Source organism: Neolamprologus brichardi, chromosome 2, assembly GCF_056152115.1.
Source record: "Neolamprologus brichardi isolate AB-2024 chromosome 2, ASM5615211v1, whole genome shotgun sequence".
Classification (NCBI taxonomy): Eukaryota; Metazoa; Chordata; class Actinopteri; order Cichliformes; family Cichlidae; genus Neolamprologus; species Neolamprologus brichardi.
This window is the reverse complement of record NC_142105.1, coordinates 20,322,423-20,454,997: the sequence shown is the minus strand read 5'-3', so window position 1 is coordinate 20,454,997 and position 132,575 is coordinate 20,322,423. Positions and strand designations below refer to the sequence as shown.

General features: G+C 44.1%; 1 protein-coding gene across 2 annotated transcripts; it reads left to right on the top strand.

Moving 5' to 3' along the window:
• Window positions 1-22,689: 22,689 nt before the first annotated feature.
• Window positions 22,690-131,181, top strand: tenm2a (teneurin transmembrane protein 2a). Of its 2 annotated transcripts, XM_006781735.3 has the most exons (35): window positions 22,690-23,451; window positions 64,902-65,108; window positions 72,597-72,828; window positions 84,940-85,178; window positions 95,078-95,200; window positions 96,555-96,781; window positions 97,376-97,571; window positions 99,072-99,173; window positions 99,681-99,875; window positions 101,300-101,500; window positions 105,567-105,752; window positions 106,720-106,746; window positions 111,157-111,303; window positions 111,553-111,763; window positions 112,677-112,796; window positions 114,176-114,437; window positions 114,716-114,983; window positions 116,207-116,350; window positions 117,359-117,608; window positions 117,990-118,010; window positions 118,586-118,815; window positions 119,950-120,104; window positions 120,397-120,498; window positions 120,746-120,919; window positions 121,023-121,660; window positions 121,918-122,093; window positions 125,153-125,388; window positions 125,481-125,777; window positions 126,023-126,580; window positions 126,674-126,943; window positions 127,042-127,452; window positions 127,568-127,678; window positions 127,771-128,038; window positions 128,431-128,561; window positions 128,737-131,181. In XM_006781735.3, the coding sequence occupies exons 1-35, from the start codon at window positions 23,373-23,375 to the stop codon at window positions 129,472-129,474; spliced, it is 7,932 nt and encodes a 2,643-aa protein (XP_006781798.1). In that variant the 5' UTR covers window positions 22,690-23,372; the 3' UTR covers window positions 129,475-131,181. The 2 variants fall into 2 exon arrangements, with proteins under 2 accessions (XP_006781798.1, XP_006781802.1); XM_006781739.3 differs by lacking the exon at window positions 64,902-65,108.
• Window positions 131,182-132,575: the final 1,394 nt, after the last annotated feature.

The following is a 132,575-nucleotide window of genomic DNA, read 5'->3' as shown; positions in this document are numbered from 1 at the left end:
ATTATTAGACTACAGAGGGCAAAATTCAAAGGCACTGCAAAAATCATAGTAAAATCCCCCCCGATGTAGTCCATTTTACCAAAGTTTCGTTACAGCAACTCAAAATAGTACTTAATAGTTTGACCACGTGCTTGTATGCATGAGACGTTGGATGGTGTCCTGGAGGATCCCCTCCCAGATCTGAAGCAGGGCATCACTGAGCTGCTGGACGGTCTGAGGATGCAACGCGCCGGATGGACTAAAACATAATGTCTCTGAGGTACTGGATTATTGGAACGTATTGGATTCTGGTCTGGCAAGCGTGGGAGCCAGGCAGTGGTATCAATTCCTTCATCCTCCAGGAACTGCCTATACACTCTCGCCACATGAGGCTGGGCATTGTTGTGGACCAAGAGATACCCAGGACCCACTGTATTAGTATAGGGGCTGACAATGGGTCCAAGGATTTCATCCTGATACCTATTTGCAGTCATGTTGAACAATGTTACAGGCAACATAACGTTCTCCACGGCATCTCCAGACCCTTTCATGTCTGTCACATGTGCTCAGGATAACATTTTCTTATCTGTGAAAAGCACAGGGCACGAGTAGTGCACCTGCCAATTCTAGTATTCTATTGCAAATGCTAATTGGCTCAATGGTGCCAGGCAGTTAGCACAAGGCCCACTAGAGGAAGGGTGTTGGTTCCTCAGACTACCCTTATTAAGTCTATTTCTGTTTGTTTTTTAATCAGACATTCACAGCAGTGTCCTGCTGCAGGTTTGTAGCTTTCAAAGTGCTCACCCTGTTCCTCATTCAAAAAACCAGCAGATACCGGTCCTGCTGATATGTTAAGGACCTTCTACAGCCAAGTCCAGCTCTCCTAGACTAACTGCACGTCTCCTGGAATCTCCTCCGTGCTCTAGACATGGTGCTGGGCGACACAGCAAACATATTGATGTGCCATCCTGCAGGAGTTGACACCAAAGCATCTGAAACTGATTAACAACCCCCTCTGCTATTTAAATGACCAGATCAATATCCCAGAAGTTTAATTTATTTGATGCTATTCTCTGATTAAAAAGTGTTCCTATAATTTTTTTGAGGAGTGTATATTAGTTGCTGTGTATAGGCACCGCAACCTATGTAATCCTATTTTCTAACTTGGCTACCGCTGGAAATTATTATTGCATTATTTTCCTATCCACGCTTTAAATCAAGACTTGACATTTTCATCAGTCCATCATTACACAGTGTCAGGATGTTGGGTAGAAAGGGAACAGTAAAATAATTGGTTTCCGTACATTACTCTTGTGTTTCATCTGATACAAGATGAAGCCACTGTTCTTCTTCACATGCCTCATCTACATTTACGAGCGCCTCTCATTATGATCTTCTGTTCATTAGCACACGTCCAACTGGTTAATCTCTTTGCACTTGATCAGAGAAAATTTCCCAGAGGGTCCATTTTTTTCTCCTCCTCCACTATTGGAAAGTCAGCCATATTTACTCCTGTTTCAGAGATTGTTTGTCTTTATAAGCGTGGGTTAGTGTTAATGCTCGCGTTATTGGGCCGCAGAGTTTTCATCTGTTTTCATTAGTAAGAAGTGGTAGAAAGGAGTAAGAGCAGAGTGCGTATTAGAAAAGGAAAATAAACATTTTTTTATGTTAGAGGTTGAAGGTTATTTTTTATTTAATACCATTATGGTTCGTTTAACAAGATTTTTCTCAAGTTCGCAACCTTGAAGGCAATACAAAGGTATTCATTCACGTGGCAGCAAAGACGTGAGGAGATGTTGGAGCGCAGATTATCTAAATTGGATCATGTAAAGGTTTATCTTCTTGACATATTCTGACCCACACTTTTACAGTAAACAAATAACGGAGGGCTGTGACACTGACACTTTCAGGTTAAAATTGTTGTTTCATAAATTCACAGAGTTTGCTTTTCTGGCTCAGTTTAAATCCTTATGGAAGCAAAGTTTTTACCTTTGATATTTGCTGATGATAATTTCCCTCAATGCCTTATTTTATTACTTTCTGTCCGTGGAAGCAAGTCAGAAATATACTATTTGCTTTGCGCAGTGTTCTGTGGTGAGTAAATAGCATGACTTCTCTGGAAATTAAAATCTTAAAAAACTGTATATTGCATTTGCCTTATAGCGCACAAGAAATACAATAGGTGGGAACGGCTTTATTGTATTCGCATGCATTCACTTTGAGAGTGGGTAGCAATAAAAAAAGAAACTATATCAAGTCAGCATTTAGGTAAATGGAAAAAAAAAAGATGAGAAAGTTCCCATCTAAATCGCCGGCTCCTCCCTGATACTAATATAGAACATACAGTACGGTCATCAGCCAAATCCTGACAACTGCACAAATCAAAAAACTCTCATTCTCCGACCACCAGTTCTGCAATTATTAAAGCCGTATTTCATTTCGGTGTATTTCAACTCTGTTTCAGCGCTTCAGTAGCACCATGGGTTTTAAATATCATTTAAGGTCCATGTAATTTATATTTAAAATGAAAGAATTCAAATTATAAAATAAAATTAGCTATCATGTATTTCCTTGTTTAAATTAATTTAACTTCAGCGACATGCTATATGAGTATAAATACTTAATTGTGTAAAGCAGCCAACTATCTTTATGCACATCTTTGAAGATGGCAGCCTTATCAACGTCTACAATCTGAAACCAATAACTGACAAACTGTCTACTGGCTAAATCATTCATACAGATGTCAGATGTCCAAAGAATGATATACAACCCCACCAGTCACTGTAGAGGACAACAAGCTACTCTATCATCAATCTTCTCAACAGTTATATTGATATGAGCTCCAATGTTCAGCATGCATAGGTACATAACTAGACCTGAAAAGACCTATACAATTATTGTGCCTTTTTGTTGGGTGTGTTTCTTGCTTGTTTTGTTTTGTTTTTGCTTATTCATCTGTTAACACTCACTTCTATATGTCTAACATTTATTATATATGCTTGGAATTTTTTCCACTGTTCTCACACTTTCTGAAATAGTAGTAACCTTATACTGCCAGATCATTTTGGACATTTTTCACAAATCTCGTGGTACCCAGACGATAAACCTTAATCACTTTGGTGATCTGACTTTCCCTGTATTAGCATAAATGAAAATAAGTCAAAATTATTAGATGAATTTGATCCAGACGGTGATGTTTCGCTTGGGATCCTTCCCACATTCACATTGATTTTGACTTTACTTTCCATACAAAACACAATCACCCTATGGACAAAACCAGGGCTTACCGACAGGGCATGGACCTCTTATCTAGTTAGGGGGTGATCAGTGACTGTAACTGTTTAATGACCATAAATAACTCCATGGTTCAGTGATGTGAAGAAAACAGTTTCTTTTGAGCATCCCACTGCTGCTCCAAACCAGACTGATGGTGTCCCAGTAGAACATTGTATTCTAATTTGATAATAATTGCTGTGCACTTGTTAATGTTCTTGTCTAATGTGTGTATAGTTTCAGAGTGGCTGCGTGGCTTTGTTTGGGTGATGACAGTGAGTGAGAGAGTCTTGGCTGTCTCCTTCCAATAACGCTATTAAATCAATATAGGCTTTTTTCTTTAAATGGCACATATAAAATGTCACACTGACCAATCACAAACCAATTTGTTGGCTAGTACATGTGGGTTGTAACAGCAGCCACGCTGTGGGAGTGTAATCCTATGTTTTTGACACTGCCTCGGTTTTGCTGCAGGCTCACTTTAGTCGCCAAAGCTCCAAACATTTCTCACAGCGCGATCTAGGATCGCTGTTCTGGATTGATGACCTCAGAGCTGACCGCGTTCCTTTGACGACAGCCATCTTTCTTCTCAGACAGCGTCACACAGTGTAAAAAGCCCTTCCAGTGTTGGTTAAATAGTGTGACATCAGTAACTTCTAATGATATATAATTTGTGAAAACAGATACTTTAGATGGTAAACTAGCAGAAAGCTTGCAGCTTGTCACACAAACAGAAACGAACAGCATCAGAACATTTTGAACTGCCATACAGTGTTAAAAAAGTAACCATTAACAAAAGACATCTCTAGTGTGCTTTTGATGCTTTATTCTGCTCTCAGACGTCGCTGAATCATGTAACTATTTTGTTTGTTGAATATTTGCATAATACATGAAGCTGTGAGATGAGAAGCGACGAAAAAGGCAGAAAAAAATGTCACAGCACTGGTTAATGTCACCACCGGTTGAAGTGTGGCTGACAGGGTCTTGTGATTAGGGCACTCTAGAACAATATGGAAGAGTGAGTTAATTACAAACTATAATATGTGTAAATAATTTAAAGATACATTTTACAGATTGACAGTACAGTCATTGTAAGAAGAAAGTATGCACTCTTGCATTACTTAGGTTTTATGTAGCTGGATAGGAAAAAAAAGTAATGTGGTTCTCACCAGGTCAATGAGGTAAATACAACCTAATTACAACAACCCATATTATGCTGTATCTATGTCAAAATGCAGGAGCAGTGCTGAAAAGCTAAGTACACCCCATCACTCAGTAACTTGCAGAACCAATTTTAGTAGCAATAACTTGAAGTAACAATTTTCTGTATGACTTTATCAGTCTCTCACGTTGCTGTGGAGGAATACTGGCCCACTCGTCTCAACTTTAACAACAGCATTATTCTGTGGATTTGCTGCTGTGCCTGGAATCGTTGTCCTGTTGTGGGACTCAGTTTCAGCCAAGCTTTCGCTGTCAGATTTCATACAGAGGAGATCATGGTCGACTCGGTGGCCGCAAGGTACCCAGATGCTGTGGCTGCAAAACAAGTCCAAATCATTACCCCTCCACCACCGTGCCTGACAGTGGATATCAGGCGTTGATGCTGTGTTTGGTTTGCTCCAAACACGGTGTGCATTATTGCGAACATCTTCATGTATGTTCAGCTGTAACTTTGCAAACTTGCGCTGCCATGTTCTCGTTAGAGAGATGAGTCTTTCTTCTGGCACTCCTTCCAAACAAGCCACCATACTTGTTCAGCCTTTTTCTGATTTTGTACTGTTATCAAATTTAACATGCTAACTGAGGCCTCTAGAGTATGAGATGTAGCTCGTGGATTTGTTGTTTGTTTTTTTCAATTTCTATGACCCATCAAACCTTAGAAGGGAAAGAGCGAGCCTTTTCTTTTCACCGTGATTGTATTTCTTAATGTTTAATTAAGATCTAAGTGCATCATAGAAAACATTTCAACCTTACTTTTATTGACTCTTCAACATCACCAGTGGTGGAAAGTTGCTGACGTATATGAAGACAAGAAGTTTGCATGTGTTTTGCATGACAACAGCAGTATGAGGAAGTTAACGGGCTGGAGACTGCTGACAGATCGTAAACTGCATTTATTGTTTGGAAGTTAGCAGACACAGTGTCCTGATGAAAAATCCCGTGGGACAAGTAGTTAAAAAAAAAGTACAAGCTGTAGAGGGCAATTTTTATGAGTCAAATCGCAGTGAATAAGAAGGGAAGCTGCGGGAGACCAGATACCATTCAGAGGTTGTTCCTCTGTAATTTTTTAAATGAACAGTCCCGGCAGCTGTCGCTTTATTGTTCCAGGATACAAATAAAAAAGGAATGAGAATCAGTATTATCATTAGCAGAATGGAATCAACAGTGTAGTTAATAAACCTTCGAATTCCCTTTTCTGCATATTTAAAAATAGAACGCATCCAGTAAAATGTTCAAGCAACAACAACAAAAACAACCCATACTACTATGAGCTGCAGCGTTAGCATTTCTGCTTTCTCTAATTCAACACGTAGCAGCTGCGCTTGGCGTTCAGAGCTTCCTCCTCCAACAGAGTGATTATGACAGGCTGATTGGTGTTTTGTGTTCTTGGGGATGAGAAGATCAATGCGGGGCTGATAGCGAGGGCTGGGCTGGGAGCGGAGAGAAAGGATAAGAGAAAAATGGGGATGATGCCTTGTCGCTCTCGAGTAGAAAACAGGGATCAAGAGATTTTAGGGGAGGAGAGGATGGAGTTAAAAACAGGCGGTAGGAAGGGGTTAGAGCAGGGAATTTGAGGAAGATTCTAGTGGATTGTGGGGGAGAGGATATGGTGAGTGATGGATAAAGAAAGAAGGGAGATTTGTAGGAGGAGCAATTGAGAGTAAGATCCAGATTTAACAGCACAGTAGAAGAGATGGCTGAGGATTAACATTCTGTGACTGTCTGCAAGTGTCGGGATAATCTCTGGTGTCCTGTAGTGCACTGTGGGAGGCCCACCATGGCTATGGGGGTTGAGGCCTACCACCAGGGCTGTCACTCCGTGTGCATGTGTGTGAGTCCTCGTGTGCGACGCTCAGTCTAGGTGTGGCAGGTGGAATGAGGTGCTGATTCCAGCCCCCCCACCATGCTGCCCTCTAAGCAGCATGATGGATATGAACCACGGGTGGCGTGAGCTGGACGCAGCACAGGTGCTTTTCTTCATCGTCAGGGTAACCCTTACTTTACAGCTAGCTTATCTCAAACTCTTCACTTTTCCTCTCTGATTTAAAAGGGGGTAAATTCAGCAATCTGGCATACTAAGTGCACGCGTTTCCCTTCTGTATGTAGTGCAAGGAGGTGAGTAGATAGCTCCTTACAGAGTTTTAATCCATATTGATTTGTGCTTCATGCTGCCTCACCGAATGGAGCGCAGCACCGCGGGGCATCACACAGCATGGCGAGGCATGCAATGGCGTTACCTTGCAGGTCTCTGCCGGCCAGTGTTTGTTTATGTGTGAAAGAGAAGGAGTGGGAGATTACCTGATAAAAAGGCAGGTACAGTCTGGCAGCAGAGAGCAACATTTTTAATAAGAGACACCTATAGCACACATGCACCCACCTATGGAACGTCATTGCTAGATTAAGATTAAAGAGGTGCTCTCGCTATTGATGATTACTGTCGATGACTGTTCACACATACAGACTTGAAGTAGCAGGTTCCTCTTATGAGCCTGATGCTTGCGGGGGTGTTAGGCATTACAGTAGCAAATTTAGGTAATTATCTCTGATTGGACAGTTATTTTCTCTCATTGCCACTAGTGCTGTAGTGGTAAATTAAAGTGTGAATAAACCTTACAATATCTCAGTTACACTATCCAACAAGCACCACTGTGATGAAAAGATGTACCCATCAGTCGTGTCACATATAACACATATATAGTAATTCACTGGTTTTAAACACGAGGCACAGACCATCCTTCCTCATGAATTTGTTGCATTCATAAACCTAAACACTGTGCTCAGTTATTGTATGGGTACCAAACGAAGACTCCGATTAAAAGTGCCCTGCTCAGCAGAAACAAGCAGGCAGTGGTAATGTCAATATTTCTGTTAAAACCATTTCTTCTCCACTCAATACTTGCTTTAATAGGTTGGCTTTGTTTCGCGGCGAGTCAAATGGGAGGAAAGAGACGAGATGAAAAGATCTATATTCGAGTCGCTAACCTCTGATTGTGCAAGTCTTCTTTGTTTTGCCACTTAATACTCAGCGCTGGCTAATCATCAGACAAGTATCTGACTTTATCCTCCATCTCCATAAACGGGGATGGAGACAGCCTGGTATCTCAGCTGGTCCCAAATCTTCCTTTTTGAGCCCTTTCCATGGCAAAGCCAAATATCAGTTGTACAGGCAGGCAGTCAGGCGAAAGCCCAGAGAACAGAGAAATATGACTATTTGGATTCTCATCAGCTGCCATTTTCATAATGTCTTGACTTTACAAAAGAAAAAAAACCCTAGGAGAAGTGTTCAGTCTGTCTTCATCTCCTCTCTTTTCTCCATTTTGTCAAATTGGAAGCTTTGTCCGGTTTATGCAGGAGTATGTCTGTCCTGCCCAGTTGCAATCGATAGTGCACCACGGTCACCTTTGTACGTAATCAATGGGTCACTCTAGACTACCCCATCCATTGTCCCCAGTGGTCCCTTTGCAAAGTCATAACTATCTATTTTAGGAGACAACAGCAAGTTGCTGATATCCGTTACAGTATCCTACATAAGCTTATACTTGAGATCAGTTGCAGAGGGATGTTTTAAAAAATTGGTATGAATTAAAATACTGTAAAACTATATCTTGATGCCGAAGGTTGTAAGCGTGTGCACAAAACACAGCCGCCTCAGTAGTAGCAACCACTTCAGTGAAAGTTAGCCTCAGAAGTAGCAACCATCAGCGGGCAAAGCCAACAGATCTGCTTTAAATTAAAACAAACAGCAGCTTTGTATCTATTTCAGCAACATTTTGCAGGATTACGACATCACTAAAATGCTGTTGTTGGTTGAGAGCATATGCTAGGGATTAAAAGAGAGAGGCAGTCCAAATCCTGTTCAAACCTTCCTGCCATTATACTTCCACACTGGCACTGCTCATTGCACAGAAACAGTAGTAAAAGTGCCATAGAAAACCATTAGTTGTTTTTCTCAAACACAGAGTCGTTCAACTGCAACAACTATCATCTGACAAGTGTCTTAAGATCTTAAATCTAAAGTTTATGATACTAATTGTTCTTCTTGTACCAATTCAGAACTGTAAATCTGTTGTAGCTGTGGGTCATTTAACAGCAGTGGGTTTTAATTAAAATGTTAAGTGATGTTAAACATCTATAAAAGATCTGATAAAATTGTTTAATCGCCAATTAACAGTAGATCTTTGGAAATGAGAGAACCACATTATGTCAGGATGGAAAGAAAAAACCTGTTTTAATTTCCAGATTCTGGCAAAACTGCTCATGTTTGAGAGGTACACACAAGGTGTCCTTTGGCATTAGTCATTTGCCAGTACTCAGTGGGTAATTGCAATGGTAAGATGGATCTTACTCCCAACTTATTGCACATATATCCTAAATCTGGACGCTTTACCATCATATACTTGAGAACAATGGCATCCCTTGTTTAGTACATTTGCCTGGCATGTGAAAGATTCCCGAAACTGAGAGAGGAACCAAATCCCCGGAAGGGTTGCATCAGGATGATTATCCAGTGTCATGACCCCTTGCAACTAAGGCAGTCAAAAGAAGTTTGAGTACCCTGAAGTCTGGTGGCTGCGAGTCAAGTGGTGGAGCAAGTCGTCCACCAATTGGAAGGTTGGCGTATCAAACCCCAGCTCATCACCTCTGCATGTCGAAGCATCCTCCCGTGCATCTGTATGTGTGTGTGAATGTTAGACAAAAAGTGCTGACTGACTGGATGAGTGAGACTTGTAGTAGAAGATGTTTTGAGGTGCAATATACATACAAGTCCATTATGCCACCTCCTTCTCCCCCCCCCCCCCCCCCCCCCCCCAAGCATGTTTTCCTGAACCTAACCACATAGTATTATAAACAAAAGTAGGTTACAAGAGCTGTCATATGATAATGCTCACAAAAAACAGACAGCTGTAGAGACAAACTGCAAAATTAGTCAAATTTCTAAGGCAGTCTTAGGTTAACATGTGACCCAGCACTGGCCAGAATTGATGATATTGACATATTACGTATGCAGCTGCAGTCATCAGGTAACTTTCACCCCACACCTTGGCAACTAAAAGACTAAATCGGAATCATCCAAACCGATCAATATTATTATGCTCCTGTCACCCCTGGGCGTGATTAATGCAACACAGCCCTCAGAACCTATTAAAAATGAATTGACTAATTGCAGATCGGTGGAGCGCTCTTGCCTCTATGTTTCTATCCAAAGACAATAGAGACACGACATTGCAAGCGCAAGTATCACACAAAGGGCACAAAGCATTGAGAAAATTCTACGTCTTTATCTATTCAGTGTAAACCAGTTTTCAGTATCAAGTCCTTTTGTATCTTGTCTCGAGCCTCTGTATTGATTTTTCTTACTTTTGATTCTAGGCCCCATCTCATTCTGCTTTTTCTTCTTCAATTTCTCAAGCCTTTCAGCATTCTGAATTTCCTCATCAATGTAGCCGACACGAGGTGCCGGGATCACTCCAGTAGCGCCACTTATTTGTCTGTTGCCACAAGACGTTTCCATCGCTTCTCCAGTGTTCGCTTTCTTTTTTTTCTTGTTACCATATTCTATTCCGTTTTTTTTTTCCTCCAAAATAACTCACTCCCCCTCGGTCTTGAACTATTCATTCTCACAGTGTGCGTGTTTGTGAGCTGTGAGGAGGCAGGAGAGCTATATATGGCCCTATCAGAGTGAAAATGTCAAGAAGGGTGCAAAAGAAAGACCCATGTGTCTTTTGCTCTGTAGATTCACCTGATCTTTGAGCCCTTTGCTCTGCCAATGTTTCAGTATGTTTTGGGGTTTTTTGTACGCGCGCGTCTGTTAGTACCTCAATCACTGTTTTTATTTTGTTTGTTTGTGCTTAAGTTTGCGTAGGCACGCACGTCTCCTAGTGTGAGTCAAGACAAGTGTTTGACTTTTTTTTTTTTTAAACAGATCTCATTTTTCTCCTTTCTTCTCCATCTCCCTTTTAATGTTTTTTGTTCCCCCGGCTTTCAGTTCTTCAGACGTTTTCGGATCTTTTCTGTTTTTGCTTCTTACCAAAGTAAAACTCGTCATAAAGGGATCCCTTGGCCTTCTGAGGCCAAATATAGCAAGCGGTATGTCTCATTTGCTGTTTTTTTTAATTTCTTTTTCTTTGTTTCGCAAGCGTATTTTGTACTCTTTTAACCTTAGTTGGACAAAGTTGGAGTTAAAGTTAAAAACAGGATTTGCTTGTCTGTAATTGCAGACATATTGGAATAGCTTTTGCAGTATTTCTCAAAGTGTTGCGACACAGTCTACACACACATGGACAAACACGATCCAAAAAAATGTTCATAAACATACAGCATATGCATGCACAGAGCCACACATACACAACATTAACAATTAGGCTTAAGTGCACCTGACTCTGTATGTTAAGGAGCCATCCAGAGATCACTGGTGAAAGATGAGAGGTATAAAATGTGACAGATTACTCACCCTTTCCAGTACGCCCACAAACACACACAAACACACACACGCACCTCTTCCTCCATCTCTGTCGTGTGATTCAAAACGAAATCCTATTTTGCGTTCTCAGGCCCACACATTAACACTGTGACACAGTGAGGTGCACGTTATGAGTCTAACTAGCTCTGTAGCAGTGTCACATCGCCAAGTCCCCGCCTAATCAGGCCACTTGCGCACACACACGCATTCGCATGCACACACTTTGCGGAGGCCATGTGTTGGGACGGTGATAGAGGGTTGGCAGTTGGCAGACAGACAGCAGACGCTGTTCTTCGACATCAAACGTCTCAGAGCAGAATCTCACTTTCATGCCTACTCGCTCTCTCTCTCTCTCTCTCTCTCTCTCTCTCTCTCTCTCTGTGACACACACACAAAATCACGAACGCACACTCGCAAACACAACAACACACATTTCCTCTGATCTTGCTGCCAAAACTCAAAGACTTGGAAGGACTAATACGCACACACGAGCAGGCACATACACACAGACATATACCCGAGTGCTAAAAAGTCTTGAATTAAATTTCGTCAGCCAGTGTTGAAACCTGTGAGACATGAGTACAAGTTACATGTGTGGCTGGAAAAATTATTACTCTCTCTTTTTTTTTCATTTTAACACTGAATCTAATCAACCATCGTGGTTTTATTTATAGCAAACAAATTAGCACCGGCATGTAGTAAGCATACATACATTGCATTGTAGTGAGGCTCTTATTCAATATATACAGATGGGTAAGAAATAAAATAATAATAATAATTTCAGATGCACCCATAACAAGGCAACATGCAGCTGGTACAGTCAGTTTAAACTAACACTATCCTTTCTAGTAGTTTGATCAAACAAGCTGCAGTAAATGTTTTGAGTTGGTTTTACATGGTCACTCTTCCTAACATGACACATTTGACTTTTGGAAAAAGTTGTTTGGTTTAGGTAAAATTGGGTATAGTGGGTTTTAGATTACTTCAACAATCAGATAACCCACTCTAAGCAAGAACATGGCGACAGTAGAAATGAAAAACTCACTTTTAACAGGAAGAAACCTCCAGCAGGACCAGCTGGTTGTGTCTTGAAAATGACTGGACCCCTTGTGGATCAAAGGGTTATATGGACAAATCTGTCCATATAACTCTGTTTATTAACTTTTGTTTTGTTGTAATCAGTCAGTGTGACCAGGGTATAGATCAAGGAAAAAGGTAACCATGTTTTCCTTGATCCTGGTCAAGCAAACAGAATCCCGGGGCCTGCGACCTTTGAGGTCCTTCAGAGGATGCTACCAGTGAGAAAACATCATGAAAGAATTAAGAATGGAGTTAATGCCTTGATTAAACCTTTGCTTAGCACCACTGAATAATTCAAAGGTCTCCTTTATTCATGATGGATGAATGGTAACAGACAGTGATAGAGAGTGGACTCAACAGACAAGATGGAGAGGTACCGCATAGATATGATTGATAAGATGAAAAATGATTCATCGGCTCATCTTGACCCAGCGAGAGCTGCAAATGGAGCCATGGGTGGCAAGCCGGTGAAGGAGACATTGACTTCTTGCGTCTTTAGAAAGTTTGAAGGAGGACTTGTGAAATAAATCAAAGAGGAAGTGAGCAAACCTGTGCTCAATGCCTCTATGTTTATCGAGATTTACAATATCTGTGTCATCACATGGGAGCAAGCTTTGGCCATTTGAGTACACACTCTCACTGACACACTTAAGCACATGTGTGTGTTTGTGTGTGTGTGTGTAACCACCCACAGATCCATTTTACACACACAAGCTCCCTTTACCTTGACAGCAGGCCGACTTAAGACACAGTATTGATTCAAGGAGTAGCAGCACTCTGCTTCTGTGAGTGTGGTATTGGGGGTGGGGGATTCGATGAATGGACCATATTTATTCTATGCTGTTTGCGTGCATGTTTGTAACCAGCTTCTCCTCTAGAGAAAGTTGGTCGGCCCCTCTGCCCTTCAAAGTCATTTGGAATTCATCTGCGAGCCTGACCCTGACAGCTGTTTGTTTTTCCTCTCCAGAGAGCGAGGAAGAGGAATGGAGGGATGGCAGTGGGGGTGTGGTTAATGAGTGAGAAAGTGATAGAGATTGGGGAGGACAGAAGAAGAATGGAAGTGAGACTTGGATGAAAACTTGGGGGGGAAGCAGCAGAGGACTGTTTCTATTCTTTCCTTAGCGGTCTCAGCGCTGTTTGGTTTGTTGAGCATTTGAGACACACAGGACAATAAGTGGTGCTCTGAACGACTTCCATTAGTATCCCTCATAGACCACTAGTTTGAATGTGTTGAATCTGTATAGCAGCATGAATACAAAGCAGGGAAAGGCAACTGAGATAAAAGGACAGAAGGGTCTCTAAGCAATCCCTGGGTGTAAATATAGGTTTTTCATAAGAAAAAAAAAGAAGAAGGGGAAAAAAATTCTGGGTACTGAATTAGTGTGTCATCTGGGATCAGTAAAAAAAAAAAACCCTTTCTGGCTGAGTGTAATGAAGAAGAAACCCAGTGGGATGGATTGGTTTTGTGTTTTGTCTGTGCTGGATGTGGGGGTAAGCAGTCACGTCAATGAGCACGGAGAAGGAAGGAGGGGAGGAGGATGCTGGGAGAAACCAGTGAAGAAGAATGGTTTTGAGAGGGGAAGCGCAAGGCCACGGCAGTCGGAGGTGAAAAGAAAGGGAATCGCAAAACGAGGAGACTTGTGATTCGATAAATGGGCAGAGTGGAGCGCCGGCAAGAGAGAGGTGCTCGCCTATTTTTATATCCCTCCTTGTGGGAGCCCCTGTTCACTTGATCTATCCATCATAATGACAGAAACCCCCAAACTCACCTGCTTCTTCTCTCCTCTTACCCCCTTTTCTTGCTTTCGCTCCATTCTGCAACTCTCTGTTTTTCTGCATATTTTACTGTTGAGTCAAGGCCGACTGCTGTAATTGAATTAATAGGCTGTATATTGAAGCCTCTCACACAGAAATTGCTTATTGACTAACAATAACTATTTAAGCATGCACAGCTGACTCTGGCAACAAGCACACACACACACACACACACACACACACACACACACACACAGTGTTACGTCGCCCCTCCCCTCCCCCAAGGTTTATTCTTCCTTGCACAAGTTTTGTGGTCTTCCTTACATTGCCACAAGCAATTCATATGTCCATAGCTTGTGAGTATTGATCCATGAGGCTTGGGTATTGTAATCTCTTCAGTCTACACAGTAAAGAGCCAATACAGGGCACGTACACACACTTTCCAGCAGGAAAATGCACACATGCATTCTGGACTGTAGTGTTTGTTTATGGCTGGATAACATGACTTTGAATCGAGGCCAGAATTTGAGAATTTATGTGTATTTTTGTATTTCACGTCACATATAAGGTTACGCGTAAGCTTTGTATTTGTTTGTACTGCGCTGTTTACTTAACCATGAAAGGTTAGCTGTAGCACTACCTGTGTACACTGTTGGAGTTTGATTAAATTCCTCGTGGAGGGATTCATCATCTTTAGCAGGCAGAATAGAAGAAATTACAAGGCCATCAATCCTTGTGTTTGGTCTAGCTCTCACCATCTACCTTTGTGTATTTTGCCTTCTGTATTCATTGGATACAGACTTTGATTTTTTTTTTTTTTAACCCGGTACTGCTCATACCCACCCTGTTCGTGATGCTAGGAGGTCATTTGTCTCTATGTTAGAGCTGTCTTGTCTCCCTCCCTTGTTTTGTTTGGATCCTACAAATTCTTGTAACTCTTCATCAGATATACTTGATATATGTGGGGGTTTTGTTTTCATTTTTTATTTGGTTTTTGTTCTTTTGCATTAATGTATGGCCTTGTATAAATATTTTAGATCCTTGAAGCATTGCAGAGGCATCTGTTCGGTGTAGAATTTATTCTGCACTTCATGACGGTGACCGCAAATGCACAGCCAGACTCAATAACAGAAGAAGAAGAACATAGTATGCCACTTTGTTTAAAATAAATTGACAAACAGAAACTACTTAAAAGCATCCTCATAATGGCCCTGTCTGACTCCATTCATCCATCCGCTGTTATTTTGAACATGGTGCTGTATGTTTAGATCAGGAGAAAATTGTCACGCTGAGCCCATGAAGGAGATTTTGTTGTTTTTCTTTTAAGGGCGAGTTCTTGAACAGTCAAGCGCATGTTATAGAGGAAGCAGATAGGTAGTTTGCAAGAAAAAAGAAATGTAAAAAAAGACTAGCAAAAATGAATTTTTAAAAAGCCCAACGGGAAAAGTACTGGAAAGCCAAAAAGATGATAGGAAAAACAAACTCATGAGACATGAGGGAAGATGCAGGAGGAGAGGCTGATAACTTGACAAAGTGACTGTTGAAATATTCAGAGTGGTAATAAGGCATTGGTAAGCCAAATTAAACAATAATGAGGGCAGAAAAAGAACAAACACGGGAAGTAGAAACAGCAAGCCGTGCCAGGACATAACCTTCAAAATACAATGGGAAGCCACAGAAAAGAGGACATGAAACACACAGGCAAGCAGAGAAAATGCAGTGAGGGAGACACGGGGACGGGTAGAAGGCAAAAACACAAGAAGAAAAACAAATGAAAATCTAAAGACATTGCAGACCTTGACAGATATTCCAATCCATCTCAAGGAAACCAGTCATTTATCACAGTCTGTGCAACCAACAAGCTAAAGCCGGTGTGTTATAATAGCGGCTAGGAAATGAAGAAAAGTTGGTGGTCATTAGATTATTTTAAGGAGCTACTCACAGATTAAGACATCTCTACCTGTTTGTGAGTCAGAGAGAAGGAGGCTGGATTGATACTTCCTGAAAGAAATGTTGCCTTACAAGCTTAAGTCAGAGAAAGAATAATGCCAAGAATAACTGAATTGTTATGAATGATGAAAAATAAAGCTAGATTACCTTTAAACAAGGAGACAAACAAGCTCACTTGTGTTTTGGTGAGTTTTTTATTACATATCTTATCAACTTTTTTCTTTTTTCTTTTTTTACATCTGACAAACAACACAGATCAGTCAGGTAGACCCAAAAAACCATCTTCATTAAATCCTTTCATGCTCAGATGAGTTCAGTTGAATTCATTCTAACTAGATCTTATTTTGTCCTTAAATTGTCCTATTAGCCTACTTTGCAGCCATTCAGCCAATATCCTTGCATTTTATCCTGATGCTTTTTTTCAAGCTTTGTGACCAGTCTTACCCATGTATTGTAAGCACTTTAATTCCTTAGAATAAAATCAAATCATGTTAGCCGTCTATTGTATTTTATTGGTTTTCTTATAAACTGGGGATCACACTTTTAGCAGGGAAATTGAACCATTCATTCGCTTTTTGACCATCACATTACATTTGCTTATTTTCTGCTGCCTATCAATTACTTTTAGTGACCTGTTAAGTTTTTGCTCAAACTTTTAGTCCAACAATAAATCATATACTTTACATACTAGCTAGTCTTTCTATTTAGTCCCAAGTAGCACCGGATAATAGCAGGAGGAACAGATGGGCAACAGATGTGCTAATAATGGCGGTGCGGTTGCAGACAGAACACCTGCCAACCAAATATTTTTATTATACCAATCATACTGTCTATATAGATATAGATAATGTACTGACTTTGTGAAAGATCTGCAAAATGATTAAAAAAATATTAAATGAAAAGTCTTTTAATACCACTTTAAAAGCAATTCCAATAGACATATTTGGAGTTCGGGGGGATTGTTTGTTTTTTTTTAAAGTCTGTTAATACAAGTAACAAAAACTCAGCATGTTTAAATACATTTTATTTGACCATATTTTAAGTAAATAATATTTGGCTTTCACTGGGACCATGTGTGGTATGTTAGGGCCAGGAAGGTCAGTTAGTCTTCAAAGACACAATCTACTTTTAAGATTCGACTCAAAACTTTCCTTTTTGACAAACCTTACAGTTAAAGCTTGATCGGGTGACCCTGAACCTTCCCTTAGTTACTTTGCAATAGGCCTAGGCTGCTGTGGAATTTGAATGATGTACTGACTGTTTCTTCTTCACTCACCTCTTTTCACTCTCTGTGTTTATACATCACTTTACATTTAATCATTAGTGATGAATACATTTTCCTCCGCAATGTCTTCTTTTGTCCTGTCTTTCCCACTTCACCCCAACCATTCACAACAGAGAGCCTCGCGTCTCTGAATCTGTTTCGGCAGGAGAATTCCTGTTAAAAGGGAGATTTTTCCTCCCCACTCTCACCAAATGCTTGCTCATAGGTAGTCATCTGATTGATGGGGTATTATCTCTGTTATTATGCAGCCTTTAGCTCACAACATAAAGCACCTCGAGGTGACTCTTGTTGTAATTTGGGGCCATATAAATAAAACTGAACTGAATATGGATTTGCCAAGAGGTGGTCATTTTAAAAATAGACATATTTTGCATTTATCATCCTCAACAAGTTCCTGTTGTTTTTGTCTCAATTAAGACAAAACAGCTACCTTTCATTTTGTAATATTAGATCAAATATATTTCAACATTTTGTTCTTGGATTTATTTTTAGGTCCGGTAACTAAATTATGATCTGTGAGGACAATAACCCTGCCAACCCAATCATTCATTTGCCTTTTTTTATATATTGGTATGCTTCATTGACATGCTCTTGACAATTTTTTGAGTAATTTCTAACACGTAAAGGTCAAAGCACAAGGCTTCCCGCTGAGAAGAGCGCTGTGGAACCAGAACGGCTCTCCGCACTTCCAGCTGTGAGGTGATAACCTTCTCTCACTTCACCAAATCCCTTCTTTTGGCATCTCATGAAACACAACCCATCTGTGTGTGTCGGCAAGTGAAGCAGTCAAATGCACATGGAGATGAAGGCCATTTCATGTAGTCTTGCTCGAATGTGTGTCACTGTGTCTGTGGCACGGGGTTTAAGTTCGCGTGCGCCACGAAAAAAAAAAAATAGAGAAAGCACTCAACCTCCCCTCGCCCCCCTAAAAACATCCACTGACAATCCCCTCTTTTGCTTTTTAAATCAGGTTTTACAACCATCCTCCACTGCACCGTCCAGCCATCCATCCAATAAAAATCCAGATTTAAGTGATTTCAGTGGATTACAGAAAAGGTATTATGCTGCTATCACTTGCTTGGAACATGCAGCTATACCAGCTTGGCGCTTACTGTTAACATACACGTACCAGTGTTGTTTTAGCCATACTGAGCAAAGGATTTCTCTCTGTTGTTGTCACATCAGCTCAAGTGTAATGCGCGTGCATCTTGGTTTGTCTTCCATTGTAGTTAAATTCAACAGTGTGGAAAGCCTCCAAAGTCACTATTGGGAAGGAAAACATCTGCTAAATGGTCACATCTCACTCTCAGAGCCATAGCTAAACCAGGATTTACCTGGTGTGTGCTCCAAGCGCGCACGTGTGTGTGCCTTTGTGTGTGTCTCCACCCCGTGTAGATGTGCGTTTGGCAGCGCAGAAACCCTGGCTAACCCCCTCTGCGCTTCCCAATGTCCCGTCTCTGAAGAGCTATGACCATTAAGCAGCTGTTCACTTCTAAAGCAACGGAAAAAAATGAGAGAGCTGCGAGAATGCAAATGAGTCTCGGTATGCGCCAAAACTTCTCCAGGGGGACGCACTGTTAGGTCACAGACACACATACAGTACAGTACATGTGCTGCCACGCGCACATACACGCTTACATGCTATGCACTCATATGTAGCTGAGTTAGACTCGCTATTATGTAGTGCAAGGATCCTCTTGAGTATCAAATGATCTTGCTGTAACTACATTTCTCTTAGAATTGGAGTGCAGAGACATTACAGTCCAATACATCCGATTAAACAGACTCCAGGTAGTGACTTCTTCAGGCGTAACTGCCTGTCTCAAGCAATACCTTCCTATTTGCGTTACGGTTTGATATAGTGTGTCTGTTTGGCACGGTAATTGTTCGGTGCGTTCGGTACACATATTAGGATGTGAGTGTTATTACAAAGAAGGAGTCTCTCGCTTTGCACCAAAACAAGGACGCTGTTTCAGGGACTCTTGAAATGCGTTCATAAAGCGCCTCCTTTGTGTAGCTGTCCGTGGTGCTGAAACCAGGCTTAAGGTGATAGGGGGCATGTGTGCCTGTGTTGGTATGTGTCAGCAGCAGCAAACCAACAATTGGGCACCTATGAGTGGTCGACTGAATCGTTGTAAAAATGTTGACAAGTGACTGAAAATGTTGACAAAGACACAAGAAGACTTGTAGGTTTTTTTATGGGGTTTTTTTCTTTCTTTTTTTTTAGGCAGTTGTAACTCAATTGTAGTGAAGTGCTTTACTGGAATGCTTCCCTCTTTTTCCCCGAGATGTGATAGTGTATAGCAGAGTCAGCCTCTGGGTAATGAGAATATATGGTGAAAGGTAGCGTTCGATGTCTTTTCTTTTCTTCTGTGCCCTAGTTTTATTTATACTTTGAAGCAACCTGACACTAGTCATTCTTTGCCCTGTGTATGAAAGAAATTTGTCACTTTTGTATTTTTGTGCATGCATGTTGGCCTTTGTGTGCACCGGTGCATGTGTGTGTATGTGTGTGTGTACTCCTTTTTTTGTTGCTCCCTCAGTAATAAGAGCTTAACCTTATTAATCACATTAGTGTGCCGAGGGTGGCTCTGGCAACACTCACACATGCCTCCACAGACACACTCAGACATGCGCACACAGGCAGCGACATGTCAATCTGTCATTAGTTAATAGCTCATTAGCACAAGGTGATTAATTACTCTGGCAGGGTGTGGGGATGAGAAGGATTGGGGGGGGGGGGGGATGAAGGAGGAAGGAAAAGGACCACGGAGACACTGAGTCTTTATGCCGAGGGAAAAGCGAGTCGGGGAGGGTGGTGTGGTGGTGTAAAAACAGTAACCTCTCTTGCTTCCCGTAGATATCGATTTCTGGAGACTATGCCGCAAGCGCCATTCATGCATGCGTGTGTGCATGTGGGTGTGTGTATACACATGCATGTACGCTCCGCCTTCTCCTGGAGGTGTTTTGCCTGGCTGTGTTCTTTCCCGTCTCGCGGGAATCAGCTGTAAAGGTTAACTAGTCTTTTCTTAAGCTTTCAGCCTCATGACAAATGACCATGTTCAACCCATGGGGCACCTTACAGCAGACCTGCCCTCTCCCCTCCTCTTCACCCACTATCCCCTGGTGTTTCAGTTCATGAGGCGGGTAGTAGTGGGAGAAACGAGAAGGTAGGTGGATGGTAGCAAAGTAAGGAAGAAAGAACAAAAAGTGTCACTGAGGGAAGAAAGAAACTAAGTGTTGAATAGAGAGCACAAAAAGGGGAAAAAAATACTCAATGACCTGCTAGGAATATATAAATTGACAGGTTTCCATTTAGACTGCCTTGTTTGAGCTCTAGAAACCCCATATTAACCTGTGAGTATAATAGTGAGATGAAGAAAAAGAAAGAAGGAATATAAATCTGCATAAAGGCTGCACAGGTTTCGCTTCAGCTCATGCAGTTACATGAGCCTTGCTCACCTTTGCCTGTGTGACCTTTGCATATTCTTTTCTTTAACACATACGTCTGCTTCTCTTTACATCCTCTCCGCACAGCCTTGTGTCCTCTATACTTCAACTACAGGTTGAACGGCCTCTCCAGTGAGCACTTCACACTGAGTGGGGAAATTGTGTGTGTAGCTCTCATACATGTATACACCTGATATATATGGTTATACAGATATGCCAGGTATAATGATGCTGAATGGCATTGATAAATAGCCAGCTTGAGGAAAATGCATTGCTTTGTGTTTGCGCGTGTGTACGAACATGTGTATATGTGCAGGGGTGGGTGTGTGTGTGTGTGTGTGTGTGCATGATGGAGTATTACAAGGTGTTGTCAAAAAAGCAATTTGTTTCTCTCTCAGATGTTTTTTTTTCTTTATCATGACAAATCGACGTGAACCTCATCTAAAAATCCAGCATCTCCTCCTGCACCCCCTCCGATTCTACCCAGGCTGCGCTCTCAACTTTAATATGATGAAGTCATAACCCCCCCCCCCCCCCCCCCATACCCCTCCCTTCTACCCTCTTCCGCCGGCACGCCAATCGCCACCCCTTCCTTTTCCCGCTGTAAATCGACTCTCAGCACCTGCTAGCGTGGGTGCCGAGGGAGAGTACCTGCACGCGTGCGCGCGGCTCTTGGTCTCCGCATACATATGTGCGAGCATGTGTGTACATGCCCCCACATATCAACCGGAGTGTGCGCACACCAGGATGCCGCAGCGGCACATTGTGCACAAGTCACGACGTGACTCGTTGAGGATGATGAATGGCGTGTGAGAATGTTGCATGAAGAAATAGAAAATGGGGCTGACAGTGGTCCCCTGGAGTAGAGCCTTATGGGTCATACCTGCTCATCTCGTCCTCTCTCTTCATTACTACACACACCGGATTCTTTGCCTGCGTAGCAGCTTCATACCTGCTCCTCACCGCATGCAAGACTGTATCTGTTTAATAAGCATCCACTTCTTTTTGAGCGGCATCCTTGTTGTCCGACTTATAGCAAAGTTTACCTTCCACATTGGTTCTCCAGCGTGCAAAAACAGAGGAACGCACAGACTGGCTTACCAATGACTAGCTTATATATCTTTCGTAGTAGCGTTGAAATATCTGATGAGCAGCTTTGAAGATGCATCGCTGCATAATGTCTGATAAGTGTCTTAAATGATGTGCCTGGATGCATACTGAATGTTGATTAATGTGTTTAATCATGTGGGGTTATGCTAATATTGTAAAAACATGATGAGTTGGTTGGCCTCAGCCTTTTTTTTTTTTCTTTTTGTGGTTGACATTTGACTAGATGTGTGCCCTCTGCTGGGCAGTGCGAGGACCTTCACTCACCTGGTAACCTCCCACCTGAGACTTTGGCCGGAGTCCATTTATAGAGATAGAAAGTACAGTTTTGTATTTTCGAAGATTTGTCTGACAAGCTTGATGTGCGAGGTTCTGTTTATCATTGTCTGTCACTGAACAAATAATTTATGATTTTTTATTTTAAAGAAAAATGAAAAGTACCACTTTTTTATTTTATCTTGTGAGGTTTAAAAAGTGTTGTTTCACCGGCTGCCATCGTCCTGCGTTGTTTGACATTGTATCGTTCCTTTTTAGGCACACGGTGTGGATGTGAGCGTGCCCATGTGAGATCTGACATATTACCGGCTTCAGCGCCGCAGTGTCCTCTGCCCTTCCTTCCCCCCGTCCTGCTCCACGTCTCCGCTTTGCTGCCTCGTCTTTTCTCCTTTTAACCTCACCCCTGTTCTCCTACCTTTCCTTTCCTCCTCTCTTTTTCCCTCTCTCCTCTCTCACACCCACTCCCTTGTATTTTCCTCGTAACCGTTCTATCCTTTCCCCTCTCCTCTAATGTGCATGCTTTGTCACATTCCCATGATTCTGTCACTCTTTTTCTCTCTAGCGCTCGTGGGCTCCATTGCGTGTTGCCGCCCTCGTTGCCACCTCCTACTCCTCCTCCTCCTTTCTATCACTACACCATCCCTCTTTCACTGTCTCACCCCAACCCCTTTTCTCTTTCTCCTTCGGCTCATTCGTTAGTTCCCGCCGTCATCCTTCCTCCCCCTCCATCTCGCTGGTGCATCGCTGCTGGGAGAGCGAGGGAGAGAGAGCGAGCGAGAGAGAGAGAGGGCGAGGGAGCTGGTGTGTGTGCGTGTGTGTGTTGAGTCTGCTCTCAGTCTCAGCTGTGGGCAGATGGAGGATGGAGCCACAGCCACATCTCTCCTTGTCTTCTGCGCTGCCTGCCACAGGCTGAAAGGCGCTCTCACTCTCAGTGTTTTCTCATCCATCCATTCCCCTGTGCCCGAGTTGGCCTTGATCTGTGACGGATTGAGCAAAAAAAAGGACTGAGGACTAGAAGCAGGAGGGGAGACAAAAAAGACCTGCAGTCTCCTGGAAAAGCAGGGAGAGCAGTGCAGGGCATTGCGCTCATCATTTTTTTCCCCCCCGGTGTTTTGGTGTTGTGCCGTTCATCTCTGCAGAGCAACAGCTACACGTGCGCAAGTGTGTTGATCCACATAGCGCAAGTGTGTGTGCGAGCACGCGCATGTGTGTGTGTGTGTGTGTGCGTGCGTGTGCTCGTAGCTCTTCGTTCTGCTCTGTGTCTCTTTCTCTCTCTCTCTCTCTGCTCCTGCGCGGTGCTCCAGCACTCAGCTAGCGGATTGTGCTTCACAGAGCTCACTGAAATAGGCAGAGAGAGGAGAAGGGAGGGAAATCAAGAGTGAAGAAGAAGAACAGCGAGGCAGAGGCGACAGACAGCGAGGACTTTGATAAGAGGGAGAAAACAGAGTGCAAAAGATTGAGAATCAAGAAAAGAGGACTCTTAAGGGAACAGAGAGGAGTGGAGCGTGGAGGAGAGGAGATAAGGGTAGAGGGTTAATGAGAAAGAGCGACAAGTACGGAGCGATGCATCACGCAGGCAACACAGGAAGGACCAAGACCCTCTCTCACGAGACAGGTAGGACTCTCGGATACTTCTTTGTCACTACAGCGGTCAGATGGCATGGTGCTGTGTTCTTTGCAGACAGCGGGAACAATAGAGCCACGCTCGAACTTCACTCTACGCAAACCCCTGTAATTCGTCTGCTGTGGATGAACACACACGGATCTTGAATTATTTATGTTTTTTTTCCCAGCCTGCACATGTTTAATTTTAATGACTTGTCGTTATATCACAGGTTTTATATATATACATATGGCGAAGTGCGAGAATGTGCGTGCACGGTGGAGGCAGTGGTGGTGATCAAAGGGCATACATCTGAATAGAACCTGGCTTTGATGTGCCCTTGAAGTTATGATTGGCATCCGTGAATGCCAGCATGCGCCGTTCGGATGCGATTCCGAGTGGGTTTTTTTTATTGATTTGAAGTTGATTGTAAGAGCATCTTTGTGTGTCAGCCACCCCAGCCTTCTGGTGAGCACGTTCCAATTGACAGCGATTGCAGTGATTGACAAGCAGCTGATGGGGAGAAATGGATGGGACAGGTTGTCCCCCCTCTCCACCCCCTCCACGTCGATCTATAATGTATTCGTCTGTGTGTTCTTCAATATTTACAAGGTTATTTCGAGCTATTTGCCTTTCTAATCCGCTGTTGATCAATTGATTGACTATTTAGATGTGGGTTTCATTTATTTAAAAAAAAAATCCAACTGGCTTGATGAGTCTCAACTCCCACGTGTGAACGGACCCGCAGGGGTCATCTTTAGCGTGGCGGTGTTGTTTGACCAAACAGTTTGACCTCCGAGGGAAAGGTTAAGCACGTCTGCGGCACATCTCTACGTCTGTATCCATGTACGTGTTTGTGTTTGTGTGCGAGCCATATAATAGTTGTTTGATTGCTTTGTGGGTGTGTGGGGATTGCTAGCACTCGTCAGGCTAATCAAACAGTTCCCACAGAAAATCACAACGTGGCACACACCCCTCTCAGCAGCTCTGACACATCTGCCTCCTATCTGAACAAACATTATGAATTTACAAGCTAGACAGCCGTAATGTGTGCGCATGTGTGTGCGTGTGGTTTTTTTTTTAAGATAAAGGCAACATTGTCTAAGGAAATACAAGCCTTTGACAAGCTCATACAAACTCCCTGAACCGCCCACACGCATCCACATGCACACAAAGCCACCCACCAAACACACACACACACACACTCATCTGTTACAGGGATCCGGCCCAGTGGTGGATAAATGTGCCTTTCTGATTGCTGCCACAGACAGGACGTGATTGGCATGGCAGACCGGGGAATTAGCCATGGTTTCTATGGTGACTAATTAGGAGGGTCCTGACTGGTGGGTTTATGAAGACAGATGACAGATCGGTGGTTCACTTCCTGCTTTACAGATTGTGTGGTCCCATTGGCTAGCGGGAACCCCCGCTATCTCAGACAGACAAACCCCCCGCAGGCCGCCTCGCACGTGTTCAGCTGTCACTAGATATACAAAAAATTAAAAGTTGTCCTAAACCGCGATGATGACAACGTCCGACTGTGAGCATATTTGCCGTAAGTTGTACTTTGGCTCCGAGCAGACCGACGCGCAGACTGATAGGTGGGGTAGATGTCTAGCGTGGCCTCGTTGCTCAGCCTCTGCTTCACCCACAAAAAACAACACTCGCTCGCCGCTGTAGGCTAGACGTATGCATATTTAGAGGCTAATTCAGAATACACTCTTTTTTTCGTTCTTTTTTTTTAATGTGACAATAAACAAGTCAGAGTCACACGCACACACCGATTATGTAGCTATAGGGCATGTGAGAGAGAAATAGGTGTGATTGGGTCCATCTGTGACACAGAGAGAGAGACAGAGAGAGCTCCATCTGTGGACACCTGCCCTTCCTCCAGGCTACCGTCCCTTTTTCTCTCAACTGCCAACAAGATCTGTGGTCGCACAGGTGCATGTGCGTCTGTGTGTTGTGCTGTGCGTGTTTGTGTGTGAGTTGTTTTGTTTTTTTTCACAAATCAGAGGGAAGATCTGCGTGTTTCATCCGAGGTGTCAGTATCTTATTGTGAGGAATTTCACACAGAGTCTCGCTGATTTCCAGCACATTTGCGAAAACTAAAACTCAAAATGCTGTCACAGGTAAACGTGTGAAAGTAATTGATATTGGTATTGTCCTTAAACACAGTCTGTTTTATAATATGGTCTTGAGTGAAGGCGTTTCTTTTTGTTTAGTTTTTGAAGGTAGGGCTAGCTGGATGCTTGTTAATGGCACACCTGTGCTTTTATTTAAGGTTACAAAGAAAAAGAAAAATAATATTACTTATTCTTCTGCTTTTGCTTTTTTTAAGTCTGTAATCAACACTTCTACTACTCATTGTACCATGAATAATTGATTCCCTTGGACACAAGCAATCCAGCCTACAACACACTTGGACACCTTTAAAAGCAGACACACAAACACTGCCAGGAAAATCTGTGATACCAGGTAGAAGAGAGTGAGCCTTCCCTTCCGTTGCGCTCAGCTATCCATCTTGCCTCTGTCCCTTTCTTTCAGCCAAGCACCAGCTCCACCTAATGGCCTCTACAGGTACTGAGGCACTCACACACACACACACACACACACACACACACACACACACACACGCACAAACACATTCAGACAGGCTGACATGCACACACACATGCTTTGATTAAAATGGCTGGAGCGCGATTCCATGTCACCAAGACGAGCGAGGTAGTTAGGAAGCCGCGGAGATAATGGCCCTGATTTTTTTTTTTCCTTTTTGGGTCGGACGCTATTTATTGGAACACAACCCCTCCACGCAGTCAGCGAGGGGTGGAGGAGGAAGAGGGGGGTACACACACAAAAGGAGAGGTGATTGGAAGAGGCACAGAGTGGGAGAGGAAAAAATAGCAAAGCGATTGAAGAAGACGTGGATGTCAGGGCTAAACAAATAAGCATGTGTGGGAACAGATGGTAATAAAGTTCTCTGTTACAAGACTAGTGGCTCGTACGCACGCTCACACACACGCAGACCCACACAGGCACAGCTTGATTAAGCGGAGTATCGGGTCATGAGTCATTAAGACTTTGCCTCAGTGAAGCTGACTCAAAAGTGAGCAACAACAGTCATCTACAAAGGCCGGTCACTAGCAGTCATCTCCCTTTCTCCCGTCCCTGTCTCTACTCCGTCCATCTGTCTCTGTCTGCTCCCACCACCCATGTTTCCACCTATTTCGGCCTCTTTGCCTTCTCCTGTACTACTCCGCCTTCCCCAAACAAATTCCTCTTCCGCTTCTCTCTGTGTTCCCATTCTGCTTCAGGAAAATGAGTTTCACTCTTGCTTTTCCTCTCCAGTTCTTCCTTAAGCCAGAATGCGCGGATACGTGTGTGTGCGCGCGTGTGTGTGTGTTGGTGTGTGAGGGCGATGCGTCCTCAATCACAGTGAAAGCATTTGTTTCCCTCCACCAGGGGAGATAGATTAAGTATTTCACTCCCTTTTCGTCGCATTGGCTTTTTTTCTCTCTCTCTCTTCCCCCCCCCCCCTTCCTTCCATCACTGCATTTTGTCCTCCCCACTCAAGGTCAGTTGGAAGATTGCTTTTAGCCCCTTGTGTCCTCCCCAACACCCCATGTTTTTATTGTGCACACGGCCATCAGTGCTGGTGTATAACACGTTTGTGCATGTTTGAAATCACAAGATTGAGGCAAGGGGGTGGGGCTTAGGTTGTATTGCTCTGTCTGACCTCTCTCTCATCAAGTGAGCACTTATGTGGCTGTTTTGTTTTTGGTTTTTTTGGTTTGGTTTTTTGGGGGATGTGTGTGTGTGTGTGTGTGTGTGTGTCTTGAAAAGCTGGTAGTCAATCTTACTTTTCGAGTCCATTTTGAAGGAAAAAAAAAAGAAAGCGAAAAGAATCGTTAAGCTTAAACACGCCGATATTAAACCTTTAGGATCCTGGAGTGTTTTTGTTTAATTGAACACACTTTTAAAGTTTTTAAGTAAAATGCTTCAGAAAGGGTTCCTCACAAATTTTATAGATACATTTTCCTATGTTAATATTTAATGCTTTTATTGATTACTGAATGGTATACTGTATGTGTGTCTGCTATAAAGTTTGTGTGTGTGTGTGAGTGGTTTTTTGTATGGACGGTTGGCGGTATTAATTTTCACAGTGGTGATTTGGGTGAGTAAAGGGCTGGCAAGCTAACTGGTGTTCTCAGCATGCTTTTGAGTGCGTTTGTGCGTGTGTGTGTGTGTGTGTGTGTGTGTGTGTGTGTGTGTGTGTGTGTGTGTGTGTGTGTCTGATCAGTGAGCTGGCTGGTTTTACGCTTCACTACCCTGGCTGCTCATCCATGTGTACCATCTGCATGTGGCGCTGCCATGTGTGTCACCTGTACCCCCAACACATCCCACTCCTCTCATATCTCTAAGCATCCCTCCATCCACGCCTGACACTGTCTCAGTGTTTTCTTATCTCTTCTGGCTCTTCTGCTTTCATTTCAAAAGCTAAATTAGAAAAGGAGGAAGAAAACAAAAGCGTGGCATCGCTGTCAATTTAAACCCTTTTTCTTACTTTCTCCTCCATATTAATGCAGAAGAATTCGATTTTTTTAGAGGTATTCATCATTTGTTTTATTCACCTTTTTAACTTTCCCTTAAGCATCCCATCCCTGAATCTGTGCAGCTGTGTAGGATGCAACGTTACGCCATTTGTTAGCCATGCAACACTAACGCTCTGAGTGATCGATCCGTGCCAAAGCTAACTACGAGACAGATGAAAGTGTCACAATTACAGTCAGGCTCAAGTGATAAATTGATCCCCATATTTCTGCTAGAAAGGAGTTTTTGTCCTAGAGATGCCATCGTTCATCTATACAGCCTCATTATACCTTCTGCTGCAGCAGCGACAGCCGTGACTCATTGACTCATCACGCCGTTGTTTGTAAACTCGAAACCCGACTAACCATTCTCCTTTTCATTCCTCATCTTATCTAATGTTTCGCATTTCTCTGCTATCTACACCCCTCTGCTGCTTCTCCTGCTGCTGCTGCTCCTACCTCCCGTCCACGTATCCCTTCTCAGCACCTCCCTTCATCTTTAATATCCTTCTCCCCAAAGCACTGACTCCAGCTTCCTGAACTCTTCACCTCTTCTTTTGTTCTCCCTCCTGCATCTCTTCCTCTTTTCTCGTGAACACTCTCCTCAGGTTCTGTGTTATTACCATAAAAAGAAGAAGAAGAAGAAAAAAAGGAGGAGTGACTACCTTTCCTCCAGCCCCAGACTGTGAGTCACGCCGCGCCGCCAGCTACTGGCTGCTTCCCTGGCTGTCAAGTCGGGACAGATGTGAAGCTGATTTTAAGGGATTGGGTGAGGACAACAGCTCATGCATTAGTGCGTTACACCCGGCAGTTTCAAAGAGCCCTGCTTCTGCCGGGGAAAGTCAGGTATTTTGGCTGCGCAAAAAGAATAGGTCAAATATAGGATTGTATTACAAGCGCAGAAAGGGAGGTGTTTCTGTGCTCGCGTCTAGCGGAGGAGCTGTCCTCATTGCTGTAGTTTTGTGTAGGGCATAGCTTGAGGTGCTTCTTTTCCCAGTTGCCAGAAGGTACCGTGTTTGGATACTTGAGTAGCTTAATGCATAAATGGCACTGATGGAGAGTGCAAAATGAGGTTTCCCTTTAGTGCTATATTCTTCCCCTCACTGTAGTGCTGTCACATTCATTTTTAAGAAAGAGATTATCGATTATGTGTGTGCCTTAAATCACTTTAAAAAAGGGAGGGGGAGACTTTAAGCTCGTCTCCACGCAAAGAGTAATGAATTACAGACCAAGTTTTATTACTTCGGAATTACTTTGACGAACAGAACGAAATGGCTCATCCGAAAGACGTACATTAGCCGTCCATCAATTTTGTGAGGTTGGGGGCGGGGGGGTGATACACATTCGGCTAAAATGTTTTTTCACTTCTCCCTCAATTAACTCGACATAATGTTCTCACTTCCGCCAGGAGATGATTAAACAGAAAAACATCATCACAGCTTCCATTTTCTCTCTGTTGCGGTTTTCTTTATTTATTTATTAATTTTTATTTCTCTCTCTGCGCTCAGTCACAGTGCAGGCATATTTACAGCTCAGGAGGGATTTACTCACTAGATTCAGCTCACTTTGAACTGCAGACTCCGACTTTGAAAAGACTTGTAAATGTCACTGTTGCGCTGCACAAATAAGACATTATGTGGCTTCGTAGCTCAATGCATAATCTATAGTTGCATAACAGTTTTTTTTCCATTCTTTTCATTACCAGCGTTAACGCCGCTCTCATCCTAATTCAGCAGAAAGTAGCTCCAACTGCAAAACAGAAGACGCGTGCTGAGGAGACGGTGCGCTGTGACCTTGCCTTAGGGATGATGACAAAGTGAAAAGGAGTCTGTGCATGTGTGTTAGCGCGTGTTTGTGTGTGCGTGTTACTAATGACCAGCGCTTAAGGGGGAGATGAGGGGGAGATGGGCCGTGCAGGAGGGCAAAGGGGGCACCGAAATGATTCCATCGATCATTCTCGATCACCTAAACAATGTGACCCAGCACATTCATCTCGCCGCATGTGTGTCTCTCTCTGTCTACTTCACTCTCGCCGTCTCTCATATTGACACACATTGTGGCTCTCACCTTTTGTCTGTCTAACCTTTTTCTCTGTGTGTATACACACGTGTGCTTTTCAGACTGATGCTTCAGTGATGGCACTGGCCAAATGCCAGCTATTCCACACAGTTCCATTAGCATTGCGAAGGCTGGCCGTAGATTGCTATTGATTGCCTATGGCCTCTATTCACTGGCTATTCAGCGAGAAGCACACACACACACACAGACACACACGTGTGCGCGCTGAGAGGCTCGTGCACAAGAAAAAGTCTGAAGAATGTGAAAGCAGATGCAGACTTGAGTGTTTGAGGAGTTTGGATTTGTTGGGTTTTTTTGGTTTGGGCTTGTGATTTATTCATTTAACTCTGAAAGCGAAATGGATGAAACAAGTTAAATATTTTATTAATGTCATTTCAAAAATATTCTCGTGTTATTCTAAGTATCGGCTGTTATTTTAGAGAAATAGAAGAGAAAAATATCTTGGTGGTTTGACTTGCTGTTAAACAGGCCTGTGTGCAATGCGTGTGGTTGTTGGCTTTGACAGGGACTTGAGGACACCGAGCCTGTCGATGGCTGAGCTTTGGATTTTAAAACAAATCAATGCCAAGTGGCTGGACCCCGCAGCCACTTCTTAATGAGAACCCCTCGTCAGAGATGTTCGCACTCCCCGCGTCCCCACTTCTTTCTGTTCTCTTTTTCGCCCGCTGCTCTGCCTCCATCGCTCCACGCCGCTCCCACTTTCCGTTGCTCTCAATTATCACACCTTTTTTGCGTCTCACCCGCTAGAGAAGATCATCATATGCGCACACACGTACTCCCAAAGCTCAGTGTTTGCACACCTCTGTTTTCTTTTCCTTATATTTACACTCGTATATCTTCTTAGATAAGCTCAGTGTCAGCAGACCCTTCACTAACAGCGGCTCAGTCTTATAGTCATAAAGGACTGCGCCTCTACATCCAATCACAGTGAATGTTTTCTATAAGTTTCAGGATATTGTAGAAAACCTGTCACTTGATAATGCACATACTACTGCTATTACTTACTACTTCCAGAAGAGGAAAAAAAATCTGCAGTACCTGCAGGTGTGTAAATCCTCCAAAAGCCGAATCTATTGTTTACCGTGTGTGTGTGTGTGTGTGTGTGTGTATGTGTGTGTGTGTGTGTGTGAGAACACGTTGAGGGGATTAGGGATGTAATGCAGGATTATCCAGCAGGTAGACTTCCCACTTCTTCTGCTGAGGAGGAGATGGAGAGTCGGCGAGGATAGGGAGGAAGAGACGGATGGACAGAGAGGAGTGAGCAAAAAGAGCAAAGGAGTCGAGGGAGGAAGGGAAGTGTAGCGAAGCGCAGTTTGCAAACTTTATACAGAGAAGTAGTTTGGAGGAGTTTCACATGCATGAAATTAAAAATAAAGATTTACATAACAGATATTGGGAAGGGTGTTTAGAAATCGTGTTTCAGGGTGATTTGCTTAATAAGAATGACAAAAATATACACACATTCACAGCAATGTGCACTCCAGACCTTTAGCAATTTGTTCTGCAAGCACGCAGCAGCTCCGTGATGATCCACTTATCTCTGTTCTTACTCTAAGAAGCGGCAGATGATCTAAGAGCCCTGTTCGTTTTACATTGTGCAAACAAGTCAGCTATGCTTCTCAGGGCTAAGTCTTTTAATGATTTATAGACAAGACGTAAGTTTGTTTCTTTTAATACTGTGACACACCGGGAGCCCGCGCAGCGCCTGAAGAGCTGCTGCAGCAGCGTGCGAGAGGAGAAACGAGGAGGCGGGGGAACAGGGGAGCGCTTTCCAGGTGAGTTTTCGGAAACCAGCAACGGGAGCGAAGCATTGCTCCATCATGTGTATTTGTATATTAGTGTCAGCAAATTTCCCTTTGCTCTTTTTGTCAGGGCTCTTAACATTGTTAACTGCGCATCACTGTTGGAACATAACCACACACATATAATGAGACTTGAGTCATTGCCATTGCTCTGTTCAGAGTGTTTTGTTTTGTTTTTTCAATTTTATTTAGAGCAGCATAGTGCTTCAAGGTCCCCGCTACCTTTGCTCATCAACAATTGCCAAGTATTAAATAAAACGTGAGCTGCGTGAGCAATGTGAGCAATTCCTCCGCCTCCCACCCCCAGAGTATAAAGTCCACATGGGGCGATAGAGGCAATTTCACACACACACACATATGCGTGCGCACAAACATACTTAGAGCATCCGTGGCTCTGGATCTGTAGCTTTTTGTAATTGTTTTGGACTAATCCGAGTTTTAATATGTCTCACACAGCGGGGAGGCCTTCACGCCTAATAGACGCCACGGATTTGTTAAATCACGTCTGTCTGCGAATGTGTGTTTTGGAGCAAGAGAGAGAGCGAGAAAGTGAGGGTGTGTTTGATTATATACGAGCTCCACTTTGATGACAGTTTGTTTTGGAACGTGCCCGTGTGTATTTTAATGAATTTAAAATAACTATAGGAGTATATGAAAGCGAAATGACACACGGAGGCACAGAGAGCATCTGTGTGTATAGACACAATACTCACACAAAGATGGGGGATACACACACACACATACACACATCCAGCAAGTGAACCCTTGGCAGTACTTCTCCAGTCTGTTTGAAGTAGCGTCTCACGGGAGGCAATAGGACTGTGGCAGTGTTTCACCCACTCAAACACACACTGGCTCCCAGGGAAAGAGGGATTGCAGAGAGAAAAGGCAGACAGAGGAGACAGTAGGAGGAGTGTTTCTGCTCAAACACACTCCAGCTCGTCTCATCCCTTTCTCCAGGTCTGTCGGAGCTCTGAGAACAGGTTGAGGTTGTTTACAGCCACACTTCCCTTTCCCCTCGGTGCCCATACGCTCATATCTCGCTCGATCATCCTCACGCCGACTGGGTGAGATTGAAACAGCGCACTGGGGGATGCGGCAAGGATATTACCCAGGCTGCATCAGCATCAGACGGGGAGACTTGCCGTTTCATTTCGTGGCAGCCTCAATTAGAATAGCCGGACGGAAGGAGATGACTTCGTCCACCGGAGCTGAACTCAGACACCAAAAAGCTTCCTGATAAAAGCCTCCCCTCAAGAATATTTTAAAACTCGGTTAGGGCTCTCTGACTGAGAAGCACTGCTCTCTGTGTCTGCTGTAAGCTGCGTGACCTGATCAAGGCCACACAAATTTAAAGCACCACTTGCCAATTTTCAGAGCCCATAACCTCATCTTTGAGAACAAACAAGCAATACAAGCAAATATGGCACGGAAGAAATAAAGTAGGGGAGTCAAAACATGCCGCGTGAGTGATGGCTGAGTGAAACATATCAAAGGTTTTTCTCTTTTCCTTTTTTCCCCTTTCTTTCCAAGAATGACTTAAAAAGCAGCTCATTTGAATGTTTTTGTTTCCCAGCATCAGCCAGCAGGCAGCCCACGAATACTGCTTGTTTTCTTAAGACAATGGGTACATATGCATAAAAAAACAAACCCAAAAATTACAATCGCACAAAGCAATCCCGTTTAAAGACAGCGCTGCACTGCTGCCAATCTGCAGAGCTGTTATTTTGTGCCTTGTTCTGCTGTTGTTGGCTCGTGCGTCTTTCATACAGTCCACTCTGAACCTTGTCATTTTCCAGTGCATCCCATATATGAGAGCAGGTAGAGCATGAGGATAAGGTGCTGCATCCAGCTGTGGCTCTTATTCATTTCTCCAGATCTCTTCCTCCCTCCCACCTACCCAGCCCACCCCACGGTGTCCCCTGGCACAGCAACAAAAGCAGCTAATGGAGAAGGAATGTACCTACACACAGTCACAGATGGAGAGATACAGAGAGAGAGAGGGAGAGAGGGCGAGGGACAAAGAGGCACACAGGCAAAAAGAGAGAGGGAGAGAGAAACAGAAGGATAGAAGCAGGAGGAGGAGGCACAGTGTTGTATGGTCCGCAGCGGAAAAAGAGAAGTAAAAAGCTCTTAGTCATGTTGCCAAAGTAACACCCTTGTTCCATGTGTTTCCACAGCTTCTACGCCAAGTTGTGAAGTAGTAGAGAGTGCACGCTACTTTTTTTCTTTTTAGTTGTTTCTTAGAATGCATGCACACGTGCACGTGCGTATTTGTGGGTTTGTAACACTAACTAACTAACGTAGGACTCGCTTAGTTAAAAAGTGAGGCGAGATAGCGAGAGTATGCGCATCTTTTTGAAAGTTCAGCGATGATTCATTGGATAACATCTCACACTTGCAATTAAGGCTCGACTGGCAAAAAGGAAATAATGTAATACTAATAATAATTTGAAGGGCATCCGTCCTTGCAGTTTCCAGATATTCCGTTTTATTTATTTATTTATTTATTTTTCTTCTTCTTTTTTTTTTTAGCTTAATCTTGCCGACAAACAGACAAATATTTATCCCTCTGCCTCGCTTCTTTGCTTGGCGGGGGATAAATTGTGTGCGCGCTTCTATACAAATATCTACATTCTTAGATACATACAAACACAAATGCTGTCAGCGAGAAACAAGGAACGGCTGACTGAGAGTGTCATAAGAAAAACACCACGCTTAACCAGCTAATGCCTAAACTTTTCCTACGCCTGTCGCTCACTTAAGCTTTTCTGCAGCCTCCTGTAATTTTTTTAATTCTCAAAAGTTTTCTCTGGCATTTCCATCATATAGCCATTCATACGTTACAAGTCCCAGAATAAATATATATAATAATATATTGCACTAAAACTGCACCATACAAGCACACTTTTGTCTCCTTTTCCTGACATTTCCTTTCCTTCCTCTCTTCCATCCTCGATTCTTTTCCCCTCCCTCTCCTGCCCTTCACCTTCTCTCCTCCTCTCCTTCATCCTCTCACTCATCCTCCAGTTCTCGAGGCTATTTTTTTTTCTTATCTCCACTTAGCTTTTAGTGCTCTTCTGTGCCCCACTCCAGGGGAATCCACCTCTTTCCAGACTTGCCCTTATTTTAGCAACACAGGCTGGTCCTCAGAGAGCACTGTCAGACCTCATACGCTATGCCGTCTGCCCCTCTGTGCATGCACGTGTGTGTGTGTGTGTGTGTGTGTGTGTGCGCGCACACTCTCACGTGTGAACATGTGTGTCTATCTGTGCTTGCATAAACGTGCAGACTTTCTGACGTTTCAAGACTGACGGGACAAGCTGTGTCCTCAAGAAAACACGGCCATGTGATGTTTCTGTATTTCTTTCTTTCTTCCGCCTCTTTCTTTCTTTGGTTCAGTGTGCTGCAGTCAGAGCTACAGGTGAATTATTAATGAGAGAGGGAATTGTCGTTCTGCTTCAGATCGCCCACTGCTTCTTACAAGAAAAGTCTCGGAAGGAAGGCAAGCATGAAATACCAAACATTCGTGGCCTTCTGTGAAATTCAAGAGCCATAAAGGAATTGGAGATTTTCTTTTTTTTTTTCTTTCTTTTTTGGGGAGTTTGCATACTTCTCTCAATAAATGAGCACACGTTGGTGTCAACATCAGATTCTAACCAGAAAGAAAGAGAAAACGGATCTAATCAGTTATTGTCCTTTCATTCGTTATTTACTTTATTTGGGATCTTTAGATCACCAAGTAGAGTTGCATTCCTCTAGTTTTTGCAGTGGTGCAATGAACACAGGTAGAAGAGATGAAACGTTTTAGAAGCATCACCGGGGGCCAAACGCTTTATTATGTCAGATTTACAAATTCCCCACACCCAAGTTGGAGGGAAAAGTGACCTACATAACTACAGACCACGGAAAAAAAAAAACACTAGTGGCCCAATTCTCCTCTCCACCACTCCACTCCCTCATTCTCTATCTCTGTTGCTGCTTCTGTAGCTGCTCTTTTTCTCTCTCATTTCGTCACCCCTCGTTTATCTCTATCCTTTCCCCGACAGCGGCTTGGCGAGTTATCACCCCTCATTCCGATGAGAGGAATGGCGTGTATGTCTGGGTTTTTTCTTTGTTTTGTTTGTGTGTGCGTGTGTGCGTGCGTGTTTCCAAGTGTCTGCGTCCTGTGTGCGTGTCTGTTGTATACTCGGTGTTGCTAAAATGGTATGGTCGGCAGAGGGGGGTGGTTAGGTGATCCAACCAACCTGCTACTAGGTAAACACCATCTGTTCACACAAAATCTCCCCCCCCCCCCCTCCGACACCATGACTAGAATAGAGTGATCCAATTGTACCTATCCTCCAGCACTTCTACCATGCCAGGTTCACACCAAGGTGTGTAGGTGTTTGTGTGACAGTGATCATAATAGATAATTACAGAATTGTTGGATTTTTTGGTTTTGGATCTTGCTGCACGAAGCACACAAGAAGCTTATTTTCTCTTCATATATATATCTATATGTGTATGTATGTATATTTGTGTGTGTGTGTGTGTGTGTGTGTGTGTGTGTGTGTGTGTGTGTGTGTGTGTGTGTGTGTTGTCAGTCTCTGTCAGATGTCTTTTCTCCATCTCAGCCTGCAGTACAATTGAGTCAAATCAATCAATTCAGGTTTCTTGGGCAGACCAGTGGTGTGGCAAGAAATTGACCTTTCATTTCAATATGTGTGTGCGTGTGTGTGTAGGTGTGTGCGCGCACCAGTGTGTGTGTGTGTTTGTACACAAAGCAGAGGGAAGCACTTAAAGCTAAGTCGCTATCTGCCTCATAGCGGATGGAGGCATCCATTGTGGCGGTGCCCCTAGCTAGCCACTGAGGAAAACACACACACACAAATGCACAGACAGACAAATACAGCTTTTCATCCTCAGCTATAGCAGATATGACAAGTACAGGGACTGTGGACACAGCATTAGCTCGGCTCTCTGCTTTTTTTTTTTTTTTAGCTTTTATGTTAAGCAGCATGCCATTGCAGGCTTTCCATTTTCACCCGACTGGGTATTGAGTGTATTGAGTGAGTGAGTTAGTCTGGGTTAAGTGGCTGTGCTTAAGGGCACAACAGCACTGCTGAGATCACTGGCTGCTCCCGTACAGCTTTGGAACGAGCCCTGCGAAACAAGATAAAGGGCTCATGAAAACACACATCGTAGCCAACGAGAGACACACAAGCGCACACACACTAAAGAGAAAGCGTACGGACAGTGTGCGGTTTGATTTTCTGTCATCCCTTTGTTTTTGCTAGATTGTCAATTCATATTTATCTCATTTCCTCTCCTTTTCACCCACACTTTCATTTATAGATTTCAAACCTCTCTCTCACACACACACAGTCACACACACACACACACAAACTCACAGTGCCAGATGTGGGCTGACGCTCCCCATCCATCCAGAAGGTGGGGGTTTAATAGAGATTTATAATGATTATCTGGAGTCTGAGGGAGAATATATTGTTGCTGCTTAAAACTCTGCTGGTAGAGGGCATGCATGGAGGGAGCGAGAAAAGAGAAGGAGTTCAGAGGAGGATATGGTGGTGAGGTACTGACAGCGAACTGCAAACGCAAGCCTCCTCAGCGTGCGTTTGCGCTGCAGGCTAGGTCACATAAACAAAGCCAAAAATCTGAGGGGCCAAAGCTGCTGGGGCTATAACCTGAGGGCACTGTATTGAAAAGAAATCCATGTGTGTGCGCGCGCTTCTTTTTTGTGTGTTGTTCAGCGCGTGCTTCACCAAGACTACCCACTCCTTGCTTGGCCCGTGTGGCCTCTGTAATATCATGATAATGCACTGTGATTCCTCCACTCCTGGACCCTGCGTGCTCTCCAGAGATTTTTCCGTGGAGAATTTCTTGGCCGACTGCAGTCTTCCAACTCCTCCGCCGTTGTCTGTCTGTCCTCATCCCGCTGTTTTGCACTAAAACAGCTCATAATTATTGTCTTAGCATCCTTCATGTATAATTTATCAGCCGTTTAAAAGCGGAGGTGCATGCAATTAAATCTAGAGGGAGCTTCTGTCTTTCCAAATCTCCCCGTCTTCTCTCGCTTTCAAAATTCCCACCCCGCTCTTCCTCGCACGAGCTTTCAGTCGTGTCCTTTCCGTCTCTGTTCTTTTCTCCTACTCTGCGCTCTTGTTTATTCCGCTTCTTCCCGTCTCTTAAACTCAGTTTTTAAGTCCGTCCTCCCTAACCTCCTCTTCTCCCTCACCTTAATATCTAAATATGTGATGGAAAATTGGATAAATCACGCAGAGGTGTTCTCGTCCTTTCCCTCTTCATATCTGTTGTCTCTTCATCCTTCACTCTTTTGCTCCCTTATTCCCTCGCTCCCAAAGAAAAAGAAGAGGAGAGAAGAGGCGCAGAGTAATTGGATTCCCCCTAATAGCGAGGGTAATGTTGACAGTACATAAATCCTGCCACTGAAATAGCGCCTCGTTTATCTTCTGATTTTGTCTCATTGTTTTTCAGCGGCTGTTTCCCCCACACCCCCCTCCTCCAACTCCTGTGCATTTTCCTCTTCCATCCTTCCTTCTTCGCCCCTCCCTTCCCAACATTTCCCCCCAGGGTCTCATCAGGTAGCCTTGATTGTCTTAGATGGGCCCCGTATGGGACAATGCGTCTCCACATAAATTGGTCGACACGGTTTGGTTGCTGGCAAGCAGATATTGGAGGGAACAAGGCGGGGAGGAACATAAGCTCGAGACGCAGATAAAAGGGAACATGCACGTTGCGTCGGATATGTGGCGCAACATAAGGCTTCACAGGAAACAATAAGGGATGCACTCGACTCGGTTCTATGCAAATAAAATCTGTTCCTTCTCTCACTCAGCATATTTTGCCTCAGTGCCTTCATCTGGTTTCAAGGATGGCGATACTTCAGGAGGACCTTAAATCACATTCAGTGTCAGATCTGTAGGATCCTGTGCCTGTGAAACAACCACTCGTTTGATAACACGTGCAAATCAGCCCTGCTGCAATTTTCATGCAAATTATAAATTGGCACCGTAGAGACTCCACATTGCACTCATGACAAGAGATAAAATTAACAGGAATATTCAGGAATATGTGCAGCAGAGGTTGAGATACCCTGATTTTTAGTTGCCAAAGAGGGTCAGAGCTTAAAAAAGCAGGATTCTCTTCCACAATGAATGCAATCGGCTTGGTATCTTTTTTATTAGCTCTTGTTCAAACTTGTGCACATCCACATTTATGCACGTGAAACCCAGGTTCTCTGCTATGAATGACTCCAAGTTGAGATAGCACACTGATGGTTAGAGTCAGACTCCTAGAAGCTCCTACAGAAGCAGTGACGCAGCTATTTTCACAGTCTGAGCAGCTTCTACCATCTCTGAAGTACATTTACTCAAGTACTTCTGGGAATGTTTCCATTATGATAACAGCGTAAATCTCACTACATGGCAAAGGGACTTCCCTGTTCTGTTTATGATTTACATTTAAAATTAAATTAAAATTATTTTTTAAAAAGTATTTTACGTAAATAATTCCCATTTAGCTTCTAAAATCAAATATGAAATAGGTCTGCACTAGCCAGTTCATACTATGATTTTATGGGATCGCAGTTTTTGGTTCAGTTTACAGTGTTTAAAATATCAGTTATGTTTAAGGACATGTCATGTGCATGCAGAACTGAAAGAATGAGGCCGGTGGCATTACGCATTGTGACAGTCTTAGGTTACAGCTAGGTGAGACTTTTGTACAATAAAAGTAGAAATATGGCAAAATTCAAAATGCTTTTCCTTCTTTTTTTGGCACAAAATGATTAAAATGGGGTTTCCTTAAATTCCTGCTAATTACTTAAGTAGTTCTTCACTGTCACGTCTTAACTAAAAGTATACGTTTTCTTGATGCTAAAATATAGTGATCTCTCCATCTTTGAGGACGCTTTGTGTGTGTTCAGAACATAAAGAGTAAAATGACTGAAATTCACACACTGTATTTATCTGTTAACTCTGCTGTGCTTCTTACAAAAGAATATTGCCTGATTAAATAAAAGAGGAAGCTGGCTCTCAAAGCTGTGAAGCCTAAATTTGTGCAAACAAAAGACTTTAACTTGGGTATTTTTGTGATCACATTACAGGCAAAGATAATCAAAATAAAGAGAAGAAGACTTTCCCTTCTTTAAAATAAACACAGAAAATAGTAGTTCAGTTTCTTGATAGTTATTTATGGAAAAAAAGAATTTTTCCACTTCTGCAGCATTGGAAACACAATTACAGATTTAAGGTTATTTAGTATCAAAAGTGAAAATGTCACTGTGTCGCCTCTACTGCAGCATTAAGGCTGGATTGGAGCCAATTTTGGGTGTGTTGCTGTTAGCATACGCGACACCTGTTACAGTTTTATCCACCACTTTCTTACTGCGGTCATCTAAGGTAGCACTAAATCCAGAATGGTCTCACACAGCAGACCGAAACAATGCTGCTGCTGGCGCATCCTCGATCGCTTTGGCTTTACCGTTCGCTATTTTCACGACTTGGCTGCTGCACAAGACATTTAAACCCTCTGCTCCTTCATTTGAGTCAATGGTGCAAGGCTTTTACGAGCATGCCCTGAACCGAACAACACACACGTCTAAAACCAAACCGAACCGTCCCTAATCTGCGGATTGTTTCAGAAGAAAGAAATCCCTCTTGATAGTTTAAAGAATGATGAACTTATAAACTGAATGTAAAAAAAAAACAAACAAAAAAAAAAACACCTCTCTGTCAGGAATTAAGGGTAAAAAATAATGTCTCTGTTTCAGATTCCTCCTCTTCTCTCAATCGCTATGGGTTCTTTATAGTAGCATCAGGCGCCCATCATACACACACCTCAAGCATCCTTTCTTTCATCCTTTATATTGACACAGGAGCGCGGGTCAGGCCAACTAATCAATCACCTTTGTGGCATTTGAATTGTTTGCTCTGTCTATAGGCTTCCTCTGTGCTCACTCCTCTGATCTCTTCTGCTGCGAGCACAGAAACACTGACAAGGTGAGCCATGAGAGAGGGCGCTTGCTACAGAAAAGCACTGGGTGGGGGGATTCTGAATGGTCAAATAGTGCATAATGCACATATTCAAAACGTTGCAGGAGTATGAAGGACAAGTCACGCTCTTTCAATCTGCTTTCCCTGCTTGAGGATCCACTCGCTCCTTTCTTATACGAGAGCCTTGGACGAACAGAGATGAGAGGATGATATAAGAGCTGTATTATGTATATTATAATGCATGCAGAATCTTTTTCACAACTGGTTGTGCAGGCAGACATCAAAGCACCTCGATTTCAAGTGCCTATGTAGGCCAGAAATCATGTATTATTTGTTGCTTCCCTGGGTGGTCTGAAGCTGCTCTTAACACACCACGCACTCGTTTAATTGGATTGTCAATCTGGGGGAGCACACTTCCTCCTCTGTTTAACACTCTCACATAATAACCCGCCGCAGCCCTCAGGCGCCGTTACCTTAACCACACATCATAATCATATAATAATCTGATTTTATCCGTGGCAAAGCCAAATCTTGCTAAAGATGTGATGGCAAGTGGCTGGATACGCTCACAGGAAAAGAGGAAGACATTTTGTCCCCGTGCCACCCCTGACATCAACCCCCTCGACACTCACTCACACACACACACACACAGAGCTTTGACATCTTTCTACAACCAATCAATAGGTCACATTTCTTATTACACTCTGCCACCCATCTAAACCAGTTCCCGCTTGTGCACACAAGCAACAAAAACACAGACGCCTACACTAGCAATTAAACTACAGTTTCCTTTTTTTACTCCCCTTTAGCAGGGGAGCCACCACACTCCCCCCCACTTTAATTCCTGCAATCTGGTCTCCTCTTCACCCCTGCTTGATCTCCACATTTCAGGCACATCCACAGCCAGTATTTTTTTTTTTGTTTTTTTTGTCACTCGGCCTATTTTTTGTGCCATTTTTATTCAACCTTCTCAAATCCTCTTGTCCAATTCGCCCTCCCCTCTCCTCTTTCTTCGCACCTCCTCCTCCTCTTTTCTTGCCTCTCATTTTCCAGTTTGCTGCTCTCCTCCTCATCAGTCAGTCAGCCCGTGGTCTGACAAAGACGCGTGCTCTGACGAAGGCTGCCAGGCTGTCAGCGCATATCTATTCACCAACATAAACATGCACACAATTAACGTACAGCAAAGGGCAGGGAAAACAGAGGGGCGAAGGGAAAAAACAAAGCATTGACTCACTGACTGCATCTGTATTACAGAGTTCTGTTTGAAGTTCGGTGTCTTTATTTCTTGTGAACGTGTCTTACAGGCCTGTTGTCAAACAGAAGGGAAAAAAGTGCTGATTCACACTCTTTAGTCTCTTGACAATATAATTGGAGACTGTACGACAAGATAAACAAACTTTAAAACCATTGTTTGTGCGCCAGCCTTCAGTGAATGGTATAGTATGCATTAGCTATCAGGCTGTAATTTTTCAAAGCCACCATATGTAACAATTATTGCCATTCACCTGTATAAGCAAATGGAACTTGTCTGTAACTCTTTACTGTAACATTTATTGCTTTTTTGCTATATTTGACTGGTGCATTATACAGGCTAGTATTCAGTTGGTATTTATTAAGCTAGCATTTAGCTCCTGAATAGTATTGGAACAAGATTTAGCTACTCATTGAGGCGGCTTTGATAGAAATTTGCCTTCACACACAGTGATATCAAAGGAGATATAATTTCTCTTTACTGAAATGAGTTTGATTCAGTCCCCTCTCTTGTAGCGAAGAGTAAACAGACACAGCAGGCCTTTGGTTTGGCATACTGATGTCCTGTGGGAGTTGGTCTATGAGCAAAGATGAAAATATGCACAATTTGATTCCAAGGAAAGACATCCTCAACCCTGATACTTTTTCCTCCAGCAGCCTGCGTCTTCCAGCACTCTGTTTTCATCCCCCATTCCCTTGTTAGCCCGTGCTCACCGTCTCCAGGGCTTTCAGAGGAACGAGTGGGTGATCAGTACGGGAACCTATCGGCACTCGCGGCAGGATGCGCGTGGCTGTGTGTGTTGAAATATGCGAATGCCCGAAGTGAGATAATGTGACGGAAAGCCAAAGGAATTGATGTGCGGCAGTTGCATCTGGTAGATTCACCAGCAGGGACAAGGGTGGAAAGCCAAATTCAGCCTTCCAAGTGCTGCACAAACTGCCATAAGATTCCATTCTTGGAGTGCATAATTTGGAGATTTATAGAAATGGGATGAAGAAAAAGAAGAACAGAAAGTGCTGGCCTTACAGGAGTCAATCTGTTCTTCCGCTCTATTGTTGGTTTAAAAAAAAAAAACCCTCGCAAAAAGAGGGGCTCAGCTTTAGAGCCGGCCCTCCTCTCTCCTGCTACCGCTTTCTGTTGTGGGTGTAATCGTTAATCCACTACCACAAGTGCCATCAAGCCCCTTCTGGTGCTTTCACTATTTCCATACGTGCATGCACTCTTCACGCTTCTGGCACCGTTTCCTTTTTCTCTGGTCTACAAGCAGCTATCCAACAGTTAACCCCTTTGCCACTCCATTTGCTTTTTCTTTTTTTACTCGCAGTCATATGCTTGAGTTTCTAAGTCAGACTGGCAGGAAAGTGAACTTGTCATCGTCAAAAAGGCAACATGACAAGTTACCCTGGTTTCCTCTGTGGCGCACTCAACAAACACTTTGAAAAAAAAACGCAAAACACCACATTTCCAGCCAAAAGAAACTTTTAGAAAAGCATTTGTTAAATGGATCATCAGTAAATGAGGCGCTGCCTGTTAAATGAAGAATCGAATAATGTGCAGTTAACGATAAACAGAACCTCATCATCAGCCTGGTCTAATGATAGTCTAATTGAATTTTTTCATGGCAAAGAATTAGAACGATCATTTTGACAGTGTGAGCCACGGGCTACGATGCAGCTCTGAGTTGTCGATAAAAATAGTGAGCCATTTGGATCTGTCATTTCCTGTCTGTTACTCTTTGGCTTTATAATTTACTCATTGTTGTTTCAGGATCCACTGTAACCCGTGGTGTTGCTTCAGATCTACAGTAGCGTTCTTTATTTTCTGCTCCACTAAAGAACTGATTAAATTGTTATACTCGCTAACAATTTTTTTTACCCCAGACACAGATTAAATTTTCACTGCAGAGGATGTATATAAAGCTTTTTAATGAATTGCATTTTCCCCGTCTTCTTTGAGCTTGCTGTATGCTGGCGAGCCTGCTAGCAAGGCTGCCCCCAGATGCGACCTAACCAAGGCTGCCTCTGTTTTGAGGGCAAACAGTGCCAGATGGGGGTTTGTACAGCAGCTCGATAGATGGAAGTCAGGGGCCCTCGAGGCAAAGTGGAGCCCTGTGACATTGAGGGGCGCAAGTGGGCGCAGAGCTGACGAGATGAGAAGTGATATGCCCTCACCAGTCCTGTCACGCCACCTCATTAGAGACTGAAACGGAGAGGGAGAGAGTTTTTAGGGAAAGACGGCAGCGGTGGTGTTTTTGTTAGCGATGGATCTATTTTGGGTTAAATCACAATCATAGGAATGCTCTACTGTCATCAAGGAACCTTGCCAAGTACAGTAAGTGTACTGTACTTGTCACATGAGCGTAGCTGTGAAATGTTGCTGCAGAGGCAAGAAGCGCATGTGGTGCACATGTTGGAAGTGAGAGGTAGAGGGTAGGGTGGCGGCATGACAGGGGAGGAGAGGGGGGATAACATGAAGGCATGAAATATTAACCCCTAGCTAAACACCCGAGACTAGCCGTCTGTGAAATCCCGCTGCGGACAATACTAATACGTGCATTCACAGGGGAGATGATAGGGCCTTGTTGCACTGCCAGATGGGAAGTGTGCATTAAGGAGCTCTCTCATGTATTCATGCACCCATAATAGGATCTATAAGACGAAAATCCCAACAGTCATTTCAGTAACGCAGACGGAACAATACTGCAGAATTCAGAAACGCGTGCACGCGCTCAGACATGCATGCATGCATGCATGCTGTCTCTCTCACACACACACAGACACACACACAGACACAACATCCTTTGCCTCCGAAGCTAAATAGTTGATTGATGGTCTAAGCTGTGAAGAAATGCTCTCCTTTATGTCTCTAAAGGTTTGTAATTGCTGCAGTGAAAGGATGCTCACTCGCCTGGAATATTGATCCTAATGGGATTACTATCCTGCACCAGAGAGAGGGTGATGGAGGGAAGGAGATGGAGAATTTGAGAGAGATGAGGAGGGGTCCAGGCTAGATAGGTGAGCAGGGAACACAGGGAGAGGTGGAGTATGACCTTGGGGTTTTTTTTCCTTCATTGATCTTTTTTTTTTCTTCACCACAATCCTTCGGTAACGACTTCCGTACAGGAACGATTACGCCTCGCCTTGGAAACCAGAGATGGGGATAAAAATGTGGGGGTTCTCAAGGGAGAGATCATGGAGGGGCAACGCAGCCCTCCTCTCTCCCAGTCCTTCGGGACAGTAGTTGTTGTTGTTGTGCATGTTTTCTGCAGCAGAGACGATGCACCTTACGTCTCCAATAACTGCAAACAAAAGTGGGTTCAAGAAGAATGTGGAAGAGATACGTTGGAAAATTGTTTTCAAAGAAGGCAGTTCGACTTATATAACTGCTGAGCCGGAGGTGTAACAGAAACTGAAATAGAGAAGAACCATATGCTCTCGGTGACCATATTGTAATTCTGGGAAAAGCACAGCTCACTGCCTCGACTGATTATTTCCATCACTGTTCTGCTTTCACCCCGCCCTCCTCATCTCTCCGAATTAATCAGCATGGAGGGCCATCAGCCTGTCTGTCATTCTGTCCATCCATCCGCCTGCCTGTGTGACTGCAGTAACCCCAGATGGGAGGCATGGCCATCAGTGTGGGGCCAGACTGTCCTCTGCAGCTAATTGAAACATTACGATGAGAAAGACTCACGGAATCTGCATATGTGTGTGCCTAGGCCCTTCTGCGTGTGTGTGTGTCAGTCAGTTTCAGACTGACCATAATGTTGGTCATCTGCCTGTGTTGTGACTAACTCCGGGCTCATTCCATGCTGCTGAGCTTGAGCACATAGTGGCACTCACACAAAAGTCACCTTTGTGAATAATTATCAGAAAACCATTATGTCCGCTCAGTGCCTCTTGATGTTCCTCTGTGGGAGTGTGCCTTTTCATAGAGGAATGTGTGTATGTGTGAGTCATTGTTTGGCCGGCTTTGAAAGTTTGTTTTTTCCCAGTGGGGGGTTTCAGGGAGAAATGACTTTCCTTAGAGTTCGAATGGAAGAAAGAGGTAAGGATTATCCAGACGAAGATGTGCCGGGTGGTGGATGGAGGGCTGAGAAACGGCGACGGGCTCGGCAACAAACTGTAGCCGAGACAATAATAATCAACTGCAAACCGACTAAAAGAACAGAGAATATTGCCTAACCCACCTGGTGAAAACCGTCCAACTACACACACACACGGGCTCTCTCTACCTGCCTGTGGGGTGATTGTGAAAATGAGTTTTCAATACCTTCAAAGGCTTGTAATGCAGCCAGCAATTTCATTTTGACAGACGCACTTCTAAAGGTTCAGTATTTTTTTTATTTTATTTTCTGCAACACAAAGGAAAGTCACAGTGTGTGTGTGTGTCCGTGTGCGTGTGTGCATGCGGACGCAGTAGTGACCAGACTCCCACAGTGCCGTCTCAGCCTTTAAGAACTGCAGGAGACTTGTAGAGGACAAAAAACAGCATGAAAGGAGATAGGGGGGGAGGGTGGGAGGAAATAGAGGAAGGGCAGTGTCAGGTTCACGTTCCGACTGTGTATTTGCATTAGTTTGTGAAACTACACTTTTTTTGACAAGGAGGTCTTTGCGGGATGATTATCGGAGCGTCGGTGTGAAGCCCCACTGCTTTAAAACTGCTATTCAGTGCGATAAGCAAACAGGTGTGGAATTTGAATTACGGCGTGTTAGGGGTGGTAGGGTGGGGGGAGGTCAAGTTTTAATAGATGGACGGCATTGTTTATACAAATCGCTATCAGTCAGACTCGCCCATTAGATGGATAGCTTATCGACTGTGTGTCAGCTCGCGCTGGTGTGTGGAGGAGATTTAAATCACTGCTGACGTGATTTAAATTTCCACACAAAGCTAAGCAGATGTTGATAGCACATGTTTATGCTCCAGTTGTGCTGAATCCAGTTTGGATTATTCTGATAGTTCAAACTGTTCCGATGAGTTCCGGTAATAAGAAGACAGCTTGCTTGGCTGTGTCTGCGACAACACGTCAGGTCTCATAGGGTTAAGACAGCACCAATTGTACTAGCTACACTTGCGCTGAGTTTTTCTTTTCTTGGCATGAGGCTTGTTCCAAGCATCTTGGACAACTTGCCACTGTTCTTGTGTGGAATTATTGTGTCCCAGACTGACTCCATGATACTGATATGAGGGCTCACTTGGAGGGGGAGGGGGGAGGCGTACCATCTGTTGTAGAACTCTTTCTTCTTGTTGCAGAAGATAGTTCATTATGGCTCTAGCTGTATGTTTGGGGTCACTGTCTAGCTGGAAAATGAATCTCAGATGCTTCCCTAAGGGTTCTGGATGGTATGTTGTATAAATCAAAGCTTTTATGCACAGATCTCTATATTTAAAGGCGTAGACATGCGCCCATGCCATTAGAGGCTTCACCACAGTGCACACTGCAGTGCTCCTGCAAGTGGTTGATCCTCAGCCAGTACATGCGACTGATGGTCTGGCACTGATCGCTTATGACACAGGCAGCCACGGGGGGTCCTCGGGGCCTATGAGGGCCACACAGTCTCATTTTGGCTTGACATCACTGGCTCTGACCTCAGAGGCGGTGCAAAGCTGAAGGCGCAAAGTGCCTCATTTGATTGAGCAGAGCGAGAGCTTAGAAAGACAGAGATAATGATTTCCCTCTGTGAGCCATTCATAGTATTTGTGCTGTTGTGGAAATCAACAGACTGTGTAGAACAAACACACAGGGCAAGCATCTGTACTCGAGAGAAAGACACCTCTATCTTCTGGAAAAAAAAAAGTGATTCATCTCAGTGCAAAATAGCAATCATATCTCATTCTTCTCTTAACCGCTGGCTACACGATGACATAGAAAATGCAAAGTATAGATATTCACAATGCCCAGGTTTATCTGTGCCAAACACACACACGTCAGCATTTTATATACGCAAGTAATCAGTTAATGGTCCGTATATGTTTTTGGTCATTACCTTTAAAAAAGCAGGTGGCAAAAAACAAAAATATTAGGTGGTTATTTTGCGATTGTCGCCGTGGATCTTGATGCACAGCTAAATTCTTGATCCAGACCATCAAATAGTTTACTCGTTATTAAGACTAACAAGGCGGGAGTTTGAAGTTTTCCTACTGTTCGAAGTTTTCCCCTCCCCAACAGATTAGAGTTGAGAAGGGAAATCCAAAGATATAGATTATTTGTGATTAATGATTTCTGGAAGACAGAATAGGTTATTCCAGATTTATTGTGTGTGAAGATGAGCCTCATTTCTTACGCGCTGATTGCGGCCGGAGGGCTCCGCAGGTTGTTCACGCCTGTGTTTATGCATGTGCGAGCGTGCACATTTCCCAGGACACAGCACCCTGAGACTGATGTGCCTCGTGTGTAATAAAGAAGCAGCATAATGAGATGCCTAACTTTCCCTCTTTGAATGATATTTTACATTAAAAATGTAAATTAAAAAGTCCCCCCTTCACCACACCCCGACCCCCCTCTCCTCATCACCATGTCCAAAACAATTTTCTGCATGGCTCCCTTGCGGTACTGGAGCAGAGTGTGTGTTTGTGTGTGCTCGTGCGTGTGTGCACGTGCGCATGCGCGCGCGTGTGTGTCCGTTCTTGTCTGGACCCTAAATGATTGTGATTGCATTTCCATCGGATTTTCTCCCCGGCGAGAAGGAAAGCAGGGCCGGAGACGGAGAAATGGGATCAGAGGGGGAAACTCATCTCCCCTTCCCAGACACAGTCCCTTTCTCACACACACACACACACACACAGACACACACTCTCACACACTCACACAAATACATTGAATGGTGTCTTCTATTACTTGGGGTATTAGCATTACTAATGAGGTGTGAGAGAGGGACAGAGATGAAGCAAGTGAAAAAAGGAAAAAGAGGTGGATCAGGGAAACAGAGCGAGCGAGAGGGAGAGGAGTAACTATCAATCTCATCGCAAAGGAATCAATGAAGAAGGTATAGAGTTGGAGAGGAAGGCAAGGAGCAGAAATTTACTGGGAAAGAGTGAGAGTTGGTAAAGGAGGGAGAAGCAAGACGGGCGGAATGAAAGTAAAGGCGTAGCAAGAACTGAGAAGTGACATTTCCCATCCAAAACCATCTGTTCTGTGGTGTAGACTGCATGCGTGTGTCTGTGTGTCTGCTCTCTATGTACATATGTGTATTATCACACACATATGTGAGAAGCTGGTTATCGTATCTGGTAATCCAGGAGGATTTCACAACTCATCAAGTGGGATGAGAGGATATCCTGATTTACTAACAATGGCTTTAAGAGATGTTTTCAAACTTCATACTCATATATTCTGCAAGTGTGTGTGTGTGTGTGTGTGTGTGTGTGTGTGTGTGTGTGTGTGTTCAGACAAGTTGTACCCATTGGACACCTGTTCTGATAACTCAACACTGACAAGCTTATTGTTCAAGTGCTACCAACACTATAATTCCCTATACTGTCTCTAATGCACAAGTAATGAAACATCCTACAGTGTGTACGTGTGTGAGGTCGTGTGATGTGTGTGTTTCACCCCAGATAGCATCTTTGCACTAGATAAACCTATTGTTCTCCCCTCTAACCACCATTATCCCAGTGCAGAGGAAAACTGCTTCACTTGTTCAGTGCAAAATCCAGAGTATCGCTCCTCACCCATCTCCTAGCGCTGTCTCATCTCATCTCTCCATCCATTCGCTTTTTTAATTTCATCTGTTTTTGCGTCTCCATCTGGGGCTCCTCGGTTTTTTTTGGAGGGGGGGGGGGGGGGGGGGTTGTTCTTCCTGCACATCATTTGTGCAATCACTCCCTTCTTTTTACCCCCCCCCCCTTCCCCCCTCCTCTTCTTGCACTCCTTCTTTTGTCTGTCATAGCTGGGTACAGCGCAGTCATTTGCTGCTATAGTCTATAGCTAGAAGCCCTCTCGCAGAGATAGATGCCTGCCTATGAAAGACATTTGTTTCCTTTACTGTCACTGTGCAATAATCAGCCACTCTAACGTAATCAACATATTGCCCTTGCAGTAAATACAGCTGAGCAAGTGGATCCGCGCACACTTGTGTGGGCATGTGAGCTTCTGTGTGTGTGTGTGTGTGTGTGTGTGTGTGTGTGTGGAAATGTGAAGGGAGTGCAGGTTTTTTTTCTTTTTGCTGTATTTGTGTGCGTGTGTACCTGCAATCGTGTAGATGGGGATGGGTGTCTGTTCGGCCTCTCTTCTTTTCTTTGGCAGCGCATGCAAATGCAGATTCTCATGCATGCGTATGCCATGTGACAGAGAGAGATGATTCTTGGTGAAAAACCAGTTTGTTAACGAATTAGAGTTAATTAGCCAACTTTCAGTTCCCAATGCTGTAATTGGGCCCATTTCTCTCTGTTTCCTCCAGCTGGCGTCTCTCATCCACTGCGGAGAAAGGAGGGGAGAGAGAGAGAGAGGAGTGAGGGGAGGAGAGAGCGGAGGGATGAGTTGGAGGAGTTGTTGGGGAGCAGGAGGGGGGGCATTACATGTCTGTAGGGGTCTGTGGAGTGCGAGCGAACTTACCCCCTGGGGGTAAGAACCACTTGCACCGGGATTCGAGACAGTAAGAAGTATTAACTGAGAGATAATGACGAAAGGAAGGCTGATGGGAATGAAAATGCAAAAGAACGTGTGAGATGAGGGCGGAGAGGAAGTGCGAGGGAGGGAGGGAGGGGGTGGTGGTTTGAGGGGAGGGGGCGCGAGTGGGGTGACAGAAATATTGAAGGATGAGAGGGGAGACGGTGAAATCATAAGCCATTGCAAATTGAGGGAGAAAGATGCACAGTGGTACAGCAGTTTAGGGGCGAGCACGGAGCAACCGCGTTCAAGTCCAGCTCGTCTAGAACTTTCTCACAGGCTCCTTCTCGCGTCTCCTTTCTTTTTTCTGTCTGCGCCAGCTTAATAAACCCAGAAATGCCATGAAGATAATATTTAAAAAAACGACACTGCAGGGTCTGGTTGAGAAATAATGCTACATATAAAAATCATGAGGCAAGGGAGTCGTGAAGAGAAGGAGTGATGAAAGAGAGGAACAGGCCCTCTCTTGGTACCGCAGTGTGATGATCAGTAGAGTCTAATGAAGGTGGAGATGTCCCCCAGGAGTCCTGCGCTCTCTTGACGACCACTGGGAATGGCAATTAATGCATGGTGTACTGAAGGAAGATGCACACACACTGGCTGGTGCACACATTCAGATGCACAGTTACATAAAACGAACCACAGCCCAACTTGCCATGGTCTAAACTCAAACTGTGCAAATGCTGCATTCAACCATATTACATTTGCCATCGGTTTACATAATGAAAATGGCGGAAAAAAACGGAGAACAGTCTTATTTCCCATTATTCCATACCGGCTCCAGAAAGAATAATTCACAGCTCAAGTGATTGGCTCCATTGTGCACGTACGTAACCACCCAGAACACTCAACGACACAGGCCTTGTTTTTCCTTTGGGTTTCCTGCACAAAGGAGTCCTGTTCCCTCTGCTGCATTGCCCTATATTTCATAGATAAATCTGTGTGTACGTGTGTGTGTGCACCAGCGCAGCTAACTCCCCTCACACTGGCCCCTCTGCTCATTATCTTATTGGTATTTTCTTCCAGTTGGTGCACTGGCTTGAGTGGAGAATTGAGGGAGATTTAGAGTTGGGGAAACGAGCCTCGGGTGGATGGGTCCCTCCCTGCACTGCGGATTGTTGCATGTGTCTTCTGTGGAACAACTACTTTTAGAGCAGGTCACCGAGGGACCTTACAGTTATGTAAAGATGAAAGGATAAACTGCTGAGGCAGTGAGAGTGGAGAGGAATGGACAGTGTTAGAGCGTGTATGCGCATGAATGGGTGTCTGCGTGCGTGTGTGCGCATTAGGCGTCTTTGCATGAATGAGTTGGTGAATGTGTGTGTGTGTGTGTGTGCTTAGCAAATGTTACAAGCCAAATACGGCTGGTCTGCTCTCTTATGAGATAAAAGCGTCTGCCTCTATACCACTGAGACTGCAGTGTAATGGCACTACAAGACTGAAGCTGACACATGTGGTTGGAGGAAAGGGCCGGGGCGGCGAAGAGGGGGAGGCGTTATAGAAACGATGGGCGGGTGACGTCAGTATCAGCCCTGACATTTACACTGCAGGGGGTGGAAAATAAGACCTCCTCTGTTCCGCCTCAACCTCTCGTAGTTCAAGAGAGATACTAGGAAAGTTTTGCTTTTTTCCCCGTTTGGCCTCTTCTTTATCCATTGAAATTACCTTGACCTTTGCGTATGTCAATTGAAATTGCTCTTCCTTTCTCTTCGTCTTTGTTTTGCTCTCTGCTGCTCCTACTTGTTGCCCACTGAATTTTTCTTTTTTCTTTTCTTTTTTTTATTTGGTCAAAGGCTACATAAAAATGATGACCCTCCCTGCCCCATCTTTGTGCTGCAGAAAATGGGCACAACAGCATTTAAGTTACAGGCCAAGGTTTTGTATTCTGTACTTGTTTTATTCTTTCCCCTTTTTTCACACTTCCAGCAGTATAATTCCTCAACTGTAAAAGGAGATTCACTGTAGTTATTTATTTTCACCAAGAACAGGCAGTTGGGATGGAATAAGCCATCTGTGAAACGTTTTTTCTTTCTTTTCTTTTTTTTAATGCACGCACACGCACACACTGATAGTTTAGCACACAGCAGAGGTGCTATCAGTTGTAGTTAAGGAGGAGGGGTCTTAGTTACCTCTAGGTTAATGATCCTCATTAATATGCGCTAATATACCCCAGGTCATGCAGTAATTAAAAATCTCATTCAACGCTCTCAGCTTAAACTGACTGACTTGGCTTCGTCCTATAAAGATTAGCATTTATTATTTGTCTCTGAGGTCTCTAGTTCACAATGAGAGGTGAGCCTAATAGTCTAACGTGGAGCGTGCGGCTGTTGTGCGTCTCCTAGAGTGCCTACTAAAGGCTTTTTGCCTCTGCTTGGCTGGGCATGACTGTTTGTGAGCTGAAAGGGCTTGCAGGTTGTGCCTTGGGGAGTTGCATCACATTTGCAAGAGAGTGTTTGTGCAAAAGGGGACCACAAACAAGCGCTCCGAAATACACACTCAGGCGTACACCTAGATGCACAACTGCATGTCAAGTCCATTAGCATAGGGACTTCCATATTCCTCTGAGTCAGCTGATGTCAGCTGATGCAAGCTGTGCTAATTGTAAGGGTGTATGACTATTGCATGATCATGTAGGAAAGAAGGGTAGATACATACACACTATGTATATAAGGAGACAGAATAATACCATTTACTAGCAGAAGGCCCAGATATAGTGAGAGAGCCGCGGCAGAGTGTGGGACAGCAAGTTTGTGCTGCACTTTTTATTCCATTTGAGCTCGCAATCTGCATGTAATTAACATCTGATTTACTAAGGCAGCGGCTAATAATGCAATCAGTGATAACGCTCGCCTCCTAAGCACATCCTGCAAGTGATGATGATTTCAAAAGGGGGGCAGTAGGATTTGTCAGAGATCCACCCAAAATAATATTTTTGTAATATCCAAAATGTCAGTTCCATTAACTGAGCTTCTTAATGAAACTCAAACAGGGAGAATAAATTGGGTGTCTATTATGGTAAAATTGTAATAATGACCTATTTATAGAAATGTACGTAAAGGTTAAACGGATGAAGCAATTGAGCCCGCTTTTTGACCATACTAAAAGTTCCACAGGACACACAGTGATCCAAAAAACAAATGAGATTGAACTCTGTGACAGTGAACCTTCAGAGCCGCTGTAAAATCCATGCCTCCATCTGTTACGCCTCACTCCTTAAAAATGCACACAGTAGAAGCAGGTAGATCAATCCAAATATAAATAGTATCGGTATCAGATCGATACTAGCACAACAGGACCGATACTTTCTGTCCTCTAAGTTAGCTATGTAGCACACTGAATTGTGTAATTTATTTATTTATTTGAAAATGTCTAGTTTATTTATAGCCTATAGCACATTTAAACAGACACAGGCACACTTACATTCCACATCTCCAAAATACATGAAAAGCTTAAAGAAATTTCTTGTTGTGTTGACTAATGTGGAAGGGTAAAAATCACAGTGATATAGTGGTCATTAAAATGTGTTCATAATTTGAAAATTAACGATGAGTCATATAAATTATGTCACGCAGCTCTCCCCTACATAAGCTGCCTTTATACGTTAAAAACTATCGGTATTGATATTGGCAAAACCGGCCTTGACTTTACTTGGTGTCAGATCAATACCAGAATTTGCAGCAGCACTAGCAAACTGCAAATTCAACTGTATCTGTCTGATAAATAACTTCACTGCACCGAGGTGCAGGATGTGTCTAAACCGAGATGCCAGCGGCTCTGTAAATTCTGCCAGGAGTGTTGAGACACTACCGCCTGCTCAGAGAGAGCACAATGCTCAACAGTAAGCTAGTTAGTGAGAACAAAATGTGGCCTATGTGTTTTCCAGCTCTCTCGGTCCTTTTTTCTGTTGTTACTATAAATAGAGACTGCAGAACATCAAAGAGAGGAGAGGTTTCTCTCAGCAACAGGCCACAGTACAGCCATTATCCACTGACTCTAAATACATCATCCCTCTTTTGGCTGATCCCAACGTAGAGGGTTCTGGGGACTGTGCGTGTGTGTGTTAGTGTGAGTGTGTGCGCTTTATCGTCAAAGGAGACACTGCTGACTCAGCCTCACAAGCCCACTGTCTCGCACGCATACATCAAATAATGTAACAACTCACACAAAAGAGTGTGATTGAAATTGAGTTGATTCACGACTTTCCAGTTAAACGCGATATCTCCGATTGCACAAGGTCGCAAACTAGCGTGCACCAAACGGATCGCTTTCCATCTCCTCTTTCTCCCCTGGCTCTCGCTCTCTTTTTTGGTTCTTCTTTTGGATTCTTTTTCTGCTCTTTAATTGTTCTTCTCTGTTTTTCTGCATCTTTCTGTCCTTTTTGTGCTCTTTAAAGATTTAGCTCGTCATAGCAACCACACCAAAATGGCTGATGTTTTTGTAGAGCTGTGCTGAATAGGTATTTGTGCAGTTACCTGTGTGTGTTACTATGACCGTGTATGGTATGTAGCTGAATGTGTGTTTTTCTATTATTTGTGCACTTGTCTTTATTTGCTTTTTTTTTATGATGCATTCCACGAACACTTGATTTTTAATGAGTGTAGTATTAATTTCGGATGATTGTGGGTAATGCAGGATTTGAGTTTATTTTTCGCACTGGCCTCATGTAATTAATAAAAATAAGCACATTCTCTATCCACCACAGAAGAAGACCTAATTATTAGCTGTGTGGAAATTTAGGCTGTCTGGAAATGGTGTAAACATTTAATTCAAGCTTGGGTGATTCACATTTAAGTGCTTATTAGTAGGAATGTTTTGAGCAGTGAATTTTTTTCTTCTTCTTCTTCTTTTTGGTGAAGCTTCTTTCTTACCTTGATCTTTATCAGAACAGTGAAACTGTCCAATTTTTATCTTTTAGTAAACATTAATTACAGCTAATTACATTAAATGAACTGTAACTCACCTTTTTTCTCCTTTTTTGCATGGCAAGCACATAGACATGTTGAATTTAATTTCTGCTTCTACTCCTAATTCATGTCCCTAGCTTGTACCAGGTTCACAATTTTTCCACACACCACTAAACACTTCTGCGAGTGATTCAGCAGCATGGAAGATTGGAGGGAAAGCTCTGTCTGCCCAGGTTTTCACCCCACTGATTTTTCTACTGCAGCATCTAAAAGCTTTCTCCAGTGGAAATAACAAACAGAGATATTGGACTTCCAGATAGAATATAAATTTAATGTCCAAAGCTGCAGGCAGGTTTCTGTTGTTTTTGTCAGTGGCTACACTAAGTGCCAAGACCAAGTGCTATCTCCGGTAATCAAAGACTTTGTCCATATGTGACTCTCGGCCCTTCTCTCAAGTGCGAAAACATGGAAGCAGCTTTGCTGGTGCCACGAAATCTTTTGGATTTAATACAGAAAAAGTGCCTTTTCTATTATTCAGATGTAATATTTGTTTCACTTGTCTTCGTTTTATAATAGGAGTGAAACTGAAAATAATTGGGTGCCATTTTTAAACGTCGGCTTTTATTCAGTGTCATATTGAGATGTGTTTTGTGTGGTTCTTGTTACTCTGTACACATATCTGCACGGATCAGGCACGATGTTAAAACTGCTGGCACGTTAAGGGAACGACATTGATCCTTCTGCTGCAATGCAATGCAACGTTAATGGCAAACTTTCTGTCCTGGCATCCATGTGGATGTTCCTTTCACACATAACACCCACCTAAACATTGTTGCAGACCAAGCACCCCCCCCCCCTCAACCATGGCAACAGCACTTCTCTCACATCACCCCGACTGCTCGAGGCAGATGGCTGACCTCCCCGAGCCTGGATTTGAGCGAAGTTTCTTCCTATTGAAATTGAGGTTTTTTTTTCTTTCAACTGTCACAGCAAATTGTTGGGTTTCTTTCCTTTAATATTGACAGCTCTTTACATTACAGTGCAAAGTGCCTTGAGATAACTGTTGCTGCAAATTAGAACTGTATAAATACAAGATTTAATATATGCCGCATGCATAATTTTTGGTGATTTTGCTGATTAATAATTTATTGTGTTTTCTTCCCTGATATGTCCATTTTTTCTGCTTGGATCATTAATAGGCAATGGGTTGCTTAGTGAGCACAGCAGCAGCACAAAAGTGATGTATTGATACGGGTTTTTGCAAACGACTCACACGCGCGCGCGCACACACACCAGCAAACCGACTTTTCTGCACAGAAATGTCGCCCTGTGCTCCTTTCAGCAATTACTGAGTATGTTCAGAGTTAATGGAAAGCTGAGAGGATAGCTATCTATAGCTCTTCACCTTAGGTTGAAGGTCTGGCTGTATTTTTGTGCTTCCCATGCACGTATATTGTGTTTGTGCACATGCAGCTGTGGTGAAGTGCGCTTGCTCATGCATCTGTGCGTGTGTTTGCATTGATGTGGGAGGAGGAGGCTATTTATTTTGATTGTTTTCAATGAGGCTTCAATGCGTAGAATCCATAACAATACCATCAATCCACAGCAGGAGCAGCAACATGGATGTAATTTATATGGTAATGCAGCCTGCGTGGTTGCCCCAAGTTACACAGTGGACATCTCTGACAGTGGACAGCATGACTGTGCTGTAGCATCCTAATGCTATGTATAGCCACAGACACACACACACACACGACACACTCTTGCACATTTCCGCAACAGGGAGGCATGTTTCAATTAGCAGACGCTGAAAGATGCTCGACTGCATTTGTGCTGCTGGGGCTAAAGGTCGAGTGTATTGTTTTGTGTCAAGCTGGGTCTGCTCTCGTATCCCTGGTAGAAAATAAAAACCAAAACAAAAAAATGTTTCTTGACAGGAGTGAGAAAGGACCTCCTGAAGCAGACGCTGGAATAATCTGGGAAGTATTTTATTAGAATTCATGGCCTGCATCATTTGTTTTCCTGCAGCACACTGTAGCATACTGTATGACTGTGTGCATGCAAATGTATCCACGTGCATTGCTGTAAAAGCTGTCGACTCTGGCCTCCACCTTTTTGATCTATACAATGCTCCTTTCTGTTTAATCCCCTGTGAGCATTGTGCAGTTCATCTTCAGTTCTCCATCCTGTTCACTATCTTTGCACTTCGTTTAGGTGAATATAGGCTTTTGTATTTGTATAGGTTTTAAAGCACAGCAAAGCTCAATCAGTCAGTACTATGTTGCGGTGGTCAAGTACGACACACAAAGACTTTTGAGGTCTGTGTCTGTCTCTGTTCCTTCGTAGAATAGTCTTTGATGAGACCATCAACACTGTTATTCAATTCATCATCTCCTTGCGTTTCTATTCAAAGTTCTGTTGACATTAGTTTGTAATTGGTTTCCATTATCCCAGTGCACTTCACATTATATGAAGGCCAAAGGATATTGTTAAGAGGCCACTAATCATCAGAACCTATTACTTCTGAGTGACCTCAGAGCCATCTTCTGTAGAGGTGGTTTTTGATTTGTGATTGAAAAGATGGTACAAGGTAAAGGTCTTTTGAGGATTTCTGCCTGTAACTTTTCATCTACCTGTATACATATCCTCTTTCTTTTCCCTTTCAAATAATCCAGTTTCATTCATTCATTCCTTTTGTGCTGCTTCGGTGAGGCTGGCTGTAATTTTCACAGCGTTCAAGTTTTAGACAGCATATCTGGCCAGATAAGAAATGTGTCATTTAGGTTTGTATTTTCCACTCAATTTAATTTTTTATTCCTTTTTTAAATTTTTTGTTTCAAATTGTGTGTAGTTTCACTTAACAACTGGACTGGGTTTGCTCATTTCTGTTTAGTTTTTATTAGTTTCTGGATTAGTCTTAAGTAAAAATCGATGGTTGCCCTTTGATTGCATTGAATATTTTGGGCCATCTGAGACCAATTACAAGTAGTTGCAGCAACCAACTGGTTACTTGAAGGTTGAATAACCTTTGGGTGACTTCTGTGTGTGATTTGACTCACAGTGAAGGTAATAACTCTCAGCCAGATCGGCCTAGGTCTGCAAATAATTTCCATCTATTTTATGAATGCAAAGGCACTACCAGCAATCAACCCGAGTCACTCAACTGTCAGATGTCTTTGTAATACAGGATTTAACACAACAAGCTTCTTCAGTTCTTCAGAACTGAAGAAGCTTCTCGGATCAGAGGTGAAACGTCTTCAAGCAACTTAAAGAAGTCCAGACGCTTTTCTTTGCAAGCTCCTTTGACTACGATGACCTGGATGACTGAGAACCTTCACAGACGGTTGTATTTGTTATCTTCTTAGTTCCAGCACCATGGTAGCTTGGAATTGGAAGTTAGGCTCTTTACAAATTCACTGATTTATGTTCACAAGCCTCCTTGTGCTGCGTTGTGTTGACCAGCTGCATCAAGTTACTGGGTATTTTTCAATCAATATTCCATCTTCGTATGGTCAATAGTCACAGTGGTGACACTCAGTCACAGGCTTATAAAATCAGTAATACAAATTTTAGCAAAATGCTTAGTTATTTAAAAAATTGTAAAGACTGGTAGAAACAGTTATTGTGTAAAAGTGTAGAAGCTTTGTTCTCCAAAGCAATGAGTGCATAATGTGATGCAAACCAGTAATTTGAAGCTACTTTCCAAGTGGTACATAGAAGTACTGTGGAGTACTTTATTTTCAGTTCACTGAAATATTTCAAATATACCTGTTGCTCAATGAGAATGAACAATTTTTTCTTTACATCTAGATGACATTAACAGGTGACTTTTTTTAAGCCTACACTGAGAATTTGCTTATTTAAATCGTTTTTGAGTAAGCAAGTTAATTCTTATTGATTTAATTAATCGTGTTGAATGACATCCAGCTCAAAGTTGGCTCAGATGTTTACAGTTTGAACATTTGGTCTTCAGTGACTCCAGAATAAATACTTCATGTTTGAATGGGAGCAGAAAAATAGACTAGTGAGAAATCGGTGGTTGCCGATTGAGAGTGAACAAAAAACTGTTAAAACAAGTAGATAACATTAATGGATAGGCTCAGTTTAAGCTCTATTTAAATTAAAGATTCCAAGAAATGCTTGAGTGAGAACCCGCAAACTCAAATGTTATTTGATTTCAATAATAGTGATGATTAGCATCCAGCTCAAAGTTAGTTCAGATCTTTACTGTGTGAACGTGTGGTCTGGAATAAAACATTTTTTGTGCATGGGAGCAGAAAAACGGAGACCGAACAGAAAATTTGATCATTTTTTTCTCAGAACCTTCATTTTTCAAAACGTCTGATATTTTTGAGAGAAACTCTATGAGAACTTGGACCGATGTACTCTGAGTAAACCAGAAGAAGACTCTGAGTTATGCCCTGAAGTCTGGATAGCACCCTTTTCCCCTACTGAAAGACATCTTCAGCCACAGCCCCGGGCTGTTTGTGTGTCCGTGGAGGATCTGCGTGTTTGGGAAGACGGCCCCTACACTTGCGAAGCGACAAAGTGATGCTGGCGAGATGAAAGAAAGAAGCGTAGCACGAGCAGAGGAGAGCTCTAGGGCAGAGAAAAACCCAGACACTCTGTTACACATCAAAGAGGGAGCCAGTGATACAATCATCTCTTTAGGCAATGAAAGCCCAACTTTATTAATTAAAACACTTCTGTTGAATCATCTTCTCATCTCTCCCTTCCCACTTTACTCATTTTATCACTCATTTTCGGCAATGGCGCTGATTACGAAAGGAAAGAATAGAGGGGGTGGATGTGGGAGGACGCATAAAGCAGGCCGTTCCTGGATAGACTTCCACATCCAGTTGTTGCTCACACCAACAACAGGTGTGCGTCTTGCAAGTCGTGCAAAATGTGTAATATTAATAAGCAATGAATAAGAGGAAATAGGAGGCGAGAACTTGAGAAATAGGAAGAGAGGGGAGGAACAGGAAGAGATGAGATGGAGGAGATAGACTGAACTGTATGGATAAATAGAGAAAAGGGTCCATTGTGTCAACAGCTGTCTAAATAGCCCTCAGATCACTGTCAGGCATTATCGTACGCGCGCACACACATATATGTGCATAGTTAGGCACACACTGACTGACAGCACCCCCTCAGTCCAACATCTGTGCTGACAGCAGCCATGGTAATGAGTCTCTGCATGTGCCAGCATGGGTGTGTCGCTTCTTTTTCCTCCTTCTTTCCCGGCGCATAGCTCATTCAATCATTTCACTCGTCTTGTTGTTTTCCCCCCGCTCTTTTCTTTTCGTTATTTCTACTTTCTTTTTTTTTACCCCTCGTCATCTTTTTAGGAGCACGTGCTGATTGACTTTTCCGCGCTCGAGTAGCAACTAAATGAGAAACATTGTCAAGTGTGAAGTTGTGTGGCAGATCGGAGCGCTTTTCAGGTGCACCGCACCGCACGTAGAGGTGTGGAGGAAGAGAGGGATGAATGAAGGGAGAGATGAAGAGATGATGAATGGCTCTCGTTAGAGGGGTAATTTGTCTCTCCTTGTCTGACTGGGCTCCAGCTGTCGCTCCATCCTTCGCTCCACTCTGCTCTCCTCTCCCTCGGCCTACCGCTCCTCACCTCAGCCAGATGGGTGGACGGATGGACGGATTGAGGCAGGAGGGAGGGAGGGACGGAAAGGAAGGCAAGGATGCGGAAGAGAAGGGAAGGGAAAGCATTGAGGAGCCAACTAGCAGAATTATGCCTCATGTATAATGCCGTTGCAGAGTAAGGAATGGCTTCACGGAGAAACAATAGACGATGCTAAACTCATTCGCTCATTCACATGCAGTAGCTCAGCAACAGGCAAAGCTTATTCGCTTGTATGACTCATACAAGCAACTCAAAGCCTGGTGCCCGCGGAACAAACTAATGACGGCTGTGTGCATGTGCACGCGTGTGTGTCGTGTGTTTTACATTGTACACAAATCATCAAGGGACATTGCTAATACTTCTAATACAATGCTACAGTCTTAGGATTGCCTAGATTCTCCCCCATGATACGCTTCTTTTTCACACTAATCAACACTTGCGCGAGAGAGCTGTAGATTCAAAGTGAGTGAGAGACGGGCACAGGGAGAGGAGGACTGAGAGATGTATACAGATGGCCAGGGAGGCGGCTGAAGGATGGCAATGAACAAATCATCAGGAGAACCACGTGAGCTCATTGCCAAGTCTTTGTTCTAATAACACAAAGCAATTTCCACTGACCTTTCTAGAAATGTAGCGGGCAGAAATGACTGAGTTAAGGATGCCCCACAGCATAATTGCTAAGGAGATTAAAGTTCCCTTAATTGCTTTTGGCCAACTAGTGCAATTTTTCCTTTTTTTTGTGATTAAAGGCATTTAGAATATTAATAACAGCATGTGCACGAGCTCTCACACACACAGACGCAGCTGTGTGGACCCGCGACAAAAACATGCATGTTTCTTCTTCTGCTTCTTCTTCTGCAAGGTGTGCTGCAACACATTTGCCATTTTTCTATTGCCAGTGGTCACCAGTAGCCTCATTGTAGGCTTTGTGAAATATGCAAATCACTAGGTTCCCTCTCATCATTCTTTAAAGAGTCACTTCATGTAGATCATTGGGCCTTTTTTTTTTTTTTTGCTCGTATCGGTGGCTTATTCCCCCTTTACCTCTTTATTCGTTTTGTTCCTGTCCTCCATCTTGCTCAGTCCCCTCTTATTGCCTCTTCCCCTCCTAATTCCCTTCCTCTATTGCTTTCTTCCTCGCATTTTTTTCCCTTTTATTGGCAATAAGTTTTGTCAGCTCATAGCTTCTTGACTGTCCCCCAAACCCCCTCCATACCTCTCTCTCTCTGTCTGTCTCTCCTGCTCTTGATTTCCCCGGTTAACCCTGTAACCTCACTGTCTCCCCCCACCTGCGTCCCCTTGTCTCCATCAGTCTCTGCCTGTCCCTCTCTGTCCGTCCCCTTTTCCCTCCTGTCGGCCACAGTGTTTGCTTTGTCATTGTTTATCCATTTTTCTCTGTTTGCTCTGATGAGATTGACCATACACACACACAGGCACACACACATACCTAAACAGAAGACAAGGCTAGCATGTCTCTGGGGTGTAGTTAACGTGGGGCTGTGGATCGATCCTAGCTCTGGTTTCCATGACGCAAAGCTCTGAGCTGGAGCAGTTTGGACAGCAGGATGGAGGCATCAGTCTGTCTCTGTTTCTATCAAATAAATCTCTGCAAAAGCCGCGACAACACCTGGAGTCAAAGGTGTATTTACCATGATTAATGCGTTTCATTTTGATGCCGCATAGAAGGGTGCGTTAGCCAACAAATATGTCCAACCGCTTTGTTTCTTAAGTGATGTCTGCATTGATCTTTCTCCCCTCCCTCGCCCAGGTGCCGTTTCTCCCCCGAGGCGAGCAGAATTGCATTGTCACTGAAAAAAAAGCCCACCATGCCCCCCGATCTATCATGCCCTTTGCAGTTTTTTGATTCCCATCAATGCTCTGTGATGGGAAGACGAATGCTGTCAAATTACAATCACACCACATCTGTATTCTGAAGGAGCGCCAGTAAGGGGAAAAAGAAGAAAGGGGGGGGAGATAGTGCAATGATGAATGTGCAGCTATCTTTTCTTTTTCTCCAAGGTCTCAATGCTTTTCTGTCTTTCTCCTGCTATGTTGCTGACTGTTTTTGTTCTGTGTGAAAAGAAAGAGAAAGGAGACTGAAAGGCTGTGTTTTCGATTTTCCCGCTGAAGTCTTCGGCGACAAACGAACAAATAGATGAAGTTTGTAGAACTGGAGAAGAACTAGACCGCTTTCCCCCACACACTTAAACTTTGGGGGAGAAAAAATGGGTAATTTGTTATTGTAAAGAAAAAGAAAAAACATGGCTGGCTAACAAGGGATCTTACTTTGAAGGAGGAGAAAATAAGTGATTGTGTTAAAAAGTCTTCGGTCGACTATCTAATTAGTAGTTATAATAACCTGAGTCCTTCTGTGGATTGACTGGACTCAGTGGCCTCATTCTTATCGTATTGTTGATTGATTGAGCTGCAAATATGGCAGACATAATTATTCTATATTTTGAGCCGTCTCTAAATAGAATTTATTAGATTTGTCTTTGTCCTTGATTCCAAACCTTTGGAGAGTAGAGTGAATTCTCTCCATCCCACTCTTCTCTCTCTGGTGTACGGGACAGCCTGATTGTGTCCACGCATCCCATGGCTCCTACTATTTAAAGACTTGGCTGTTAACTTTCTTTTGTCTTACCCATGTAGAGGACAATCGTATCATGGATATAGGTCCTAGCAGAAGTCTTCTACCATTGGTTTTGAACTATTTTAATGACAAAATAACAGATGCTTATAAATTGCACCGTTGGTCAATTCAGTATGACCCCGTTGCTTCATTTGGTCATTTTTTAGGTGTTTACAGGAGTAGATAGCGTCCTGTGTCAATTTTGGCATGTGTATGAAAAAACATATATGTATATACGTGTGTGTGTGTGCGTATAGTACTGTGAATGGCTTTAAACCACTTATATCAATATTTTGTTTAAAAAAAATGAGAAAACGGCACTAAAATTGTCATGACTTGAAAGGAAACTTTTTTTGTACTCATTAATGCACTTAGGAGATCTGCACTGATCGTTCTCTGTGTCTCAGCCTTCTGTGATTGTACCCAGCATGTTCTACATTATTAATATCAGGGGGATGCTCAAAGAAGCAAGTTTAATTAGGGGTTAACCGGATAGCTTTGTTGAATACAGTGTGCGTGCAGCAGGTGTTTCTATCCGTGTGCAGATTTTTAAGCCTTAAAGGTTAAGGTTAGCTCAAATTAAGTAAAGCACAAAAAAATAAAATCTCTCATTCAGAGACATTTGGATCTTAATTTTACACATTTGCATTAGCTCTGTCCAACCAGTAATCAGTAATACCAATAAAACTTTTTTAAAAATTCAGTTACCGTAAAATTTGGATTGATCCCAGAGGTATTAAGTTACCTGTAATTTGAGTCAACAGGGCCCTTAAAAAAAATGGTGGCATCTCTTCATTAATAATATCCACGTCTCCCATTCAGGTTGCCTCTGTGAGCAGGCCCCTGTATCACTGTCAGACAATGCCATCTGTTTTGTCTAACGTCCCCTCCGTCCTTCTCTGCCCCCCCTCTCTTTCTGTCCCTCCATCCTCCAGGTCGTCCACTCCCTCCAACCTCTTCCTCCACCCTGCTCCCTCCGTCCCTCCCGTCCTCCTCGTCCGCCCCCCACCACCCCTCCCCCGGCCCGTCTCCACCGATCAGGGAATGCCAGGTGCCCCTGCTGGAGAAAAACTCCACCCACTCTCACCTGGAGCCCCACCCGGAGGATTCATACTTGCTCCGGGCCCAGCCCTCGTCCACTGGTAAGAGAGCGCTCCATTCAACCATCCTTTCATTCTCTCTTCTCTTTTTTTTTCGTTTTAATGTTTGCATCAATATGCCATCCATCACCTGAGTCGATGCATTACCTCATCATGTGTCCATTTCCTGATCTGATTTAGTCGTTCAGTAAAATGCCAAGCAATGCTGCGCTTTAATTTAATGTCACATCTTGTTCGGCTCTGGCCATTTGTTTCTGCTTCTCTGCATTCCACTGAAGTCAGCATTTGTTTGCAAGGCTGGAAATCAAACCGAGGGGACGTTTTTACTGTGATTGCTTTAAAATAATAAGAGAACGTAAAAAAAATAAATAAATAAAATTTGTGGCCAGTAATAGGTGGGTTTTTTTTCGAGAAGATGTAAAACTTTTAATTTGGATCATTCGTGGATGAATTCAAAGCAAACAATTACAGCGTCAGGTAATCGTTATATGACACTGATTGTAATAAAAAACTGTTTATGATTTTTAAATCAGTTGTTGCATAAGCATAAAAAGAACGAATAAAAAAACCCTGTCTTCCTTTTATTTTTTTGTGGCACATGTGACAATCCTAGACTGACAATTGCTGATTCGTTAATGGATTGCATTTTAAATGTAACCCTCCCACCTTAACCAAAAAAAAAAAAAAAAACAATGATGCAAGGGGAAGCAACCCCCTACACTCTGCAGAGTGCAGCTTGGTTGCCACTGAGTAGGTGTGCTTGTAGTTATTTTCCATATGACATTAATAATCCGCTGGAAAGTGAAAGGTAAGGGGATGATGAATTTTAAGTGCCAGCAGGAGGATCACCGTAGCAAAGACAAACTAGTTAGTTTCCCCAGCTTTAAGCTTTCTCTTTCATCACCGGGCCCTTCTTGTTGGCTGTTAGAGGCCTCGTGTGTTTATATCAGCACCTCACAACTATTTTTCTCCTCTTACGCTGTGTGTGCGTACATATGCACGTGCAAACGTCTGCAGTGATGAGGCTGTTCATCAGTATACGCATTTATTCTCAACAATTAGCTACTGTGGGGCAACTCTATGCCTCCCTTTCCCGCTCTTCCCTGTTTCTCCATTCCTCTGTGCATCTGCACTTGTAATCAGTAGATATATTTAGCAAAGGCCTGATGGGAGGGAGAGGGGTGGGCAGAGAAGTCCTAATGTGATTTTTGGTGGAATACAATCTATTGTTAATGGCGTTAGGCTCTCCTTTGATCCAGTATAAATCTTCATTAGGGAAGGCCCGGGTCCCAGGTTCAAGAGCAACGTGATTAGGAGGCTTTTAAAATGACGTTACATCAGCCTTCTAATTGGTTTACTGTTTGCTGGGGCAACATCAATCATTAGCCCAGTAACCGCACAGCAAATAAATTCACTCTGCCACTGACACCCTAATGGCAGACACTGGTAAAGAGGGAGAGTGAGGCTCGCAGGCGCACTCTCTCTTTCTCTCATTCTTGTTCGTATACACCCACACTTTCTGTTGTGGGGCTTCTTTCAGTCTCTGCTGAGCTTGTACGCGCAGACAGCGAGCAAGAGAGACAAAGAAAGAAAACAATGACGGAGAAGCTGGGAAAGAAAAAAAGAAGAAGAAGAGGCACAAAGAGGCAAATGGGAGCAGAGAGAGAGGGGGGGGGGGAGAGAGAGAAAGCCAAACTTTGACTTCTTAAAGTTGTTTAATGAGACATCGTGCATGAAAAAAAAAGGAGAGAGAAAAGAAAGCAGCCAGAACACACCAGTAAAAATAGATGGGGATAGGGGGGAAGTGAGTGAAAGGGAGACAGAGACGGAGGCACGTAGAAAGTTGAAGAGACACGGGGTAAAAAAGGGTAAACTGATGAGAGCTTCGAGGTTGAAAGGGAGATATTTGGATGGGAGAGCAACAACATTCGGGTGAAAGTGCTACTTTTCCAAGCTAGGACTGCCGATCTAATGGTGTGCAGAGAGAGTCCTTGGCTTTGGGCATCCATTAAAATCGGCCTAAATGAGTTCAGAGTGTCAGTCTGGCACTGCATAAACATAGCCTGGCATGCAGGCGAGGCGAGCGATGGCTGCGAGCAAATAAAACACCTATAACCGGCGACTGTTTATGCATGTGCTGTGAAAGTGCATGCCTGTCTGAATATGTGTTTGGTGTGGTCCTGGAGAGAGTAGATGCTGGGCAGGAAATGAGCCTTACCAAGCCAGGCAGAAACTGACCACAGCGAGATAATCCTCAGGAAACTGCATGCTGCGTGTGTGTGTGTGCGTATTTGTGTGTGTGTGTGTGTGTGCTCCTCTAAAGTAGTCCACCATTACCTAAGCTAACAGGTGGACAGACATGACTTGTGTTCCTAGTGAAGCGTGACAGGTGAATGGGAACGGAACGTTGTTGCCGAGGATTGGCTGGGAATTGGTCTGCGAATGTTTATATGGGAATACTGTCTGGCTCGGAGCACCTGTCTGGGAACGCTCCCTCGGAACGACGGGAGAGCTGAGACGACCAAACGGAGCGTAGCAGATCGCTCCTGGAAAGAGCTAGCATTAGCGCTGTCTCTGGCCATTCATTATGCATGGGGAACACTAAGCTATTTTTAGCTCAAGTCTCTTCTAAAGTGGCTAGCTATCTGCTGCCAGGGAAGCCACCTCAAGTCACTGCCGAAGCAATGAATGTTTAATGGCTTTGTTGAAACAAATCTACAGAAACAAAGGCACAACAAAGACACACTCCGTTCTTCTCCGCTAATGTTATTCTTCCCTAATGGTGCTTATGTAAGGGTGACATTTGCAAAGCAGTTGGACAATTTGTGCATTTGTATTTGTGTGTGTTTGTGTGTGTGTGTGGTGGGGGGGTGGGTGCAGGGTAAAATGCACGCATGCATTTCTGCTCATAGACTGTTTGTTTTTGGCTGAATTTGATGACTCTTCTCTAGCGGATTATTGCCTCCTAATTAGACAGAGATGACTAGCCAAGGCAGAGGCGGTGTGTGTGTGTGTGTGTGTGTGTGCATGTATGTGTGTATAAATGTATGTCTTTAACTTTATTTTCTCTCTGTGCCAGCACGTGTCTGTTGTAGTGTGTGCAATGGTGTACAATAAAACCTTAGTGAGAAATAAGCTCCTTTGTCAGGCTGTGCGCACGCGCGCGCGTTTGTGTGTGTGTGTGTGTGTGTGTGTGTGTGTGTGTGTGTGTGTGTGTGTGTGTGTGTTTCACCTCAAGTTCTCCTTCCATGCTCAGCCTCAGAGCTCTGAGAAGAATGACAAATGAGGAGCATGTGACATTCTCAGCTAGAGGACGCATGAAGCAGCAACACATGGGAATATACCACCCTTAAAAACATGGGGAGCATGGCAATTAGATTGGAAGGGAAGGTGCATGAAAAACAATGAAGGTTGGTGCAGCAGTTTAAAAAAAAAAAGAAAAAAAGGAAAGTGGAAGCAGTGGAGATATGGGGCGTGAAATAAAGAGATGGGTAGACAGAGGGAGTGAGAGGGATAGAGGGACGATAGGGAGCGAGGGGTGGGAGCTGAGCCCTGCAATGATCCCTTTTTAACTGCTGAATGGGCATTTCTGTCCTGCACACAGGCACACACACACAGATGCACATCCTGCCCCGTGACTTTTCTCTGTTAACCACAGAAAATGTCAATAAACAGTTTACCCATCCAAGGCTGCAAAACAAACTGCCTTGGTTGGTTCTTGCTGCCAGTTGGCCACACACACACACACACACACACACACACACTGTGAGATTAATATGATGTGCGAGGCCCTTCCTCTGGCTGAAGTGTGTTTAACAGGTTAGCAGACAGGCTAATGCTCTTCTGCTGAATGAGGCCACTTTGAATTGGCGAGCATAATGAACTTCCAGGGATTAGCCCGAGCCAAACGCACCAGCTTACAGCTATAGTCCCCCTCTCTCTCCGGTCGCAGGGGACCTTGGACAAGAATAAACTGGGTCAGGCTTCGACAGCAGTCGGAAGGGGGCTCAGAGCTTCTCCACAAAAAACAAAACAAAACCAAGAGCTGTCAAGTAAATGCTTTCTGTTTACTCACACTGGCGAGTGAAAGAGAGGGAAAAGAAAGGAGGAAAAGATAAAGTGGAATAAAAAGTGATCTGCTTGGCTGCTCACTAATTGCTCTATTTCCTTTTTTGCATGTTTGGTCTTTTATCAGACCAGGTTCCTAGTAAAACGGTTGTTCCTATTAGCCTACCTGCGGGTTGTAGTTTGGAAACCACACACTTTATCTGACTGAGTCCCCTATCCTAATTTATTAGAACCATTTAGCTCAAGATTGCTCATTCCTGCACGCCGCCTCTGTTCCAGTGGTTACTCGCGTATGTGTATTTGTGGCCAAAACAGAAACGCAAATGTTTTCTTCGGTTCTCTGCATGTATGAAAAAAACCTTGTACCTCGGCCTTGCTCCTCCGGCAGACCCCACTTCTCAATATGTTTGTGTTTTCTCCAGCGAGCTCTAAGGGTTGTTTTTTGGGTTGTGTTTTTTTATGGATTTGAAGTCTGCATGAGAACAAATTTCTTTGACATCAATCTCCCGTGCTGTAGCAGAAAAAAGAAAGCAATTTGTCTCTGATCATAAATATTTTGTAGCACGTCTAGAAATATTTTTCTTCTCTTTTCTGTTTTTTTTCCTCCTTTCTTTCTTTCTTGAACTTCTACCAAAGGTTGAGGGACTTTTTGGAAGAATAGTGCTTTCTTTAAAAAACTTGTTCTTTTTTTTCTCGTTGCAGCACGTTCTACAACAACACAAGCAGAGCATTAGTAATGAGTCGTTATCCACTTTATTCAGTAAATATTGATTCAGCGAAGAATAAAAGGAACAATCGCATTCTATCATGTAACAATTCAGTTCGGTTAGCCCGACAGAACATGACAGCCGTGGCGGTCCCAGTAGGCTATGAAGAGAGTTAATGCATAGAATTACAGGCAATACTTTTCTCCGAATTTACATTTTTCTGACATTATCTGGAGACGTGCAATTGAATTTGCTGCTGAATGATAGATAACAGGATTAGCATATTTTTTTTTCTTTTGCTTTGAGTCTGCAAAGCAAAATGCACTTATTACAAAAAGTGGTGGATGCAAGTTTCTGCAGACAGAACAGAGCGTGACTCGATACCTGCGCAACATAATTTAGTGGCTGGATATTTGAAGAAAACCTTCTCCGGTGGTTGGAGTGTGTCTGCACACACACATACACACAGAAGATTTTACCACATTTACGCACCCAGGCTACAGCAGTTTGTGGGAAAAGTAGGGCTGGGAAAAAAAGAATTCCTCTTCCATACAAGGTGTGCCATATATTATTCATCCAAATTTGAATGAAAAACCTGTTCAATATTTATGGGAGAGAAAGTGAACAAAAGCATAAGGCATGCATTTTTGTACGCAGATTTAAACATGGGAGACAGCAGGCTGGTCTAGTGAGCGTGGGGTTGCCTAGTTTTATTTTTTGCATCGCTGGGACTGTGTCCGTGCCTGCATACGTGCCCAGCCAGTATACGGCTTTTGTTTTTTGTATTTAGATGTGCGTGTGCTTTTGTTGATATGGGTACACTATATAAAAGTATTTATGCAGATAGAGTGCAGTACAAGGTATTTCACATTTATAGGGACATTGCAGGGAGGGGAAGTCTAGTTAATTTTATTTATAAAGTGCTTTTAACAAACAAGGTTCATCTTAAAGTGCTTTACATTTCAGCAAAGGAACACAAGGAACATGCAAATAAAAGGAAGATGAAAGAGAAACAATCCTTAACAAGAAATAGCGCAGTATAGGAAGAAGGAGGAGGAGGAGGGAAGTACACGAAATAAACCCCACCACATGCTTTAATATCAATTTACGTGCAGAGTTTATGATAGAGAAGGATGGCCTTTCGGGCTGTGTTGTGGCTGCATGTATGCGGGTGATTGCATGCACGCATGTGTATCTGTTTCTCCCAAGAGCATCTTTGCACGCACAAACAGATGTTTAGCGTCTCTCCTGTGTAGCAGAGGTCAGGCCCCATCTTTTTTCCCCCAGTCTCCTTCCCTCCTCTCGCCCCTTCTCTCCTTTCACGAGCATCTGTTCTCCAGCCACGGCGGTGACACCTGCATCCCCGCGGTATCGCAGAGGAATCAGGTCACCTCGCAAACTGGTTGTCATTACAACGGGAGTTGCAAGCAAGCCGGGTTCCCCTTAAACACCCGTTCAGGAGAACAAAGAAAGATGCATTTGCATAATGTAGATGCAAAATGCATTCGTCTTCTGATTTGGTTTCTATCTGTCAAAAGTCGTCACCCCCCCCCCTCTGACACACACACACGTGAACAGGCAAATATCAAAGCGGAAGAGCAGACAGGAGAGTTCAGCACATCCACACTTCTCCCTTCCTCTCGCACGCTGTTTCTTTTCTTATCAAATCCAAGAGAAGATGACATATGGAGGAGGGCAAGTGTGATCACGCAGCTTGACAAAGCAGTTGCTTTTTTGTTGTTTTCACCCCACACATATGTGTGTGTACGTGCTCCAAACTTTGATCAATTGGAGAAAGACGACGCACCAAGTAAACAGTCTCATGTATCTCCATACTCAGTGATGATGAAAGTCTGATGCGTGGCATCGATGAAAGAAATAGCAAACGATGTCGTAAAGCTGCGTGAAGCATAAATGACGTGCAGGTTTTGCACTGTCATGATATGTAATTTTTTAAGCAGCTGGCAACAAAAAAAGTATGTTAAGATCTCCTGTACCGTATAGTATGTGGTTTATTGATTTTCCCGTGCAAACCCACACACACGCACGATGAAGATGGGCTCAAATCCCCCACTGATTCATGGAAAGAGGGAGAGGGGGAGGGGGAGAGAACTGTGATGTGTGAATGGGTGTTCTCGTCCGAGTCATCCGGGTTTGTTTTTCAGCTCTCTCACTCAACAGTCCATTAGCTCATTGTTGGAAGGGCTGGTATTGGATTCTAGCTGACATGTTCCCCCAAGTCTGAGAGCAAGAGATGAGGGCGCACGCTGTGCTGAGTGCTCTAATATTGCTCACACGCATCTTTTTGCTACTTGGGGGGAAAAAGAAAACTGGAGAGAAAACGTAAAAGTGAGACAAGGAGAGAGAGGAGTGGATAAAAATGAAGATGGACAAAATGGAGAAAAACGTGAATCAAAATGTAAGAAGATGATTATCAAATTCCACGTATCTGTTGAGCTGGAATTTCCTTCTCAAATAAGTTATCGACCGTTTGGAAAACATGACACCTACTCCGAACCAAATGATTGCAGAGGCAAAAGTAGTACATAATGGAATGATAATGAAGTTATTTGCAAGCTGAAGAGCTTTGCTTTTGACATACTGCGAAATAATCACCAAATATCAAATAACATTTCTGTTCTACTTTTGGGTTTGTAGCATTTTGGAACCGAGTCCTTGATCCCTTTGATCTGAGACTCTATTTTCACACAGAAGTGCTTTTCTTAAATTCGTCTCTGTGCTTGTTTTCTTCCAGGGGCTGCCAACCACCAGAGTCAGACCACGCTACGACCTCCACTGCCCCCTCCACACAACCACCACACTTTGTCCCACCAGTCTGCCAACAGCCTGAACAGAAACACCCTGAGAGGCGGACGAAACCCCATTCACGCACCCGCTCCGGGGACGGGAGATGGTCCGACCACCCCTGAGTCTGTCCAGTTACAAGACAGCTGGGTGCTTAACAGTAACGTGCCGCTGGAGACCAGGTCAGAGTATATATTTTCTGTTTTGTTTTGGATTGTTTTTCTGTTGACGGGTTTACCTGACGCTGATATCTGGAGCCACTTACAGTAAGCACAGCAGTTGAATAAGCCTTGAGTAATCAATAGTGAGGAATGAAAGGTCAGATCCATTCAGCAACATTTCTGTAAGCTCAGTGTGGCGGTGTCAGACAGAAATGTTAGAAGAGAAAGAAAGAAGCTGTGGTGTATTTGGCCATGATGTAAAATAACAACTATTCACTCACTAGGACTACCACAAAACGTGTTACTCTAAAAATGAAAGAATACTTAAGAACTTAAAAAGGAAGGCAATTAGGGAACTGGGAACAAATCAATGGAAGGTCTTGGCAGACTAGCAAAAAAATATTAGACTCCATGGGCCATGGACACTTTTCAAACTATGCCCTCTTGAAATAAATGGTGCTGTAACCTAAGTGATGAAGTAACTATTTAGTAAGCTGCTGTGGCTGACAAGCTGACTGGTAACAGAGTGTCTTAATAACACTGGCTATCTCTAGCCAGTAATAAGCTGTCGGAGCTTTTTTGCCGTGGCAACTGCTGGTAAGCTTTTGGGAGCCTTTTAACTAGTCTGTGTTTAACTGTGAGTTAATGATACGGCAGCCCTGAGAGGTCAAACACACTGGAGCTTAAGAAAAAAACACAATGGAAATATAAAATCACACATTGGAAGTATAAAAAAACAAAATCTCACAAAACACAACAGAAGCGTTTCTGGGGGCACAATAACGTGACGGATCAGCGGAAGTGAAAAGAAGCAAAGCATGCAAAGGACTGCACTGAGACATGCTTACAGGAAGCGGAGGATGTGTAGGGTAATGTGTGTTTACGTCACATAGAGCAGCGGTCCCCAACTTTTTTTGCGCCACGGACCGGTTTATGTCCAACAATATTTTCACAAACCGGCCTTTAAGGTGTTGCGGATGAATACAACAAAATAAAACCAGTACTGGTACCAAAAAAGGAAGATTTATTCATAACACACGGGAAAAGACCCAGGGAAACAGAGTTAATTATAAATTGATAAAAAAATAACGATAAAAAAACAATAAAAACCCTGAAAACTATAAGTTTCACACCCGAGCCTCAACTCTCGCGGCCCGGTACCAAACAACTCATGGACCGGTACCAGTCTGTGGCCCGGGAGTTGGGGACCACTGACATAGAGTAATATAATACTATGTTGGCTATTAGCCGTTTATTGTTAGCTTGTGACCTCTGCAACTGCTCTGTCATGTCATTGTATCCCCAAAAAACACTTAATGTTGTGTTGGACACTGTATAATAGCCCCAAAATCTGTAAATATTTATTATTTAAATATTTGCGTTCTTGTGTAAGAACAGAGACAATTAATATTAATTAATTAATAATAATTTGCTTAGGCTCCAGCTTAGTGGTTATTAGCAAATTACTAGCAACATTCCACTTAACCATTCATCAGCTGCTTTTTCTTGAAATCTACATATAAATAAATCAAAAACTTTTGTGTTTTTTAAAATATTTTGGACCATTAACAACAACAAAAAAAATCTACCCATCCCAGCTTTAAAATGAAAGGTCCACTTTGACATCGCCATTCCTTTAAAGGTCAGCAAAGCTTTTAACACCGAAAAGTGGAAAAGTAAAATGTAGACACTTCTCCAGCTGTAACACAAACCTATCACAGTCAGAATATTCATTAACTCCAGTCTACAAAGCTGTGTTCACCAAACCTAAAAAGAATCCACGTTTTAAAACGTGATCTAAGCCTGCAAAATTTCATTACAAACTCCACCTCAGAGCGCTGCACAAACTACTCTGCCTTCACAAGTGAAACCACTTATTGCAATTGCACTGGAATTAACTGACCCTGTATTTGCTCTTAAAATGCTGCTTTGACCGTTGTCCCTTGTTATTTTTTGTTATTTAACACCCACCTAACACCAATTTATTTTTTAATTCAACAAATCACTGATTGTCTCCACCATGATGAGTTTGTATATTTAGCATTCTTGTCATAAATGTTATGGAACCCTGAGATATGGATATCGGTTCATAGGCACTGTGAGAGTGGAGCACCTGCATGAATTGTCTGAATAATACAGTTCAGCTAATTGTCTCTTAAACGTCCATAATTAGGTCCACAATATGTTGCACAAAGATACAATTTCTGTATTTTTTTCTCTTTTATACCAACACAATGGATTTTAAGTCAAATATATGATCAAAGTGCACACTAGCAAGGGTTTTTACAACGTTTCGCATTAACTTTGAGACATTTTCAGAGTCCCAGAAATAATTGTGTGTTTGTGACAAACATCATCACGACCAAACAAGTCCTGTTCTCTTACAGACATAATAGCTGAATGATGAATTTGCATTTTATAGTTTCTCACTATCAACAGATATCAGTGCAAATATGGTTGCCATGATGAGGTTGAACAAAACAAAATGAACCTATCAAAGAGAGAGGAACAACTTTAGGAGTGGCCAAATCAACAGTTTGGTACATCTGGCACCAAAAAGGCCTGGGAGACCACAAGTACAGTGCACAATCACAGAATTATTTCCATGATTAGGAAAAAAATAAAGTGTAAAACTCTGATTATACTCAAGAAGAAGAAGACCAGATGAGCCAGAAAACATAGTATGTAGAAGGGGTAAGGAACAGCTTAGGTACACCCATAATATGGATAATGACCCATATACAGGAAAATTCTTCAATGGCAAAGTCAGTCGTTTGTTCTCAGCCAAAAAGAGAATTCTCTTGATCTTAATAAGTATTGAAATTGAATTCAAAAAGACCCACGCAACAGAAGGTGGCTGCAAAAAAAGGTGAGAGCATCTCAGTGGAGGACACACAGCATTTATGTGCCGTCCACAATTCTAAACTTCAAGCAGTCACTGACTGCAAAGGATTTTCATCCAAGTACTAATAACTATGCTTGTATTTAAAATTGTTAGTTTCTCAGTTTGAGCCTCTGAAAATGGGTAACTGTGTTTAAAAATTACTGTCATTCCTAAGCAGTTAATGCAAAATGTTTGTAAAAGCCCCAGAATTAAAATTGAAAGTCTGCACTTTAATCACTTAATGATTGTATGCTTTAAAAACCCATTGTGGTGACGTACAGAGGCAAAACTACAAAATGTGTCTCTTTGTCCAAGGAATTATGGACCTAACTGTATCTGCACTGTTTTAGTTCCCAAAGCAACCACGATCTCACACATTTCCATTATTTCTAAACCAGTATATGAACCTTTAAATGAAAAGCCAATGGCTCCAGGCTGTGATTCATAAAAGTGTGCTGCTCAGTTTCCTTCTCTACCTCATCCCCAAATAGGACACCTTACAAAAGAGTATTATGCATGCAACCTGGAGTGAAGAAGCAGGAAATACAAACCTTTTCACACACTCTACACATGTGGTGGGGGGGGGGGGGGGGGGGGGGGGGGGGGGGGGGGGTTGTCAGTACACAGAGAACACTTACCAGGAAAACAGAGCATTCATGCAGGGTATTACTATTCATGAAGCATGGCGGTGAGAGGGAGACTGCCTGCATGCTTGTTCGCATGCGCGTGGTCAGTCTCCGAGCATTTACTCTGCAAGCTGTACTTGTGTTTCTCCTGCTGGGTGCTGAGGCTTCCAGCACTGATGGGCCTGGATAAACTCCCCAGAGCGTTGGACCTGTGCAGTATTTATGAGGCCTGGCTATGTTTAATTCATCCCCACTGATCTCAGGTCTATGCTTAACCTGTGCTCACACATTGTTCTTGTATGCATGATGGGTAGGAACAAGAATACGTACACCTTTAAAAAGAAGCTGTTTCCACTAGCAGTTTCTTCTTCTAGGCCTGCGTTGTCATGTTGACGTGACTGGCACAACATCACTCGAGATGAAGGACGATTTGTTTTTCTTGCAATTTCTGATCCAGTGATGTAGGATGAAAATAAAATGTATTTAAAGTTATAAATCCTTTTTCGCCTTATGACTGCTATCTTTGCAGATTTGAAGTGTCTCACACACACACGCCCACACTGTTGAGGCCTCTACAGTGCCAGTATTTGGTCATGTTCAGGTGGTGGGGTTTGGCATGGCTCAGAGCCTGTCGCTGTGAATGGAGCCCAGAGCAGCACACAGAGTATTCCAGCTCCACCCTCCAGCCCAGATTGGGCCCTCCTCTCCAGTCCAGGCTATGGTGGAGGCTGGGTGTGCTGGCTTGAGCTGCTGGAGTTGCTGGAGCTCGTGATTGGGACGGAGCCAGCCAGGCAGAGCCAGCCAGGCAGAGCCAGCGAGTCACACCATCCCTGTGCTGGCAGAGCCTGTCCTCCATCTCATTATAACCTGCAGCTATAGGAAATGATGAGCAACCTGTTCATGTGAGGGGAGGGAGTGTATGCGTGTACGCTTGTGTGTGTATTTGCATCCAAGCATGTGTTTGTTTTTTGTTTTTTTAAAATCAGACTGCTCCCCACTGTAATCATATGTAAATCTTGGCATTTGTTGTCCACTCATTATGCATTGTGTGTGTGTGTGTGCGTGTGTGCACATGCGTTTTGGCTTGACCCGACAGTGTGACAGCGGTGAGAGGATGAAGATTGATCACCTAAGAACACCCCAGGGCTTGGATGACTGGCAGAGACAGAGAGAGATAGAAACAGACGAGGGGAGGGGGGGCGGTTATATAGCAAAGAAATATAAGTCAGGAGAGTGGGAGGTGAGAGGGCGGGGGAATGTGGAAAGGAATGGTTTACGGTAGAGGAGGGAGAGATAAAGAAGGAGAGAGAGAGGGAGAGAAATGGAGAGAGGTGGTGATTGAAGGAGATTGTTTTGGGGAGTGTGTGTGAGAGATAGAAAGGCAGAAGAGGGAGATTGAGGCCCGCAGAACATGGATACATTTACCCGTGTGAGATAAATGACTATAGATGGCTGGTGCCGCTGCGTGTGCGTGTGAATGAGAAACACAGAGACAGAATACATTTCTCTGTGTGAATGCGACCGCATGTGTGTGCTCGTGTGTGTGTGCGCACGATTTGTGTGAAAGCATCTGATTTCCAGTCGCTCCCTCTGAGCCCCTATGGGTGGCTCATGCCAGGTTCAATCTCCGTGATCTCGGGATATTCCCTTGCACCCCGGGACGCTCCTCTGTGGGCCACAACCCTGGGGGGTGGCGGAATAAGATCACTGAGAGGGATGCGGCATCTCAATTTATCTGGAAGGAGCTGGAAAGGAAGGGGTGGACGTTACTACTTTCAAATGCATTACTGTGGGGACAGATACAAAGATGTTACCTGTTGGAACAACAACCGGTGAAGAAGAAGGAGGAGAGGCAGTATATCTGTTCCTAAATGATATACTGTACGCACTACTGTAACAGGCACAGCTGTGTAACATCAAGTTTATTAATGACATGACATTAAAGCTACAAACTCAGTAATTTTTTAATGTTATTTAACAAAAACAAAAATGTTGTACTTCTAAATATTCAGTGATTAGTGTGTAATTACATCTTCCAACAAAGTGACACATTCTCATACATAATCCATTAAAAATACATAGGAGCATGCACCAGTTTGTTGTTCCCCCAACATATTTGTTGGTCTTCCTCTTCACCTCAATGACAAGAAAATATGTATAACATACTCATTAATTTCCAATATTGTCACAGTTACTTATTGTCAGCAGATTAGACAAACGACCATGTCCAGACAAAAGTCAGCTAAGCAACAGCAGCGGCTGTTTATAAGCTAGTGTTATACCAGCTAATGTTATGCTCAAGTGCCCTAAAAATCACACTTTTAATCTGATAAACAAGTTTGATGTTTTATGACTTTTATCACTGAGTGTCCGAGTCCACTTCAAAGATAGTTTCACTAATGCTGGCCAACAGAAGCTAATAGCGGCTAACAGCAGCTAACAGCAGCAAAAACAACAGCGCTTATCAACAGAAAAGTTCAGCATATCCTAAGCAAGAAACAACTGTAATGTGATTGCCAAATTTTATAAAGCAATGCATTACATTACTGCATTGCTGAAAATTTTTATGTGATTACAGTAATGCAATGATAATGAATTGCAAACACATTCCACCCAACACTAGTAGTGCCGTTTTACCCACAGAAGTTGCCTCCTGCTGGCCATTAGAAAGAATGCAGTTTTAAGAGGCTAGAGGCTAAGTCCAGTTTCATATAAAGTCAATGACCCAATACCTAACTGGCTTCATTTAAAAAGGTTCTCTCAAATGTTCCTTTAACAGAATTAAAAATGGATAAAATCCCAGTACAGCGCCTAGTTTGCCAGGAAACAAGAAAAATATAAGATATATACATAAACTGGCTGGATTTGTTTATTTTTGCTTTTTGTGAACATTAAAACTCAGAATTTTCCCCTCATCTGCACAACAACAAGCAAATGAATCCCAATCTACTGTATCCATCTGCACACAATTTTTTCCTACAATCGTAGCAGGTAACAATACTCACGACTCCGTCCTTGAGCATCTTCCTCTCCCTGGGCTCTTTGTTTCATTCTCAGATCTGACTGTTTTTCAGTCACCCCCATACCGTGTAGACCCCCGTTAATTGTTCTCTACATCTGATGATGACTCTGAAAGTGCTATGCTAAGCAACCGCATGTTTGTGAGAGCTGAGAATATGAAGAGCGTGCGTGTGTGTGGGCATGCAAAAAGCTTGTGTGTGTTTGTTCGCTCAAGGGGAATGCGAGCCTTGACTTCCTGCTAATTACCCAGCATGCTCTCTGTTCTGTGGTTAATTGTCCAGGTCCTCTTTTTCTCTCAATGGGGAGCGGGGTTGGAACGGAGTGAAAACACATCTTCTCGTCTTCTCTCTGTCTTCTAATCTATAGCCTTTATCTCCATTGTCTATCCTTCCCCTCTTGTGTCACTGTTTGTTCCGCAAGGATGAAAATTAAACACTCGGTAGCACATACGGGGCAATCTCATGAAAGAATAACCACGTAAATTTATATTTTACTGCGCGTGGGTGGGCGCCTGTGTGTGAGCCCGAGTAAATGTGTGTCAGTGTGTGAGTCAGTTTTGGCTAATGTTCTGTATGGATGTGTGTTGCATATATAAGACAGAATGCATGACAGCGAGGTAGCGGTGGTTAAGGGAATCTCTGTCAGCTCTCTCTAATTATGTGTGACATTTCCACGCTGGACCCCTGTCAAAAACCCTACACTAGGCACACACAAAAGCACAAACACAAATACAAGCGCACACACGCACACACCCCAGCCTAATGATACAGAGTTGTGATTGCCGGCTGCCTGCTATGATAGAACCCCTCCATAGTCCTCAGCAACATAAATCAATGTCAATTACCTCCCCAGAGCACATTAGACACTTTCCATTCCTACTCGTAATTAGTATGGCCCATAGACATATTCCCATCCCACACCAAGCTCACAGCGGAGCTTCTGCACACAAACAACAAAGCCAGGGAATGAAATGATTTCACTGCTTAAGTTCAAACACATACCAGCACATCGAATCATACGCTTCGTGTGGCACAGAATACAAACAATTCAGCAGCTCACCCTCCCCTTGTGCTCACACGTGCATTATTTGAGTATCACCATTAATTACCGCTGGCCTTGCCATCACAGTGAGTCAGCAGCTGTGAAAATGAATTGAAACGAGCACATGAGCCGCTTGACCTTGGACGGCGCGCGTGTGTGATTGAGCATATATGCATGCATGCCAGAGCATATAGGTTTATGCAATGCATAACAATGTGTTGATGTTGGTGAGACTGAGAATGTGGTATTTTTAGACAATAACCTCTTTTTTTCTTTGCGTGTCATCGCCTCGTGCTCTTTCAGCCTCTATCTGTCTTCAGCTTTTTTCTCTCTCTTTTGCCTATTTTTTTTTTCCTGGAGTCACAGGCCATACCTGACAGCTAAAAGAGAGGAACAGGGAGAGAAGCGATGGAAGAGGGAAAAAATCCAGCAAGATAGCAGTCCAACAATCAGTGGCTTGAAATGATGAGAGAGAAAGAGAGAGACAAAGCACAGACTGGCTGAATAATTGATAGAGAGTGGAACAGCGCTCCCAAACTAAATCTTCATGCTCTGAGCACGTCACCTGGTTTTGCCAACTGTTTTCAGATGAGCGGACATGCTGTTATGAAACAGCAGCGATCAAAAGGATAGAAGACCACAAAGTGCAGTGAAACACCTTTTTAAACAGAGATCATCCAGTCCAGTAACAGTGGTGGGTTATTACTGGTCCCATTAGACTAGTCTGAAAAGAAGAGAGAGCAGGCTGCAGAAGAAAGAGGACAACTCAGACACATCTGTGCAGGAATGAGTCATTTGTCATGGTGTGGAGGTAGAGAAAAAGCACGAGGCTGGGGACTTGGAATCTGCTTTACTCCAGCTTATCAAAGAGAAACCCGGCAACCTTCTTGGATTTTTGTGTTTTGTTCGACCGCATATGAAAGATAGACGGGGCTGTCATGATGTTCCCCACTGATTTGCGGACTACTTTTGGCATTTTAGCCATCATTATCTTGGACTTTTGAAACCCCATGTGACCATATTTAAACTACGTAGGTAGAGCTTATGGTTTATCCATTATATTAACTGGGATCAATTCAATTGGACTTTATTTATACAGCGCCAAATCACAAAGGCAGTCACCTCAAGGCACTTTACATTGTAAGGTAGACCCTACAATAATACATAAAGAGAAAAAAAACAAAAATCATATGACCCCTGTAAACGACCACGGCAGACCCAGTGGCATTTTGGTAATTTTTTTATTAATCCCTCACGGTTGCTGCCCAGTCGCACTCAGAGCTGCAGCTCTCCCGCTGCCAGCTCAACATAACAACAACAACCACCACAGGACCCAGTACAATATTTAATTCGGCGGGGCGTGATTGCGGATGCCGTACAGGTGCGCCCGCCTCCTCTGCACGGCACCGCAGGCCACGCCCCGCCACACACCCCCATCGCCCGACTGAGGCCGGGGAACCATCCGGCCGAACCTACTCCCCCCACCGCGAGCTGGAGAGGGGATCAGCCCGGACCGTCGGCGCCCCCGGGCCCTGGCCAAGCGACGGGGAGTTGTGAGTTCAGGTGGCCGCCCGCGAACCCAGCAGCGTCGGCGAAGCTGGTCCGGAGGTTGGCCGCGTGGCAGGTGGACGCGGCGCGGTCAGCACGGTCGTGCGCCCCGGCTTGCAGGCGGCTGGGCAGATGTCCGGCAGACACCGGCCTCAGGTGGAGGAGAGGCCGCTCTGCTCACCCCGCCGACCTCGGGCTTCGGCGGCGCGGACTCCCCTAGCACAGGCACCTCCGCCCCTCCCGCTGGGAGCAGCTCCCCACGCTGCGCCTCCGCCGCTGCCGGCTGGAGCAGCTCCTCGGGCGCCGCCTCCAGCGCCGTCTCTTTCGGCTGGAGCGGCTCCGCCGCTGCCGGCTCCTCGGGCGCCGCCTCCAGCGCCGTCTCTTTCGGCTGGAGCGGCTCCGCCGCTGCCGGCTCCTCGGGCGCCGCCACCGGCGCCGTCTCTCCCGGCTGGAGCGGCTCCTCGCGCGCCGGCCCCGCCGCTGCCGGCTCCTCGCGCGCCGGCCCAGCCGCTGCCGGGCCCTGCCGAGCCCCAGCGGCTCCTACCCAAGGTGTGGGAAAAGGCGCTGTGGCAGGCTGCGTGCTAGCTGGTCGCAACCTGGGGGCCGGCACGGGCGCCTGCACAGACTGGATCTCCTCCACTCCAGCGTCATTAGGGAGCGCCGGTGGGGGTGGCGGTGGTGTCGGGCAGGACCGGATCAGCGCCGCCAGATACTCCATCCTCTGCAGGTGCCGTTCAGTCTGGTCCTCCAGCTCAGATCTGCTGCGACCGGTTGGGGTGAGAGAAGGAAGACAGGATAAAGACATGCTGTGGAAGAGAGACAGAGATTAATAACAAGTATGATTCAGTGCTGAGAGGTCTATTAACACATAGTGAGTGAGAAAGGTGACTGAAGAAGAAATACTGGTAATGGTTAGCGAAAAAAACAGGTGAAAACCAAGTATACTGTATGCATACAGTAGCACCGATCTTAGCTAAAGCTACCCTTTATTTATTTATTTATTTATTTATTTTGCTGTATTTAAGAAGACTTAACACCAGTGAATGAGACCATAAAGTCACCAGAAAATGTTTTCTGAGCTGATAAGTCAAGTGGGTCATCGGGTAATTTTCTCATCGGCATCTTATGTACACTCAGATATTCTTCTTTTTAAAATTATTTCAACATTATTAAAGCAGTGTGGGATCATCTTGACAGAGAAAAGGCACAAAAGGCAGCCAACATCCAAAGAAGAGCTTTGAATGTCCTTCAAGAAGCCCGGGGAACTATTCCTGAAGACTTCTTAAAGAAATGTCAAGAAAGGTTGTCTAAGAGAGTTCATGCTGTGATGAAGAATAAAGGTGGTCACATACAGATCTTCAAGCTCGTTAGATGTGCGCAAACTCTGTTTTTGCCTTATATGCTCTGTTTAATTTATATTTGCACCTGTTTCCTATTTTACTAGTAAAACATCCAGAAATTAGGGGTTCAAGACTGGTTGGTTTGGGGTTTTTTCATGATTTATAAAGACTTCGTAGTAATTTGGTAGTAATTAGTTCCACCTCTTCATAATGCATTCCACCAAGTCACTGCTTAGTCCTGTGAATCTGGCCCGATTAGGCAAGAGATAAAATTAGAAGTCAGATTTTAAACAAACCCCTGGCTTTGCCAAACATTTAGGAAGAGAAAAACATACAAATTGTAAAATAATTACCCAAATCCTAAACTGTTGGCTTGTTTACTCCCCATCCTATTGTCTCGCCATTTTTTTGGCCTGTCAGAGTAATTATTTTTTGTGAGGATAATGTTATCCTGACAGAGAAGTTATGGAAATAGTTTAGCATTTGTAATAATCCAAAATTATCCATTAATCATGACAGAATGCTTAAAACCCAGGCTCTAGGCCTCACACTGCATTTAGATGAAGTGACGGCCAAAAATTGTTTCCTCTCTTTGCAGAAATGTCTGTGTGGCCAAGGTTCATTATTCACAAGATAAAAGTAGGAGAGCATTCAGAGAGCATCTTCACATGTGCACACAAACACACTAGCAAACACACAAACAAGCAAGTTCCACAAAAAGCTGGCACAAAAAGACTTTATTTTTCTGTTCAGTCATCTCTGAGGCAGTGGGGTGACCTTCTCTCCTCTGATAGATCACACTCACCTCACCTGAGGGCTTTGTTCTGTCATACCACCTGAGGTCTGCGTAGGGGCTATGTGTGTGCATGCGTGCCACAAAAGATGTCACAAAGGTTTCACTGAAGTTCTTCTTCTTGTGTCCTTTAAAAGAGTCTTCAAGTGCAGTCTTTCTCCTTGCTATGGCGAAAGTGTTCTTTCAAGGTCAGATAACAAAAGAAAATCCGAAAGAAGAAAGGGACTTTTTTTTGTAGGAGGGGAACGAGGGAAGACATGATTATAGGAATAAAAAAGGGGGAGAAAGAAGAGGAATATTGGAGTGGTAGTGGAAAATAAAAGATAAGACAAGAAATAGGAAAAGCAGCTGTGGTAGGGGGAGCAGCGAAAGAGTGAGCGGGTGAGCAGGTGCAGTGATAGCAGAGGATAATGGGTAATATGAGCAAAGGGATGATGGTTCAAATCCCCCTTTTATCCTCTCTCTGAGCTCTGACCCTACCTGGACAATGAGGACAGCAAAAGGGGGACGGCAGTGATCCTCTCCAGCCATTAAGGGCAGAAACGACGCAAATTATAAGTGGGGTGAACAGAGGAGAAGCGAAGCCACAGAAGAAGGAAAAAAACAGGGCGGAGAAGGTGGAGGTTAAAAAGACTGGAACAGCACTGAATTGGAGACACAATCAGTTCAAGGATGTTAAAACCCATATGGCAGGAAGGGTTCATCGGAAAGTAAATTGGACAGAAGCTTGCACATATGCGACCCTGTCATCCAGACGGTGATTAGGTTATAGTTTGGTGTGTTTGCACTCAAGCAGAGCTTGTTTTAACCACTTACCTTATAAAGCGTCTTTCTGTGTGTGCTGACTTTTCTTTTTTCACCCCTTTTTCTCATCTTCAGGCATTTTTTGTTCAAGACGTCGTCAGGGACCACCCCTCTCTTCAGTAGCTCCTCCCCCGGATACCCCCTGACCTCGGGAACAGTGTATTCTCCACCGCCTCGCCTGCTACCCAGAAACACTTTCTCTCGCTCAGCCTTCAAACTAAAGAAGCCGTCCAAGTACTGCAGCTGGAAATGTGCTGCGGTGACAGCCATCGCAGCCGCTGCCTTGCTGGCCATCCTGCTGTCTTACTTCATTGGTAAGTGAAAGCATTTTTATGAAAAGGGTTAACCAGATTTTATTTTATTTTTTGTCTATATATACACCCCTGAACAAATACAAGCTCAGTCGACACACTGTGTCGCATTGACCTAAAATGCATAAACCTCCCACACCTCCACGACAAAGTGTCAAGTTAGTAGCCCTGCCTTTAACACACAAAGCAGATTCAGAAGGTGTGAGCTTTGTCACTTCAGTCGACTGCTGCACTGTCAAAATCGACCGCAGCTGGAGCCTTGGCCTCCAGTCAGCATCAGTGCACAGGCAGTTAGAGGGGCAGAAAGATACACAAACCGCAGCATACTGCGGCTGTTTCTGCAAGCAGGTATCAGTCAAGGTAGGAATCCTAACAGATCCAGCAGGAAAGTGGATGTTTTTCAATGATCTGAAGCCAACGTGCGATAGTCATACTTTAAGGAATGGCAGATACTCAGAGGAGAGCACTTACCCAGCACATCAGGAAGAGATTCTGATGGGCTGTCTACCGGCGAATCTGTGTGAAGAGAAGGGAGGAAAAAAAATACAAAACATTGCTTAGAGTGTGTGTGGGAGTGTGTGTGTGGGCGTGGATTTTATTCCTTCTTGACCTCATTCACTGGACAAAAGAATGCAGACCTGTGTGTGTGTGTGTTTGAGGGAGAGAGGAAGACAATAGAAGGAGGAGGAACAGAAAAGGAGGAAATGTAATTATGTATGAATGTGCATGTTTGTGTGTTTGTCTATTTCACTGTGTTAGTGTGTGTGCAAGAAGGCAGATGTGCCACTGAGCCCCTGATTGGCCTTTTACCCGAGAGACCAGAGTCAACAGATGGGGGGAAGAGTGGCATCAGCAGAAATAACAACCCTCTCTACATATATTATTAAGATCATTTTTTTCTTTATTTATAAATATATTTATCCAAACGTGACCACATCGATCTAACCGTCCATAGTGAGTTTGTGATATATGCACCCATATGTGTGTCGTATGCATCCCGACCTACCGAATTTCATGCATGTGCACTCCAATCTGTGCATGTGTCAGTATTTGTGTGATTTGTGTAACCCCCGTGGAGTGCCCTTGACAGTAGTGGTGTGTGTCCTCCAGAGCAGATCAAGGCCTCTTGCCGAGGGCACACAGTAAGATCCATTCTCTCCTGAGCTTTACACGGTCACACTGCAGTAGACAGCCACATATGGAGCCACAAAACAAAAGCCGGGAGAGGGACGAAGGACGGCAACCGCTGCCCTCATACCCCCTAACCCCCCCGAAATCCTCTCCATATGTACTCAAGGGCACTGGAGCGCAGAAAGAACCAAAGACCTCCCGTTATTCATCTTTTACTCAAAGCGCAGAGCTCACCTGGGGCTTTAATGACACAAATATTTGTTTTCTTCAGAACATATAATTGTTAAATGAACATCTAATTGGGGAAATAAATCAAAACACATTTGTTTCAAAGACAAATTTTTGCTTCTACCTTTCTTTTTTTCATACCACTCCATCAGTAATTTTTGGGTACCTGCAGACACATAAAGCTTGCTAACAACAGCCTGTCTTAATAATAGGTACTTTTAGATTGTTAGCTATATTATAAAAGATTTTTCTTTTTTATTATTGGTGTATTTACAGCACAAAAGAGCAAGCTATCCAGATACCCTGTCAGTATACTGTATAATATTGCATTTTTAATGGAATTGCATGATTAAGGGGAAATAGAGTGTAATATTTTTCCCTCTAAGCCCCACTTTCTGTATATTTTTCAGTTTTATTATATGCCAAATAGTGTGTGTGTGTATGCTTCACCACCAAACTTAATTGTCCAACTGGCTATAATTCAGTAAGCTGAAACAAAGCTGAAATGAATACTTTATTGTTATTATTACTATTGCTAACTGTGGCCCCTTTTCAGCTGTTGTAAGGAAATGTTTTTGCTCCGGTGTTTTTTCTACGCTGAACAAAGCTGTAGCAGTGCTGCCAAGCCTGAAACCCTTGTGTTTACCATGCTTTTTGTAGCGTTAATCGTGCAGCGAGTTCACTACTCATAAGGGGGATTTTGTACTACCTTGTTTGTGTGTTATGTGTGCGTGGGGCCCAGCGCTCACTGTGGGGATTGTGCAGAGCACCCAGAGCCATGCAGCGTGAAGAGGACCCCTCTGAGGCGTCCGCCCAGGAGCCCACTCATAAATTACACCAGGACACATGTGCCTGAACAGCACTTTTTCATTTTTTGTGCTGGTTGGCGTGTGTGTGTGTGTGTGAGAGAACTCCTAACTTCTCCGTGTGTGTCTGAGAGTGTGCTGGCCTTCAAATGATTTGCCTTTCCTTCTTTTTTCTTTATTCAGACTTCACATGAATATTAAGAAGAAAAAAATTGCTTGACAATCTTCCAGAAACTCAGGCTCGCGCATGTGTGTGCCAATTGAGGACGACGTCTTCAGAAAAAACATGACTTTGCATGTTTCAGGAGCACAGCTGACTCGCTGTATCTCTGTGAAGCTTATTTACTGTGTCCTACTGTTAGAATGAAGTCTTGGGGATGAGGTAAACTTACACACGTAGCATGCAAAAAAGCGTTTGGAGCTGCGAGTCGTTATTTGTGTCTGTGTGAGTTCGAGGGAGTTTATTTATAAGGGAGGACAGAAAGCGTTTTTTTTCCCCTCTTCAAACTCCAGCGGAGTATGGCCTCCTCTTTATGTGTGAAGGAATGACTGAACGGATGGAGGGAGGAGGATAAACGAGAGTGCTTGTTCTTCATTCCCCCGGCGTCTTGTTTGCTTGCTCCGCATGGAGCACCTGAGCCAAAGGAGAGGTGGTTGCTAGGATACAGGTGAGCGGTTGGCATACAGGAGAGAAGACAGGTCCATCATTGTGAATGGCAACCTGGAGAGAACGAGATAGAGAAGGGTGAGAGAAGAAGAAAAAAAAGGAACGGGGTGGAATGGAGTTGGTGCACAGGGGGCAGAGGGGAACATAACGGGGAAAGAAAAAGGAGGGATATATCAGTGGAGAGACAGAGGAGAGGAGGGCTGATATGTCACTGTCAGCACTGTAAGGTGTGAGATTGGTTGATGGGGGGGCGCGGGTGAGGTTGTTTGTGCTGCTGAGGAAAGTAGAGGAGATGAGGAGGAGGAGGAGTGACAAGACAGCCAGGTGTGGAGAGAAGAAACTGAAGGGAGGCAGAAGGGGGAGAGATGAAGGAGAGCGTGGCCTCCTGAGGGCTCTGTCACCTGGAATATCTGCGGGACTAATGTCTCCTAATTGATCACAGCGAGCAGAGAACAGAGGGAGTGTGACAGAGGACAGAGAGAGGCTGTGAAGGACAAGGGGTGACGAAAAAGAGAAGTTAGAGAGGATTAAAAAAAGAGAACAGGGATGTAAACCTCTGAGAGCAAAAACATATCCAGCAAGGGGGGTAAAACAGATAGAAATGCGCTGTAGTGAGGAATGAGAGGAGAGCCTGGCTTGATGGATGAGAAATCGAGGTCGTGTCAAACTGCTTGCGCCCAGGTGGACTGTTTTCATACACACATGCACAGGTGTGCCCTTGACTGCAATGAGTAAACTTGCTAGCGGGCGCTTGTGTCACCTTTGCAGGGGTGTTTGGCGCCGATGTGTGCGCGTGTGCATCTGCGGAATTTGTCAGGCGACGTGGCATAATCCACATGGTATTGTCACCACTAATGAGTAAGAGCGCACATACGCACGCACATACGCACGCACAGGCGCGCGCACACACACGATGTATTTTTAGTCTTACTCTCAGCTCCCCTGTCTGTTGATTCAACAGAACCACACTCCACACAGACACACACACACACACACACACACACACACAGTGGCACTGTCATCGAGCGTGACCTTCATGCCTCCGAGCCGACCACTTTCCATCCATCACCGCTGTCTTCCTGTTCCAGTGTGATCACAATCGCTTACTGCCCATTCTTCCCGATTACAAGTGTCTCACTACAGTGCATTCATATCACTGCTCCCTTACATAATCACATGTTAATGATTTTACTGTTCTGCCAATTGAACAGTTTCTGGACTAGAAATACAACATTAGTTCTTCGTCCCTTTCCTTATCAATCATCTTTAGAGCCTTTATATTAATTTTAAGCTCCCAGCCTTGTGTGGATGGGAGGTACTACTGTACTACTCTTCTGAGAAAGAAAAAAAAGATTTAAAAAAGTACCTAATTACACTTTTTGATATACATGATATACAAAAGTCTACTCTTAACAGGCTAAATGATTGATGTTTTAAAAAGTATTCATTATGTCATATTAAAAATAAGCAAAAATCGTAAAAGCATACAAGAAAAGGAGCAATTTTTTCCTAACTTGATCGTCCTTTAGGCAAGAACAACTTCTATAGTGCATGCTTTTTCTCCCAAGTAGTTATATGCCAAAGTTTGTATTTATTTGAATAAGACTGCTTCTTTATGAGTAAGTATAAAAGCAAGTCAAGACAGTCAAGTGGATAGTTGTGTTGGCCATGCAGGTCTCGCAATGTGGCTGCTTTCCAAACGCACCTCCTTGACCCCAAAGTCCCCTCTCACATTGCATGTGGCTTCCCTTCTGCTGATCTGAGGTGGAACAGCTAGAGGTCAGGATGTGTCACTCATGCCAGCGTAGGCATCCGTGTGTGCATTTTTTGTGTGTGTGTGCGGAGGTGAAGTTGCAATTGGGCATATGGTGAATGCAGGAACCTGGGCATAAGGATCAGACGTGGAGCGTGTGTCCGCAGCAGCAGGGCCTGTCGGACTGATAAAGGTTAGGATCTTACCACACGTTGCCAGTCCAGAAAATGGGCAGGGCATGGCCAGGACCAGGCACAAGGTGCTGTACCATCTGCACCAGAGGGATACATGGGTCAATGCACTGGTAAAGGTAATGCAAAGCAGGGAGCAGGAGTTGTTTAAGTGGTGACATCAATGTTCTTCCTTTGACTTGAGCTTCGGTACATGCTTTGAAGGAAATAATACCCATGTGTGCATGAACCGAGGATTTGCATCCTCAGTGATGTCACTGCTGAGTGATGTTCATACCGTCTCGTGCATTAGTGTGCACGAGCTCATTTCATTCATTTATTTCCTCATTCATTTATTCATTAGTGCGGGTCTTATCGGGGCCTCAATCGTTAGTCCAATTAGGCCTATGGTGCTTCACTGGTACTGTGTTGGAAACAGGAGATGGATGAAGGCAAAGCGAAAAGAAATTGCTGTCCTCCCTTTTTTTTATCCTCTCGCTCCGTCTCTCATTTTCTTTCGGTTTCTCCGTCTCTTGGCCTCCACAGCGAACTCTTTTCTCTGTCTTTCGTCCTCACTCATTCTCTCCCACTCTCTGATCTGTGATAAGATAGCATAGTTCCTCATATCCTGTTTCTAATACAGATCGATGAGAGGGAAAGGAGCGAGGTAGGAAGGGAGGGATGAGACGAGGCAGAGTGGGTTGATGTTGCTGGGGGGAGTAAAGCGGCGAGGGGGGGGGGGGGGGGGTCAGGGTAGAGATATCTGAAGAGGAAATGAGGATTCAGAAAGGAGGACATCACTCAGATTCACATCTCTTTTCATTTAACCAATCACACACGTGCACGCACACGCGCACCCACACGCGCGCCGGGCGGCTTCGTCTGCGCCGGGCCGTCTCAATATTTCGGTGCCAATAAAGAAACCATTTTCAGCTGTGTGATTGAGTGAGTTGCCGTTTCTCTCGGCTAGACACAGCCGTGCAGGTAGGAGCTGCCAGCAACTCGCATAACCTTTTGTGTTGCAGTCAATTACAGTTCAGTTGCATCAGCTGGGTGAGGAGGTCCCGTCGGGGGTTGCAGCGTGCGTGCACGCTTGTTGTTAATACCACGCAATTTTCAGCATGCATACGCAGATACACACTCAGAAGCAGACAAATTGTGTCTCTCAGTGTATATGACCCCCAAGGGCAGCAGCCAACCGCCGCCCCCGTTCCTCTGTCTGAGGCTCTAAATGATCTCAGCAAGCAGCGCCTTCAAAACTTAGCTGAGAGAGAAGGCTGCTTTATTTATAGATTACATAAGTGGATACTGTGTGGTAAATTCTGAGAAAACGTCCCAAATGGCCTGAATATTGAGAACCTGAGGCGGCATGCTGCTCTTTTCCTCAGTCTCTTCAATATTAGCAGCACTGCACCCCTGTGCCGCAGAGGTACAGACGCCTCTTTTTTTCTCAGGTGGCTCCTTTTTTTGCGTGTGTGTTTTAGGAGTGTGCGAGGTGGGGAAAGCAGGGGGGGTAGAAAGGCTGGGAAAAGGGTTCCTAAACCAATTAAAAGGCAGACCAAGGATGGTGGGGTGAGTTGGGGGGGAGGTGGTCTACAATTACTGCCCTAATTGAGGTCAGAGTTGTTAATTTAGTGGTGAATTAGAACGGTTAATATGCATTTATCGGGATGGCCAGGGGAGAAGGCAAAATGGGGGGAGAAAAAAAAGTGTTGCCGCCGACCAGGGCTTGTGTTCTTTGTGCAATTTTGGTTGCGTTGCGCGCGATTGCATGCGACAACATGCGAGAGGCCGTTCTCCGGCTTCTGAGCAATTAGGAGCATCGCAAATGGTTCACCGGGGATACACTGGCTTTTAAGCAGGCAATGATAAGGTTGAGTTGAGACAGAAAGGGGTGAGAGACGTAAGAGCATAGAGAGAGAAAGAGGGGTGGGGAGAGGATTTGAACATTTGGAACATGTTCCAGAGAACAGAATGATGATGATACAATATTTTCCAGTCAGGGGACACTTGCTGCAAAGTCACCTTTCTCCATCTCTGCCTCGCTCTTTATTTTCCTTCTCTTTCCTTCTCTCATCCAGAAATCCATTTACACCCTTTAACTCTGAGATATATAAATATTTCCCAAAACATGCGCATGTGCGTTGTATTTCTGCCTGATTGCCTGTGTTGTGAACCACTTACTGTCAAAGGATGAATCACCACCATCCTTTTTTCTTTTTCTTTTTTTACCCAACCAGTCAATGAATACAGGGCCACTTATCCCTTAAATCTTTTCTTCTCCTCACTTGCCATCTTCTTCCCCCTTCCTCACTTTATCCGTGGGGGCCTTTATTCATCTTTTCCTCCCTTTTTTTCTGCAACATCATCTGTAGCCTGTTTCTCTGCTCCTCTTTTTTATATTTCCTCAGGGGATTTCATGTGTTCTTTAATATTCTCTCAGTTCTCGCTGTCCTCCAGTATTCTCTCTGTTCCCCCCCTTGCCTCTCCTCCTCTGTGCTGAGGTTTGGCACAATTTCTCTAAGAGCTCCTGACCGCTGCCCCCTCTCCCAGCCCGGCCACCACCTCTCCCTTTTCATCTCTCTTGTTTCTCCGTCCATCATCCTCCATCCTTTTTTTTTGTCATCACAGGATCACGTTTTGTTTTCTTCAGACGCTGTTTTTTGCAGATGATACTGGCAAGCACTTTGCCTGTCTGAATTATGCATCGAGATTACATAAAAACCTCACGGAGCAACTGATCTATTTTTAATCTGACTCGTTTGCTTGTTAAACCTGCTTCTCTGTGATCTTTTCTATGTGTGCGTATATGCAGTGTGTGTGTGTCTGTCAAATTGAACATGAGTGAGAAGACGGAGATTAAAAAGAAAAACAGCCCAAGTCTGACTATCGCTCTTGTTCTTCCCAAGTCTGTCAGTCGGATCTGATTCAGATAGGCTTTATTGGCATGGTATTTAATAAAGCCTTCCAATCCAGTTTGAAAACAGTAATTATGGCAATTATGATCAGAAAAGAAAATGCTTAAAATTATGGCAACACAAAGCTAAATACATCAATTTCAGCAGTTTCATTTCAGCTAAAATTACACCCTAACAAACTTAGAAGTGTTGTTGAAATAAGGGATGGCACTTGTAAAGAGAATGATAACAAGTGTCTCTCTTTGTCTTTCTTTCTTTCTTTTCCACGTCTCTCCTGCTCTGTGTCTTGCTGCAAAAGAATCCTGTTGACAAATTTTTGGCTTTTGCGCTCCTGTCGCTAAGGAGTAAGTGTGCCATCTATTGGTCAGCTTTCCACAACCACCCACAGAAGAAGAAGACGAAGAAGGGGGAAAAAAAACAAGACAGGAAAAACAAATTTGAGAAAAGTGTGCACCAACCCTCACCGACACAATGATGAGACACACACAGTAAGCTAACTATAGGGCTGTCTGCTATGTGTGTTCTTGGGGATGACCTAGATTGAGAGTGCCGTCACAATAGACTCACAATTGCTTACTGTCTCCAGATGGTTCAATAGGCAAGCTTTCAATCGACTGCTCCCTCTGATACCATCTTTGCGCGCACCTGTGTGTGTGTGTGTGTGTGTGTGTGTGGATGCATGTCTGCATTATCTACAAGAAGGGACAGGCAGAGATAAGACGAAACGAAGGAAGAAAAAAGGGGAATTAAAAGAAAAAGTAGGAGAGAAATGAAGGTCAGCCCAATGAAAGAGGAGAGGGCAAGAGTTGGTGTAGCAGGGGAAAGAGAAAGGGGTAGGAGCCCTCTTTTTGCTTCTCCCACTCCATCTCTTGTTTTCTATATCCCCACGCCCCCACCACCACCCTCACACATGAAAAATAAAAAAGAGCTGACAGTGGAGGCCGGGCAGCAGCCAAAGGTGTCAGCGCTTTCTTTTGACCAGGAGCGAGGGAGGGAGGAAAGAGGGGAATAGCAGAAGCATAAAAAGGAAGAAACAAAGAAGCAGGGTGAGAGAAAAAGAGCGACGGGACACTTTAGGGGGTGAGAATGAGTCTGCCCCGGCAGCGAATCCTAAAGGCGCATCCCCTTCCCCCTGCAACTTTTACACTCCCGGCCCCTGTGTGTGCAAATGCTCGGCAAGCAGAGATAGAATTTGACAAGAAGGAAATTGATTCCCGGGTTTCGGATTCAGGTGTTGTGAGGCTTCTGCGGTGGGGATAAGGCCGACGCTGAGAAGCGTGCGATAGCGCCTACGTAATGCATTGGACTCGATCACAGATTCGTGCTGCGTGTATCATCAAAGCTCACATCACAGTATTCACGTATACGCGGGAAAATGCTGGTGCATTCCGCCGTTAACATTAACGTTATCTTCGATATTCAGACGCGAGCAGGCGATTCATCTCCGTTTTTTTCTCCCCACTACAAAGATTCTTTGAAGGCATTAAAGAGATCAAAACAAATCATTTACAACAAACAGAAAACATACCTGTCACCAAATAAATCGCTGAACTTTTGCAGTACAGTCTTTCTGTTTCCTTTTTTTCTTTCAGTTTTTTTGGGGGGGAGGAGGGGGAGTTCTATGGGGAGGAGGAGACGCTTGGCAGCAGGCTAAGGAGGGAAGAGACGTGGGGAGAGTAAAGAGCTGACAAAGTGAAGAGCGAACACACTCGAGCAGCCTTATACCACCAGCACACAATAACACAACAGAGGACAAAAGAAGAGGAGAAGCGAAAGGAGAGCCATAGAGCATTCTCTTCAGAGAGCAATCTGTCACTTGCTCTCTGCGAGACGGTGTAAAGGCTTCCAAATAAAAGCTGAAGATGCTTTCCCCGTGAAAGATGGCTGCGAGAGGTCGGGGGTTAAGAAAGCAAAACAGAGAAGGATTTTTTGGGAAGGTGGTTTAATTGCCTGATTTGTAAGATTTTACCTCTGTTTGTGTGCCTGTTAACTAAACCCGCCACTCTGATGGCCGTGCGTTTGATTCATGACTTAAATATAGAGGTGGCTGATTCTATTGATGCTACGGGATTTGCTGTCTAAATGACAGATCAGATTTAAGAGGGCTGGCCTCATATTTCTTTGCCTTGATGAGCCTTCATCTTGGGCTTTTTATTTATTTATTTATGTATTTATTTCCATCATCCTTTTCCTCTCCTACATCCTCACTCTTCATCTCTCTGCGTGCAGCAATCAACTTGCTGGGTTTGACGTGGCAGCTGAAGCCATCCGACGGCCCCGTGTTGAACAACGGACTGGGAGCTGGTCTGCCTGTCAACAGCGATGTGGCCACACTGCCCTCTGGAGGGAGAGGTATGAACTGCAACACACACGCACCCCTCCCACACATCTTTGCCTGAAGAAGCAGGCACTTTACATGTTTTAAAAAAAAAAATGAAAAAAGAAACTTAAAGGTTAAGGCTGCTAATGTTCTGCATTTTTTTCCCCTAGCAACAGACCTCGTGAACATAACAAATTCAACAATAAATAGATCCTAACAAGTGCTGTTTGTGCAGCCAAAGCCTACTCGTCTCTTTCTGCCACAGAGCTCCGGTGCTCCTTCATTTTGATGAGGGGGACGCTGGAGTTTATTTTAAATCGCTTCCACCATTTCTTTATACCATTGTGGAGGTATTTCTCTAAAGCAGCATCCTAATTAGCATGCCAATTGCGTAAAATGAATCAACAGAAGTGACTTTAGTATTTTTAATGCATTTGTGAATATTTATGGCTTAACTGGCTTGAGGCTGAATGCACCACTCATTGCAGGAAAGTCAGAAAGTTTTGAAGGACAGACTGCCACATCTCTTGTTGCAAACAAGAAGAATGTCAGCCTTATCTTTTATGGCTTATAAATGCTATATCTGCTGTGTTAAATACTAAAACAGCCCAATAGCTTCTTTTTTTCCCTCCCAACCAGACAGCCTCGCACACATAAATTATTTCTATAATTCATGATGCAGTAGTAGCTGTGCTGTCTGTGTATGCTGCTTAACCACTCTGCTGAGTTGTGTTGAGCTGGGTTTCAGTCAGCAGCGAGGTAAAGCTCCCCTCGCTCACCCCCTCTCTTTAAAGGCCCCCATGTGGTTTTTTCCATCTATTCTTCTTTCGCCTGCTCAATCTCGCTCTGCAACATACACAGCGTGTACTATAGGTATGTGTGGGCCGCTGCTCTGTGTCTGTATTCTGTATTAATGAGAGGACTGCTGTGTGTGTGACTGTCTGGGCCAGATGCCGCTGTTGTTTTTCCACATTGTTACTTTTATTTCTTTGCTATTCTGCGCACAGATGCGCGCGCTCACATTGCTGTCTTTTCCCTCTCTGGGCTCCGACACTGTGCTGTTAGATGACTGACCTGATTGCAGGATGTTTCTGTGTGCGGGCCTGTCTGCTTGGAAATCTGTGCTCTGCAGTTCTATCAGCCCTCTATCATTTCAGCCCAGACAACAGAGTCAGCAGTCGTGCAGGCTTTGATACAGAGGCGTCATTTTGCATCCCGCATATCGCGCCTAACAGCGTTCGTTTTAGTATAAACTTTGAACAGTTTGCACAGCTAATGGTGCGTGTCCTCTATACCATTCAATGTTTGTGCCAGGTTATTCCCATTAAAGTGCGATGATTAACTATTGACTGTACCAATCAATGTCTGGAATCACAGATTATGCAGTTTCTTTCCCCTTTGCTCCAGGTCCATGGGCAGGCCGGAACAGCAGTATAGACTCAGGCAGCATTGAGGTTGGGAGGCGGGTGACCCAAGAAGTCCCTCCAGGAGTGTTTTGGAGGTCCCTGCTCCACCTCAGCCAACCACAGTTCCTGAAGTTCAACATCTCCCTCGGCAAAGATGCGCTTTTCGGGGTGTACATCCGCAAGGGCTTGCCTCCTTCGCATGCGCAGGTAAAATCTGTACAAGGACCATCAGCATCTTTGAACTAATGGGGTACTCACAAATTATTATTTCATTCATTATGAAAGCTTCATAATGAAAGAATAATCTTCATATTCATCTGAGTGGAGAATGTATTTTTAAAAAAGAAAGAAAGAAAGAAATGGGCTTGTTTCTTGGGACATCTTAAAATTCATTTGTGATTCATTGTAATAGTTGTTTGAAAAAACTAATTTAGACTAAGATTTACACTTAATTAAATTTCACAGTAATGTAACTTTTACTGCCTCTTATTAATTAGAAGCTACTCCATTAACAATGGATTCGATTTGTAGGAAGGGATAATTGCATTCAGATAGCTGTTTCACTGCCTGACCTGACTTCAGCTGGGGAAACTGCGCAGTCGGGGCATGTGTAAAAACACTCCCCTGCAATGCACACAGACACCCAAAGAAAACCCTGTGAGGAGCTTTGTGTTCCCTTCCTCATGCTTCACTGTCATTTGCCAGCTATCTTATTTACCAAATTCCTCAAGCATATAAAACCATGCCTCATTTTCTGAAGCCTGAAAAAGTGAACTTGCTCTCGCACGTTTTCCTCTGCAGTACGACTATATGGAGCGCCTCGATGGGAAGGAGAAGTGGAGCGTGGTGGAGTCTCCACGGGAGAGGAGGAGTATCCAAACCGTGGTCCTCAATGAGGCGGTGTTTGTCCAGTACCTGGACGCCGGTGCCTGGCACCTGGCCTTCTACAACGACGGTCGGGAGCGAGAGACGGTTTCCTTCAGCACGAATGTCATGGGTGAGACAGAGTCGGCATCTGTCGCTGTGGGCGGAGAGGTGGCAGCGCGGCAGGGAAAAGCAGAACGGCAGTGAAAATGAGATTAGGCACCGGATTTTAGGAGCTGGTTAGAGAGAGGCACGCAGAAACTTTCTCTACCACTGGCGGCAAAGCAACGCTGCTATTTTAGTCAAATAGATTCCCCATCAGTTACTCTGTGACTTTACACATTCACAACGTGCAAAAATGCTCCCCGGCAGCATGTGAACAATGTTGCCAATGCAACACAACCATAGTAACATTGTCAAGTAGGAAAGACTGCTCAGTGAGTTAAAAATGTACGTTTGCCAAAACATAGTTGGGCACGCTAATATGTCCAACAGTGTGACAAAAAAAACAAAAAAACCCACACACTTACATTAAACAACCTTCATCTTTGAGGTGGGTGAGGACCACAGTGTCACATGGCCCTGTAAACAGAATGATTTTAGGATCGTAACCAGATAATTTCGGTTGCATTCGAGCCAAAGGAGAACAAAAGGACAAAAGGCGGGGTTGGATGGAAAGAGTCAAGCGGAGTGAAAGAATCCTTCACTGTCAATAACGGAGGGGTAGAGCTTTCAGCAGTTGGAGTAGTGGCGAGATGGAGAGGCGGAGGCGGCAGGGGCAGAATGAGAGTGGAGTAGTTAGAGGGGGAGTTGGAAGAAAGGCCTAATGGTAGGGGCAAAGCCAGAATGGGATGAAGTGGAGTGAAGGACGGGAGGAGGAGCTGAAGAGGAGAATGAAAGAGAGGGTGGCATTAGGGTAAAGAGGGAGGCGAGGGGCTTTAGTTTTTTTTTTATTTTGGGGGGGGTGCATGGAGTAGGGGAAGTGTTAGGAGAAGCAGTGAGGCTTGGCTGTGTCATTCTTTGTGTAAGAAGAGTGGAAGTTGGAAGAAGCATATAGAACAGAGAGGATAAAAGTCCAAGTGTCCTCCTTGTGATTATGATTAGCACCGACCCCGTTCCTTCCCACCAAACTGTTTCTCATTTCTAGTGAGTAGGTTAGAAGGCAGATGGAGCAGCTCACAGAGTCCAGCTAAAATCTGGCCTAGCTGCACCAAACATCCGCAGCTTGATGAAATATTAGTGACCTCGGTGGGGCCGGACATGAGTGAGGAGTGAGAAAGTGAGCCGTGGATAGAAAAGGGTCGAAGAGAAAGGAGAAGGAGAGTGAAGGGGGATACTCTTATGTTCTATGAGCGGAGCATTGGTGGATCCCATCTCGTCAAAATGGCTGATTCATAATACATTCCTGCCACATTATGAAAAATGCAGACAAAAAAAAGAAACGCATGGAATCTTGGAGGAGGGCGTTTGATGTCTGTGCGACTGTGAGACTCGGCAGCGCTTCGACTCAATTTGTAGTATCTTAAAGAATGAATTGTGCCAATGGTTTAATGGAAGGCTTTGATGCTTGCCGTCACACTGTCTCACCCCTCGCCTCTCCCTCTCTCTGTGTCTCACTTCATCTTCTTCACAGATTCAGTGCAAGAGTGCCCGCGCAATTGCCATGGCAACGGAGAGTGTAATTCTGGTGTGTGCCACTGCTTCCCAGGATTCCATGGCATGGACTGCTCCAAAGGTATTAGCTGTTTACGAATGCGCTTCTTCTGTCGGAGCAAGGATGAAAAGGGAAAAAAAATCTGTCATTTCCGCTGTCTAATTAGATGAGCAGACACATTTCAGCTTCGTGCAAAAATAAAACATAAAAAAAAGGAGAAGAGGATTAAGAGTAGCAAGATGGTGCATGGCCTTAGGTGGAGCTGAGACAAGATGACTGATGATGAATGGCAGCTCCCCTAGCTAACGACTCCCTGGCTCTGTGCTCACCTGGGGTAGACAGCTTTGATGAATAGTTTAGTTACCTCTGCCTGTAATTACTCTTCATGTCATTGGCGCTCTCCAGCCCCTTAACCACTCTATTCAACCCTCCTGCACGATGGGATGCGGATCTGCGTGGGTGGGCGACGTGCACTTTTCGCCGCTTTGGCGATCTTTTAAAAAGCTTGCTAATTTTTTTTTCTTTGTTTGTTTGTTTGGTTTGTTCTTATGCACAGGGTTTAATCTCTCCGTTTCTCTGTTCCTACAGCGGCATGCCCGGTGCTGTGCAGCGGCAACGGCCAGTACGACAAGGGCTCCTGTGTGTGTTACAGCGGCTGGAAAGGACCCGAATGCGACGTCCCTGTCACACAGTGCATAGACCCTCTTTGCAGCGGCCACGGCACCTGCACTGATGGAAACTGCGTGTGCTCCGTCGGTTACAAAGGGCCAAACTGTGCAGAGGGTGAGCGCAGGAGGTGTAATGGTGCATGATTGTTTTTTGAAAGTAAGGCGAAGCACAACAAACTTCACAGATTTACCCCTTCTAACACCAGTGAAGACAGCTTATCATGGCATAATCTTACGCTGACTGAGCGTCCATGTATACAGATGAAGTACGATGGCGCAGCCAAACATATCACAGATTTTATTAAGGGCTGAAATCGCTTCTATTGATCTTTGTTAAGAAGGATCAGCACGCCGCGATCGTAGTCATCAGAAAGCAAGAGAGAAAAAATAAAGGGATAAAAAGATGCTGAGGAGGGAGCTGGAGTCAGGGTGGTGAGAGGTGAATATGTATGAAGAAAGAGAGAATAGGTTGAGAAGAAGGAAAAGAGAAAGCAGCACGCCAGGGGTGAAGAAGAAGATCGGCAGAGAGGGAGATGCAAAGGGAAGAATAGAGATGAGTGGCAGAAGGAGTCAAAACATGGGACCTGAGAACAAGGTCAGCATTTTCTCTCCTCTGCGCTTCATTTTTCTCTCCCACCCCGCCAATCCCCGATCTCCCTCTCATCCAATTTTTCCCCTTCTACTCCAGCCTCAAATCTGATATTCATCACAGCAGAGTCCCTCAAACAATTTACCTGAAGTGCCAGCGACATGAAAATCGATAACTGTGATCCGCCATTTCTGCCAGGCAAACAGAAATGGAGGGTCGAGGTTGTGTGCGAGGGGGGCGCTTTTATTAATACTGCGTGTGCGCCGGGGTCAATCATGCCCGAGGTGGTGGAAAAAGAGGGAGGAGGTGGAGGTGGGGAGAGCGGTGTCACAAAGAAGAGGACAAGATGAGAGAGAAAGAGAGAGAGGAAAATGCGAGTGACCGGGACAGAGCAATGCGAGGAGGCCTGAGAAGGGGCGGGCGAGCGAGTGGGTGGGTGGGATGGGTGTGCGTATTGCCGGGAGGAGGTAATTTGTCAAATTGGTTTTCACTCACTGCTTGGACTCAGAGCTGCCTGTCAACCTGGCAGACTGACAGTGTCAGATTCTCCCCGTGTATTGGCACGATACACGCATACACACAAATCAACCACACACACACTTCCACATCCACACGGGCGAAAAGCTCACACCAAATGATGTGTCAGCGAAGCGCACTGCTCTTTCAGAGTGGAACGCATTTGCTGCTGTGCCCCAATTATAGACTTAGCTATTCATTATCGTGTGCTTTAATTGCTTTAGTAATACGTCTGGCAACATTTTACTTTATTTCATTATCTTTTTATAAACACAGAGTGAAATGATGTCCTCTGTCACGTCTGTTTTTTTTTAAAAAACAACTATTAATTTGTTTTTGTCGTCAGCTCTGTAATGACATTTTTTAGTTTGTTTGTTAATTTCTTTTTTTCTGCTTTTTTTCTTTTAAATTGGTGTATTGCTGGCTTAATCCAGTGGACTGCATGGATCCAACATGTTCCAACAATGGCATCTGTGTGAACGGGGAGTGCCACTGTAAGCCAGGCTGGGGAGGACTCCACTGCGAACTGCCCAGGGCCCAGTGCCCAGATCAGTGCCATGGACACGGTGCCTTCATACCAGACACTGGGCTGTGCAGCTGTGACCCCAACTGGATGGGACCCGACTGCTCCATGGGTGAGTGTGATTGTAAAGCTGGTTCAGCTGCGAGAGTCAGATACATCGGGTAAAAATGGAGGTTGTGGGTTTGAAAGTTGGAAAGAAATAACTGCTGATTACCCTTTGTCCAAACATATTTCGTGGTCCCAGTATGGCTAATTAGTTTGCCATTTTATTTCATACTGTTCCGGTTTTCGAGCTACACTTGGACCAAATCTACCAAATCGTAAAAAAAAAAAAAAAAATTACAACATGCTCAGAAACAGGGTACAACAACTGTTGTGGTATCGAAGCCAAATTGGAACATGCAGGAATAAAAATGTGGCAAGTTTGTACTATCTAGACTATATAAAATTATCTCTCTCAGTAGACTGTCAGTGACAGTATGGTAATGACAGATTTTTATGGTTATCAGGGCAGTGCTTAAAATTCTAATTTGGGAAAGGCAGAACACTTTTATTTATATACCAAACTACAGTACTCTGGGTTTTGCATAAAAGGAATATGAATAAAATGACTCTGTCCCTGTGTTCTGACACATATTAAACATGGCTGGGCTTTCAGAGCATGTATAAGTTGCATCTACGAACCAAAAGCTTGGGCTTCAAACTGCTCGAAACTCCTTAATGATCCAAATACGGTCATGTCGGATACACTGCTCTGGCATTTGAGTGCAGAAGCCCCGCCCACCTGCTGTTCAGACCTGCTGTTTATAGGGTCAGCCAATAAGAAAATACAAGCACTGGAAATTTATAATGTTTAAACAAGGTAGCTGTAACACATCTCAGTTCAGGCCAAAGTAAAACTTTTTTTAATCTTGTAGACTCGAAAGACTGTATGACCCAAGAGGTATGATTAGGCTGCTTTCAGTGAGCTACTCAGAAATGAGGTAGGAATCCTAACTTTGTTAAGCCTTCGTGATTACTATCAGAATTTTTTTAATTGGTTATGTATTGCTCTGGGAGCCAATTCTGTGATTCTAGTACCGGGGAGATAATGACATGCTAGTTCCAAGGCTTTCATAAGAATGTATTGGAGGTGTTCTTGCACTGCGGATAGTAACACATACAGTTTACCAAGATGGGATAGGAGGTTTCACAGTTCTTTATCTCAATAAAATGAAGCCGTTAAGCTTCCACTTTAGAAAGTAAGACAGCCACCTCCGTCATGCCAGCCTGGGAACGCTTCCTCAGGAGCACGACGAGAGCTCCAGCATTTGTTATGAGAGAAGCAATGCTTAACTTTAATAAAGACAACATTGTTTCACACTGCAGGATCCCTCAGCAAGTGTGTATCAAAACGTCTGTACATACCGCGTTCCCTGCACACCAGGGGGTCCTGAGCACACAAGCAGGATTGTCACACTTCGCCACATGCACTGTCGCCGACTGCAACATCTGAGCCTCTCAGACAGCGACTGTAATAGAGGCTCAGGAAATAAACCCTGTTGTTGCACTACTATAACTACTGATTTTAATTAAAAATACATGACAGAGAGTTGTGTTTTCGTGTAATGTGGATTTGATTGTTTTGAAGCTCAAGGTTCTCTCTTTTGGCACTTGCCAATGTGATTTGAAATCAAATGCAGACACATTTATGTTTTCTAGCTTTAAAAATTGACTAAAAGGATTGAAAATGACGTTTTTGCAGATATTTTTTTCAGATACCACCATATTTTAAAGGCATTTCAAGTTAGGAACTGGTACTTTGTAACATTTGCTATTATGTTATTCATGAAAAAGCCCATATATGTATCTGAACAGCGACCCTGTTCACTGCCCAGTAGTGTCCATTATGAATACATACAGTCATGTGTTCCTGTGAAAAACTAAGTGCACCCTTACTGCTTCCATTGGAGTAAAGAGGGTAAGTAGCAGCCTGGAGCTGCTAATCAAATGCACCTGATTAATTGATCAATATATATATTTGATCAATAATGATCAAATATAAGCACGTCTATAAAAGCACATGTTTTTGCCGTTTCCTGCACTGGAGAATTCAGATCTTCCCAGGAGTAAGTGTCTCAGCAAAATTACCTCAAGGTCACATCATGCAATGCTTAGAGGAATTCCAAAAAAACTAAGAGCTACGTCTCAGACTCTGCAGACCTCAGTTAACATGTTAAATGTTAAAGTTTGTGAGAGTACAAATAGAAAAAGACTTAATAAGACTGAACACTGTGATTGGCCTATTTAGAAAGATTGCCAGGAGAAAGCTTCTTCTCTTTGAAAAGGATATGGCAGCACAGCTTAGGTTTGAAAAGCTGCATCTGATCAAACCACAAGACTTCTTGTGTCTTTTCCACTGAAGAATGTCCTTTTCAATTCAATTTTATTTATATAGCGCCAAATCACAACAAATGTCGCCTCAAGGCGCTTCATAGATACAGAGAAAAGCCCAACAATCATATGACCCCCTATGAGCAAGCACTTTGGCGACAGTGGGAAGGAAAAACTCCCTTTTAACAGGAAGAAACCTCCGGCAGAACCAGGCTCAGGGAGGGGCGGCCATCTGCTGCGACCGGTTGGGGTGAGAGAAGGAAGACAGGATAAAAGACATGCTGTGGAAGAGAGACAGAGATTAATAACAGATATGATTCAATACAGAGAGGTCTATTAACACATAGTGAGTGAGAAAGGTGACTGGAAAGGAAAAACTCAATGCATCATGGGAATCCCCCGGCAGCCTACATCTATTGCAGCATAACTAAGGGAGGATTCAGGGTCACCTGGTCCAGCCCTAACTACATGCTTTAGCAAAAAGGAAAGTTTTAAGCCTAATCTTAAAAGTAGAGATAGTGTCTGTCTCCCGAATCCAAACTGGAAGCTGGTTCCACAGAAGAGGGGCCTGAAAACTGAAGGCTCTCCCTCCCATTCTACTTTTAGATACTCTAGGAACAACAAGTAGGCCTGCAGAGCGAGAGCGAAGTGCTCTAATAGGGTAATATGGTACTACAAGGTCATTAAGATAAGATGGGGCCTGATTATTTAAGACCTTGTATGTGAGGAGCAGGATTTTGAATTCAATTCTGGATTTAACAGGAAGCCAATGAAGGGAAGCCAAAACAGGAGAAATATGCTCTCTCTTTCTAGTCCCTGTCAGTACTCTTGCTGCAGCATTTTGGATTAACTGAAGGCTTTTCAGTGAGTTTTTTGGACATCCTGATAATAATGAATTGCAGTAGTCCAGCCTGGAAGTAATAAATGCATGAACTAGTTTTTCAGCGTCACTCTGAGACAGGATATTTCTAATTTTAGAGATGTTGCGCAAATGGAAGAACGCAGTCTTACATATTTATTTAATATGTGCGTTGAAGGACATACCCTGGTCAAAAATGACTCCAAGGTTCCTCACAGTGTTACTGGAGGCCAAGGTAATGCCATCCAGAGTAAGAATCTGGTTAGATACCATATTTCTAAGCTTTTCAGCGCCGAGTACAATGACCTCAGTTTTATCTGAGTTAAGAAGCAGAAAGTTACTGGGATCGATGTGGAGATGTTTGGCAAATCCAAAAACCAACTGCCAAGTGTGGTGATGGAGGCATGATGACTTCAGGCTGTTTTGCAAAACAAGCCTGTCATCAAACTGAAAGGACAAGGACCTGGTCACCTTGTAGTCACTGAGTTGCCCATGAACGTCTCTGTGTAGAGTCTAGAGTCAAATTTCCAACACCTGAAGTTTGACCCAAACTGGTCCGTGATCCAAACTTACCAGTAAATCTGCGGCAGAATGGCTGAAAAAGCAAAGAATCAGGATGCTCCAGTGGCCCAGTCAAAGTCCAGACGTCAAGCCGACTGAAAAGCTGTGGGGAGACCTTAAGAGAGTTTAAATGAATGCCAGAAAACCTGAATGAACTGAAGCAAAGTTGCAAAAAAAATCCTCTACAACAATGTGAATGAATGAGTCATACAAAACACAATTACTTCAAGTTATCATTGGTTAAAAGCTTTTGAATCAAGAGCTGTATTTGGTTTTTCACATGACTGTATATGAAATCTTAGAATACTAAAAATAATAAATACAGGAAACACTGACTTTTGAGTCTAGCACCGTTTGTTTGTGATCCAAATCTTTTCTCCTTCAGAGGTGTGCTCAGTGGACTGTGGAACCCACGGAGTGTGCATGGGCGGAGCTTGTCGCTGTGAGGAAGGCTGGACCGGTGCAGGCTGTGACCAGCGTGTGTGCAACCCTCTCTGCATCAAACATGGAACCTGCAAGGACGGGAAGTGCCAGTGTCACCAGGGCTGGAACGGAGAGCACTGCACCATCGGTGAGTGTGTTCCCGTGAGCGTGTGTCTGGAGGTGTGTGTTTGACGTGCGTGCCTGTGTGTCAACACGTGGGTGTGCACAGAAACACCAGCACCCAGTCAGACTAAAATGGCAGCTCCTTTATACTTCCTTAAAGGAATTTGGAAATCAGAAGTGGAAGCAGGAGAAAGGCCATGGGGAATTGAAGAAGGGGCTGACGTAGAAGGTGGGCGAGCAGAGAGAAGAGGTGCAAACTTCTTAGAAGTGGGGGTGGGAGATTACACAAGAGCAGGATTTAGCTGTTTTATGCTGCCTCTCAACTGCAGACCCCAGGAGTTTTAGTTTTTATGGCCTTTGAAACACCAAAGTTATGTGATGAAAGGCACAAAACAAAATCCCCACTTCACCTCACTGCGATCAAAAAATAACTCTCACTTTGTTTATGGTGTGTGCATGCACACAGTTGCGCTAGAGTGTGAGTGAGCGTTTTTGTCAGTCAATCACTGTCTCATATTGACATCACTGTCACTTTGGATGGATGAGTGCCAGATTCCTTTGATTCACCGTCAGTGCTTTGAGACACAAAGTCTCATTTCCTTGTCACCAAAAGCACTGTGATTGCAATCTGATACACACACCAAACAAAACACCAATATATATATATATATATATATATATATATATACACACACACCTACACACACATAGGCACATACATATGCACAGGGGAATAACAGTTTATGATCTCCCGATTTCCCCCATCAGAAAGTAGGGCAGCTTTGACTGCACCATCAGCCCAAGATGAAAGAGTTATCAGGCCTCAGCTTGGCGCAAAGCACACTTCACTAGCACCAGACACACTCAGCGTTAGTTTATCTCAGCTTGCCTGTTATTCATTTCAGCTCTGCATGATGTTGCTTGCATTTCTTTCAGAAAAAAAAAAATACTCTCCCCATCTCTTACCTTTTGCACATTTTCTCCCACTGCAGACCATGGGAGCATGGTTGACAAAGCAGGTACCGTATCTGACTCTGGTGTTTTGTTTCTTAGCCTGTGGTGGTAGAAGCTAGCTGCTGCATTTGTGGGTTCTTGGCCTGGCTTGGCTCTGTAGACTCTGTGGTGCTATCTGTCCGTAGATTAGGGCTCCAGCCTCAATGATGACTCCCTACATGTAGTGCACTCCCATTACAGCAGTGGACTACAGCAGGGGTTAGCTGTCATTGAGCCTTGATGTGTTGTGGGGTACCGTAGAGCCTAGTGTGGTATCAGCAGTGTCGAGGGGCTGTGCTGTGAAAAGTGTGATCGTGCATGCGTGTGAGCGTGTGAGCGTGTTCTCCTTAATATTTCCAACATGGAGCCTGGAAACACAAAAAAAAACCCCACTCAGGTATTCCACTCATGTGTTGTGTAAACACAATCTGCTTCACACGAGGAGAAAATAATGAAAGTTGTAAAAAAGTTTGGAGGTAATTGGTGTATTTCATAACCCAATGATGCAGGTCCTCAATGTGGTGTCAAATACATACAGAACTGTTAAGTGTGTGTGTGTGTTTACATTTGGGTTTGTGTGGCAAGTGTCATGGCCATGGTAGAGTGGCTGCTAAATTTATTTTGTGCACGTGTGTGTGCTTGATTATGCTTGTGTGACGGAAAGGGCCTACAGTATTAATTTAAGAATTTCTAATTTTCAACATCCCCGCCAAAACCAAACCAAACCAAAAAAATATGCCGTTTAGTCAGATCACTCAATAATAAACAGAATAACAGCTGAGGTTAACACACAGAGACGAGTTCGGGTCTGAGGTGAGTTGTCTCACACGCACAACAAGAATGCTTAATAGATGGCCCCGCAGCTGAACCTCTGCCGGGTTGCACGGAGCGGCACAGATTGCCTGACAGTACAGGTCCCTGGAGCGCCGTTGAGAGTGTCCTCTCACCCTCTACGCTTAATGGAATAGCTCTCATTGTTTTATGAAGAGCCAACCCAGAGAAAAGGTAAATTGCAGGGTTAAAAAGGGAGCAAGAGGCAGGGCGCAAAAAAAAGAAAAAGGAAGAGACGGAGCCAAAGGGAAGCAGAGAGGCAGGTCAAAGAACAATTTGGGATAAAGCAATCAATGTAATTTCAAAGGTAGCTTGTTAAGAATAGGAGAAGCAGCTAAGTGGGATATATTTGAGAAAGTACAGCGTTATCTGGTCCATCTATGAGCTCTGATCGCGGATTTATGGCTGTGACCTTTACTTCATGACCTTTAAAGGAGGCAGACCTGGGTACAAGGGGAATGGAGAGAAAGGTGGAACTTTTCAGTACAATGTCTCGACTTACTTTCTTTCATACACTTTGTTCTCATTCTATCTGTCTCTATCTCCACCTGCCTCCTTCTCACTTCATCCTTGGAGTCCTACACGATATCTTTCGAGTCATATGCCCCACCATCCACACTCACACCCACAGACACTGCACACCACATAATATGTGTGTGCGCATGTGTGTGTGTGTGTGTGCTCACCCATAACCCAAGGCAATTTCTTCTCCTTTTTAGGAGGATTTCATCAGAGTCCAACCACATTACTGGGGAGGGTGGACTTAATAGTTTCTGAAATCCCACTTTATTCTAGTTAGTATGAGGGGGTATCGACTGGGTCCTGGCATTAAAGAGAGAGGAGCCTCGTGCCGGCCTGCTCAGGCAAGCCAATCAATGCCCGCTATGGATTGTCCTGTCCGGGTGCTTCATAAGTATTTGGCTGCTTTTAAATGGCAACTCCATTTAACAGGCAATCACTGCTAACTGCCTTTGTTCCCCGAGCTCAATACATGGGGACAATCTATTCCAGGCTGACTGTTAATACAGCATCATGAGCAGTCCCCTGATGCAGAAAATGGTCATAATTAAAGATAAAACCTTTGATTTGAGTCTTCGTGTTGAACTGAGTAACGTTGTTAAGCTCGCCCGGCTCCCCACCTCTTCCACCACAAACAAGATGGTGCGCCGTCTTTCTCTAAAAGTCCTTTGTTGACTTTCCCCCCTCATCGTCTGTTGGTTGAGACATATGATAAAATGCCAATCGGGGTGAAATGCCTGTTAATTTAGCCACTGCCACGGTTTAGATTGCACTATTTGTATTCATAATGCATGGCTTTATTGATGCAGCGATTTGTTAGAGGGCAAAATTCTACAGTGCAACTTGAGTGAAAATATGTTCATTAATCTACTGAGCAGGACTCAGTGAAAAGCATTTCATATTCATAATCTCTTACTGGGTTTTTTTGTCCTTCCTCACTCTGTCGGCACAATACTACCGAGTGAGAAATGTCAGGTCATATCTCCAGGGTGTGTCGTGCTGGGCGTGTGCGTGCGTTTGCGAGCGAGAGCCTTTTCGTGCATGCACGTATTGTTTTATCAGTCAACCCTTTTCTTTGCCTTCGTCTCCCGTGGGTAGACTTAAGAGTGTCGCATCCCGCTCCCTCATTTGTTTAAGAGGAAATCACTGTGACAAGTTTGTTTGGGGCTCTTTGTGCTGCTGGAGAAAACATTGTCATTGTGTGTCATCATGCCTTTTTTTCCCCACCCCTTCCCTCCTTGATAGATTATAATGTGGCAAACAGACAGTTTTGCGTTAGAGAAGTGGGATTTAGAAAGATACGGGAAAGTTGTAAGGGAAGCCAGGAGTTAAAGGCTTTTTTTTCCCTTTAAATGGCATTTATGGGGTACGTTGTCTCAGCATGGGTGCAAATTATCAAATGGAATCTAGTGATTTTTAAAGAAAAGTTTTGATTTCGTGGCATTTAGGAGATATTAAATGGTCCCAATTTGGTGAAATTGTCTTAATATGGGAGTCAGTTAAAAGGAAGAAATGAACATTTTGTGGAAAATTGATGTAGTCTCAGGCCTATCTGTTCATCACGAACCACCAGCCATTTGGCTAAGATTAGCATCAAGCCAGGAAAAAGCTAGCTTCGCTGTACAATGTGCAAAACTGTCTCACTCTGGTCCACAGTTTGTCTTTGTCCTGTCTTCCTCCCCTCACCCCTAACCAGTCGCAGCAGATGCCCCCCCCCCCCCCCCCCCCGAGCCTGGTTCTGCTGGAGGCTTATTCCTGTTAAAAGGGAGTTTTTCCTTCCCACTGTCACCAAGTGCTTGCTCATAGGGGGTCATCTGATTGTCGGGGTCGTCTTATCGTAGGGTTTTTGCCGTACAATATAAAGCACTTTGAGATGATTGTTGTAATTTGGCACTATACAAAAAAATAAATAAATGAATTGAATTCAAAACAGCTTATTACACGGGGTTATGCATGAGGCTTGTTTGTGCCCTATAGCGCTATAACTTTCTGGATTTTCTCCTGGATTCCTGGCCAACACGCAGTCACGACACTCCAGGAAGTCTCTTCTGCCTGGCAAGAAATATCACACATACCTTCTTGTAAAATGACAAAATGCAAGTTTTCGCACTCCACTTTTAGCATATAACATGTTATTTTGTGCAGTTTTAGCAGAACTGATTGATGGATATTATAACATAAGTGCCAAGTTAGCTGTTTCCCTGCTTCCAGTCTTTATGTTAAGATAACTGGCTGCAGTTTACAGCTCACATAGAGAAATATGGCATGTATAAAACATACACATATACATAGCATATATAAATATGTATATATGATATATGCCTCCAAAAGTTACCAGATAATATTAAAGTGAGAAAATGGCACTTTCCTCTATAATTGCAAATTCCCTTATCCAGAGCACCTCAAAACGTCCGCTCTGCCTTGCCTTAAAGTCACTCCTGAGTTGAGGGTGCCCTTGCTATGCTAGTTACAGAACTTACTTGGCTCCAGGGTCGTAGATTCTGGTAAGGGTTTTTTGCATACGCCGAAGCGAAGGTTTATTAGTTCATAGACTGCCACCACACAGACACACGCATGCACGCACACACTCTGTCAAGCATAATCTCATTCTCTCATGAGAAAGCATTACTCTCAGGCCATCAGAATCCCATTACCTACACTGAATCATAAGTAAGAGAGAGAGAGTGAAACTGCACCCGAGAAAGAGAGAGAGATGATCGGGTTGGGCTCCATCCAGTAAGTGAATAAAGTGATCTATCCACCTCGGTCCACACACACACATATACACACACTAGGAGGCATCCCTCAGGTGCAGAGACATAAAGATGGAAAGGTGTGCATGGAAACTGACCTCCTGATTGGAATTGATTCCTGAACAATCAGCAGTGGCAGTATGCTACCATTATTTGGTAACCACACTGAGTGTGACTCATTGATCTATCATTACCATATGAGCATATGTGTGTGTGCGTGTGTTTGTGCGTGTGTGTGTGTTTTCATCTGTGCATCATTAATGATAAAACAAACATCACCCTGTTTCTCTCCCTCCCCCCCTCCCTCTCTCCTCTCCTGTCCTCTTCTCACAGATGGCTGTCCTAACTTGTGTAACGGTAACGGCCAGTGCACCATGGGCCAGCAGAGTTGGCATTGTGAATGTCAGACGGGGTGGAGGGGTCCTGGTTGCAGTGTTGCCATGGAGACCTCCTGTGCCGACAACAAGGACAACGAAGGAGGTGAGTTTGGGTGGGGGGGGCGTATAGTGCCTTAAGAATTCAATTAGCAAAATCTGCTTCTTCAAAGAAATAAAGTATGATGGAGAAAATAATAAATTAAACAAAATATAAAATTAAGGTCTCCTGAGAAGAGCCTTGACTGTGGATGGCAAAATTAAACTTTCCTAAGTGAAAGAAACAGATTATTCAAAGCTTCTTCTTCTTTTTTCGCGTCCCTTAGAGCATTTATCATTGCTCTTCTTCTATCAGATGGACTGACAGACTGCATGGACCCAGACTGCTGCATCCAGAGTCCCTGCCAGAACAGCCCCCTGTGCCGGGGCTCCCGGGACCCTCTGCTAGTCATCCAGCAGAGCCCAATGTCCCAGCCACGAGTCCGCTCCTTCTACGACCGCGTCAAGATGCTTGTGGGACGGGACAGCACCCACATCATCCCTTTGGAAAACCCGTTCAACTCCAGGTATGGCAGGAAATTCAACCGCTAGCAACTAAGGCCATATCTTAAGAATGTGACACAAAAGAGCCGTTCACAGAAACATTACAGATCTCATATTTTAAAATATGAGAATAATATGAAGTCACCGGTGAATATCTATACATACAGTGTAGTGATACTGTTCTACGCCCCACAAACTAGCAATACAAGCCAATGATGAAAGTAGGAATGCAGGATAAAAGCTTTGATCATTTACATTTACTTTGTCTTTCGTTGGTGTTGCAAACACTGTAACATTGTGTGGTGACTGTGCATGACTGCAAGTTTGCATTTCAGGCGAATCTTAAAAGATTTGACATTTAAGTGAAAAAATATGAGCCGTGGAAAATTTCCAATCTTTAGATTTCCAAAAACAAATATCAAATAGACTTTGAAATGGTTCGTACAGCTAGCCAAGACCTTAACAAATCCCACAGCCAATTGCTGGCAAGCCAAGATTCCCCATAGATTTAGAAGAGCTGTGAAGCGCTGTCCACTGTGTTGATTTTCCTCCGAATATATTTACACATGCCGACATCGGACGTTTCAAAGAAAATAACTTATCAAAGCGACGTTACCCTGAAATGTTTAAATGTTAATCTGCGTCTATTAGTTCTCGAGAATGCAATCTCTCGCCCGTACTTAACAATACGCGCACATACCCATCTATATTGTCATGGTTTGTTTACGTGATTGACACGAGCTCATCTAGACGGTGGGGGTAGCTGATTGTTTCTAATTAATGAGTGGTGGAAGAGCAGGGCAATAATTGAATGGGCAAATTGGATGATTGAAAGATGGAGAGATTAATCAAATCAGATGATGGATGGTTTGGGAAGACTGGTTTGACAGGCTGACTTTCGCTCCCCTCACTTGTGTCTCCTCTGTCTTCTTCCAGCTTGGCATCTCTAATTCGGGGTCAGGTGTTGACTACAGATGGAACCCCTCTGGTGGGGGTGAACGTGTCTTTTGTCAACTATCCCCACTACGGATACACGCTGACACGGCAGGATGGAATGTATGTACAACAGCCACCCAGCACTCCTTGCTGAAATATGGAAACTACCTCACCACATAGGCTCTGTTATTAAATCAGATTTGATTAGATTAGGTTAGAAAACTGATCCCACGAGAAGGCAGTGCTGTTGGTGGAACAAATAATTAGATACATGAAAGAAAAGGAGATTTCAAATAGCAGAGGAGTAAATGTATGTAACAAGAACAACACAACTGAGGATTGTAACACTAGAATCTTCTCTGAAGTGAAACTGCTAAAAAGAAAAACACATGTACATTATAGCAAATGCAGAGGAAGAAAGGGACAAACAAAGTGCATAACGCAATGTAGGGTTTAAATTCTTCCTTCTACTTCATTACCTCTTACTTCTTCCTCCTGTTAAACTTGATTTGATTTTGTGATTTCACATGTGATTTTCTTTTTCACTGTAGCAATCAAAGCAGGGTTGAATCAAAGCCTTAACAGCTTAAGCAATTTTGAATTTCTTAGGTTTTTTTTCTTCTTTGATAGCCACTTTCCAAAGACATTTAGTTAAGTCATCTTACATGTCTTTTTAGTTCCTCTGCAGGAATTCCAGCTTCTCGGCTGCTTTGATTTGACTTCTCTGTCCAATTTCCCCCCCAACAACTTCTATTGAATTTAAGTCTGGCTGACATCTCTAACATGTTATTTCAAAATTTGATTCACTGGTTCTTCAGCCTGATCTCCACGCATTAAAAATACATTTTTCTCCCCTCCCTGTCTTCTGTCATATTCTTTAAGCAATCGCCTTTTATCATTTGTTTCTTTGCAGCGTTTTCTTCGAGAAATATCCGAACTTCTTGTAATGTTTAATTGACCTTGAATTCCAGACGCGGTCTTCAATGAACACGTCTGCCTCTGGTCTTGTTTGGTCTCGCGGATTTTATGTTATTTTCTTCCAGTTGTTAGAGGCTCTCGCAGCTCCTCACGCAGCTCTGGCCGTTTCCCATAAGACGTGTCAATTGTGTGCGTGCGTGTGTGTGTATGTGTGTGTGTGACCTTTTCCTCTACTAATCATTAACCTACAGCTGTTACCCATAATTTAGTGACAAAGGGTAAAAGGATAACATCTAATAAAATCACTTCTGTTATGAGACGTGTGGTCTAACGTCGCCTTGTTCATATTTCAGAGCAGACCGATGGCTAGGTTGGCCTTCAACTTGTCACCTTGTTGTGGTCTGTGTACTGTTTTTTGGACCGTAATTAATAATGTCAGAATATTTATTTCAGGTGTTTTGTTGTTGTGGAGTAATTGCTGTGTTAAGCTCTGTTTAGGTCCAAGTAACTTGGCCTGTCCATCCACCACGGCACTCCCCATGTATACCTCATTCCCGTCCTCTTCTCGCAAACCTCTCCAGGTTTGACCTGATAGCTAATGGTGGTGCATCACTGACCCTTCGGTTCGAGCGCGCCCCCTTCCTGAGCCAGGAGCGCACCGTGTGGCTGCCCTGGAGCCAGTTTTATGCTATGGACACTCTGGTGCTTAAGACAGAAGAGAACACGATCCCAGGCTGTGACCTGAGCGGTTTCGTCAGGCCTGACCCACTTGTGATTGCATCCCCTCTCTCCTCCTTCTTCAGCTCCAAGCCAGGGGAGAAACCCATCATACCGGAGACACAGGTGCAGTACCACTGACCTCTGGCTGCCGGCTAATCTTCCTTCTGGTTCCCTCGCTCTCTTCCCACTCTCCTGTATGCTTATCTTTTTGTAGCTCTCTTTCTCCTTCCGCTTCCATAGTTCCCCCATTTTATTCCCTCTTTCCTATTCCTTTATTTCTCCCATTGTTTTTTTGCCATTTCTTGTCCTTCAGCCATCAGTGGAAGCGTGACCCCCATTACTCCCTCTTTCTCTAATCCTCCCTAATCCCTCTCTCCCGCCATCCTCTCTTTGTCTTCCAGGTGCTGCATGAGCAGATCGAGGTGCCTGGCACAAGTTTAAAGCTGTGCTACCTAAGCTCCAGGACCCAAGGTTATCGCTCCCTCCTCAAGGTCACCATGACTCCAGCTGTGGTGTCCATGGGCCTTCTGAAGGTTCACCTGATGGTCGCGGTGGAGGGCCACCTCTTCCAGAAGTGGTTCCACGCCTCGCCCAACTTGGCATATACCTACATCTGGGATAAGACAGATGCATACGGGCAAAGGGTCTACGGGCTTTCCGAAGCTGTCGGTAAGTGGAAGGGATGGATAGAGGAAAAGCTGTGCTGGCGGGCACAGATCATTTTTTTCTCCCAGCCTTGCACACCCTGAATACATTAGACACTTTACCACTAAGACAGCACTGGTTATGACAGAGGGAGTGGGGCTAATTAGTGAGCCTGAAGGGGAGATAATACACCAGAAACCCAGCTTGGATCCACTTCGCAATATGGCCCCAGTGAAGGGCTCTTTTTTTTTTTTCCATATGTCTATTTTTCATTGAAGCCGCGTTTGGTTCAGTCAGCCAGCCGTAACTGTGGTGAAGGGTTATTAACCATCAGGAGGAGTTAGCAGTTAACTACTGGAGCAGCAAGCAGGAGTCCAGGGGAGCCTCAGTGCTATTACATTCTGCTGTCACAGTCGCTCACAGATGCTGTCAGCCAAACACTGCTGTCAGGCCACAGATGCAGTGGACATCTGGGGCTTCAGTGTGGAGGGGCACACTGTTTGGAAAATTGCATTCGCTGAAAGATCTTAAATGTCCCTTGAGTAGGAGCAATTTTCCAATTCCTGGAGAATATAAAGGACATACGTGGCTGATGATTAGGTTATGTTTTGCTAAGCATAGATACAGACACAGGTATACTGCATTACTGCTTGTAGTGAAGCTGAAAATGTGCTGGCAGCAGCACTCTCTTTGACTCAGGAGGGAGATGATGTGTTAACACACTTTTTTCCCTTTAACAAGCAGGAACACAACAGCACACCCATGAAAAACCCCCGAAAACAAGCACGTAACACAAACACTCTCTGAGTAGTCTTCAAAAATACACCTGATCGCAACTAATTTCCCTTAATTGTTCAATTTATTTACTCAAATTAACCGTGGCTCAGTCAGGACGCGAACACGATCAGGGCATTATTTTTCCACGAGCAAAGTTTTTACCGTTGCAGCCAGTGTGGCCTCCAGGTTTAAAGGGCAATCTTTCCAATTAGCAAGCTTTTTAATTGATTTAACAGCATGCCAGAGTGTTAGTAAGGTGCGAGTGCAGGTTTTGGTACAGGTGCTAACTAGCTTCTCTGTGTTTCACACCTTAAATGAACTTGGGATTTTGATGAAGTTTCACAGCCTCTCTTCCTGTGTTGTTTCTTAAATGATTCTTTGATGTTTTCTCATCCCTTTATTTTGCACGTTCCCCTCCACCCAACCCCACCCCTCTCGTTTCTCTTGCCTCTACTCTTTCCTGCATGTAGTGTCAGTGGGCTATGAGTATGAGTCATGTGCCAGTCTCATCCTCTGGGAGAAGAGGACGGCCCTCCTGCAGGGCTACGAATTGGATCCCACAAATCTGGGCGGCTGGTCGCTCAACAAGCACCACATACTCAACACACGCAGTGGTACGTATACACACACACGCTTACACACTGATAGTTATGCAAAAGCCTTTTCTGTTTGTCCCCTGTTTTGCCTTCCAGTTTATATTTAGCCCGTTCCCTGTGTGTAGCAGGTTTACAGTACTCAATGTGCTATTGTCTTGGTGGTGATGGTGGAGAGGGGTTAGACCACACTGCGCTTCCTCTAGTTGAAGTTGCCAGACTTTACCTGTCAGTGAGGATTTTCACAGGAAGTGTTGTCTCACCTAGTTTGACTCCCTCATCCACTAAAAGTGTGCACCGACCAATCAGCAGCAGCTACTAAAACAGAGACAGGTGGTGTGGTTGGCAGAGACACCTTTGCCAAAACTTAGTTTGGGATCACTTGAGTGGTATTCCATAAGCTGTATATAAAAGATAGATGATCTCACCTATTGGTTTGTGAACTCCAATTGTGAAGCCTTAATTTTAGCATTATGGCCATCGCCGTGTTGGCGCAGGATCAACTAGTGCCAGTAAGCTCGGTTACCAAGTCCGTGTCGTTTCCTCGAATAGACAGAGATAAATGTGAAATAATACTAGAATTTCATTCATTAAAACTGGAACCTCGGCTTCTTGGACATGAGCTGACATAATATTTGTCACCGCAAACCCAGTCGTGTTCAGTCCAGTTCAGTGAGTTGAATTAGCTGATAGCTACCAATTAAAGGGAACTGTAGTTTTGTTTTGGGGGTTTTTGGCACTTTTATGTTGGCTTCGTTTTTCAACCCTAGGGGTTGCCGCTTGGTTTGAACGAGCTAATTAGCTCACTATGCACAAGTTCAGCCGAGGCTAAAAGCTTCCAGGTATTAAATTTAAAAAAACATTGAACAAGTTAAATTTTTCATTCTTGATGGCTTCAGCAACAAGTTAAAGGAAACCAATTCTACATCGGGGTGGATGTGATTGGGGGTAGCTGATTCCACTGTTACCTGTGGAATAATGAGCCCTTATCTGCTTTTGATATATCTGTTTGTCTTTTGTTGTTCCCAGGCATCCTTCACAAAGGCAGCGGGGAAAACATCTTTGTGACAGAGCAGCCTCCGGTAATCACGAGCATCATGGGAAATGGCCGCAGGCGCAGCATCTCGTGCCCCAGCTGTAACGGCCTCGCGGACGGCAACAAGCTGCTGGCTCCGGTTGCTTTGGCAATGGGCATCGATGGCAGCCTGTATGTCGGGGACCTCAATTTTGTGCGCCGGGTCTACCCATCTATGAACACAACTGGCATCCTGGAACTGAGGTAAACCTCCAGATCTATGGGACAGTAAATTACGAATTAATAGAATAGTAATCAATAGGAAAGCAGTTGTGAATTTAGAGGTTTCTCTATGTTGCAGATATATTGAGGTAAGTCACCAGGAAAAGGAAAAATTGTGGATAAAGACTGGATGTTTTCAGTGCTTACAAGATGTTAGATGAAAGAAGTGAGGTGAGAGACTTGGACTGGCAAGAAATATAGACTGTGCTAGATAACATTTCCCCAGGGTGTTTTTACACATCTTTAAATGTTGCTCTTCACACCACTGCCAGCTTTGTGTTGCTCTCTGTAGGTTGCTCTGTGCAGACTGTGTGAATTAACATTTGTTTTGCTGTGCTTCTGTCTCCCTTTCTTTTCTTAAAGGAACAAAGATTTCAGACACAGGTAAGAGGCTCAGGATGAAAAATTAACAATGTTACGTTCCCCTAAAAGGGTCCAGTCGATGAAGGGGGAAGTAACAAAAAGTATCCGGGTCAGAAAAAAGAGTCAAGGAGGCAAAAGGGTTCAATTAAATAGTTGTATTAAAGTAGCTCAACTAAAAGAGACGCTATCACCATTTAAGGAAAACAAACAAAACTCAAGCGTTGGTCAATAAAGTAAAAAGTAAGTCAAAAAGAGAGCAGCTCACTATCTGCAACCACACAAATACACAGCTCACTAGCTGCAACCACACTAATGGCACTCTGGCCAAGAGCTCACCTTTCCCTGGGCTTAAATCTCTTTAATTACTGATGAGAGTCAGCTGCACAAAAGGGAAAGGTGGCACCTCAGGCAGAAGAGGTAGTGGGACACGCCCACACAGGCACCTTCAGGAGGAGGCCCTGCTAGGGCCGTAACAACAACATGCCAGCAAAGGAAAAAATAAATGCAAAAGCGCTTCAAAGTATCATTTACAATGTAAATCCAGGCTGATTTTATAATTATACCTGTTTTGGTTTTTTTGTCTTTTTTTGCTTCAGTAATAACCCAACCCATAAATACTTTATGGCTGTGGATCCGGTATCTGGAGCGCTGTTTATCTCAGACACAAACTCGCGACGGATTTACCGCGTGCGGTCATTAACCGGTGGTCGTCTGCTGTCGGATAATGCTGAGGTCGTGGCGGGGACCGGGGAGCAGTGCCTGCCCTTCGATGAGCGCTGTGGCGACGGTGGAAAAGCCACTGAAGCTACACTTATGAGCCCCAAAGGTGAGCCACTTAGGGGGAATTTCACGTCACAGTTAACTTCATATTGTTCAAATTGCATTTTCTTGTATTACAGTATAAAATGTGGATACAGACTCTTAAGACATCCTTCGAAATGAGTTTTGTTGAGGAGACCTCCACTTTGCGATCTACAGTTCAGTTCACAAGACATGTAATTTAAGGGGGCTTACATTTTCACTGATTAGTTTTTTTTTTCATAATGCGCCCATCTTATGACTCAACTAAAGCAGGACAGAGACAGAAGGAGGTTATAAACCAGGTTAATGTTAAACTTATAATGGGATTATTTTTGTGGATCATTGGATCTCAGAACACTGTGACACCAAACTGTCAAGGATGTCACACTGTCACATTTCTTGTCATGTGTGTACATGTAGCGCCACAGATGTTAGAATATATACACTGTGTGCATGCAAGAGTGCATGCATGTGTGTGTGTGTATGCACGGTTCATGAGATAAGATGGGACGATCGGGGAAGACAATGAACTGCTGATTCTCTCGCAGTCACGCAGTCAGAAAGCGTCAGTTCCTCCCTTTTCCTGTTTCTTCTCTTCCTCCAGCTCTTCCGCTCTTTTTCCTATTTATCTCCGTATCATTTACTCTGTGCACCCTTCGCTGTATCCTCCATCTGTTGTTTACTATCCCAGTGCATCTAGAAGTTATTTCTGGGCACACTTTACTTGAACAGTCACACCTCTCTGAGCGTCTGCTGTCTGATAGACTGACGGGGTGACACCAACCCAGTGATAAAGGATGAAACGGAGAGAGACAAAAAAGAGATCAAGAGGAAACCAAGGAAGGAAGAGAAGCGCAAGAGATCACTCGCCATTCTAGATGATCTGCGCGCCGTCTGCGGTTGCCCTCTAAGGGGAGTTCAGCTCGGCATCCCGATGACTCATCCCAAAACTAACATTTCTCAACAGTTCAATGCCCGTTCCATCACTGTGTTCCCTCTCATTCGGTGAAGCATTGAGCAATTGAGCGGCCCGGGCTGCTATTCATTTTCAGTGGCTGAAAGAGTGAAGTTTAATTGACTTAAAATGTCTATGGGTATGGCCCCGCAGTGTTTGAGTTATGAGTCGTCATTCACGGTGTTCATCTCCCCCCGCTGACAGGTATCGCAGTGGATAAAAACGGGCTGATGTATTTCGTGGACGCCACCATGATCCGCAAGGTGGACCAGAATGGCATCATCTCTACTCTGCTGGGGGCTAACGACCTGACCGCCGTGCGGCCTCTGAGCTGTGACACCAGCATGGACGTCAGCCAGGTGGGAGAGAAAAGGGGGGGGAAAGAGACAAAAGCCGATGGTGTGATTGATGATGATCTAAGAGCTCCCTTAGTGCTGAGCTATGATGACTCTGTGGAGTAGAGCCAGCCAGGAGGTCAGGGAGAAACTGATTTAGGGAGGGATTAAAGAGTCAATGGATAAATGAATGGATCAGAAGAAAGTGAACACTGCTGCAGTCACTTAAATGAATAAGAGACTTGTCTGAACCTTGGCACCCTTTCAGTATAGATACCGTCTCACAGATCGTATAACCTCTGTTTCTGCCCGTCAGGTGCGTCTTGAGTGGCCCACAGACTTAGCAGTGAACCCCATGGACAACTCTCTGTACGTCCTGGAAAACAACGTCATTTTACGCATCACTGAGAACCACCAGGTCTGTACATACAGGGCTGCAAACCCATTAGAGTGCACACTCACCATAGGCTTTTGACAAGATTTCGTCCCAATTAGCCTTCCTAAAGCCAATTTAGAAGTTAAAAGTTCAAATTCTAAGTTTTCTAAGTTTTGCAGGAAAATTACTGATTAATTAGTTCTAGGAAGATACTACTTACTACTTTGGAATCTTATGTTGGCATCCTACTTTTTTGGATCATCAATACTTTCTGCATTTTTTCCTAAAGGTGAGCATTATAGCAGGTCGGCCTATGCACTGCCAAGTGCCGGGCATTGACTACAGCCTCAGTAAGCTGGCTATACACGCCGCCCTGGAGAGCGCCACAGCCATCGCCTTGTCCCACACCGGCATCCTGTACATCGCCGAAACGGATGAGAAAAAGATTAACCGAGTGAGACAGGTATGTGGTTGTCTGGTTGTTTCTTTGTTCAAAGTGTGGGTGTTTTTATTTATTTATTTATTTATTTATTTATTTATTTATTTGTTCATTTATTTATTTTTAGGTGAGCACTAATGGAGAAATCTCTCTCCTGGCCGGTGCTGCCTCTGACTGCGACTGCAAGAACGACGTCAACTGCAACTGCTTCTATGGTGACGAGGGCTACGCCCCCGATGCTGGCTTGAACTCCCCAACTTCCCTGGCCGTGTCCCCCGATGGAACTCTTTTTATTGCAGACCTCAACAACATACGCATCCGAGCCGTGCGAGCGAACCGGCCTGGCCCTGCCCTCTCGAGCGTCGGGTACGTGGGATCGGCGCAGTACGAAGTCGCGTCTCCGAGGGAGCAGGAGCTGTACGTCTTCAACGGGGAGGGGCTTCACATCCAGACAGTCAGCCTCGTGACTGGGGAGCCGCTTTTCAACTTCACCTACAGCCCCGACGGCGAGCTGGCCATGCTGGTGGATAACTGCAACAATACTGTGAAAGTGAGGCGGGATGGGCTGGGCCAAGGAGGAGGAGCCGGCCTGCTCAGACTGGTGCTGCTGCCTGAGAATCAAGTGGTGACCCTTGCACTGGACCCCAGTGGGGGGCTGCGTAGTGTGTCAGCCTTGGGCCAAGAAGTGGCTCTGATGAGCTACAGTGGCAACACGGGCCTCCTGGCAACCAAAGCTGACGAGACTGGATGGACCACATTTTACCAGTAAGTGTGTGACACTGTGTGCATTGTCTTCTTTGAGTGCTGTCGGGTTCATTTCCATCAATTCCCGTCCTCCGATTCCTGCTTTCTCCTCGAGTTTCACACAGTGCTCTGCTGCCCCCAAGTGTTAGCTTTTATATCTACAACCAAACACCCCCACCCCCTTGCCAAACTGTTTTTTGTGACTGTTGGGTGTGCGCTTGATTTTCAACACACAGGTGGCACAAGTATGAACAAGTCTGCAATCTCCCATTTCGCAGGTATGACAGCGAGGGTCGACTGACCAACGTGACATACCCGACGGGCATGGTGACAAGTCTGCACCGAGAGATCGAGCGCTCCATCAACATCGACATTGAGAGCTCGAGCAGAGACGACGATGTCACCGTCATCACCAACCTGTCCTCGGTTGAAGCCTCATACACCGTGGTACAAGGTAGGGGACACGCTTAGCACATTCCTGGACACACAGAGGAAAAATGATCCGGAATTGAATTTTTAAATACTTGTGAAATGATATGGCACAAAGACAGGCTAATCCTGGGTTCAACTTATCAACATGGCACAGTGTAAATCAAGCAACTATCGTTCATTAGTCATTCTGAGTAGACTTTTAAGTAATCCTGATAACGGTGAAGCAGATCTGTTTATGTGGTATCATCGCCCTAATGAGATTCATGCAGGCTCTAGCACTGCTTTGTCTTAGCATTCAAAAAAACACAGCCGCCCTCTGATGCTGAATGTGCTCAGGCCTGCCGGCTCTAATTGAAAGTCTACTAATTTTCACTCAGTTATGTGCATGCTCCAGGAGATTATTTTTCTTTCCCCCTACCCACACCCAGCCCTCTCTCGCTCCCCTCTTAAGGAGTAAAATTACCAATATATAGTTAATCCCAGCTGGGATCATCCTGCTTTTGAATATCATCACAGCAAAATTCATTAACTCGTGTAGAGTGAATCCTCCTCATCCCTCAAGCTCTCTCCTTACACACAGACAGAAACACACGCACACACACATACTGACAGTTCCCATGATCCCTGAGCTTATTTGGTCTGTTTAGAGAGGTGGGGGGACAAAGACGAAGAAGAAGAAGAAGAATTCTCACGACACCCCCCCCCCCCCCCCCACTGACCGGTGCCGTGTGACAGACGTCTGAATCCAGACCAGACTCGTTACGGTCCAAAAAAATTTAGAAAACGTTGCGTCTACATATATGTTTAGTCGTCCACCTTTGTTGCGGTAGAGGAGAAGAGTTGTTCACACGGCTGTAAGTAATTTAAGGTTTCCACTGCACTGTGTGGGTTTGAGCACAGCTCTCTGCTGACATACTCACTTAACCGTCTCCCTCACTTTCGGCTCTTTCTCGCTCTCTTCATTAACTCCAGCACAGTGAATTCTCCTTGGCCCTCCAGCTCTCATTTCACCCTCTCTCTCTCACGCGCGCTCGCTATCCCTCTACCTCGCTTCTGTTTTATTACGAGGTTGTTCAGACAGAGAGAGCGGAGAAGATTTATCTAAAGGCTGTTGCTGCCAAGTCAATGGAAAAAGCTTCACTTGTCTGTTTGAGGCATTGTTAAAATGTGCCTGGAGCTTTATTACAAATTGGCCTTATGGATTACTGTCATTTATGGCAGGACTTCAAAGAGACAACCATCCAATCCCCTACCCCCTCACCTTTTGTAAGTGAAATAAAGAAAGCTCCCAACTCTGCATCTTCTCGATATTTCTGAGCTGAAAACAATTTAATCTCGCTTTTAATCACTTCATTGTGGTCGGGGGTGGGGAGGAGAGCTTGCTTTCAGACATCAGAGGGAAAATTTAGCCTCTGCATTAATCACGGGCTTATCTGTCTCTATTCTTGTTGAAGTCGATAAATTGGAGAGATGTTGATTGTGGAGCGATGTCTCTTTAGCCTGAGGATTTTTCTATTTAGAATAGCGCGCAGTTTGTGGGAAGGAGTCAGAAATCAGGTCCGCAAACGTTTAATGGACACGATCTGATTCCGACTGACGTAAGCCTCTGTGACTCGGATTTCCCATCGCCATCAGATGCTAAAGTGCCCGTTCTGTCGGATCTTTTCTGATTGGTCCGTCGGGTCTAAGCTTGGATTTTGTGCGGTAAAAAAACAGAGTAAATATGTGAATCTGTCAACACAGGCTGCAGTTTGCCTGACAGAATCAGCTCATCCAAACAGTAGAAAGCTTATGTAACATTTCCCAGACCACAGTGAAAATGCAGTACGGTTGAAAAGCAGTGCAAAGATAAAATGATACAACTTGTCTGATGGAACCTACAGTGTTTTTTTTATCTTTTCACCTTCTTTTACTGTACGTACAGTAATTTTCAGAGTGAATGATCCTATGTATCCTTGCCTGAAAGGTCATAAAACGTAATGTATTCTCCTCACCAGTGTTCATATCCTATCTATTGCCAATATCCTCTACATGAAATTAGTACCTTCACATTGCTATTCTGATTTCATAGATTATAATTTTTTTCTGTCTGACCTGAATCGAATACTTTCAGGTTTCGATTCGCTAAGATTTGGGTACTACGCTTCTTCTGAGGTACTGTCATTTGGATCTCAACACAAGAACTTAGGTTGCAGTTGAATAGTCAGACTTTCTCTTTTTCAAACCACTTTTCATTCACCTCAGTGAAAAAGCAAAGGAAAGGTGCAGAGGAGAATTTGCAAAGATGTAGGCAAAGAGACTGCACTTACACTAGTGTGCCAGGTAGAAGCTGAAATTGCCCAAAGATGGAGCACTTTCCACTTTATTAGTTAGATTGGAGTTTCTAAGAAGAATATCTTTTCCTGTCACAGCGGTGGTGTTGTCTTAAGAGATGTTGCTCCCCCTCCTGTCCACTCGTATTTTCTCTTTCTGTCTCACGCCGCTGAATCGACTTTAACCCATCCTTTATTGGGGCTTTCAGCATCTCTGGAGCAAAATTAAGTAATGATAATCCTAAAAGTTGGCAGTGAGTGCAGCAGCTCCCAAAACAAGGATATAAGCACACAACACTAAACTAAACAACCTTCCCTTTTACATTATTTTAAAATGGCTAATTAGCTTTATTTATATACTGCTTTTGTAAACTCATGGTGAAAAATACTTCACATGAGGCAGCAGCAGATTTAAATAAAGTGGAACGTTTCGAGTATTTGTTTTCGAAGTTTTCAAAGTATTTGTATATCAGCTCCAGATGTGGCATTAGGCTGACAGGTTAGCAGTCTAGTCATCACTTTGTTCTCAAGCATTATCTTCTTTCCTTTCATAGTCCGCTGTAGCCTGTGCTTAAGGAAGTCATAAAGGAAGCACTAAAGCACTTTAGTGTTTACCAGCTCTTATTATGGTCGCCACACCCATATTTCCGGGTGACTTCACTCATTGTGGAAGCTTCCCAAAAGACATTGGCTATTCAGTTGGAACCTGGAAGTCTTGTGTGCCTCTCGTCTTGTCTTTGATGCCGTGTCTGCTGGTGTCCCCCTACAGACCAGGTGAGGAACAGCTATCAGCTGTGTAACAACGGGACCCTAAGAGTGATGTACGCCAATGGGATGGGCATCAGTTTCCACACAGAGCCGCACATCCTGGCGGGTTCTGTCAGTCCAACCATCGGCCGAAGGAACATCACTCTGCCTACAGACAATGGTCTCAACTCCATTGAGTGGCGACTGCGCAAGGAGCAGACCAAGGGCAAGATCACTGTGTTTGGGAGGAAGCTGAGGGTAACCAATTTTACTAAACTGTCCACTGCTTTGTTAAAATCCACATGTGCAGTTCACTTAACTTACCTGACAAACGCCTTCCTTTTCTTTAGGCTCATGGCCGCAATCTCCTCTCCATCGATTTCGATCGCAACACCCGTACGGAAAAGATTTACGACGATCACCGCAAGTTCACGCTGCGCATCATGTACGACGCTCAGGGCCGGCCAGCTATGTGGTTGCCCAGCAGCAGCCTGGCCGTAGTCAACGTGTCGTACTCCGCCACTGGACAGCTTGTAGGGCTGCAGAGGGGAAGCATGAGTGAGAGGACGGAATTTGACCCCCAGGGACGCATCCTGTCTCGCTCTTTTGTAGACGGGAAGGTGTGGAGCTACAGCTATCTTGACAAAGTGAGTGCATTTATCTTCAACACTGTCATCCGCAGAGTCACATCCAGAGGAAGGCATTAGCAAGAAAGTACAGTAATTTGGATTGTAGGACTGAGTGAAATAATACATCATTTTTATGGTTATGAAGGTTCAGATTTGTCAGGGGAGAGAGCAAATTACTCCTGGTGCTATTTCACAGGAGACAAGTCACCCAGTGATAATGCTATTATATTAATCCGTATTTCACCTCCCTGCTCTGCTTCCAGTCCATGGTGCTGCTCCTGCAAAGCCAGAGGCAGTACGTCTTTGAGTTTGACGCCTCGGGTCGAGTCACAGCTGTCACGATGCCCAGTGTCGCTCGCCACACTATGTTCACGCACGTGTCCGTTGGCTATATTCGCAACACCTACAACCCTCCGGAGAGCAACGCCTCCATTATCCACGATTTCAGTGAGGACGGCAGACCTCAGGCCGTACATTACCTGGGCACCGGGCGGCGTGTCCTCTACAAGTACGGCAAGCTAACAAAGCTGTCGGAGATCATTTATGACAGCACCGCCGTCACTTTTGGGTACGACGAGACAGCCGGCGTGCTAAAGATGGTCAACCTGCAGAGCGGGGGTTTCTCCTGCACCATCCGCTATCGCAAAATGGGCCCGCTTATCGACAAGCAGATCTATCGCTTCAGTGAGGAGGGGATGGTCAACGCGCGGTTCGACTACACCTACCATGACAACAGCTTCCGGATTGCCAGCATGAAGCCGGTTATCAGTGAGACGCCACTGCCTGTTGACCTCTACCGATATGATGAGATCTCTGGAAAGGTGCAGAAGATTTGTTCTGGTTTGCTTTCCTGTTTTAGCAACGCTCTTTCCAAGTACTTGTAGCTTACCTTTCTTGCTTTTTCCTCCTTACAGATAGAACACTTTGGAAAGTTTGGGGTCATTTACTACGACATCAATCAAATCATCACCACTGCCGTTATGACACTGAGTAAGCATTTTGACACCCACGGTCGCATCAAGGAGGTCCAGTACGAGATCTTCCGTTCTCTCATGTACTGGATGACGGTCCAGTATGACAGCATGGGACGTGTGGTGAAGAGAGAGCTTAAGATCGGGCCCTACGCCAACACCACACAGTACCGCTACGATTACGATGGAGACGGACAGCTCAGTGGCGTCAAGGTGAGCAGAGAGGCTGGGATTCTAACCGTGCAGTGTGTCTTCATTAGAGGCTGAAGTATCCATAACTCTGATTTACAAACATCATTGTTTCTTTCCAGGTGAATGATTGGTCTACCTGGCGCTACAGCTACGACCTTAACGGTAACCTCCACCTGCTGAATCCTGGGAACAGTGCCCGGATCTTGCCTCTCCGTTACGACCTCAGAGATCGCATTACGCGCCTGGGAGATGTCCAGTATCGCCTGGACGAAGACGGCTTCCTGAGTCAGCGTGGGACGGACGTTTTTGACTATAACTCCAAAGGTCAGCTCCTGCGGGCGTACAACAGAGGTCCAGGAGGCTGGAGCGTTGTATATCACTATGATGGGCTCGGTCGCAGGGTGTCCACGAGGAACAGCCTGGGGCAGCACCTTCAGTTCTTCTATGCTGACCTCAACCATCCAACCAGGGTGACGCACATCTTCAATCACTCCAGCTCTGACATCTCGTCACTCTACTATGACCTCCAGGTGGGCGTGGTTGGTTAATTATAAGATCATCCTGTTTGTTTGTGGTACAGACTGATTAATCAGCACAAACATGATCCTGAACTAAAATGGGAATTTGTAACTGTCTATTGATCAGGGTCATCTCTTTGCCATGGAGGTGAGCAGTGGAGAGGAATATTACATAGCTTCTGACAACACCGGCACACCGCTAGCAGTCTTCAGCAGCAATGGACAAATGATCAAACAGGTATCCAGCTATGAATCACACCTGTTCCACATTTATTCCCTCCACCATCCGCATTGTTGTTTATATTTGACTGATCTGCTTCTCTTACCCAGGTCCAGTACACCGCCTACGGCGAGGTGTATCTGGACTCTAACCCAGAGTTCCAACTGGTGGTGGGTTTCCACGGCGGCCTGTACGACCCCTTGACAAAGCTGGTCCACTTCACCCAGCGGGACTACGACGTCTTGGCTGGGCGGTGGACCTCACCCGACTACAGCATGTGGCCCAAGATAGGAAAAGATCCCGCTCCCTTTAATCTGTATATGTTCAAGAACAACAACCCACTCAGTGACATGCTGGATGTTAAAAACTACGTCACAGGTAGATAGTTACAAATATTATGTGGGCCAAATGGTGAAATGTGTTGTATGAATATTTAGCCCTTGTACTCTGTCTCAGATGGTTGGCTGTGTTTCTTCCTGGCATATTAAAAAGCAGGGAAAATAACGCTTCTAGTTTACTTAACAAGCTCATCTTAGCTTATGTCCTGAGACTGTCAGGAATCTCTAGTGTTCAGCAGAACAGATTGTTGTGGACTAGATAGTTTATGCTAGTAACAATGTACTACAGATGGCACGGACGAGATAAGTCACAAAAGCAAACACGCTTTCAGTTTTTTGGTTTTTTGTTATACTAAAACCACTGCTTCATTTGCTACTGTGTTTAACTTTGTCATTCAGCAAAAGTAATTTCCCCTCGTCTGCTTGCTGTAGATGTGAAGAGTTGGCTGGTAATGTTTGGCTTCCAGCTCAGTAACATAATCCCAGGGTTCCCTCGACACTCGCTCTACTTTGTGGAGCCACCGTATGAGCTGCAGGCCACCCAGCACTGTGAGAACGGACAGGTACACCTATTTAAAATATATACCCACTCTCATTATTAAATCAAATATTGACCATTTTCTTTTAAATCTAATATAAATGTGCCCTGTATTTACTCATTGCAGTCAGCTGTGTGTTATTACATTATCATCTCTTTCAAAAAAGTGACAAAGCTTTTCTTTAACTTTTGCTATATAGCTCATAACCGGCGTGCAGCAAGCAGCTGAGCGCCACAACCAGGCCTTCATGGCCCTGGAGGGTCGTCTGCTCAACAAGGAGCGTCGCAGGCGCAAGGACAAGCCCGGCCACTGGTTCGGCACCAGCACCCCCATAATAGGCAGAGGAGTAATGGTGGCGCTGCAGGAGGGGAGAGTGGTGGCCGGCGTGTCGGCGCTGGCCAGCGAAGACAGCCGCAAAGTGGCTCTGGTGCTCAATGGTGCGCAGTACCTCGAAGGCACGCATTACACACAGGATGGAAAGGACTGCCACTACTTTGTGAAGGTAGGCTCTGCTGACAGCGACCTGCTGGCCCTGGGGCTCACAAATGGGCGAAAGTCACTGGAGAGCGGAATCAATGTGACAGTGAGCGGGCGGTCGAGGAGAGGAGTGACCGTGGAGTTTGCAGTTCCGTCATTATTACTGAGCGTTCGGTACGGGCTCGCTGCAGACGTGCTGGACGAAGAGAAGGTAAGACTGTTGGAGCTGGCCAGGCAGAGGGCGCTGGCGGGGGCCTGGGCCAAGGAACAGCAGCGAGCTAGGGACGGAAAGGGAGGCAGTCGCCTCTGGACAGAAGGGGAGAGACAGCAGCTCCTAACGACAGGTCGAGTACAGGGCTATGACGGCTACTACGTACTGCCTGTGGAGCAGTATCCAGAACTGGCTGACAGCAGCAACAACATCCAGTTTCTCAGACAGAACGAGATGGGCAAGAGGTAACAGCCCACTGGAATGGCGGACTCTTCCCACTCTCTCCCACTTTCACATCTCGAGATTTTGTCCCGGTTCCTTTTTTTTTTCCTCTTACCCTCCCTCCTCTTAAAACCCATGGAGATTTAACCAACAAACGGGGTTATTCACGGAACGCTGCAGGGACTTTTAAAAAAGAATGACTTACCAGACAACACATTGTTAATTTTACTGCCACAGGCAAAAAAATAAAAATACAAATAAAAAATACAGTTTAGTCAGTCAGATTTTTTGTTCTGTTTTTTTTTTTCTTTTGAAAAAACTTTGAACAACTGAAAAAGCACTGAAGAACTTTGAGAACTGTTGCTTAATGAGTAAAAAGATTCCCCTTTTTAAAAAAGATAGTGATATTTTTGCCCATATTTTTTGGGTCACACTGAGAGCGTCCATGACAGCTACTGGTAACACGGAGGGTTTGCACTGCGGTGGCTTCTGCGATCGAGGCTTATCTGTCTCTAATCGACGCTAGAGGCAAAAAAAACAAAAAAAAAAGGGACCAAAGTGGAGGCAGATACACTCCAGAGTGCCGCCATTAAAACTGCTCATCAAAAGGAGGACGTCGTGCACAGCGACAGACACGGCAACGCTAAGAGTTGCCCACCACTATGAGTCGTCTCCCTGTCTCAGGCCTCCCATTGTCCACGTCGGACACCCAACCAAGCAACACGCGGGCTAACGGCATCCTTGAAAAATCCACGCTGTTAACAGACTACGAAGTAAACTTTTTAACAAAAACAAAGTCAAAAAAATGTGATGGCTATATTTGTGGACAGTGGTGTCACACGGCATTGTTTATTTTGAAATGGGGAAAAGAATCATACTACTTACATATGTGTCCGACTACACTGAATTTCAGGATGTTGCGTATACTGTAGATGCCGTAGTTTTGTACGTTCCAGTCGCGGTAGAATTGTGAGACTTTCACATAAGGCACTTCTGTACAGATGATCAAACACACCGATCACAGAGTCCAGACAACATGCTTACGTTAGTATTTATTTGATTTTCTTCTTCTTTTTTTTAATTTATTTATTCTTAGTACTATATGACAATCATGAATGAGTCACCAGTTCTATTCAATATGAACATTAAATGGATGAGTTTATTTTCTTTTGTAAGATATGTAAGAAATTGTTCATTTTTGGGGTTTTTTTGTATTCATTTCCGTTTGCTGCCAGGGCAAATAATAGTCACTCTCAAAAAGAATAATTTATGTAATAAAGTGTTTTAAAAAAAAACAGTTTATACTTTAAATAAAGTCTTTAAAACTGTGAAATCTGTTTTTTCGAAATATATTTCGATGTACAGTGTATAGACTTACCTTTATGCAGCACAGTAGAATATTGTTCAGATTATCAAGTTTTATATTTCTAAGAGGAAGTGGCTTGTAATGTGCAAAATCTTTAGCTGGTCTTACTACTCTAGAGTTTTGTGGCACTCTAATACTCCATATCTACAATATCGACCCCCCCACCCCACCCCCAGTTTGTTGTTTTTGACTGGGTTTTTTTTTTTCTTTTTGTTCGGAAGCTGTCCTAGATCCCAACAGCAGTAGCAGTAATGGATCCCTCTCACTGTGAAGAGACTCGTGCTGGATGTCATAATGTACCAAATCAGTATTATCAAAGGATGATTCTTATACATTCGCTGAAAACGAGACTCTTCTGAGAAACCTTATCAATAAAACATAATTGTTTACTTCAGCCGAGTGACGTGTACTTCACTTTCATCCCACTTTTCCGTTTGAAGACTACCGATGTTACTCATACGGAACATCCTCATTATTTTATGACATGCATTCGTATTAGTTGTGTGATGCTGAAATGCATTTCAAAGGTATCTTTGAGCTTGTTGCTGGTACTGGAAAGTTTCAATAATTAAAACGGGCAGCCCCCACCCAGCCCTTTCTTTGTTAACTGTACATCATTTCCTTAGGTTTGTTCAGAAAATAAGAGGTAATTAACAGCAGTGTTTTATAAACACACAGAGAGCTACCATTTCCCTCTCGTCTATGCTCTGTGGGGGGGTGGTGGGCTACATTTTTTATATCTGCTGCCTCTTGACACTTACTCGGGCATGTTTACATAAGCTAAAGTAGATGTGACAGCATTTTCAATGAAGGCTTAATTATAAAGGAGGAGCGTGCGGTCGCAGATGATATCGCAGTGCCTTTGATGAGGTTGCTTACAAATTTAAAAGCCCCCAAAAAACACAACCTCAGACTCGAACCTGCACTTTCATTCTTAGTCGCAATTCACCTGCCAGGTTTGACAGGTGAGGTGGTGGTCTCCCTTTTTTTTAGGGGTTTCTCACTGTTGCCCAGGCAATTATCGCGATAAGGCACAGGGCAGGATCTGATATATCGCCAGCTCAGTCAACACAGTTTAAAAAATATAACTCTGACATTTTCATGTCCATGCCACCATCAACTACTCTAGTAAATGTTCCCTATAAACATTAAAAATGTTTGTATTAATGGGTATTAGTAATGTAATTAAAATGTGTAGAATTTACTGTCCATTTACGCTCACTGCTCGCTCTTTTAGGTACAACTTGCCAGTACCGGGTTGGACTCCCTTTTGCCTTCAGACTTGCATCAAGTCTCCATGGCACAGACTAAAGAAGGTTCTGGAAATATTCTTCAGAGATGTTGTTCCAAATTGGCATGACAGCATCACAAAGTCCATAATGTAACTCTCCCATTACCCCACATCCCAAAGGTACTCTGTTGGCTTGAGATCTGGTCACTGTAGAAGCCATTTAAATACAGTGACCTCACTGTCATATATTTAAGAAAGTAGTTTGAGGAGATCTGAGCTTTGTGAAAAGATGATGGTTAAAGGGACAAACATGGTAAGCAATTATCCTCAGCTAAGCTGTGGCATTTAAACAGTGCTAACGTGGTACAAGAAAATATCACCCACACTGTTACACCAACATCAGGCTGAACCATTGATACAAAGCAGGATGAATCCATGGTTTTTTTATGTTGTTTATGGCAAATTCTGACCCTGTCATCTAAGTGTTGCAGCAAAATCAAGACTCATAAGACCACATGGCATGTAGCCTCA

Bases quoted from the DNA above. Each gene is read 5' to 3' on its own strand.
- tenm2a (XM_006781735.3), top strand. From the start codon at position 23,373: ATGAGAAAGAGCGACAAGTACGGAGCGATGCATCACGCAGGCAACACA. The intron at 120,920-121,022 runs GTATGTGGTTGT...ATTTATTTTTAG, and splicing joins AGATTAACCGAGTGAGACAG to GTGAGCACTAATGGAGAAAT. The intron at 126,944-127,041 runs GTGAGCAGAGAG...GTTTCTTTCCAG, and splicing joins GACAGCTCAGTGGCGTCAAG to GTGAATGATTGGTCTACCTG.